This window comes from Coenobita brevimanus, chromosome 62 (genome assembly GCF_032717465.1).
Source record: "Coenobita brevimanus isolate Jiangsu-jjx chromosome 62, ASM3271746v2, whole genome shotgun sequence".
Taxonomy (NCBI): Eukaryota; Metazoa; Arthropoda; class Malacostraca; order Decapoda; family Coenobitidae; genus Coenobita; species Coenobita brevimanus.
Window position 1 is genome coordinate 35,971,037 of NC_137015.1, and position 144,179 is coordinate 36,115,215.

The window sequence follows — 144,179 nt, forward strand, 5'->3', positions numbered from 1 at the left end:
CACACACAGAAGGGTCTGCCTGTGTCTGTGGGTGAGGGCACGGCTGCTGCGTGGAGGAAGGAGGGAGGGTGCAGAGCAATAGCCATCTGGCTGGGTTGGTTGGTTGGTTGCGTTGTTCTTCCGCCGTGTCGCCCCGCTCACATGAAAATACTTCCGGTATGCTTCCAATCAATACTTCGGCATCTTAACTGAAGCAAGCAACTAATCCAGGGAACCCCTTATTCTCGTTACCTCAAACTACCGTCTCTTACTCTGAAATCATTAACATAGACTGAATAGCAGCAGCCTCGTTGATCTTTATCTTCACTGCTGTTTTTGCTGTGGTAGTCATGTGTGTATCAGTAGGACTCTTACAGAAAGAGACGGCCGTTTATGTCTCACTCGCACGATAACATGAACTTTTTTTTCCCCTTGCTGGGCAGAGATGACTCGTGGGACCACCTATGAAAGAAGTCCACAGCCTTTCGGATTGCCCTTTGAACTACTCTTGCTCGAAAATATCCTCATGCGATCACGCCTTTCGTCATCGTAGTGAGGGGGTTGTCTTCGAGATATCTTAACGAGAACAATAAAAACGCATCGATGAAAATATATATATATATATATATATATATATATATATATATATATATATATATATATATATATATATATATATATATATATTGAAAATATGAACGGAAACGCTAGCAAGCACACCAAAAAACAATTCTATGCAACCAACCAAACTTCACTTCACAATCAACCAATCCAAAAAGCAATCTCATACGGAGAAAAAACGCTCATAGTACACTTAAACGGAAATGATAACAAACACACAAAACGAAAAACATATGAAACAAACAAGGCAAACAGAAAAACAGCCTCAATCAACCAAACACACAAACATACATTAAAAAAAAAAAAAAAAAAAAAACTAATTCACTGCACTGTTCCATCTTCGCAAACATGAACAACAAAAAACTGGCGCGTTAAACTAGATCCGATGGTGTCCAAGTACAGGGAGATGGGAAAGTCACTAACATAAAAGACACTTAAATTTCACACACACACACACACACACACACACACACACACACACACACACACACACACACAACCGTACGTCGTCTGGAGGCAGCAGGAATTACGCAACAGAAAACGTCATCCCACTGAGTAAAAAAAAAAAAAAAAATAGCACACACACACACAGTAAAAGAAAATTATTAATGCTGAATACCACGAAACATAAATCGCTAAGAAAGAGGTGTTAAGGGAGATTCCGGAGCCCGCGAGAATGTGGGTGTTTGGGCATAAGCGGATTTACGGGGAGGCCTATGTGTGTGGTGGTGTTGAGCAAATACACACACACACACACACACACACACACACACACACACACACACACACACACACAAGCACTCCACATTGCTACTCGTATTCATCATTAAATCCCTGACTGAGGATTTACACACACACACACACACACACACACACAAGCACTCCACATTGCTACTCGTATTCATCATTAAATCCCTGACTGAGGATTTACACACACACACACACACACACACACACACACACACACACACACACAAGCACTCCACATTGCTACCCGTATTCATCATTAAATCCCTGACTGAGGATTTACACACACACACACACACACACACACACACACACACAAGCACTCCACATTGCTACTCGTATTCATCATTAAATCCCTGACTGAGGATTTACACACACACACACACACACACACACACACACACACACACACAAGCACTCCACATTGCTACTCGTATTCATCATTAAATCCCTGACTGAGGATTTACACACACACACACACACACACACACACACACACACACACACACACACACACACAAGCACTTCACATTGCTACTCGTATTCATCATTAAATCCCTGACTGAGGATTTACACGCACACACACACACACACACACACAGATATGCATATTCATACATACATACACACATTCTCTCTCTCTCTCTCTCTCTCTCTCTCTCTCTCTCTCTCTCTCTCTCAGTTAAGGCCCAGTCAGGACATTTTTTTTAGGTCATCTCAGGGTCATGCAAGTTCAGCTCAGGTCAACTCAGGTCAACCAATGTTTACTCGCGTCCTTCATATCCAATCAGGCTCGTCTATTCAGGTCATTTAGGTCTATTCAGGTCATTTAGGTCTATTCAGGTCATTTGGGTCTATTCAGGTCATTTAGGTCTGTTCAGGTCATTTAGGTCTATTCAGGTCACTTACGTCTATTCAGGTCATTTAGGTCTATTCAGGTCATTTAGGTCTATTCAGGTCATTTAGGTCTATTCAGGTCAATTAGGTCTATTTAGGTCATGTAGGTCTATTCAAGTCATTTGCGTCTATTCAGGTCATTTGGGTCTATTCAGGTCATTTGGGTCTATTCAGGTCATTTGGGTCTATTCAGGTCTTTTAGGTCTATTCAGGTCATTTAGGTCTATTCAGGTCATTCAGGTCTATTCAGGTCATTTAGGTCTATTCAGGTCATTTAGGTCGATGCAGGTCATTTGGGTCTATTCAAGTCATTTGCGTCTATTCAGGTCATTTGCGTCTATTCAGGTCATTTAGGTCTATTAGGTAATTTACGTCTATTCAGGTCATTTAGGTCTGTTCAGGTCATACAGATCTATTTAATTCATTTAGATCTATTCACGGTGTTTACATCCTCTCAGAGTCAGTCAGGCTTAGTAAGAAAACATAAAAACCATCAATATACCATTAGATTCAAAAAGCTCAGATATGTAGTTTGATTTACAGATGAAACTAAGACAATAAATGCTCGACGTAATGCAGTGAGTGCGTTATACCAACAGCTGAATATAAACAGTTAAAACACTAATCCCTGAGTTTTAAAAGTCAAGTGCACTCAGACGCTTGGGACCGAGTGCCTTGTAAAACATTCTGATCTGATACTCTTCCATCGATAGCACGATGGTAAGGCACAAGTTAAAAGTGGAGGGGCAAAGGGTGTGTTGTGTTGATGGGAGGGAGTGGGTGTGGTGGATGGGATCGACTATGATGGTAGTGGGTGGTGGAGCAGGGCGGGAATTTTTAACACACCCTGTAAAGATAACCAGTGTAGCTCAAGGGATATGAACGATGTCATGATTATATTCAAAAGCTGTCCAAGAAGAATACAAATACGAACAAAGTAAGCACACGGTGTCTCTCAATAAAGAAGTAATCCAGCAATAGTAAAAAGGTAACATCCAATCCCATTTTACCCTTATTCGAAGCGTAGGGGCCCGAGGTCAGGCTCCCGTAATCCAGAACATGTGAGAGCCAATGATCAGGCGACTCCCCTTGATGACATTACAGTGCATGACAGAAAAGAAAAAAAAAAGCCTCCCATCACCTCTTAGGGATCGAACCAACCCGAGAGCATCACTGATAGGAACGTTCTACCACTAAGCCACCAAGCACAACATAATTAATTACATGCTCGTAGTCATTACCAAACCAATTACCCCAGTCCTTACAACAACATCTTGACGTGCCAGATAATGACGTGCAGAGTAATGACATCCCTTGCTGCACCACCTTGAAGACCTTGTTGTCACCTCCCTCCCTCCTTCCCTATCCCCATCTTTCTCCCTCCCTATCCCCCTCCCTCCGCTTCTAAATCATTCTCCCTCACCCCTCCCTCTCCCTTCTTCCTCCCCACGTTCTCCTCCTCCCGCTCTCCTCTCCAATTCCAACCATTCTCTCTCCTGCCCCATACCCCTTACTCTGTCTTTGTCCCTCTCTCTTCTTTCCCCTCTTTCCCTCCTTCTCCTCCCCTCTCCAACTCTCTCCCCCTGCCTTACAGCCTTCTCCCCCTCCCAATCCTCCTCCCCCTCCTTCTCCTCACTTCTCTGTCTCCTCCTCCAACCCTCTCCCACCGTCGCCTACTGCTCCATCCCTCTTCTCCCTTTCCTTTCCTCCCCCTGTCCTCTTTTTCCCCCTCCCTCCTTCTCTAACCCCCTTCCCCCCTGCCCCATAGCCCTTCCTCCGAACCCTCCTCTCCCTCTTTCCTCCTCCCTCTAACTCCCCCCTCACCTCCACACCTCTCTGACAAGTAATTAATAACTGTTACACCTGCCGCTCCAATCACACCATTGTCACCACACACCCTTCATCATTAGCCTTCAATGCCCCTACAAGGATATTAGCCACTCCACCAGGCCTTAATCCCGCTCTCTCTCTCTCTCTCTCTCTCTCTCTCTCTCTCTCTCTCTCTCTCTCTCTCTCTCTCTCTCTCCAGCCCCCTCCCCTACGTCCCATACCCTACCTGCGCCCACTCCATCCTCCCCAGGAAAGGCGGACGACTAGCTGTGATGTGGCAAATCATCATTCAACCCCCCAAAAAAAAATATATATATAATAAGATAAAGTAAAAATAACCCCCGGCTTCCAACCCTTGACCTTCTCCTGCAGAATCGACATAAAACATCCAGTATGAAATGTCCAGTGTGAAATGGATGTGTGATGGTCGTATGTTTATCCTTTCTACTTTTTATTCGATCTTCTACTTCGATATCGATAATTTCTATGACTTCTTCAGTACCAAGTTCCCTTAAATATCTTTCAAGGAGGATTACTCAGCACTTTCCCTGCATACGTAGCCGTCTAATATCTTACAGTGACAAACCCTCGTCATATCTTCGTCTATTCTCTTTGGGACAGTTTAGAATCATTTTCGTCAATATCTTCAAAGGGATATTACTTTTCTAGCCTTTTCCTCTACCTCCTGTATATTCCTTACTATTCACAAGACAACAGATGCCAAATAACATCTTCGTTTTTACTATTACACCAGTCCTGAAAAGTCAGGTGGTGGTGGCCATCATCCACTCAACTGATGTAGTGCCTACTTCTTGTTTCACTTATATCATTCTATTTCTGTGACTGCCCTCCTCCTACTTCTCCCTTTCCTTCCTGTCGCGTTTTATTACTCTTCTTTCCACTTCACGTGGCTTTACACCAAGGAAACCATTTACAAAGCTGGGTGGTAACCATATAACCAGATTGGTACTGGGATGAAGTGAAGCCTACTATGGTGTCCCCGTTTACTGGGTGGATCAATGCAAATGCAACATCCACTCATGAAACAAACCTCCACACTATTTCCCACGCCGTACTGGGACAAGGCGCTGTGAACAGCAAGGGAACATCGGTTCGCTGCATGAGCCCTGCTGGGGCGGTTGCTTCCCCATGGCTGATGGGTCTGCTCGGCCATACAGAATGAAGCAGTTCAACAACACCATAAACAACAGTTTTGAATACGATATCCCTAGCATAACTCTATATAAACGGTACGTTATTAGTGCCCAAGTGGTGAAGTGAAAGAGTGGCGAAATCTGATGTCGTAATCTGGCTAACAAGGAATGGACCACCTGGTTCAACCAACAACAGTTACAATCAAAAATATGGCATATGATAGGAAGGAGTTAAGGCAAACATCCCATTAAGGGAGGCCTACAAAGCCTCTCCAGTTAGAAAACGCGCCCCCCCCCCAAGCTAAATATAACTGTCTAGAGGCTGCAAGATCCGTACTGGTGACTCATACAATACACTATATATATATATATATATATATATATATATATATATATATATATATATATATATATATATATATATATATATATATATGGGCGTGGAGGAAGTTGAGAGACGGAGGAGAGAGTTATATGTAGAGAGGAAGAGAGACGAGAAAAGATTAGCAGGAGAGAGTAAGAGAGTGGATGAGAAATTTGGAAGGAATTTGAGTGTAAAGTGGAAGGACTGTAAGAAAATGTTCTGGAAAGAGGTACAGAGAGTAAGACAGGGTGATAAAGAAGTTAGTCGGGGAGTGAAAGATAAAAATGGCAGACTGCTGGTGGAGCAAGGAGAAAAAGTGTGCAGACGGAAAGAACACTTCCACGAACTGTTAAACACAGAGAATGAAAGTGATGCGAGGATTAGTGGCTAGGGAATGACTGGGAGAAGGCGGGAGGTGAGAAGGGGAAGAAATCAGTAGGATGGAAGTAGTAGAAGCAATGAAGGTCAAAATGGGGAAAGACCATGGAATTGATGGAGTGTGTGGTGAAATGTTGACGCATGGGGGAGAAATAGTAGTAGAATGGATATGGAAGATGTGCAGATTGGCTTGGGAGGAAGGTACAGTCCCGCAGGATAGGATGTTTGTCACGAATCAATTCGCGACATTTCCTTTTTGTGAGAAGCCGCGAACTATTAGTGGAAAACTCACTGTTTTTCGTTCTGTTAACCGCTCATTTGGACGGAAGCTTTGTCAAATCAGTTTTTCATTGTCATACGTGATCGTCTCTGTGTGAGACATTAGCGCTTCCGATGAGCGATTGTTTTGGGCGCGTTTCGTTCACTCGACCGTTAGAAAATACGGCTTAGTGCTCCGCCTTTCTTTCCCACGATTTGAATTCAGTTTAGTGTTTGCTGTGACGGAGACAGGACCTGTGCAGCAGTGCGAGAGGTCAGCTAGTACCCAAACTCCACTTACAGTTTCTCCAAGCTCCCACCTTAATGGTGATACATAGTATTCATCGACTGGTATTTCTTTTGTGTATTTTGTAGTTTTAAGAGCTTAGTTAAGGTGTTTTCCCTAGGCGTAAGTATTTAGCTTCTGTGTGAGTGAGCGAGTGCGTCTCATTGATTTGATTTGAAATGTAATGTTAAATTTATTTTTTGTGATTAATAAATTTAACAGTTCTATTTCTTGAGCTTAATGTAGAGTAAATCTTGTTTCATTTCTCCATAATTAAGCTTATTTCCCATATAGCTCCTAGCTTGCATAAACGTTTTACTATTCATAACTGGTACTTAGACCAGTCTTGTATTAATTTAAAATCCGTTGTGCCAGGAGTTAATGCATCAGCAAGAACCTGATGTTATTATTATTAGTATTAGTTATTTATTGTCAGGGGTGATGTAACTTTCTCCAGAGGCTAACAGTACAGTAATTCAGCAATTGTGAGTATTTAGTCTCTGCTGTGTACTGTTGAGAAAGTTTATAAATTCTCGTTCTTGAGAATCTTAGCAAGTCAGCGTAAAGTAATCGTTGCTTGATGTAGCAAGACAATCATTGTCTTTGCTCTTCAATATTATTGAATATTATTATCAAATTAAATAATATTTAACCATTTATATCAAAATTACCGTGATATTATAAAAACCCCGTGACAATTGGCGACCTCATTCCAGGATATTAACTCCTAGCTATAAAGCTATTCACAAGATAGTGCTCACTCATTCATATTTAGGTTTTTATCATTAAAGTTTATAGGCACAAGCTTACTGGTGTTTACCCTTAATTTAGCAAGTGAATTTTGCTTTATTAATCAATAGAATACTTAACTCTAGTTTATTCTTGGTAACGCCAGACGATTTTATTCGCTCCTGGGAAGTCGGCGTACCCATTGTGTTTATTATTGAGTCTTCCCAGTCATTTACATTTTTGATTTATTCTTTGCCAGTTAACTAGATAAGACTGGTCACCACTAGCTTGTGTCTGTATTCTTTATTTGTATTATTAGCATTCGTTTGCTTAATAAATTAGCGCCATGGCAGCCAGTGCTTATGTACAGGAAGCCAAAGATATGGGTCTCACTGACCCAGAGAAAATACAGAGTTACGTTCTCTCACGGTTCAATTACGAGCAAGAACGTGAGAAAGACGCTCGTGAACGTGAGCGAGAACAGCGCGAATATGAGCGAGAACAGCGCGAATATGAGCGAGAACAGCGTGAACACGAACAAAAACAACGCCAGCTCGAGTTAGAAAAAGAGCGACAGCAGCGCGAACATGAGCAAAAACAGCGCGAACTCGAACTAGTACAAGAGCGAGAACAGCGCGAATACGAGCGTGAACAACGCGAGAACGAGAGCACGAACGTGCGGAGCGAGAAGCACGTGAAAAACACGAATATGAAGTGCTGAAGCTCAAGCGAGATTCCTTGGCTTCAGACACGTCTGCTGCAGTTGGTCCAAGCTCCACGAGCTTTCTCCCTGCACATGTCCTGGCGACCCCACGCATCAAGCTTCCTTCATACAAGGAAAGCGAGCGAATCGAGCCGTACATAGCTCGTTTTGAGGACATGGCAGACATGTATCAACTGGATGAGGCAGCTAAGCGGATCCAATTCCTTAGTTTATTTGAGGGCCCCGCCCTCGATATTCTCCACAGAATTCGTGGAGACAATCTCACATATGAGATGATGAAAGCTGCACTCATTAAGGCGTATGGTCTCACAGTAGACGACGCCAAAGTTCAGTTCATGCGAGCTCGTCTCCAAGACAAGGAGACAGCTGTTCAGTTCCTTGATCGTCTCACAGCTTACTTAAATGAGTGGATGGAGAAAGATGAAACTCCTTCCACGCGTGAGGGGATAATTGACCTTATGCTGCGTACACAGCTAGAGAGGTCGTGGCCTGCTGAGCTCATAGCACAGCTTAAGATCTGCCAGGTGAAAGATGCCAGGCCAATGGCAGAGAAGGCTGACGCATTCTTTACTGCATACGGGTATCAACCTCGTAAGCAAAACACCTGGAGCAGAAAAGATACTGCCAAGTCTGGGAAGCCGTCTCAGACTGAATCCCAGCACCAAGGCCGTTCTCAGAGTAATGGCCAAGGTCCAAAACTGCAGTGGAAGGACCAGGGGCAAAACACTCAGAAACCTGAGTGGAAGAGGTACAACAAGTACCCTAACCAACAGCAGTATCAGCCACGCAATCGACCTTCGGGACAAACTTTTTTACCACCAGCTCAAAAGAGGCAGGAAGCGAATGCAGCCTTCATTCCTCAGCAGCAGCATGGTGGTCACGTCCCTACCAGTGTGGGTACTTCCCCACAGTTCACTAGTCCCACAGTGACAGTGAACCCCCCTCCACAGATGGCCAATGTTCCATCTTCCCAATATAACCCTCAAGGCACAATGTTTGCCACATCAATTCAGCAGCCTCATGAGTGGCTAGCTGCTTCCTCCACAGGCCCTCCCACAGGTGACAGTACCTTCCTTGTTCAGCCAGGGTTTGTGGGAGGCATTCCTGTGAAGGTCCTGAGAGACAATGGTTCCTCAGGTTGCTCTGTTAAGCAGAGTTTAGTTCGGCCTGAGCAGTATACAGGTCGACAGATCCATGCAAAGCTTATTGATGGATCAGTGAGATTGTTCCCTGAGGCATGTATCCAGGTGGCATCTCCATTTTATACTGGTACGACACTTACAGTTGTCATGCCAGAGCCTCTATTTGACTTAATAGTAGGCAATATTCAAGGAGTCAAGGATAGTTGCTCCGATGATGACATTACTCAGACTTCGGCTGCTTCGGTAACACGAGCCATGACTGAGGCTCCAGACTGTGTCACCCCAGTGATCATTGAATCGCCGCAAGATCTGATGTGTAGCCAATTTGTTGTGCAAGAACAACATTCTGACCCAACACTTGCTACCGTGCGGAACAAACAAAAGGGTCGAGTGATTAAGTATTTACGGGGAGGTCGAGCCAAGTTCCTTAGCAGACAAGGACGGCTCTACCGTGAGTCACAAACACCCGAGGGCGAGGTTCGATTGCAGTTTGTCGTTCCCGCCAAGTACCGCCTAGCAGTGTTACAATGGGGTCATTGTTCAGCCTCAGGAGGTCACATGGGCAAAAGGAAGACCCAGGGCCGTATCCGAGCTGACTTTTTCTGGCCAGGGATGGGACGGGACATAGATAGTTTTGTCCGTTCTTGCAGTGTGTGCCAAAGTATCACCACTAATCAAGGACATGCCCTTCCTGTGCCATTTGTAACTACACCTGTAATCTCTGAGTCAGTTGAGAGACAGGGTAGTGGTGAAGTGGATGCAGACCTGACGTCTCGCCCATTGGCCCCACAGGACACATTATGTCCGGGGCCTGTACATGCATATTATGTACCTTAAGTTAAGGGGGAAGTTGAGAGGCGACTTGAGGCTATGGAAGACCCAAGTTTGCACAAGGATTCTCAGCTTCCCGATACTAATATAAGTATTGTAGGTTAAGGAGGAAGTTCGAGAGAGAACTCCGCAGAGGCGACTTGAGGCTATGGAAGACCCAAGTTTGCACAAGGATTCTCAGCTCCCCGATATTAATATAAGAACTGTAAGTTAAGGCACAGGTTGAGGACCCGTGTGCGGTTCGAGGCTATGGAAGACCCGAGTTTGCACAGGGATTCTCAACTTGCCGACCATAATCGTGTGCTATAATTAATGGCGACCTCGAGTGTACTTTTCATAGCATGTACTGACTGCTAGCCAGAGAGAGTAATTGTAACATAATAAGAATTTTGTCTCATTTACACTTTTGATGCTCCACCTTAATTGGTTTTGCAGGTTCAGCAATGGGTGTAGCAGTTTTGCTGTGCGGGCCAGCCGATCGTCTGCCGCACGCTGCCACCTCTTCTCCTCTGCCTTCGTCATCGCCATATATTATTTACTGTGTCATTTTACACGTAGGTACAGTTACACTGCAACTGTCACACCTACACTGTGTATTACATACATCACACTACACAACAATTAGTTGTCAGTGTAAATGTAGCGACTTTTCGCTCAGTTTGACCTGAGTACAGGATTTTCACCGTCGTCACGGAGTTTTTCCCTCAAGCTTGCTTCTATTAACGTAAATACGAGGTTTTTTCGCTCACTGACGACTGCGACTTTCTCCTGTAGCAGGATAGCACACACACCACAGTGTGAATCTTGTGTGACTGAGTTAGGATTTATATGTATGTATATTGAAATCTTTCTTCTGAAGGAAGAAAGATTTAATTTTCATGGGGCGTAATGTCACGAATCAATTCGCGACATTTCCTTTTTGTGAGAAGCCGCGAACTATTAGTGGAAAACTCACTGTTTTTCGTTCTGTTAACCGCTCATTTGGACGGAAGCTTTGTCAAATCAGTTTTTCATTGTCATACGTGATCGTCTCTGTGTGAGACATTAGCGCTTCCGATGAGCGATTGTTTTGGGCGCGTTTCGTTCACTCGACCGTTAGAAAATACGGCTTAGTGCTCCGCCTTTCTTTCCCACGATTTGAATTCAGTTTAGTGTTTGCTGTGACGGAGACAGGACCTGTGCAGCAGTGCGAGAGGTCAGCTAGTACCCAAACTCCACTTACAGTTTCTCCAAGCTCCCACCTTAATGGTGATACATAGTATTCATCGACTGGTATTTCTTTTGTGTATTTTGTAGTTTTAAGAGCTTAGTTAAGGTGTTTTCCCTAGGCGTAAGTATTTAGCTTCTGTGTGAGTGAGCGAGTGCGTCTCATTGATTTGATTTGAAATGTAATGTTAAATTTATTTTTTGTGATTAATAAATTTAACAGTTCTATTTCTTGAGCTTAATGTAGAGTAAATCTTGTTTCATTTCTCCATAATTAAGCTTATTTCCCATATAGCTCTAGCTTGCATAAACGTTTTACTATTCATAACTGGTACTTAGACCAGTCTTGTATTAATTTAAAATCCGTTGTGCCAGGAGTTAATGCATCAGCAAGAACCTGATGTTATTATTATTAGTATTAGTTATTTATTGTCAGGGGTGATGTAACTTTCTCCAGAGGCTAACAGTACAGTAATTCAGCAATTGTGAGTATTTAGTCTCTGCTGTGTACTGTTGAGAAAGTTTATAAATTCTCGTTCTTGAGAATCTTAGCAAGTCAGCGTAAAGTAATCGTTGCTTGATGTAGCAAGACAATCATTGTCTTTGCTCTTCAATATTATTGAATATTATTATCAAATTAAATAATATTTAACCATTTATATCAAAATTACCGTGATATTATAAAAACCCCGTGACAATGTTATGTATAATTATTCCCCTGTACCATGATGATGATAACAAAGGAAAAAGGGGAAACAGGAGTGTGGTCATCTTAGGGGCATTTGTCTTCTTAGTGTAACAGGAAAAGTGTATGGGAGGATGCTTATTGACAGAGTTAGGGATATAACAGAGGAATTCCTTGGAGAAGAACAGGGAGATTTTAGGAAGGGAAGAGATTGCGTAGATCAGATATTAATTCTTAGGTCTCTAGTGGAAACGTTTCTAGAGAAGGGAAAGAAGTTGTATGCGGCATTCATGAATTTGGAGAAAGCTTATGATACGGTGGATAGACAAGGAATGTGAAAAATATTAAGAATATATGCAGTAAATGGGATGTTGTTGAGTGCCGTGAAGAGTATGTATGAGGGGGCTAAGGCTGCAGTGCATGTGGATAGTGAAATGATTGAATTATTCTATTTAAATGCTGGATTGAAACAGGGATGGGGTTATAAAAGAGATACAAAGTTGGGCAGTGGATGTTGATGAGGCTCTAATGAGAGAGGGCAAATTTTTGAAACTCCCTGTATATACTGTTGTTTGCATATGATACTGTATTGTTATGTGAAGACGAAGGGGAACTGCATGGCTTGGTGAATGAGTTTGGAAGAGTGTAAGAAACGGAGTCTAGCGGTGCATGTAGGGAAAAGTAACGTTATAGTCTTCGAGAGAAGTTACGTCACTGGATGTACAGTGATGTTGGATGATGAGGAAATGCAAAATGCAAATGCATTTAAGTACTTGGGTAGTGTGATAAGTAAGGATGGAAGTTTGGAGGGTGAAGTGCTTGAAAGAGTACGACAGGGAAGATAGGTTGCTGGTTCTTTGAAAGCAGTGATAAGAAACGGAGAAGTGAGCAAGGAAGTAGAAAAGCCACTACATGACAGTATTGTGATACCAATTCTACCGTATGGAAGTGAAGCGTGGACCTTGTTGGAAGGACACAAGTCAAGAGTGAGAGCAGTGGAAATGAGTTATATGAGGAGCTAGACTGACAAATGAGAAAGTGAAGGAGCGTTGTGGTGTGGATGTGGATGTGATGGAAAGCGTTAGGAGAAATACAATGAGGTGGTTTGGTCATGTGGGGAGGATGGAAACCGAAAGACTTACGAGGAGAACGTATAGCCTATGCGCGTGGTGAAGGGAAGAAGAGGGAGGGGGAGGCCAAGGATGAGATGGAGGGATGGAATGGAGAGGTATATGAGAGAGGGGAGTGTTTGCTGGGAGCAGGGCAGTGAAACGGTGGGGGACCAGGCGACATGGAGGCGATTTGTTTGTGGCCACCCCTTTCGGAATTAAGGCGTCTGGCAATAGATATACAGGAGAGACAGAGAGAACAAAGAATGAAATCCCAATGAAGGCACCGGAAGTGAGTCTGTCTTCCTCAACCTGCCACAAAATACGAATAAAGGAAAAGGAACTGGAAAAGCAACGAAATAACCAGAAGTGAGAAATCTGTCTTCCTCAACCACCCCTGACCCTGCCCTCCCCCCTCCTTCACCCCTGCGGCCCCTTTATGGCCATCTTGCTGTGTGTGGCCCGTTCGACTCATCCTGTGGGCCTCCAGGGTGTCATATGGCCGGCACAGAGACACAACCGTAGATCTCCCCGCTGCCCCGCGTGAAAACAGAAAACAGGGATACGACGATGATGATGATGATGATGATGATGATGATGATGGGGAGGAGGAGGAGGAGGATGTTGCCCCTGACTCACATGAAACGTGAACCCGGTTGACTGAAAGCCCATGTTGCTTTTCTTCCGTAGTCCACCATCCTCCTTTGGGGGGATAGGGAAGTAACTACGGGAGGTTTGTTTAACCTGTCACTTGAGACGCCTGGTTATATCAGTACTACCACAAAACACATCCGTCTCCAGCACCGATGATAAGGTTAAATAAAGTGTGTGTGTTGTCACGAACAGCTTCAGACCAACAGGGACAGAATATTACCTCTGGCTGGATTATATTTATAGACGGAACACTACCTTGCCGTTATAAAAATTTCAGCTTTATAATTTGTTGTTATCCATAGGCTGCATGTCAGGAGTAATGTCCCCGAGGAACACACTTCAGGAATAGACGTACGGTATACTCAAAGACGCAAAAATACAAACATTTAATGGGCATTTACAATGTGTCAGGAGACAACAGTTAGCGACTGTAATGAAGCTGGTATCTACCGGTATTCGGCTACCAGTAGCTGTTGCCCCAGAATCATATGAAACGTGAAGCTGACTTCGCTAATCCACTACACTGGTGTCAGGGGTAAGGAGGGGCTGAGGGACTTTTACATAACCGGGCAGGGGAGCAGGTCGGTTTTATTGGTGACACCGCGTAAAGGCGTCCCTCTCCAGCCACCCTGATAACAGTAATACACGTGTACGTTCACACTCCAAAAATCCTAATACATCCTACAGGACTCACCTCATGGTTATAAAGGGGCAGCACCGATCCTTTCCACGTACCGTAACCAGGGTGTGGCCAGACGTCACCCATCTTGAAGGCTGATTTGGATGGGCCGGGCATGGATACCTGTCAAGTTGAGAGGTGCTCGTGAAAACTGAAATACTCTTGACTGCAGGGAGGTACTTTATTAATGGTCAGACTTAATAAAACTCTCTCTCTCTCTCTCTCTCTCTCTCTCTCCCCTGTATATATAGATAGATAGATAGATAGATAAAGTGAACTGCGAAGGAAAGATATTAAATTCAAACAAATTACCGTTCATAAAAAAAAAAAAATAGCAAACTTTGGTACCGGTGTCGTATGCACGGAGTGACATGCTGGAAGTCACCGTTCCGTTCAGTGCGCATGCGCCGAGTGGCCGTTTAGCTTCTATTTTGAAAATATCCGCATGTTATCCCAAATTCTGTGCCATTTATCAACAACATTGTATGAAAGACATGTGTCAGGAAGATAGCTGGATGTCTTATCGACCTGTAGGTTACTATAGGTCGATATATGGGTATATATAAATAAAGATATATGTGTATGTTACAGGCAGATTATCAAATTAGTCATTTCGTGAATTAAGATCAGTTTAATTTAGGTTAGGTTGATCTAGGATAAGGTAAGGTTAAGGTTGTTAGGTTTGGTTAGTTTAGGCTTAATAGAGAAGGGAACGGTAACTTCCAGCATAAAGTCACTCCGTGCATATTACACCGGTATCATATAGTACAAATTTTCCCAAAAGGTGACTGAAACTAACCTACCCTAAAACAAACCTTTAAAGCAGGGCGAAATCATCAGAAACAAAGTAGGCAATTTTTGGATAGACAGACAGATAAATATGTAAATTTTCGGATTTACACCCAACTAACAGACACTGAATATATGCTCATTACTGAAATTAAGCAATTCTAAGTACTTTCTCTTCTATACACAGCCGTCGCAAATGCTTTTCTTATGTAGCCTACATAGTAAATAAGTGGGTTTGGGAAATTCTCTAGCCCCTATCTCCGTCTTTTACTGCATCTAAACGAAAATGACCTGACCTAACCTACTAGGTAACCTAATACTAACCTAACCTAATTTTAACGCAAAAAACGTGGGCGACGCTAGGAGGAGGACAATACCCCCCACTCCTTATTTACAAAGTAATGAAACTACATTTGCAAAGGATGTGTATAAAAAAGAAACTGCTTAAAATGCATAAACTATATGGTGAATAAGTATTAATTCCAGCCTTCGTTAATTGGGTGTAAATCTTAAATAATACCGACTGATATTGATATTATCATAATTTGCAGGAAAAGAAAAAAATACCAGAGAAGCAACCCCTAATTAATCAATATATGAAAAAATTAACATGAAAAAGGGCTACACCTTGTGACAATCATTCAATATTATCCAGACTGTTTCCTACCCTCACCCAACCTAACCAAACACATTCTAGCAGCCCAACCAAACCAAACCATCTGAAAGTCACCATCTCGGTAGGCTATCATCACCGACAGGAAATAACAAAACTTCAAACAAAACTTGGATCTCCCAGATAAAAATTGGGCTAGCTTCTGGGCCAACTTTGAAGGGAAGTTACCTAGAAATAATTCATTTTTTATTACCTTTCATCTGTACGCGCGTTGCTACTGTCGACTTCCCGCCAACGTTCTTAAATTTTCGAAAATTTTCAGAAAAACTTAATGTGACTGTACTCTCATGTCGATCAGCAGTAATTCGTGCTTGATACTTACTTGCATAAAGTTGTGAAAAGCCATCTGTACAGTAGAAACCTCACAATGAAGATATCAAAACTTTTATCGCCTTCTTAACTTGACACTGTTTACTTCACGCTGTAAGGGGATACACGCCTTTAATAAAAAAAAAAAACGTACTTTCAAAAATTCAAAGGTTTTGAGGCATTCACATTAAATATCATACCATCAGTCTCAAGTTTTGCTATCTAATAATTTTATTAAATGTCCTATCAGCATATTTCATTATTCTATTGTCTGAATATCGCTTAAGGCGGCCTGAAACGAGAGGGGATACATGTAGTTTTTTTTTTTTTTTTAGTTATTTAACTTCGTGTTCTCTTTTAACAGCTGGCTACTTTCACCCTGAAATAATATTTTGTTGATAAAAGAATTACATCCGTTTCCATTCCCTACTTTTTACTCTCTAGAATATTAGAATCCTACTTAGATAATTTGACAGGAAGGCGAGAGCAAAAGGAAAAGAAGCTGGGAACAGCTTTTTGAAGAATATTGTATGAGAGAAGGCTAGACAGAAAAAGAAGGAAGCAGACATGAAAATGCTAAAACAGAAACAATCCATCCGTTTGCAATACCCAAGGTTATGACCAAAGTCATTATAATGACTGGTTATGACTGTGGAACTCGGGACGATCCTGAATGAAAAAATGGTGTAATGCCTTAAAAATGCCGGTTATTTTGATTTGCACAGTACATATCGATAATACACACACACACACACACACACATATATATATATATTTATATATATATATATATATATATATATATATATATATATATATATATATATATATATATATATATATAAAATAGGTGTTTGATGCTTTCACAATGTGCATTATTGTTGTTCCCGTATTCTTCTTGAACAAATTATTTTTAATTGACAGTGATTTCACGTAGGCTACAAAGTCTCATACGTATGACGTATTGAACAGATGCAGACATACAGGCGCATGATACTAGAGAATACAATTCGTCCGGTTCAGAATGTTAAGACGAACAATCGAGATATTTTTTTGGTCAACATCCAGCTCCTGACAAACGAAAGGCGACACTTAGGACTTGGCAAGGAAAGAAAGTGACGAAACAACCCCCCCCCCCCACGAATAAAACGCTAAAAAAATAAATTAAGTAAAGGATAACAAAAAACAACTCCTATCCCACTGAGTGGTTATGGGCATTGACAAAAAAAGAATAATAATAATAACAGGCTAATAACTAAAAAGAGATGTTGTGTTTGAGTATCGAAGGAAGTGGCGTCAGGCGGGTGGAGGTACTTGAGGTGAAGTTTACAATGGGGCTCAGCAAACACGCTTCACTCTCCCCACTTAATCACCCCACTCTCCTGCAAGCCTCTACGCACGGCCTACAGCTTAATTCCTTCCCTTCCTCCTAAGCGTAAGAAAGTAGTCTGGAATTAGTAAGATCAAACTAAGAATAATCGTAGTGAAGGTATTGATCCTAACTTCTTCCGATTCCTTCACTACCCGGTAACGCAACATCTTTTATATTGTATTTTCATTTATTCATTTATTCATTTTTATTTATTTATCTATTTTATTTACTTTTTTAATGTAAGGTAATTTTGTAGTGGCACTTACATATAGCATTTTTATGGGTGTAACTGACTACTGAATGACCATGGGATATACTCTTAAAATACGCACCTTCAAATAAGATCAATTCCGTAACATACCATAGTAGTTTCACCTTATCCTGATCTAAATTCTCATTATTTAGTGGCTCATTTTTCGCAGCTCAGTGGCAGCGTAAGACAAGGCTGCGATTCTAACTCCTTTCCATGGCATTAATTCATGACTAGCATTATGTATTGTTGTTAATCTATTGTTATATCGTTCAAGACGGAGAGATGGCAATTATAGGCCAAGTTAGTGTGAAGAGGGATTGGGATGATGGAGTGAACAGTTTGAGGATGTAAACATCGTCAACATGGCTTTCAGTGCTTTTCCATAGGGTCACACACACACACACACACACACACACACACACACACAATATATATATATATATATATATATATATATATATATATATATATATATATATATATATATATATATATATATATATATATATATATTGTGTGTGTGTGTGTGTGTGTGTGAAGGAAAAAATGGAAGAAGAACAACAACAACATCAAGAAAGTAATCACGCGTCGCTCTCATATACAATACAGTCAGGGACAAAAGTTCGCCTACCGTTCCTCTGCGTCAATCTCACACCTTACGGCACGTCCGTCACGTTCCTCCCTGACGCATCATAACGGAGAATCACCCATGGCCAGAGAAACACAGGAAGCCTCTCTGCGCTTAGGAATATTCGCCAGTAGTGGAAAATAAGAAAAAGGTGAAATATTAGCCGAAATATTGCCCCCCTGGCGTCTTGGGAATTGCGACACAGTAAGTAAATGGATGCAGAGTTAAATGTGAGGTGGAAGTTGCTGTACCTTAGTTGCTGTGGGCTAGAAGTTGTGAATTAAAAGTTGCTGTGAATTAGAAGTTGTTGTGAGTTACGTGGTTGAGGATCGGATTCACAAACGTACTTAGGGTAAATTTCTTTGTTGTAGCTGTTGTTTGTTTAGCAGGAGGGACGAAGAGGGTGCAGAATCCCCATATGTCCGTTATTCTTTATCCAAAATCAAATATTAGTTTTGAGACGATACTTATCACAAGGTTGGGTGTGTAAGGAAAATACTGAATCTTTCCCTGCCTCTCCTACAAAAACAGATGCGAGTTAGGAGTGGGAATTGACAGAAAGTTTGTTTATGAATACGACTACCACTCAGAGGGAAAGCTTGGCCTGGGGTCCACTTGAGAACACGGTAAAAACACTGGCAGAAACTTTGCCCCATTGAATTCGCCCACAAACAGTAAAACCCTAACCTCAGCAGCAGAGGTTTGGGGCCTTGACACATGGCGCTCAGAACTGGATAAGGGGTTGGGATTCTAAGTGTTTTTTTGGGGGGGTTCGTAAAATCTCTTCCCTAGTGATTCATTTTGCACATCGTCCCTCAGTATTCCTTTGTCTGTTATTGATGCAAACTTTCAAGGATTCTTAACACCATTTCCTTAGATATTTACTTTTGCACAGTACACCCCAGTATCCTCTCGTCTGTTACTGATGCAACCTAAGTCGGCATTTAAACTACATAAAAACATAAACAAAATCTTAAGGTGTAATGAGAAAAATATGGATTTTTACAATTCGATTTGCTTTTCTTTCTTCTGTTCATCTTCTAAAAAAAAAAAAAAAAAAAAATACTGCACATAAAAGATTCGAATTCTTTTTATTTATATACATATACTTTTTTTTATTATATCATCTATTTATTTTGGTGACATCATGCATAAAGTTCCGGACGTTCTGTCAGATGTGTCGACTGATTAAAATAAGATAGTTTGAAGCATGACTAGAGGAGACAGAAACACTTTGCTATCAAAGTGGTCGAATTCTGTCATGTTTGAGGTTCAGAAGGGAGGGCAAAGGAGATGATTAGAGTTCGTTAGCTTCCTGTGTTAATGGGTTTGGTGTTATACCCCGGAAAATCTTTATATATAAGGAAAACTCTCTCTCTCTCTCTCTCTCTGTTTGCTTGTAATGGATTCGACCACCAAATATTCGTCTGTATAGTTCTTAGCATTGTTGTGGCCCCAGACTCACCTGAACATGAACCTAATCACCCTTCTCTTGCAGTCTGCCATCCTTCTTCCGGGAAACAGGGATTGAAGGAGGGGCATCTTCATTGCGTTCAGGTGAATTCGAGCTCCAAGGCTTCCCCATAAGAGACCGCAACCCACTGAGCCACCAATTCATCAGTCATTATCAATATTTGTCTTATTTGAAAGAGCAATTTTTTACTGGGTGTCGAAAGAGTATTCGGTATTTTTTACTTATTCTGATCCGTGTTCTAACATGAGGTGGATTGGGGAGCTTCCTAGCATTTTTCTTAGTGATATATTTTTCATAAGACGGATATTCTGATGTAGTTTATTTATATTTTTATTTTATTGTCTCGTATTTGTCTATTATGTTGCATTTTATTTGTCTATTCTGGATTATTTTATTTGTCTTTATCCATTTGAATTTCGTTTACATCTTTTTTCTATTCCATTTTATTTGTCTTTATTCTGTTGCATTTTATTTGTCTTCTGTTGCATTTTATTTGTTTTTATTCAGGTGTATTCTATCTGTCTTTCAAAAACCGATAGGAACTGCACAAATAAAACTGCAGAGTACATTAAAGTGCCAGATACATACATAAACTGACAAGGAGGAGGCGATAGGGATCCTCCATCACCCACCAGCACTAGATCTCAAGGAGGTAGTGTAATAGGGAGCCTCCATCACCCACCAGCATTAGATCTCAAGGAGGAGGTGTAATAGGGATCCTCCATCACCCACCAGCACTAGATCTCAAGGAGGTAGTGTAATAGGGATCCTCCATCACCCACCAGCACTAGATCTCAAGGAGGTAGTGTAATAGGGAGCCTCCATCACCCACCAGCATTAGATCTCAAGGAGGTAGTGTAATAGGGAGCCTCCATCACCCACCAGCACTAGATCTCAAGGAGGTAGTGTAATAGGGATCCTCCATCACCCACCAGCACTAGATCTCAAGGAGGTAGTGTAATAGGGAGCCTCCATCGCCCACCAGCACTAGATCTCAAGGAGGTAGTGTAATAGGGATCCTCCATCACCCACCAGCACTAGATCTCAAGGAGGTAGTGTAATAGGGATCCTCCATCACCCACCAGCACTAGATCTCAAGGAGGTAGTGTAATAGGGAGCCTCCATCACCCACCAGCACTAGATCTCAAGGAGGTAGTGTAATAGGGAGCCTCCATCACCCACCAGCACTGGATCTCAAGGAGGAGGTGTAATAGGGAGCCTCCATCACCCACCAGCACTGGATCTCAAGGAGGTAGTGTAATAGGGAGCCTCCATCACCCACCAGCACTCGATCTCAAGGAGGTAGTGTAATAGGGAGCCTCCATCACCCACCAGCACTGGATCTCAAGGAGGAGGTGTAATAGGGAGCCTCCATCACCCACCAGCACTAGATCTCAAGGAGGAGGTGGAATAGGGAGCCTTCATCACCCACCAGCACTAGATCTCAAGGAGGTAGTGTAATAGGGAGCCTCCATCACCCACCAGCACTGGATCTCAAGGAGGAGGTGTAATAGGGAGCCTCCATCACCCACCAGCACTGGATCTCAAGGAGGAGGTGGAATAGGGAGCCTCCTACACCTACCAGCACTGGATCTCAAGGAGGAGGTGTAATAGGGAGCCTCCATCACCCACCAGCACTCGATCTCAAGGAGGTAGTGGAATAGGGAGCCTCCATCACCCACCAGCACTGGATCTCAAGGAGGAGGTGTAATAGGGAGCCTCCATCACCCACCAGCACTCGATCTCAAGGAGGTAGTGGAATAGGGAGCCTCCTACACCTACCAGCGTTGGATCTCAAGCCCCGAAGTCAGTCTCCTCTCGCCCACGACGGTAGCAAACTTTTTCCCCGCGGGCGAGAGGGAGGATATTTGGCAGTTACATATTAATACCTTCAATCCCATGTTGTAGTTTCAAATTTATCCTCGCTACTTTTTTGATCGAGGGGGGTGTAAGCTGGGATGAGGGCATCGAAATTGCAAGGGACAGGGCGGCGCTGAAGGGATTTGTTTGTGGCCACCCCTTACGGAATTAGGGGGTCTGGCTATTGAGAGGGATAAATAAAAGACTGATTACATTTAAAGAGAATATGGCATTGTAATAACAAAGGTCATTGCCGTACCTCTAGACGATTTTTTTTTTTTTCTTTTCAGTTCAGGGGTGCCTCTTTGAATCTGATTGGCCTTCATTAACTCCTTCACAGCAAGAAGTCACCCCACGAAATAATAAAATTAGCCGAATGTAGCATAAAAAAAGTAAAATGCCATCGGACTGAATGTGCTAAAATTACCTGTAGGATAGTAATGTGTCACGTGACGAAATAATTGCACTTAAGAAACAGGTGCCGGACATGGCTTTCCTCCTACAAGGTCACTGGTATAGGTTTTAGATGACCTTTTTACCAATCTTGCACCTCTGACACCTAAATGACAAGAGGCTTTGCAGTGCCACTTGCATTTTTTTTTTTTTTATCTTACTGCTTAACATTGACTTTTGTGCTAATTGTAGTGCTTTGACTGTAACATAACTAGCATCAGTAACAATATAATACTGGCTGCATGTTGCCACGCCAGGATCTTGAAGGGGAAGTTCCGTATGATCTTTAAAATCTGCCGCGGATTCTTTACTTTGCTCTGATCTTAGGTGTTGCGATCCATATTCTGTTGGACCATGATCCTTTCAGCGGGAGGTATAAAGGTGCAAATTAATCCTAACCTGCAACTTCATCATCATCCATACCCACATCCTCATTCAAACCCGTATCCACATTCACACCTACATCTTCACCCACATCCATACACGTACACCCACACCCATAGCCATATCCACATCCACATCCAAATCCTCATTCACACTCATACCTTCATGTACACCCACATCCTCACCGACATCCACACTCAAACCCACACCCTCAGTCACATCCATACCCATATCCACACCCGTATCCACTTGCTCATCCATAGCCTCACCCACACCGACACCCTCATCCATCGATTTTCAACACAACCTTATGAGATAGCGACGTAGGTACTTATTTAATTTTTTCCCTCCATTTCCAGTTAGTTGTTCCAAAATCGTAAAGAAATCGTAAATTACTATAAATTACTGTATTTCGATCACTCCTTCCAGTGATACCATTTATATGCCTATGCTCCTGTAAACAAAGTTTGCTCGATGACCTAGACCTTATTTTGATCACTGTGACGGGGTTGACCTGGGAGGGTCGACCGCTAAAATGAGGGTTAACCGTCAGCTTGAGAGGATTTATTTGACACCCAAGTCGTAAAAAAAAAAAAAAAAAAAAAAAAGTTCCTAACTGCATGAATGAACGGACAGACGGAAGGAGGATGGAAAACTAAAATCTCACTCAGCCGCCCAAGGCCCTCGACTTTCGTCCTCGGGAACAAGCTGAAGTGTCTCTTGTCCAGGTCCTAATTTGCTGTAAGACCTAAAATAACTGTCAGGCAAGACGTGCTGGAAAACTTTCTATGCCTGTGAGAATGCAACCCTTTGTTTTAGGTCATTCATCTATTACATCGTCCAGACTTGATTTGTAAAACAATTTCAAACGAAGAGGAGCTGGGGGCCCTCAAACCTCAGAAATACAGCTATACATTTTGGTCACTAAACTAATCACATTTCATACTCTGCCATAATCTAACTTAGGCTATGGTCTGTAACATTAACTGCAAAGGAAGAAGGTGTGGGGAGCCTCCTACAGCCACGACAAAACGACCCAAAGTAAATCTCCTTTCGCCCGAAGCGGTACGATACTTTTTCCCAAAGGCGGGAGGGAAGATGAGACTTGTGACAGGCCCAGTCGATAACAGATGCCTCGAGTTTGGTATTGCCTGACGCCGCAACTTTCCTCACGGACGCTTTATACCCCCAGGCTAGGTATTTTATCAGGCGGCCTACCCAGAGATGGAACTTGAGACAGGGGGTGAAAAAAAGACGCACAAGACCAGGAATCTAATATCTAGTCTAGAGAGTTGTGATGGAAGTTAAAATTTTGAGCGAAGTAATAACCATAGCCAATTCCTTTTCTTTCTTTTTTTCTTTTTTTTGAAGGGGGGTTACACAGGGGCTAGAGTCACTCTTGTAGAGGGAACTGCAATGTGTGAAAGAACGAGTGCTGGGATATTGAAAGAACAATTACCTACCATAGCCCATCGAATCAGATTGGTTTTATTGTCGGAGGGCCCCGTTACCCTAGTCCTGTTATTCATGCAGTCTGTGTCCCATTAAAAAGATGTAAGAAGCAAAAAGGAAGCTATTAATGGGTAGTTTCGAAAATAAGTCGTTAAGGAAAAGGTGCTACGGAGCTTTCTTACACCCGACGAGGATATGGGACTTATCCTCTGGCGCACACTGACCAACAACTCTTCCTTCACCTAACCTGACCTAACGCACCATGAGCGAATATACCCTAGTTTAACCCATTCTAATTTAGCCTAACCCGATCTATTCTAACCTCGCTTGGCCTAATTTAATGACCTTTTTTAACCTAGTAATCTAATCCCCAATCCAGCCTGACCTAACGTTCAATAGGCTAATATACCAGTCTAAATTATTGTAACCTAACCTAACCTAGCCTGACCTAACCTATGTTAACCCTGTCTAACATAATTTAATCTAACTTATCCTATTCTCACCTGTCCTAAACTGATCTAATCTAATCTAACCTTCCCTAACCAAAAATAATCTAACTTTATTTTCAGCATAGCCTAACCTTTCCTACCTTAACCTCGTCATAACACCAAGCCTTAACCTGACATGACTGATCTGCCTACATCTTATCTCCCTGAACCTAATCAAGCTTCATTTGACCCAGCTTCACTTCGCTCACCTAACTTATAAAACCTGATCAAGTCCTGTATAGGTATTTCAGCTCAAACCAAACACAACCTAACCTAATGTACTGTGGGTTAAGTAGAAACGTTCAAGAGTGATATCAGGATCTGTTCACTTCAGTACTATAGTGAGAGAGAGAGAGAGAGAGAGAGAGAGAGAGAGAGAGAGAGAGCGTGTATATATGTGTATGTGTATATATGTATGTAGTATGTATGTGTGTTTTTAATCAGTCCTTTGTATAGCCTACTGATTAAGATAAATCGAACGGTGTGCACAATAATAATAATAATAATAATAATGCGTACATTAATCACCCCCAGCAAAATACACCAGGTCCTCTGCGTAATTTCTATTTTTGACGCTTTTTTAATCAGGACCAGGGAAAATTATGATATATTCCCCATTAAAAATTTTCCAGACCTGTATAGTTGATTTACCATTTTTTTTTTTTTTAGTTGATATTTTAAGACATCTCAATAAGCCGGAATCAAGAAAACTCTCTCTCTCTCTCTCTCTCTCCCCAGAAACGCCTACCCTCTTTTCCCGCCACTAAACCCTCGTTCCTGGCATGGACGCACCCGAGAGAAGTTCAAACATTCAAAAATAAATAGCTATGTCATTTGCTGCTGTGGCCTACTTAAATTCATCATACCAGCCAGCCACAGAAGATTTTAATTATAGCTTTCAGAAATTTATGAGTATGACACTGAAATCTATGTAATCATTATTAAATTTACTTTCAATTACAAAATAAAACAGAAAATGGGCGCATATTTACAGACCCATAGTATACTGTAGAATCAGTAAGTTTAAAATTAACTCCTACAGGCTCCTATGATTTACCCTCAACTGATGGTAATAATAATAATAATAATAATAATAATAATAATAATAATAACAGTAGTAGTAGTAGTAGTAGTAGTCGTAGTTGTAGTAGTAGTAGTAGTAATAATAATAATAATAATAATAATGATAAAGATAATAATACATCTTCTGGTGTTAGCCAAAACAGGGCTCTAGAGTTGGCCCTACCATGAGCGGGTAAAGTGGACAGAAAATGCAGAACAAAGAAATTTAGCAAAATGTTAAATAAAAATAATCTTGTATCACTTAAATGGTTGATATAATAACTCAGTCTAACCTGAAGATATAGAAGCTTAGAGAGAGAGAGAGAGAGAGAGAGAGAGAGGCACAAGTCGATGTCTACAGAAGTGATAGATGAAGACAGAGGGGGTAACCAATTTTTTTCCTAAGGGGGAGAGGCTGTTAGATGGGACACAAGGCATGTCCTAAAGACGCAATGTTCCTTTATACACCTTTAAAAATCATACTTAAATACAAACCTAAATACCCAAAATGGTTTGATTAAATGTTCTAAATAGAATCGCTATTGTCCTATATAAACTGTAATAAAAAAAAATCTAATTATCCGAAGAGGTAAATGTCCGAAATGATTCAATTAAGTGTCCTAAACATTTACCTAAAAAAGGGTACGCGTCCTTAAGAGTTAAACAAATGTCCTTAAGTGATGACCTAAAAATGGCTGGTGTCCTAAAAGGTAAAAAAATGTCCTGATAATGACCAAAAAAGTGAATATTATGTCCAAAGGGGTAAGTGTCGGAAGTAGTTCTGAAACCGTAATTTTATAGTTATGTCCTAAAGATGTAAGTGTTTTAAATAATGTCCTAAAATTGCAAAAATCCTAAGCAATGTCCAAGAGAATAAAATTAATATCCAAAGTAATGTCCAAAGAGGTAAAATGTCTCAAAGGATAACTAAAGCTGGCAGTGAACGTCTTGAAGGAGCTGTGTCCAAGTCAGTTATGTCCAATCGACCAGTTAATGAGTTTTAAAGAGATTATTATGTCCAGATCTGACAATTTAGTACGTATTTTAAAAGTAGGTCCCAAATGAGTGAGAGATGGTGACCTAAAAAGTTATTGTTAAGATCTGTAGTAGTAGTAATAGTAGTAGTAGTAGTAGTTGTTGTTGTGGTGGTGGTGGTGATGGTGGTGGTGGTGGTGGTGGAGGAGGTTCAAGATTAATCTGAACATGAGTCAGGTAAACTGCAGGATCTTAGTACCCTTCTCCTGCAGTTCACCTTCCTCCTTTCGGGGTATCGGGAGGGATTTGAGGGAGGTGGGTATTACAGGGCAGTGGAGACGACCAGTTTTACCAATGCCACCACTTGAAGGCGTCCCTCTGATGAAATAATACGAAAATGAGCACAAAAATTCACCCTCTTCCTTACCATATGTGTTTCTTTATTCTTGCTACAGCCAGACGGATTTATTCAGCCTGAGAGAGACCCCTCGTAACAGCAGAAGGGTAACCTAGAGAGTGTCCTGTGCATCATCAACCCTGTCACATCATCAGCCCTGTCATCCGTGGTTCTGCCTCTCCTGACGAAGGGGCAGTGCTGTTACAGGTGTTTTGTATCCTTTAGTGGTGCCATTACAGTAATAATTCCTTATTGAATATTAAACACACACACACACACACACACACACACACACACACACACACACACACACACACACACACACACACACACACACACGAACTCACTATCAATATTCTGGGCGGCTATCCAGTCATCTCAGGGCAGTAATCTAGCGGCAATCGGTTCTGTTGACCAAGGCTCTCAGTGCAGCTCCTATCATGTCTTGGAGAAGTGTTGGTGGGTCTGCCGGGATCTGCTTTTTTAGAGGGCACTGTTGCTTTGGGTGCCAATTTTTTAAAACCCCCGTGGACACCTTCAAAACCTCCACCAGGAAGCCAGGACATCACTGGATCGCAGCCGGGGATTCCACCTGGTAAGAAAGAAGCCCTCTCTGCTTGGGAGTTGCCTGCTGCTTGGACAAGGTGCTATCTACTAAAGAGGTACTCACAGGGATCATTGCCCCCTGCTGTGCCTTTTGCAGTAGGTTCTGACTGTTTGGCCGGAAACCACAAGGGTCTCTCTCTCTCTCGCTCTCTCTCTCTCTCTCTCTCTCTCTCTCTCTCTCTCTCTCTCTCTCTCTCTCTCTCTCTCTCTCAGACACACACACACACACACACACACACACACACACACATACAGCTCCGGTGAGAGGGATGGGATCAACAGGCGAGTTGACTGGATGCTCTTGCAGCAGGGAGTCTCCAGTCCAGTATAGTAGAGGAACTTTGAGAGCAGGTAAGAGGCCTTTACTCAAGGGCAGGAGGCCCTACAAAGTCCGGCTGCCCTGTCTTTAAACCACCTCACAAAGAGGACGGGCAAGGTCTCTGTTGTAACTACCTGGTCTGGGAGTGGCAGGTAGGTACAGGTTCTGCTTTATTTGTTAGCCACCTCTTTGCGGATTCTTTCTCGTCTCTCTCCACACATTTCTATTTTTCTCTTTCCTCTTTCCCTCCTTTGCAAGGATGTTCAGCACCTATGAGGGTGTGTGCCAAGAATCAGCTCTGTTGATGCAACGGATTTTAAGATAGGTCAGTTCAAGCCTTTCAGGTGTGGGTGGGGGACTGAGGTGTGCGGGATGGGGTGTGATGGTGAGGTAGTGAGTGTTGGCGCATGACATTGGATGTATGCCTGTGAAGATGTGTGTAGTGGGTCACCCGGGTACTGCGGCTGTCATTTTCCTTATACTGTATTTACCACATAAGAGCATAAATGTATAGGGTGGCAAGAAAGCAGTGTGCAGGGTTGTCTGAGATGCTGATGGATAGTGGTGGCAGGGGTAATACAGCCGGTGTAAGCTTGATGGTATGCCCCTAGGGAAGATTTAAATGAGTTCTCTCCTAACAACAACAACATGAAGAAAGTTAATAGCCTACACACCTCATACGGCGCAGGTATATTACTTTGCTATGACACAGTGAGCCTAGAGTGGAATATGGATGAGGGTGTGACGGATGTTAAAGGAATCGAGAGTGAGGTGTGCAGTCAGCATGTGAGAGTGGAGGGCGCCGTGATTTATCTTCATCGTACACCCGCCATCCCAGCCACCCGCAGTGTCCCTAACCTGCTGAGGTGGCCAGGGAGGGCTTGCCAGGGTGCCGTCAAGTGGCCCATATAGGCGCATATGGAGTGGCCCGGTGAGGAGTGGTTGGCGTCACTGAATGGCGTTGGAGAAACAAGGGTTACATCTAGGCTATTACTGCTTACTGCACGAGGAGAGCTCTGTGCCTTTCATTTTAGCGATTATATCCGGCCTAGGAGACGTTGGGGAAGAAGAGGTTACGTCAGTCAATCAATTTTATGGGAAGCCAGCCGGCCATAACAAACGGACTAGGCAGGTGACACTTTTTTTTTTATATGATCGTGGGCTTAGGAGTCTCCCAACTTTTTCCTTTACGATTTTGATTTTTCGTGTTACACCCTAATGTTTTATGTTATTTTAATATTTTTAGTATCGTCAGTTTACATAAATAACAAAAAATAACTCAAACATGGCTAATGCAACAGTAACCTAAAATCGAAGAGGTGCTAGTGAGCCAAGAATAATACGGTTATCAGACTGGGAAAAACAAAAAATCAAACATGCAAGAATTAACAGGAGGGTTTCATAGGTCAGAGATAACTAACTAAACCCAACATTCTTCCATCAGTTCTTCAAAAATATGATCATCCCTCCACAACGCAGACTTACTGTGGCGTATTCTCGTGCCCTTAGGATAATTTTCTAAGACTTCTTTCTTAACGATGTCATCTGCACATTACACCTTATCATTCAGCTGCCTGTTATTTGCATGTTATCGATGTTGTGTAGATAAATAACACACAAGGGAATAATGGCGGGCCATGTGCGGAAATAAATCGGCAAGAAAGAGGCATTATGGAGTTAGTGCAACCCATAGCACTGGAAGGGGTAAGTGTGGGTACAATAACCAGAGACACAGTGAGTGGAAGTGTATCGTTGTGATGATTTCGAAAAAGGATGAAAGACTGATACTTCATAATTGGCCAGAAATAATGGCGTGTCTAAATCTGTCAAATTAAATGCAAGATCATGAATTCTGCCAAAATACGAAGCTTGAAGCTTTATAAATGGTCACAGATTATGAAGTGTCGATAGTAGTCAATTAATATAAGGATGCAGGACTCCGAGAAGATAAGATACATAATAAAAATAAAAAAATAACCGTTCGGCGAGCTGTCTGGATGAATAATTGAGCGACAAGGAAATAAGAAAAAGATTGTAAAGACACGGTATAGTAAGACAGATCAATATTCCTCTCCAACCCCACATCTCTCCCTCTCTACATTCTTTCCTCTTACTCTAGCTGTTTCCCTTCTCCTCTCCCCAGCAGCTTCTGCCTCCCCCACCACTTTGTATATCCACTTCCTTTTCCCTCTCATTCCCACTCACTCAGACTCCACTCAGCTTGACCTCACTCATTTAACTCTCCCCTCCCTTCCTCCCCACTTATTTCACTCACTCACTCACTCACTCACTTACGGTCTCACTTTCCACCCACTCATACCCATTCACTCATACACTCCATTTAGTCACTCACTTTCCACTTATTTCCCCACCCATTCACTTCCCCACTCAGTAACTCATTCAGTCCGAAGCCACTCACTCATTAACCCACTTTTCACTCACTTCCCACTCACTTTCATTCATTCACCCAGCCATTCACTCAGTCCCTCTCTCATTCAGTCACTCATACACTCAGTCCTCACTTATACACTCACCCTTCAATCATTCACTCATTTCCTCCTTCCCTCTTCTCTCCGCACTCCATCAACTACTCACTCGCCACTCACTCACTCTTCCCAGTCCCCACTCGCTCACTCACTCACTCCCCACTCACTCATACACTAGCTCACTCACTCACTCCCCACTCACTCATACACTCACTCACTCACTCACTCCCAACTCACTAATACACTACCTCACTCACTCACTCACTCACTTCCCACTCACTCATACACTACCTCACTCACTCGCTCATCCACTCACCACTCACCTATTCATTTATTCCCCACTCAGTCATTTACTCTTTCGCTGACTCCTCACTCACTCACTCACTTCCCATTCACTTATTCTCTCACTTCACTCACTCCCTACTCCCTCTTTCACTCACTCCCCACTCAAGTCATTTACTCGTTCACTCACCACTTCTCATTCAGCTTCTCCCCACTCTCTCTCTCTCTCTCTCTCTCTCTCTCTCTCTCTCTCTCTCTCTCTCTCTCTCAATTTTGCCCGGTTTGAAAATGTGGACTGACCAGACGGAAAAATGTCCTGGCCTATTGATTTACCTTCAGTTGGCGTATATTAACCAAGAGGAAATTATCATCCTTTGGCAATTAGTTTCCCGTACCTCAATGGCAGGAGATCATGGTACACAGAACACCCTCATCGTAGCACTTCTTCGTGACTAGCGCCATTCTGTGTTAATTTTTTGCAATAGCTCAGCATTCAAGATGGGGAGATGGCAGTTTTGCGCCAGTTGGTGTGAAAAGTATACAGCAGATCACTATGGGAAGCAAGCACCATATTCTATACCCTCTTTACTCTAACTTGGCCTAAAATTGCCATCTCCTCGCCTGGAATACTGAGTTGTAACAATAGATTAACACTACTGTAGATATTGTTGCTACTCACGAAGTTCTATGAAAGGGATGTACAGCCACAGTATTGTCTTATTTTTTTCATTAAACAACGTGAAGTAAACGAAAAAAAAAAAGACAAAATTCTGGGCCACGTTAAGGTATTGATTTCCTGTTATAGTTCAGACGAGAGAGAGAGAGAGAGAGACAGACAGACAGACAGACAGACAGACAGAGACAGAGCAATTTTTTCGTTAAGATTGTGAACAGAGTATATCGTGAATGAGAAGCACCATGACGGGAAAAACTATACTCCTTTTAATCTAACTTGGCCTAAAATTTTCATTTCTCCATCTTCAGTGCTCTGTTGTAGCAAAAATTAACACTATACGATGCTAGTCACGAAGAAGTGGTATGGGAAAGATCTAGAGCCGTAGGACTGTCATTCTCTGCTACTGAGTTACGTGAAATAAGCTGCAAATGGAAGAAAATCCGGGTCAAGTTAAGGTGAAAGGAGTACAGTATATTACGCCAGATGAGACCTATGATGGCAGCTGTCATGGCTCTCTCTCTCTCTCTCTCTCTCTCTCTCTCTCACTTACACACACACACACACACACACACACACACACACACACACACACACACACACACACACACACACACACACACACACACACACACACATATCCATCCATCCATCATCCAATCCTACATTGCCCCATGAGAAGCTTAGGAGCCCGGGGCTAGGCAGTTGGTCTCGACAGTTAAGATGAGTGACCAGCCTCACTCATCCCTGACTGGCATTACATGAGCAATCAACCCCAACCATCCCTTGGATATAAACCTTCACCGGCTCAATCCCATTGGAGCGCAATAACTACCCACTAAACCACCAGGCGCCAAAATTTGGTTATATGGTTACCACCTAGCGTAGTAAATCGTTTCCTGGTGTTCAGGAAACCATTTGGCTTGTCACTCAGTGTAGAGTCACCCATAGGCAGAAGGAAGAGGAAAGAATGGAGGAAAGACAGAAGAGGGAGTGTAAAGTCACCCGTAGGTAGAAGGACAAGGAAAGAATGAAGGAAAGAAAGACAGAAGAGGATGGAAGGAAAGAAGGATGGAGGAGAGGAAAGGGCAGACACCCGACAGCAGCACTACATCAAGTGAGCGGATGGTGAGCGCCCCCACCTACCACTACCGTACACATATACCACCACACAAATATACCTCCCCTATTTACTGAATGTGCACCAAACAACTACGCATGTCCCAGCACACACACACACACACACACACACACACACACACACACACACACACACACACACACACCGCTCGCTGGTGCAGTGGTAACGCTCTCGCTTGCCATCTGGTAGACGGGAGTTCGCGCCTCGCTCAGGTTGCGAAAAGTTTCACTGACGAAGTGGGTGGTTACTGTTCCCCTCGAGCAAGGGGACGGGTGTGTGCGTGTGTGAAGGTCACAGCCTTGCCCTTAGATCGGACTATATGAGCTCTCAGCTCCCTTCCGGGAGGGTAAAAAGCTGACGATCACGACCATCAGGTGATCCTGACCGACCCGGTGAATTACACACACACACACAGATAACCCTGAAGTGTGCTCTGTGTGCATACAAGATAACACTGAGAGATAAGAGGTTAGTGTTACGTTGGTGTTTGTTTTGTACCTTTTTGTATTGCTTTAATACCCACATAATGGATGGTCGTTGGGGACGCTCTAATTTTTCCCTTCACCTTTAACTTTCCTCTTCTCTCTTCCTGTTTTTCAAATCCTTTCTGTCACTTTTCATTCTTCTTCCCACTTCAGGTGACTCTACAGTGAGTGACGAAATTAATAGGTCCAGTAACCCAGAAAACAACTTACAGCGTTGGGTGGTGACCGTGTACCGGTAACCAAATAACGGTGTGATGCGGAGCATATTATGGCGCCCCCGTTACCGTAACTGGGAAAGAAGTAAATGCGGAGTCCATCCAGGGACCAAACCTTCACATTCTTCCCCCCGCCTCGCTGTGGCTAGGCGCTGCCTGCCATATGGGAGCATTGTTTCGCTGCACGGGATAGCCCTGCAAGGACTGTTGCTTGTCTGCTGTTGATGAGTCTGCTCGGCCAGACATACCAGGGTTACAACATTAACTCTCCACACAGTTTGCGTAAATAGCACACAAGTGCATATTTACGTGCCATACTGCAATTTAATACGCGCGTGTGTTACATCTTTTTAGCCCCTACAGAACGGCGACGTGCTTTGTATTTCATTCTGGCTACACAGACCATTTGATTCAGCGTTGAGTAGGCCTCGTGATGTCACTACAACTGTTCCTTAATCATTCACTATTACTTGGCTCCACTGAGCTGAGTAGGGCTGTGTACTGATAGCGGAAATAAAATATGACACATTGTAGTGAAAGGGTCACCATTCCTACGACTCACTCCCTGCTGAACAAAATCGTACGGTGGCAGTCGGCATAGAGAACTAAAGTTGTCCCGAGCATAAAGGGATTAACGGTCGACAATATTACCATTGCACTCACACTCACCTGAACAGAATCCCCTGATGTTATCCGGGATAGAGAGCAGTAGGCTACAATCTGGAAAAGAGTACATTACAAACCGGGAAAGTGTATGGTACAAGTCGGAGTAGAGCACAGTACTGCACCGTACAGGACTTCACTATACTCAGTTTTTTTTTTTTTTTTTTTTTTTTTTTATCGAGGCGAAGATGCACTTGACAGATTGGTGACTATTGGCTGAATGCAACATTACTTAATAATCTAGCATTATTACCTGACAACAAATATATGAGGGGGAAATTTGGGTTAGTAAATATTTTTCGGACATACTGCATTCAGCCAATCATAATCAACCTGTCATGTGCATCTTCGCCTAAAAAAAAAAAAAAAAAAAAAAAAAAACGGAGTATAATGAAGCTCCTTGTAAGTGAAAATCCCTTGGTAGCCTCAGAAGAGCACAAAATGACTTTTTACTATAGTGGAGCACATTGCATGTGAAAATCCCTAAGGTGCCGCTGTTCCGACCGGTTTTAGAATGTTCCCATTTTTAAAAAAAGTACGAGAATATTTGGAAAGGATGAAAGGAAGGAAAAAAAAAGTGATTTAATCAACTGGTGTGATAATTATCACACTTATAACCTACATGTGCTAGAATGGAAACCTTATGCAAGCCCCAAATTTCTATGAACATAGCAATGAATATTAATGGAAAAATAATAATAATAATATCATGGAGTAGATCGAAAAAGAAAATCGATATACAGTACTTTCAAAGTAAAAAAAAAAAAAAAAACTATAACTCAAAACAGCAAAAAACAAGAATTCGAATGAATAAAAAGGTATCAATCAAAATTTGCATTGTTGTTGATCAATCCCAGTCTGTCTGGCAGAGCTGACCCATGAACCGCTGTCAGGTAACCACCCTGCGTGCCCATCCCGTGCAGTGAGCCGACGTAAAGACTAAAAAAAGAAAATTGACAAAAAAATAAAGAAAAATCCATAAAACACACACACACACACACACACACGCTTTCAGGAACCAGTTACGTACGATATTTGCATTTCTAAATAACGATGACAGTTAAGCTGATGATTTCGTCACCAAATTTCAACAGGGATTAGTGAAATACTACAAAATATTGTGTACGACAGTACGAAAAAGTGATATGTTCTGTACAAACATCGCGCTCATGTGTCTAAGCGGTTTCAATAGCTAATTTAAAAGCCTAGTGTGTGTGTGTGTGTGTGTGTTTCTTTTTTGTCAGTTACTATACTTAATCAGTTCGCTGAATCTCAACACGAACAAAATGTACAAAGAGTCAACAGATAACAACAAAAAATATGTCGGTCCCTAAAATATATCGTTTTCGTAACCACAACGATGCGTATGTAATCTTCCTTATCCAGTGAGATTATCGGGGTGGTGACGACAAAATTTCCTATTCAACCCCATTCTCTTCTAGTCCAGTCACATTCCAAGTAGACTAGCCTACACTTCCACTTTCGATCTCTTTTTTGACCTCCGTTTCTTTATGTAGCCTGTACGGGCAATCTCCTATGATAAGACAGATATATGCAAATACATAAAGATACAATTTCTTGCAAAGCAAAAACTAAAAGTGTAGTTATACCTGCCAAGAAATCGGCATTTAAAAATGGCGGGTCGTGACGTCACTGTGGGTGTCAGGACGAAGGTGTTATGACAGGGCTCCCAGAAAAATTAGACTATCTTCGACTGAATTCCTTTGTTGTACTTCCTAAAAATGGTGTAATTATTATTAGTCATTGACAAAGCAACGAAATTATTTATGAAACAAAAAAATTGATATCGATTACTTTAATGTTGCATTGCAGTTGCCTAAAATATGTAATAATATTAAGTCCCGATCTCAAGACAAGTTCGCATCCCCACCACAACAGTCGCACAAACAAACATCCCGCTGTTTCACTTTTATCGTATTTTCCACAACCTCCACCTGATAAGACTGCAACTGATAGTGAGGCAAGAGGTGATAAGACACGGTGACAGATTCCAGGGTCAAGTGATGCTGAAAATTTGCCCGAGATAACGAATAAATTGCCCTAGATAAGCGTGAATCATCCATTTGGCTTTGTGGCTTTTCTGGTCGAGTGACAACAGTTCCGAAGATAAAAAGAGTTCCACTGGTGATATTTACGTTCGAAATTTTATCATTATGTTGCGCCAGGCAGTGCATCCAGGCGTGAGATAAGGGCGTGGTGATGTGAGATAGTAGAGATATCTGGTGGGGGTGGAATTGTGGTAGGGGAGTGCTGGAGGTGGTGGGGACTAGAGACAGGTGTGTGGTGGCGCTGACAGGAGGGTATCATAGCAACATGGGCCCAGGAGGGAGTCAAAGCCACCCGGACCACGCACCTTTAACACCAAACCTGCCCTAGAGCTGGCTAGAGCCATGTGGGTGCACACAGCTGTCCTAGCGGCTGTGGCTGTGCTGACAGTCAGAGCAGTTGAATGGTCTGGCATCTCATGCAACCGAACCCGACAGGTGCTGACTGGGACCTGGGGTGAGATCAGGGATGGACCTGGACCATACCCAGAAGCATCACACTGCCAGTGGCTAATATCAGGTAAGAGTGTTAATGTCAACCGGTTTCATAGGGGATTGGTTGTCTGCCTTTCTGCACCAGCCATTCCTTGTTGATTGTCACTTTCCTCTTGGAGAGAAGCATGTAAATTCCTAGACTGTGAGACCAGTACAAACTCACCTTCACCTTACTACTCAAGAACAAAATCACCAAGATCAGGCACACAAAGCCACAGTTACAGTAGTCTAGCCAAACCCAACCAAAATTGAACAAACCAAGATAAAACCAAATATGATTACCCTGCCCCCACAGAAAATGTAGTACTGGTATTGCAATATGTCAACCAAATCCCTGGGACAACTAATAAGAGATTGTTAGAAATTAGATAGTTAGGTTTTTACTATATGGCTGCTTGAGATTTCACTCAGATCCTGGGTCAGCCTTAGTCAGTTAGATATTGTTGACCTCACTGAAATTACATTAAATTTTGTAATGCAGTGGGTTGGATCCAAATATGGGGACAAGAAAAGTGAAGTACCGGTAGAAGTTAATAATAGCATCAAGTATCAAAAGTTTTGTAGTTTGTCTAGGTAAATACTGGAACAAATGACCAGCCAGATTTGATTATAATTGCACCAGTATCTGGCCAGAGTTGCCAACAAAGTCATACTATGCCAGAAAGAGATCTGACACTAGAGGACACCATCAGGACCTAACACCGAAAGTCGTACCTGTAAGTAAATGTAGTACCTGGTGGAGTGGGATTGTAGCCACCCATACAAAACAGCTACAGTAATAGGAATTTAAGCATTTTTAAAACTTCTTGATAAATGATGATATTTTAAAGTTAGCTATAATTTACATTTTGCAGCTGGATATGGTACTACTGTAGTTATAAACCTGCAGGTATTGAAAGTCACATGATGGTTTTTCTTTAGTAGTGATACAAAAAGTTTCATATTAAGAAGTGAAGGCAGTGATCGTTAAATAGCTACCGCTTGTGATGATTATGGTTGTAGGGCATCTTTCACTGGTAAACATCCTGTGACATTACCTGTATAGGCTATACTGTAATCCCTAAGTAGCTATGTTAAGGTGTAATGTACTGCAGCTATTTAGACCAGTTATCCCTTAGATCTGGTAGCTAAGATATGTATAGTACCATCATTGTGACAGTTTGTGGTATGTCATTGACCCTGAATGTTCAACAGTTAAATATCTACCATAACTTCCCCTACTCTGCCATAGCTCAGCTCTCTACTGTCTTACCCTCTCATATCCTTACTATCTTGTATTATTCCAAATCTCACAGTACATTGTTCTTCAGTATCAGTACTGTTGTACAGTATATGACAGTTTAGTATACCTTGTCCTAATTTGTTCTGTTGCAGCAGATCCTAGTGTAAGCTTGTCCTCCCATAGTATGCTTAATCTTAAGTAACTACTGTATTTCCTTTCCTGCCTTATGCTGTTTTACAGTTTCTTAAAGGAGAAAGAGAAGAAAACAAAGAAAAAATAAAAGGATAAAATGGAAGAGTACTGTACCATGAATGAGGGAGATGTCTTGCATTGACCAGTTGGTAGGACTGCAGATGAGTGGTATCAGAGGAGTTTGGAGTTCTACACATGCTTCTCAACCACCTTATGCCATCCTATTACTCTTAGCTTACCCTGTACTACCTATCCCTCTAGTATTCTACCCTAGATTCTTCCTTGTTCTAACTGTGTTCTACCATGTGAGGTATACTACCCAGGGTTCTTACCCTGCCTGCCCATGTTCTGCTGTAGATTCTTATCATACTTTATACTACACTGTCTACTTGCCCCTTCCCCTGTTGTACTACTGTATGTTGTACTCTAGAGATTTACCCTGCTGGGCCTTAGACTTACCCCAGAATTTCCCAACCCTCCTGTTATCCTAGATTCTTTCCCAGCCCTACCCTATCATATACTGGACCAGTGATTCCCAAATGGTTTGTGGCAGGTGACAATTATTCATCCTTGCCACACAGAGCAATGGCTCACCTTGATGTATGACCAACAGATGCACATAATGCTTCTCTGGAGCCAGATAGGCCTAAATGTGATAAATACTAGTAAGTTGATAAAATGATATTCATATTTTTTTCACCACACTGTGTGCAGATATTTTCAGTATGAGTAGAAACATTCACACTAATATAGTAGGCTATGAGGCAAGAGTCACAGCTATAATATTAAGCTTGTTACTTATACCCACAGCAGCAATATTAAGCTTCTTAATTTTACCCATCTTGTTCTACTAAATTTTCACCATACAAAAGTCCTACTCATCTTACTCTGTTTTAACCCAATTACAGTATACATATTTTTATCCTATTTTACCATAGATTCTTACCCTGCCTGCCCTGATTTAGATTGTTACCGTACATATCTAAACTTGCCTCATTTTCCACTTCATAGCGAGCAGTACCCAATACTTTTCTCTTGTACACTTTATTTACACACTACCCAAGCACAACTAAAACCCCACCTTGCTTTCTTACAGCCGCCAGCCCTGGGCAGTTCATCACCCTCAACGTTACGAAAATCGAGACCGAGTGTTCCTACGACCACCTCTATGTTTATGATGGCCGCACCTTTGAATCTCCCCTGCTGGCCGTATTCTCTGGAGAGACAAGGCCACCCCAGGTCACTGCCACCTCAGGCCACATGCTCATACTCCTCTACTCGGACACAAATTATGCTCTTGATGGCTTTGAAGCGGAGTACACAGTTACTGGTGAGTTTTGCCTTTGTCAGCATTCAGATTGTTGACATTATCATCATTATCACTGTAGGCTAACCGTATTTCCAGTACAGTAAAAGCTCGATTAGCCTAACCGGAATGCATGGGGATTCATCCATTCTGGATATGGAATATTCTGGATAATTGAATGTTACTCTTAGAAATTTTCTGGGAGGTCAAACAAATGAAATAGTACCAAACTTTGGACTTTATTTCATAAAGTACATTATTCAGTATTAGATACAGTACGGGTAAGATACAGTACAGGTACACTCACGCTCACTAATATCTGCCCAGGGGTGCACCCTTCCTACCTCAGAATACCCAGGGAAGAGGGGAGGGGAGGACGAAACGAGCTCCACCCGCCACCAGCCCAGCTCCTGACCATCCCCCATGCCCCTACCCAACCCCCCCACCCCACCTGTCATTCTTAACTAGCAGTTAAGTATGACAGGTGATTTCATGCTGATTTCATGCTTAACACTCTTGGTCCCACTACTAATACAAAGAACATTAGGATATGTTAAAAGAATACAACTATCAACATGTTGCAGCAAGAAATTAATGCATTATGACGTTGACAGTAAAACAAAAACGTTAACAATGGCCACCTCGGGCCTCCTGTATTGGGTGCACTGCTTTGCAAATATACACACACACACACACACACACACACACACACACACACACACACACACACACACACACACACAGACATAAACACACCCAAACACGCAGGCACAGACACAGATGCATACAAACACCCAACACATGAGGCCTGGGATGGCTGTTGTTAATGTTTTTGTTTTATTGTCAACGTTATAATGCATTAATTTCTTGCTGCAGTGTGTTCATGGTCATATTATATACTTTTTACATATCCTAGTGTTTTATATTTGTGTATTAGTAATGTGACTATTAGTGTAAAGTATGAGGTTAGCTTGAGATGTAACTGCCAGTTAAGAATGACAAGTGGGGTGCTGGGAGGGGTAGGGGTATGGGGGAAGGTTGGGAGCTGGGGTAGAGGCGGGTGGAGCTCGTTTCGTCCCCCCCTTGCTGTCTTCCCTGGGTATATGGGGGTACGAAGGGGGCACCCCTGAACAGAAATTTGTGATCATGAGTGTACACTACAATACACACAAAAAGACAGCAAAAGAAATTGTACAGGTCTGAACACAAACCAGCAAACATTACCAAAAATTATTTAAAGAAAAATTTAGCATATGTTACAGGCCAAAATAATTTTGAAAAGTTAGCTGCGTACACTACTTTAACCTGTACAGTACAGAACTAATCAAGAATTATAGGGGGATGACCAGTATCCGGAATATTTTCGACTCCATGCCAGATCGAATTTGCGTTCCGGTTATACGGATGTGCTGATGCATCGGATGCTGGTTAATCGAGCTTTTACTGTATTATAAAATAGGGCAGGTAGCTAGGATCAAGAAACAAAATACTGTGACACAAAAGTAGAACAATCATCGGATTACCCTGTGGAGGCGGGCCACATTTCAGTTCACCTGTAATTGAAATTGTCAGAATCCTCAGCTCTGTCAGCATTATTTCATTATTCTAGCAACTGTATGTTTGAGTCAAGGTAACAGAAACAGGTACCTCAGTAGACCCTTAAGCCCACATTGAGGATTCAGGGGCATATGGATAGATATATAAAGAGTACAGTTTGGAGGCTAATGTATCAGTAGGAAGGAAAAGGGAGAAATATTCCAAGGTGGATTGGCCATGTAGTGGTAATGGAGTTACAGACTGACTATGAGAGTAGCATGACTACTTGACATAAGAAGTAGTGATTGGCCAAAAAATGGAGGATCAAGGTAAGCAGACAAACTTGAATTTAATTTTGTTTTTTATAAGCATCCTTTTCAAGATAAGGCTTCAAGGAGTAGGTTGATACTGTAGCAAGTAGTTGCTCACAGATGGGGTTCCCAAAAAGGAAGCATGGCATCATTTGATTATATTTTATTGAAATACGTAGAGTATGATAGATAATACTGATATCAAAGAAATCAAGACACATTGAATAATACAGTAATGCATAATGGCTTTGATTAGGTTTGGAAAAGTGACTGTGTAGATATGATTTGGAGCAGATGAAGGAGGTGGAAGATGTGAGAAAGGTGTTCATAGAGGAAATAGGCTATGAGGTGGATGTTTTGAGTTAAGAACAGTGAGCTGACTCACTGGCATGATCTGCTACTCTCTCCTTTAGGGCCTCCCTTCACGCCATTCCTGCTCTTGATTGTTTTCCTCTTTTAATCCGTCTTTTCTTTGAATGTTGGCAATCCTCTTGGGACCTGCAGGTTAACAACAAACTTCAGAGAATTAAACTCTCATTTCTTCCCTGGTACGAAATGCCTGAACATAGATAATTTATATTTGATATCCAACTGTTGCAAGTATACAGGGACTGTACATGTGGTTATGAGGAGTGTATATTGAAGTGGCTTAGACATGTAGTGACTGAAGAAAGATAGTTGTTCAAATAAGGTGTATCAGTATGAAGAATGAGGCCATACTAGGAAACCAAGGAATGAGTTGCTGGAAGACAGTTGTTGGACTGAAGGTTTAATTACCGAGGCAGCAAGAGATCATGCAGCCTGCTGTTAGGTAAACCATGACTTACCAGTGCAAGCAGTATTACAGAGTGTAGTTTTAAGTGTTACTAGTACAGCACTGGTGTTTTGCCAGTCATAATATTATATTGGTATTATTTATTATGAGGAACACACTGAGGTGGTTTGGCCACGTGGAGAGGATGGAGGGTGAAAGACTGACGAAGAGAGTGTATGTGAGTGAGGTGGAGGGGGGAAGAGGGAGGGGGAGGCTGAGGATGAGATGGAGGGATAGGGTGGAGAGGTATATGAGAGAGGGGGGTGTGAGTTGGGAGCAGGGCAGTGAAATGGCGGAGGACAAGACGACGTGGAGGCGATTTGTTTGTGGCCACCCCAAACAGGATTGAGGCGTCTGGCAGTAGATAGATAGTATTATACTGCATAATACGGTATAAGAAATAATTGAACTCCACTTATTCATACACCAAGAAAGTCCTTGTAAAAGCCTCTGAGTCTCCTAAATGAATACCTTTACTTTAAATTGTTTTTCAAAAATGTCCTATTCCTCTGTGGCACTAGTACTGATTTTAGAGTAACACACATAAACAGGTGTGCCATTGTGAAAAAGAATAAGCAGATTGTAAACAGTTGTATAGAATACTCATTAAAATTATATGAAAGGAAAATGGAATGTGGATAAATGTGGGTACTGTATTACTACTGTGTTGGTAAAATAAAGAATTGATGCCTGGAGAACTCTGTGCAAAATCAAGTTTGATACTGCTGGATTTCTGTTGTAGAGTAATTCACAACACGTGATCTAAAGATGGAGAAAACCACATAAATAAATAGCTTATATAGTAACACTGAATCTGTATATAGCTTGGCAATCCATTTTTCATGCTGTCTTATTGGTGGAGATTAACATACGGGTAACTTAACAGTTTCTTCATGTTTTCTTGTATGTGATAAAGAATTATCAAAAGATTTTTCTGTTCTTTGACCAGTAAGACCAAGTAGACATTTTTGTCAATATGATTTGATGTGAAAAATGTTTTCATTAAGTTATAAGACTTTCACTGAATATTATATATGTTATACACTACAAGGGGATGAGAGTGGGGGAATGCTAAGAGATTGTAGACAAATAAGGAGTAGATGAAGGAACATATTACCTGAAAATTGATGAATTTTTTTACTGAATGCAGAACATTGGTAAAATTTATCGAGTCTGGTGGTGCTCAAAGAAGAATTGCAGCATGTGAAAATGTGACAGTGATAGAAATGAAGTATATGAGAAGTTTGTAAAAATGGGAAGGTGGTAGGTGTTGATGAGGTATGTGCAAAGATGCTAAAGTGTAGTACCGGGTATACAATGAAATTACATATTTCCCTGGAATTTGCCATAGGGCCTAAATAAGTAAAGTTGTACCCATGGAATAGAAGAAGGCTGTGATTGTGCCTTGGCACAAAAGTAAACCAGACTAAATTGCATTCATTAATTGTAATAGAATAATTCTGCTTGATGATATAGGAAAGGAATATGGAAGAACAATTTTTCATTCATTCTTCATCTAACCTAATGTTGTCCCATGAGGAGGGTATGAGCCCAGGGCTAGGCAAGCTGGTCCTGACGTTTAAGATGAGAGTGACCAGTCTCGCTCATCCCTAAGTGGCATTACATGAGCAATAAACTCCAACCACCCTTTGGATATAAACCTGTACCGGTTCAATCCGATTGGAGCGCCTTAATTGCCCACAAAACCACCAGGCGCCATACCAGTAGTTTGGTTATATGGTTACCACCTGGCATAGCTAATGGTTTCCTGGTGTACAGGAAACCATTTGGCTTGTCACTCAGTGTAGTGTCAACTGTGGACAGAAGGAAGGGGAAAGAAGGAAGGGGAAGGATGAAAAGAAGAAAGGGAGGAAAGGGTAAGCACCTGAGAGCAGCACTACATCGAGTGAGTGGAAGGTGAATGCCCCCACCTACCACCATGGAAGAACAACAAAGGGAGAAAATAAGAAAGATATCAAAATGTGTGGTGGATGATGAACAGAATGGTGTTAGGAATGGTAAAAGATGAGTGGATCATATATTTGCAATGAGGTATATTGTACCATATATTGTTGTGGAATGGAACAAGCTTGTTGGAGGAACCATAAGAGGTGTATGGCTTATATGAAGTAATTCCATCTTGTGCAGTGTTTGTGATAAATGGGTACACAAGAGATGTAGTGGTATTAGAGGTAGACTGCGAGATAATGCTGATTTCATGTGTGCGGCGTGTCGGTGAGAGCAGGTGGAGATTGTCAGGCGTGAAAGGATTGAACTTGCTGGTGAGACTCTTGAGTGTTTGGAAGAGTTTTGTTATTTGGGAGACATGTTGTGTGCTGGAGGTTGGGCTGGAGCTAGCTCTTTGGCTAGGGTGAGAAGTGGTTGGAAGAAGTTCAGGGAGCTGTTGCCTCTCCCGACATTGAGAGGACTGTCCCCATGTGCTAAGGGGTCTTTGTATGCAGCATGTGTTAGGAGTGTGATGCTGTATGGTAGTGAGGCCTGGGCAGTAAAGGAAGAGGATATTCACAGGCTCAAATGTACAGAAATGACAATGATTAGGTGGATGTGCAGTGCGTCCTTGCATGGAAGGCCTGGGGGGCTGGGTTTACGATGGAAGAATTGAGGTAGGATGGGACTGGAGTGTATTGGTGTTGTGATGAGGAGAGGTAGATGGAGATGGTTTGGGCATGTGGAGAGGATGGGGGATGATAATTGGGTGAGGAAGGTGAGAAGTGTTAATATTGGGGGTGGGGTTGCAAGGGGTAGACCGAGAAAGATGTGGGATGAGGTCATTAAGTGTGACCTCAGAGTTAAGGGACTGAACAGGGAGGCTGCCATGGATCGTGCAGCATGGAGAGCCGCCATTAGGTGACCAAGGCCGACGCATGCAAGCATGTTGGAGCCTTCAGAAATTAATGAACGATGGATCTGAAAGGGGCCTGTGACAGACTAAAATGATGGTAAGATGTATATGGCATATGAGCATGTGAAAGGGGTTCAATGGGCTGGAATTGTGGAAGATGTTGCATGTGTGTGTGGTGTGTGGATGGAAATCTGTTCAGTGTTGTGAAGTGTGTGTGATGGTGGACCGTGTTGTCATTGATCAACCTGATTCTGTGTGGCTGAGCAGACCCATCAACCATAGGCAAGCAACATCCCTTACAGGGCCAACCCATGCAATGAAGTGATGTTCCTTTGTGAAAAGTTTTGAGCTTTGGTCTCTGGATGGATGGCACATTTTCATCTCTCCACCCAGTTAACAGGGGCACCATAATAGGCTCCACTCTACCCTGTTTTTTGGCTGTATGGTTACCATCCAGCATGGTCGGTGGTTTCCTAGGTTATTGGAAACCAATTGGCTTGTCACTCGTTGTAGAGCCTTTGAAGTGGAAAGAGTAATAAAGTGACAGGATGGAAAGGGAGAAGTAGGAAGAGAGGAGGGCAGACAAAGAATGATATAGGTGAAGGAAGTACAGTAGTAGGCAGCACTACATCTAGTGAGTCGATGGTGGGCACCCCCCACCTACCACCAGATGAACTATGTGTAGAAGTAAATGGGTGTCTAGGTGAGTGGTTTAATATCAATATTTAAGTGAGACAAGGGTGTGTAACCTGATGTCCCCATGTTGTTCAGAATCTGTATGGATGAGAATGTGAGATAGGTCAAAATGAGAGTTGTGGAATAGGGAATAAAGCTGATGATGAGTAATATAGGGTAGAGTACAGCCAGGTTGCCTGTAACATGGCTAATTCAATACTAACTTGAACAATTTTAAATGAATCAATGTTATGGGAGATACACAGCCTTTGAGAAAAGTGGCTAACCGTCAAGTGGCCTGTGCTGTGGGAGATGTCCATGCAGTGACAGATTACACCATATTTGAGCCTATGGTCTGCATTGAGGTGGAGATGTCCAAGTTGTGGTACCTTTGAGGACCTGAATAATTGCTTTCCTCATTACATATTATGAACAGTGTTATGGGAGAACATGGTTGGTGAAGATGGTACACTGCCACCCTGCCCCAGGGTGGGAAAGGATGTCTGGATGATGATGATGATGATGATGATGATGATGATGATGATGATGGTACTATGCTGCCCTTTAGTAATGAGGAGGGTCTTTCCAGACTGGCTTAGAGTTTTGCTATGTCTGTGAATGATATGGTTTGAAAATGGATGTAGGTAGGACAGAAGTGATGGTTGTTGACAGAGAGTGTAACATGGTGTGATGTGTTCGTAAATGGAGAGAGATCTGAAGTGGTGGATGAGTCAGGGTACGTAATGTGAATGTTTTTGGCATATCAGATAGAGGCAGGATTCCGGGGGCTTGAATGACGAGTGAATGGAAGTGTGGCCCATTGGATTGGGCAAACTTGGGCTGTCTGGATGTTGCTACACTTCCTCCCTCTGGTGGGAAAGAAGGTCCGGATGATGATGATGATGATGATGTTAGTAAAGTGGAGAGCGGTATTGCTGAGGGATGAAAACCTTGCTATGAACAGAGGACAGCATAGCCTGTGGAGGCTGCAAGACAATTGCATGAAAGTGTTGATGGAGACATTAATGTGTTTGTGTGATACTGTGGTGTGGCATAAGTTTTGGCAGTCAAGAGTAGAAAGAATGGAGGTGGAACAGTTGAGGAATATGTATGGGTTACATAAATTGGACGGTATAAAAAACACTTTCATGAAAGAAGTGGAGTAAGGAAGTTAGTTAACAAAAGGGTAGAAGAGAGTGTAATTGGATGATGTAGTCTTACATTGTTTTTATAGTTGTGGCTCCTGGCATCTCTGGACATAACCAGATGGACTGCAGGCTAAAGTTGCTCTTTTCCCTCTGTTCACTATCCTCCTTTTGGGGAACAGGGAGGGAATTAGAAGGTATTTATATAACTGGACCATGGAGCTACCCCAGTTGTACTGGTGCCGTTGCATGAAGGTGCCCTTCTGCAGCATCGTAGTTATACAGTATGCAGAAAATTGAAATAGCTAGGCAGATGAAAAGGGCATATGTAAATGAGCTTGAAGGTGTAGAAGGTGTGGTATACTTGGTAGGTGGATGGATGTTGTCTGCCATGGATGTGTAACAAAGTGAAGTGCACTACTGGGTTAGAAGTTAAGAAAGCTGTGGATGGACAAAGTCTATAGAGATACACTGACAAGAGTCACATCCCATGATTAACTTGGTTATCAACAAAACAACCGTCCTACAGATGAATCGTATGTATGGATGGCATCTGGATGTGTGGGAGAGCCAAGATCTTGAGGGTCTGGATAACACGTGAAAGAGTGTCAGCATGCTGCTTGATGAATCCCAGACTTTGTATGTGTGTGTGTGTGTGTGTGTGTGTGTGTGTGTCTCTCTCTCTCTCTCTCTCTCTCTCGCTTTTACTTTTTTTTTTTTCTTTAGCTTACCTTACTCCTTATCTATTGCAGGAATTTGGGCTGGGATGATTATGAGGATGACTGTAATCAGTTCATGTCAGGTATTCACAGGAGGGGGCCAGGTGTCAAAGATAATGATCTTCATTGTAAATGTGTTGTGTTTCATCTCTATAATGAGATTATGAACTGATTCCTCCCAGTTATTCTCATGTAGAACTGATATGCCTTACTTGTTCCACAGACTGCCCCCTAAACTGCTCCGGGCGGGGTGAGTGCAAGGACCATGTCTGTATTTGCGATGGGCTCCACTATGGGTCTGGCTGCGAGTATGACCACTGCCCAGACAACTGCGGTTTCACACAAAACCACGGCCACTGCTTTAAGCCTCAGCCATGGAATCGTGACCCTGAACCAACACCATATTGTCAGTGTGATGAGGGTTACTATGGTGATGGATGTTCCCTCTCAAATTCCGATGCTGAGGGTGGAACTTGGCACTGGCTGTGGCGAGGAGGACCACCACTGAATGCCAGGACTAGTCATGCCAGTGTTTACCTACCTCACCTGGACCAGCTGTATGTTTATGGGGGGTATGACCTGAATCAGGTACTCGGTGACCTCTTTCTGTTTGACTTCCGCACCAGTGTGTGGGTGAATGTTAGTGACCCAGGGAGCCAGAGTCAGCTTAGTCGCCGCCTGCACTCCCGGCAAGCAGCACGACTCAAAGGAATGGATCGCCACAACGCTGACACTACCACACGACTCGATGCCACCATCACGTCCCTTCTGCGCAATGTTGACTTTGCCGTCAATAACAACAACACAGTTAGTGTGAAGCGAAAGACCCCAGTAGATTCCACCTTTGTGACAACCACAAGATCTAAACGGATGATCAAGTCACACCAAGATTTCATCCAACCCTTGGCCAGTGACTTCTCAACTCCACCCAGGACAAAACAAATGATATGGGCAAGTGAGGAATTTAGGCAAACCCCACCTGATGATCAGCATGCACCTGCAAGATCTAAGCGGATGATCAGGCCCAGCGAGGAACTGAACCAGGCATCATCTGGACATCCCTTCCGACCTTTGACCCCAGGACCAAGATACGGTCATTGCATGGAGAGATATGACCAGCATTTTGTCCTGTTTGGTGGACGAATGGCCTCGGGTGAGTTCCTGTTGAGGATTCCATGTTATTTTGCTCCTACTAGTTTGATAAACTTTTCATTGAAATTTTGTGATTTTTCATACTGGTATTTGGTAACATCATCATCCTAACTGTTGGAAACATACTGGTAGGTCCCAGTACAGTAACTTTATCCCAAAATTTATTATACATTTTACTCTTGCTTTTCTTTTCATACTGAGGACATTTCCCTCTGATTTATGGACGACAGTGCTGGATTTCGTCAATGATAAAAACAACATTTGAAGCAGACCATGCATTTGTTAAGTCCAGCCCCTTAACTACCATATTTTGAATAATGCAGTATGACTAATATTTATGGTACTTGTCCTGTTTGAGCTGGTAGCATACGTAGGATTATATGTTGTTTTTCCTCAATGTTTTAACAGGTGAAATAGGTAAGCTTCCATGAGAGGAGCATATTAAAGACATCAGAAAAGTCATTGCAGCAGAAGACAGTACATTGCACATTACAGCCATACCTCTTGCCTTTTGCTGAATATGAACACAGTCATATTCTACTTTGGATTGGCTGAGCAGAGTCACATTAAACATGGAATTGCTAGTGCTTGCTCGAGTATAAAGCGCAAATGTTCTAGACAAAAAATCAAATCTTTACTTCTTAAATAAGCTCAGAGTAAGTTGTACAAGAATAAGCAATTACAGTAATATCTTGGATATATTGTCATTAAATTATTCTTTTAAAACAAAAACAAATCAAAGCATTAATTTGTTGTTGGTTTGCTCTGACTGATAGTGGAAAAAGTATGTGTATATAAGGTATTCATCATCATCATCATCATCATCATCCGGACCTCCTTTCCCATCCCAGGGCAGGGTGAGAAGTAGCAACATCCAGACAGCCCAAGTTGGCCCAGTCCAACGGGCCACGCTTCCATTCACTCGTCATTCAACCCCTGGGAATCCTGGCTCTACCTGATATGCCAGAAACATTCACCACATTCTGTAGCTTCACATAAATGTATCGATAGAGTCAATCTGGATGCTGTCGCATTAAAAAAGGGTGCCAAATTCCTGATCAAGCACTTCTCCTCACAGAATCATCCAGCCAGCTTGATCTCTTGTCAGTCCCCTAGCCTCACTGACTTCCATACCTCATTTCCTCACACACTCGTTCACCATATCTCTCCACCTTCTCCTTGGCCTGTCTCACCTCCTCCCCCCTACAAATTCACTCAGATATACCTTTTTCACCACTCTTTTGTCATCCATTCTCTCCACATGACCATACCATCTCAATACACTCTTCGATTCTGGCGTCCACAGACTTTCTCGCTCCGCATCTTTCACGAATCACATTATTTTGTATCCTATCCACTCTCTTTACTCCACATACATACCTCAGCAGTCCTATCTCCATTGCTTTTTCTCATGACTTTTCGTTTTCATGCCACATCATAGTCTCACATTTGAATGTTAATGATGACACTAACATTCCTTCATGTAAGCCTCATGCAGCTGCAACACTCAAGCCTGTTTTATGTCAAGGCCTTCATAACACCAGCTACTTTCCTTCCTTGGGCCACTGTGCTTTCCACCTCTTTTGCACATTTTCCTCTCTTTTCCATCACTGTACCCAGGTGTTTGAACTCTCTCCCCAATTCCAGTCTCTCTCCATTCACTGTCACATCACACTGGGAGTCACCTTCTCTCTCAGTAACCATCACTTTACTCTTTTCTACATTTACTCTCGAGGTACAACGCTCACAGACATCAGTAAAACTCTGCAGTAGTCTACCAAGTTCTTGTCTAGTATTGCAAGTAGTACCGGTACTGCATCATCAGCTTACAACAAATTTGAGATATTCCATCCATCACCATTCATTACCAACACCATCCCTCTCTCCATTACTCGTGTTTTTATTTCTCTCATCACCCCATCCATATATATATATACTGAACAACCATGGGGACATCACACAACCTTGTTGCACGCCCACACTGATCGTGAACCATTCACTTAGATGCTCATTTACCCTTACACATGCCTTACTACCATCATAAAAACTCTTGACAGCACCTAGCAGCTTACCATCTATATCGTAAATGCGCAAAACCTTCCACAATCCTTCTCTGTCTGCTTTGTCGTATGTTTTTTTTCAGGTCCATGAATGCCATAAACACCTTATAGTCCATCTCACAAGCCTTCTCCACTATCTGTCTTACTGCAAATATTTGATCCATACATCCTCTGCCACACCTAAAGCCACTCTTCATCACTCACTAGGACTTCTGATTTCTCTCATACTTGCTCTGTTTATAGTAATTATATAAATGGAGAAAGCATGTGACAGGATGAATTGGGAAGGACTGCAGAAGGTTTGGATACTATACTGGGAAAGTATGGTGTGGGTGGAAGCCTGTTGAATGCTGTAAAGATTTTCTGATTTTACTGAAGCATATGTAAAAGTACATGGATTGTCTAAGTGAGTTGTTTAGTATAAAAACTTAAATGGAAAGAGAAGTGGGACTGGTAATGAATTGCAAAGAGTGGAGTACCGTATATTCAAATAATTTATGTTGATGATGATGCTGTAATGCGTGCTTTTAGTAAGTAGGATCATTGCAGTCAAGTACAGAGCTTTGTTAATGTCTGAAAGTGGCATGGTTTGAAAGTCATTATTCCTATCATGACCCATTTTCCCACATATACAGTAGATGAGGTGAGAGAGGATCCAGAAACAAGGAAGGAGAGCATATGAAAATGGGGGAACTATTAACAGCATGCCCATTGAAATGGGCCACACAGTCATTCAAACATCCAGAATCTTCCAGCTTATGAGTCTGATCATCCGTACTTTTTTTTTTTTATGCACTTCATAATGCACTTGTCAGACAGTTATTCCATTGAGAATCAAGTAAAAAAAAAAAAAAAAAAAAAGGCATTGTCATATGTTTCATCCAGCCCAATCAATCCTCAGTCAATTCCCTAGTCTCTTAGTTTCCATACTTTGGTTTCTTTTTACATAATTGTTTACCATAGCCATCCACTTTTTCTTGGTAAACACTTTGTATCCTCTTACAAATATCCATTCATCACTCTGTTGACATCCATTCTCTTTCTATGGCCATATCTGTTAATTGTACACTTTTCCCAGTTATCAACAGACTTAGCCTACTCACTCCTCATCTTTCAAGAGTCTGTATTTCTTATCCATCCAGTCTGTGCAGCTGACACACAATTCTGTAAAGGTCCCAAATTTTCACTATTATAACTTGACTTTTCACATTCATATCACTGGCCTAGGTCTCATACCATACATTACAGTACATAATATAGGCACTAACACACTTACTGTACATGTAATCTCCAAGCCTTCATACACAACCTGCGTTTCATGTCAAGGCCATCATAGTGCCAGCCACCTTTCTTCCCTGACCCACTCTATTCTTCATTGCACATTTACCTCTGTTTACTGTTACTGCACCATTTTACCAGTTTACTTTTTTTGTCCATTTATCAGCAAAATGCAATATGAGTCACCTTTCTTTATAAAATCATCACTTTATTCTTATTTGCATTTAATTTCAAGCCTCACCACTCTCAGATGTTCACAGAACTGTTAACCAGTCTTCAAAGATCCTGTTTATTATTAGCAAAGGTGCTGATGAGGAGGCTACAGGTGATGGTGCTGTGACCCTGGGTGGAGCAGCTTTGGTGCCCACCCAGGATCCAAACCTCCATATATTTCTTTGCACCTCCTGGTGAGGCGCTGTCAACCACAATGGGGCATTGGTTCCCTGCATGGAGTATGTACTTGACTGTGTGTACCGGAAGGACAACCCCATAGAAGCAGTTGATTTCTTGTGGTCAGTGGGTCTGCTGGACCAGATGAGTGGGGTTAAACAAAAATAACAATGAAAACAAAAACAGCAGCAACAACAACTATAAGAATATGTAAATGGGATTTAGTTAAGTGGTTAGAGACCAGGTTTACTCTTCGTCAGAACATAATTCTGATTCCAGGCTGGAGTTGGGAAAATTTTAATAATGTGAATTTTGTTAAAATGGACTTTACTGGTCTTCTACAAGACCCTGCAACATGATAAAAAACAACACAAAACAAAACAAAACTCACTAGTACCCCTTACAGTATCATTAAGTGTCAAGTGAGAAGCCAAATGGTTTCTTGTAACCCAGGAAACTGTTTGCAATGCTTGGTTGTAACCATGTTGCCAAATAATGGAGTGATGTGGAGCCTGCAATGGTGCCCCTGCTAATTAGGTGGAGAGACACAATTGCAGTGTCCTTCCAGGAACCAAGTCTCCACACTTTTCCCTGCACCTCTCTGGGGAGATGCTATCATCCACAAGGGAACATCGGTTCACTGCATGGGACAACCCTGCAGGGGCTGTTGTTTGCCTGTGGTTGATGGGTCTGCCTAGCCACACACACTGGAGTTGGTTGACAACAACATGAGTGTGGAATGAGACAACTGTAGGATTTATTCACTGTGGGTGGAAGGTGTGTTAAAGTGGTGATATATGTGTGGCATATAGGAGGACTGCCCTGTTTTTTTTTTTTTTTTTTTTTTTTTTTTTTTTCTGTGTCCGACTGTGGGCATAGGCTTCACAGCCTGCTATCAAGGCCCAGCAGTCCTCCTTCATACCATACACCTCTACATGTCACCACTTCGGCGCTAACACCCACCGTCCATATTGAATACATGCTAGGGCTGTCTCATACAGGACTGGTGTATTGGTATTAGCGGGGGTATTTTTACGACATGTCGGCGGGTCTTTTGGTAGATCAGTAAAGCCTGATTTAAGAAATTCAAATCCTTAAACTGTTCCCTGCCCCAGCCGGGATTCGAACCTGGGTCCGTTAGGACTGCAGGCCACCTCTCTACCGATTGAGCCGAACACATAAGCAAAAATCCACTCACTGGTCATTAAAGCCCTCAGAATTCTTTCATTTTTCGTCATCATCATTACAATATAACTTAGGTCCAGCTATTAAATGGAACAGGAAGGGTCCAGAAACAGGAATGCCACTAATACAGTTAACCACACAGGTGAAGTAAGCAATGAACTATGGCTGTACAACACGACCCTAGACGAGTGGCACCTCATCGCCCCTTCACCGGATGGTCCCAAGAGTGCCCAGGATGATCCAAAAAATACCCAGCAAGACCCCAAGAACACCCAGAATAACTCAAACAAACAGACTTCTGAGGATGACCGCACTCCCCCTGGCCTCATGTACGCAACCTTGACCCTTGTGGACGATTCATGGCTGTACCTGTTCGGGGGTAGCCTAGCACATGGAGAATTCTCCAGTCGCATGTATAAGATGAACTTGGATGGGGAGAGGGTTTGGGAGAAGGTGGGTATTAGAGAATTATATATTTTTTGTGCTTTGTAGCACTATGTTTCCATGATAAAACTGAGACCTTTAAGAGTTAAAAGAGCAAATTAACACCTGCAGAATTTAGGTTTGATATTGAGTCAGGATAACCATGTGATATGCTATACCGTACTGCATGTTTTTACGGACTTAAGTAACATAATATATCTTAGTATTTGGAACCAAGAAGCAATACTACATCAAAAAATTATACAGGTGGTTACTGGTGCTGATGGTAGCTTATATGTGGTAGTGCTGTGCACCCTGGGTGGAGCAGTTGTGGCACCCACCCCTGAGCCAGACCTCTCCATATTTACCTGCACCTCACCATGGGAAAGTCTGTCATGCAGGGATACACTTCACATCCATCTGATCATTTTTATCTTGAATGACAGGCTGGGGGAGGGGAGGGTTAGGGTTGCAAATGAACATTTGTGAGGAATGATGTATTAGTGGTGTGATGGGAAGGGGTAGACTGAGATGGCTTGGGCATGTAGGGAAGCTAGAGGATGACAGCTGGGTACTGGTGTAAGTAGTGAGAAGTGTGAGCATTAAGGGTAGAATTGCTAAAGGCAGAAAAAGAAAATGGGATGAGATAGTACAGTATTTGACTTCAGGAGAGGCTGCTAATGATCAAGCAGTGTGGAGAGCTGCCATTAGGTGACCTAGGCTGATGCATGCAAACATGGTGGAACCTTTATAAATGAAATCAAATGAATTATCATGTCAGCTCATTATCCAGCCAATCCTTGAGTCAGCTGAGTCTTTTATCAAGTACCAGTAGTCCTTCAGTCATGATAGTAAATACTGTATGTAATTAGTCAGTCAAAAACTCATCCTGCAGTCACCTACCATAAATTCATGAATTGTTCAAGTATCATAATTTATGATTTAGTTATTTAGATCAAGAATGAAACTGTTAATTGATGCATGTTGAAAGGTTGGCTACCATCACTGCTGGAAGGTACGGTACTGCCATGAGAAACTGTAGCGACAAGCATGGTAACCAGCCACATAATCATATAACAGTAGAGTGAAGTGGTAGCCAGGTGGTCAGAGAAGTCTGCTGTTCAGAAAAAGACTAGAGTTGTGTCCCAATCTTGTAAAGGGAACAGTTTAATTACAGTAATCCCTCCAATATCCGACGTAATAGAGCCAAAGGCATGTCCGGATGGTGATCCTGTCCAGATATTGGGCCCCAGCCTCCTGAACTTGTACTTATGGACCCTAACTCAGAAAAACACCTATACAACTCCCTCTGGACATGCATTGCACCTATTTAAGACCCAAATCACACCAATAAGGGACATAAAAGACTGAAATAAATGCAGAAGAACCATAAAATGAGGTTTTAGAGGTGAGTTTATACAATATTAAACATTCTGGGTATTTACAAGTCCCTGGCTCCTGGACTGGTTTGAACCGCCAGTTTGCAGTCCACAGTTAATCCTCTGCACTATAAATTCTAATTTCTTAACACTGCACAACACTGTAAATTTCCGTGTGTTTTAGTGGTGAGGTATTGCAGTTTATTCACAAAAAACAAGCACCTGTGGCTTGCACTGCTATAAGCATCTGCTCTCGATCGGAGTTTGACTGTGACTGTTGATGATGGCGGGGTAACAGAGTTGCCAGATCACAACAGCCACATTGCCAATCTCCTCAACTTTCATTACCAAATTTAACTTTTCATTACCAAATTTGTAAAGCTATCATTTATTCTTCACTAATTATATATACAAGTGGAAATACATGTAATCACTCTGCTTATAATTAACACCATGTTGATTTTCACGCTATGTAGGGTAGCAGATTAATCAGAGAGAGCAAACAATCCATCTTCTCCATCCTGTGTATCCTCATACATGTGAAAAATCCATTTGGTAATGCATTATTCTGATTCATTACCAAACGAATTTTTCACTACCCAATTGGCCCACACTTGGTAATGAAAAATACCAAATGGCAACCCTGACAGGAGAGGGGGGAGGGGGAGGAAGGATGGGGTGAAGGGACCATGGTGTAACAGCTGTTCGGCGCCACGCGGCAATTTCAAATTACGTGAGGGAAAAAAGTCAGATTTTTTCTAATTTTTTGCGGTTTTTGGCCCATTTTGGGAATGTTGGATCCCGGGACGATTATGTCCGGTTAGTGGGGATGTCGGATATTGGGCGTTCGGATATTAGAGGGTTTGCTTATGAGGAGTGATCAAAAAGTTTGGTGAATGTTAGAATAGCAGAACCATGCTGAACATCAGGTGCATACATTAGACATTCCCTTCAAAGTACTCCCCTCACACACACACACACACACACACACACACACACACACACACACACACACACGCATGCACGCACGCGCGCACACACACACACACACACACACACACACACACACACACACACACACACACACACACACACACACACACACACACACACTGTTCCACCATTCGTGCCACTGCCTGAAACATTGCTGGAAGTCGTCCTTCTTGATCTCCTTCAGAATGCTTGTCATCTCGGATTGATTGTCTTCACTCGTTTCATAATGACTCCCTTTCATCATGCACTTCAGTTTTGGGAACAACCAGAAGTCACAAGGTGCCAAGTCAGATGAATGAGCAATGTGAATGCAGCACGAGTGGAATGTTTTTCCCCACCAGCAATGTCTGGATACTGCACATTGCTCAAACTGCAACATTTCCCCAAATGCATCAGATGCAGCAGACATGACCTCACTCTATGTCTTGCCACAGCATACTGGCCTGTGCCGTTATGGTGTCTGGTGGCTAGTGGCAGCTGGGAAGGTGGACAGTGTAACAACAGCCAACAACTCTCACATACTTCAACTCATTTCTGTTTAGCAGTACCATTCACTGAACTTTTGATCACTCCTCATATGTGAATTCTTGTTAAAACAGAGTTTACTGATATTTCAGAAGACCCACTGACATGTCATAAAAACACCCCCACTAATACCATTACACCAGTCTTGAATGAGACAGTCCTAGCATGTACAGTATTCAATTTTGGACAGTGGCTGCCAGTGCCAAAGTGGTAACATGTAAATCTATGCAGGATGTAGGAGGACTGCTGGACCGTAAGGAATGAACTAACCTGGCTATGCCCTAGAGTTGAACACGTTATATATACAGTACACCCTTGATAATACCGAACCTTCTATTAACGAATTTCATTTTTAACGATCACCTTGAGCTCACTGAACATTACTTTCGTTTAACAACCTTTGTTCAGTAAAAGAATGGGTGCATGGGAAACACCAACCAGCGTGGCACGATGAATGAACATAGATTTATGTAAAGCCTACTTGCAGACTTTATTTGCAGTGCAATTGCTTCCTGAAAGGTAAGAATAAACACATACATTAGTAAATAGAGCATTGATTGAGAAAATGAGCCATTTAGACCTAGTTGTATATTGTTTTGCATGAGTGTTCAGCTGAATGACGCTGTAAATTTATTGACCTTTGTTCAGTAAAAGCCACTATGACTAGGAAATTACCGAACAGTATGGTGTTCGACTTTAACAAACTATCGGCTTTAATGTCAAGGGTTTGGTACCAATTAACAGAACTTTAATCAGGAGTTTCTCTGCCATACTTTAAGGGCTTAACCCTTTCAGTCTTGTGACATACTTCTCACTTTAATTGGGCTGTCACCAGACAGTTTTACTCTACTCATCTTTGAAGGACCTTTAATAGTGGTGGGGTCGGTTAAAGATAACCACTCAAGTTCTAAAAGTATCACCTCAGTCAAATAAAATCACCAGGAGAGAGTAAGGATAAAATATGAAGCACAGTATATACATCACCAGATTGAAGGCATTAACCACTTCACTGTATTGGTGAATTAGCTCAGTCTGTTTGTGCTACTCCCAGATTATTTTATTCAGAGTAGGGGAGACCTGTCATAGCAGAGAGGTTAGAAACAAGCCCCACTCATCTTTTCAGTACAAAAGCTCTCTCCTAAGGTGCTTAAATCACCCACCAGGGGCAAGAATAATTTTAGAAGCATGCTACTTAAATGAAGAGGTTAAGAGGAACCTTAGCATAATTTTGAAAAACTGTTAATTCCCCCTTCCTTTGCCTGGACATTCATCTCTTAGAAACTTCATTCCTAGAGAGTTGTAAGTGCACCTAACCAGCTTGAGTACCAAAATGAAGTACAATTCACAATCAATCCACTTAGCCCTTAGTGGAGTGCAGTCCCCCACACCACAACACAAGTACAGTACTCAGTTCAGGCGCCATGCTTTGACAACAAACAATTCTTCAACATTATCTCTGTTAACAATGTCTGGGAGCACTCAGCTGTAGTTGCCAGTTTCCTGCAGTCCAATTGGACATACAGTAACATGAGCTTGGGGCTATATCGTAACATAAACAACAGCAGCAATTGTTATTTCCCCAGGTGGTGGTACGAGGTGGTAATGAGCTAGAGGCAAGAGTGGTGGGTCATTCCACAGTGTACCATGCTCCTTCACGCTCTCTTCTGGTCTATGGTGGCATCAGGGTGGACATTGCAAGGTGAGTAGAAAGAGAGAGAGAGAGAGGAAGGGAGGGGGGGGGACTCCCTCCAACTCCTTCATTATTTGGTTAAAAAATTTTATGCCTCTGTAATATCCTCTTTCCAGGGCTTCCCCATATACACATTTACAATCACACTCTTCATCCATAATGTACTGTACAGGAACAATCATCTGACTCTTTCATAACTCATCTTATCTTCTCAGAACATCCTGAAATAGTTCTCCTTACCACCTCAGATTGTCAGAGCTGTTTCACACACACACACACACACACACACACACACACACACACACACACAGCTTAAAGGAAATCATTCAGGAAGAAGGGGAAATGAACAAGAAAAAATGGAAGAAAATGTAGTGAAAATGTTGAAGAAGAAAGAGAAAATAGAGAAACTGTGAAAAGGAATGAATGTGTAGTAATATTTGGAGACAAGGAGGAAGATCTGGAGAAAGCCTTTGACAAGGTGCCCTATAAGCAACTTATATGGAACTTGGAACACATTTGATGACAAAAGGGAAACCTCTTGGATTGGATGAGAGACTTCATGAGAGACAGGCAGATGAGGACAGTAATCAGAGACAAGATGTCAGGGTGCAGGGAAATAACAAGTAGAGTCCGGCAGGGCTCGGTGGTGGTGCCTGTGATGTTCCTGATTTACATAAATGATATAGTAAATGGAATGAACAGCTATGCAAGTTTGCTTGCAGACAATGCAAAGATCATGAGGAAAGTAGAAGTTGAAGAAGATTGTAAAATGCTGTAGGTAGACCTGGACAGGATTTACAATTGGAGCCAGGTATGGGAAATGAATTTCAATGGGAAAAATGCAAAACATTGGAAGCAGGTAAGTATACCAAGAGGCCATCCCTGAATTACTCAAGGGGAAAGGAACTGATCACAAAAGCAAGGAAGAGAAGGACCTGGGAGTGTTGGTCCAGGATAATTTGTAACCCAAAAAACACATTAACAAGACAGAGAGACATATAAGCTCTTGACAAGCATAAGAGTGGCATTTCATTACATGGATGAGGAGATGATGAAAAAATTGATAGTGGATATGATCTGCCTCAGGTTGGAATACATGGCAGTGGTATGGTCCACACATAAAAAGAAAAATATAAACAAGATCGAGAGAATACAAGAGAATAACAACCAAAATGGTCCCTAGCTTGGCAGATCTGTCGTACAAGCAAAGACTGGAAAAGCTGGGTCTGCCTTCCTTAGAAGAAAGAAGAGAGAGGGGTAACATGATTGCAGTGTTCAAGGCCATGATGGGTGTAGACAAAACTGACAGAAAAGATCTGTTTGTATGGGATTAGGGAACAACAAGAGGACATGGAAAGAAATTGGCTGAAGGATATCAAGAAATACTGTACAGTTTTCTTTATAGATGCATTGACCTGTGGAATAGCCCGGACAAAGAGGTCGTCCAGTTTCTAAAACTCAAGAGTTTAAAGCTAAGTTTTACCGATTGAGACACAGAGACACAACCCCATGAGCATAGCTCATTTCCTGTATGTCACAACTAAGTAAATGCACACACACACACACACACACACACACACACACACACACACACACACACACACAATTATTTTTTGGGTAATGAATTAATCACAAAAAGGAGAGAAGAGAAAGATTTGGGAGTGCTGGTCCAAGATAGTTTGTCACCAGAAAAGCACATTAACAAGACAGTTGGAGAGACTTATAAGCTCTTGACTAACATAAGAGTAGCATTTCATTATATGGATGAGGAAATGATGAAAAAAATTGATAGTGGCCATGATCCGCCCCAGGTTAGAATATGCAGCGGTAGTGTGGTCCCCACACAAAAAGAAAGATATAAACAAGATTGAGAGAATACAAAGAACAGCAACCAAGATGGTCCCCAGTCTGACAGACCTGTCATACAGAGAGAGGCTGGAAAAACTGGATTTGCCTTCGTTAGAGGAAAGGAGAAAGAGGGGAGACATGATTGCGGTGTTCAGGACCATGGTGGGAGTAGATAAAATTGACAAAGAAGATCTGTTTGTATGGGATAAGAGAGCAACAAGAGGACATGGAATGAAATTGAAAAAGTCAAGCTGCTTGAAGGATATCAAGAAATATAGCTTTCCTTACAGAAGTATAGACTTATGGAATAGCCTGGACAAAGAGATCGTCCAGTCTAAAAACTTAAACGAGTTTAAAGTTAAATTCGACTTATTGAGAAACAGCGACGGAAACCCACGAGCATAGTACATTCCGTGTATATCACAATTAGGTATATTCTTAAATATTTGGAACGACTTAGACAAAGAGGTGGTGCATGAGAAAAACATTCATGTGTGTAAAGGTAGACTTGATAAATGTGGATATGGAGACAGGACAACACGAGCATTGCTCAATTCCTGTATACTACAAATAGGTAAATACAACTAGGTAAATACACACACACACACACACACACACACACACACACACATAAAACATTGTGATAGATGAAGTACATATGGAAAAACTTATATAAAATGTTGACATTCCAAATACTGCATTCTGAAAGCTGTCATACACTTAGTGGTATAAAACATTCTAAACATTCTTCTCACCACTCAAAGCTGTCAGGTATATTTATAACTAGAAAGTACTCTGAGAGCCTTTACCTTCGTCAGCTCGAGTCAAATTTATGATATACTGTACTGCTGTAATTTTTCATTCATACAATGGCGCGTACTTTTTTGGGCTCACATAGTTAATTCTGTTGTCTTTGCCCTATTACATAGTCTCAGAGAGTGTCCTTCTGCCAGCACCAGTAAAATTTATTATTTATTCCAGGATCCAGATCTAGAGCCACCTGAAAATCCAATTAACTCTTCCTTTACGCTCTGCCCATCTATCCAAGAGATTTCGTTGAAATCTGTCAACTACATTTTGAGATATAGACAGATCAACACAGGTGAAAACATAACATCTGCCAGCTTCATTGGCAGAGATAACTAAAACAGTCTTTTCCATCTCCTTGTCTTGTCAGAGCATTTGAACACATATTTATATCATGCTAAATAGGTTCCTTACCTCTTTACCTTCTCAGAGCTGTCAGACATATACAGTATAGTCACAGCCTGATATATGATCATCTGGTATGTGATTGGTTACTATAACAATTAGTGAAACCTTATACCCACTTTCGGGTTAACAATAATGAAAATCACATATGAGTTTTGCGATGGGTGAATATGATGATCCTGTGTGGACACAGGCCACCCACATAAGCCAGCTGTCATACATTTGGTCCAAGATGGTCACCACATGTTTACATGTGCATCAAAACACCATCGCTATTTCCAAATAACAGCGCAAGAGCATGACGAATATTGCAGTGTGCGATATCAAATGGAGAGATAACTTTCTGTATGTGAAATGCTGAGGCTTGTGACTTGAAAAACACTGCATCACTCTCCTGCCCCCACATCACATCATTCCCACCTGCTGCACTGCACTGCTCTCCCCCAACCTCACTGCATTGCTATCTTCATTGCTCTTCACCTACTCTTGATGACCTGGAGTGATTACAGAGGCCCTCCAATGTCCCCTGGCCTCGAGGGGACCCTTTGTGACAACTCATACCTGCCTATGACATATTTCAGATGGGTTGCTGATTTTTTTTTTTTTTTTTTATTAGGTTATGTGGCCCTTGACCACTTTTGTACCCCCACTGAACCTGTGTTAAATCAAAATTGATTTATGATATATCAATACGGTATGCAGTCAGTTCTGACTTGATGCATCCCTATCGTAAATAGTCATGACAGTATTTATAACTAAAACCATCTCTTCTTCCTTGGTCAGATTCTCCAAGCTGTCGGACCACCTGCTTGTGTTTGATGTGGATGAACAGTACTGGTCACAGTTACACTATCCCAAGCACAGCACCGGCCCAGAGACACATGTGCCTCTTGAGCGTGCCTTCCACACTGCCCTTATAGCTGGTATGTGGCCTGGGGAGGAGGTGGCTTGTTAGTGAATTGTTTGAACACTCCCAGGCTTCCATGACTCACTCCTTGCTGAATAAAATTATCTGTTATTAACTGGAACACAGTACTTGAGTTGTCTTTACCGTGAGAGGGTTAACTGTGGCTTGGCAAGGAGAGATGAGTGGTTGAGAGGGCGAGAAAGATGCATAAGGTTAGAGCTGCCTGGACTCGTTTCTGTCATTACCACCCACATTTGGGCAGATCTTGGGAGGGAGCATGTTATCCAGCAAGTTGGATACATAAAGATCTTAAAGCCAAGGGATGGTTAGGATATATTGCTAATGTAATGCTTTGCTACTCAGGCTGAGCAGTGGGTTATTCTTGCCTTTAATGTCTGGACTGAGTAACTAAGCCCAAGGCCCTTATGCTCCTAATGCAGTAATGAAAGTGTTAAACTAAAAACAAGACCAGTTCATTGGTTATTTGATGCTGTATATTTAACTACTCTGTTGGATACGTGTATGTGAAGCTACAGAATGTGGTGAACGTTTTGGGCGTATCAGATATAGCCAGGATTCTGGGGGTTTGAATGGTGAGCGAATGGAAGCGTGGCCTATTGGATTGGGCAAGTTTGGGCTGTCTGGACATTGCTACTCCTCACCCTACCCTAGGGTGGGAAAGGAGGTCTGGATGATGAAGATGATGATATATAACTACCATGAAAAACAGTCTTTTAAGCCATTTTATTAGAATTAATTTATGAAATGCTCCACTGGTATGAAAATTGTTTTAATTATATAGCCTGCATAGCACAAATGATTATGAGAAGGCAGTTTTGTCCTGCATGCCTGTCATCATCATCATCTTCAGTATCATCATCCTGCCTTTATTTTTTACACACCCTCAGGTGGGGTAAGTTTGGATCCAGCTAGCAAGAAGAAAGAAGAAGAAGAAGAAAAAAAAAGCTACTGAACAGTGTGTCCAGTGAAATGGGCCCCACACTCACTCACTTACCATTCAAGCCCATGGAATTCTGACTGTTCCTCATAGCCACACCATTCCATTCATAAACACTTAATAATTACCAGTCAAACTGAGCCAGTTTGATGATTATCAAGTTAAAACAGAGATGCCAACTGTTATCTTGTACTTATCTGTACAAGTTCTTCCATCCAGCTCAATCTCTTGTCAGGTTCCAATTCCTAGCATCATCAATGTCCACGTCTGCCCTTCTCACACACTCATGTATCATATCTGTCCACCTTCCTCTAGGTCTACCACACCTTCTCCCACTCTTAAACTTACCTGCCTATACCCTTTTCACCAACCTGTTTATGCCCATTGACTCCACTTGATACCTGAGCACACCCCTCAACCCCACTGTCCGTGGACTTCTGTACTCCGCACCTTTCATGAATCACTTAATTCCTTATCCTATTCTCTCTCTGCACTCCGAATGCATTTTTCAGTAATCCCATCTCCACTCTCTAATTATTGCCTTGCCATTTTTATGCCACACCAAAGTCTCACACCCGTATGTTAATGTGGGCACTGAAACTCCTTTATGTAACCATTTTGCAGCCACCACACTCAGACCTCTGTTTTGTATCAAGGCCATCATAGTACTGGCCAAATCATTTTGCAGCTGCCACACTGAGACATTTGTATTGTATCAAGGCCATCTCAGTACCAGCCAAACCATTTTGCAGCTGCCACACTCAGACCTGTTTTGTTTCAAGGCCATCATGGTACCAGCCACTTTTCTTTCATGTGCCACTCAACTCTCCAGTTCCTTTGCATATTTTCCACTCTTTTCTGTCACAGCACCCAGGTATTTATACCCTGTTACCATTGCAGTTCTCACCATTACATTGTGAGTCCAGAAACAGGAAAGGAAAACAGAGAGAAAAAGAAACAATCATCACAGGACCCACAGACATCTACAATATATTTTATTTGATTAAGTTCCTTTGGCAGGCAGTGCTTTTTGGGTAAAGACTCTGTAATCAGCTGCTGGCTTAAAACAAGATGGTGATTCTTGTCATGTGCATCCCCATAAATGCATAATTTCATTCATTTGTTGTTGTCCCTCATCACTTCCTTTATGTTCACAGCTTGGGTACTTTGCTGTCAAAACTGGGAAAGGACAAAGAAAAATCATCATAAATAAAATATTTATGTGATTTTTTGTATCTCATAATTCCATACTGTCTTGCTCTCTTTCCCAGGGAACTACATGGTGATCTTTGGAGGGTATGTCCACAAGCACAAAGAGGAGGAGACATGCTATGACAACATGTTGTACCTCTACCACCTGGGCTGTCATGTCTGGATGTCTCACCAGCTCACTCCCACCAAGCACAGAGGTACCCTCAAGTGACACATAATTAACACAGACATATCTGTGCATGCAGTCATACTTCACATAGATTTACAGAAAAATAGGGATCCATACTATACTCATCCAGACAAATATACACATTTCTGCTTAGACAAGAAAGAATGCAAATGTAAATTCATACTTTACATGCAAGATATACAGTAGATCCATACTTTTTATTTACATAGTGTGTGCACACACAAATATAGAGTATACTGTTTACATACTGCTGCACACAATTATATGTGCACATGGCTCAGTTTGTAAGCAAATATTAGTCTGTATAAGCTCCAATCACTGCACACATCACTGTTTACATTAATCACGTTATATATATGAAGTATGTTCATAAAGTATCCAAACTGATGTCAGTACATGAAGCACATGATGCTTATAAGTTTTTGAGTCTGTCGTGTTGAAAGTACAGTAGTTCCTTCCTACACATATCACGCATTGTTGCTGTTCAAGATATCCTCTTTTGGGATATCCATGTCAGATTGTGTTTAATGTTCCATACAGCCTCGAATTGGTGTCCTTTCAGAGCTTTCTTGAGCCCTGGATTCTCTCTAGCTGGGCAGACAGTCAACCAAGAATTCGTAGGGGTTTTTCTGTATTTTTATGGGACCATTTGATGAAAACAACTGGAGAAATGGTGGAGCAGCAGCTGGATGCTGCATCATGACAATGCACCAGCCCACATCACAACGTGTACAGATTTTTTTTTTTTTTTTTTTCTCCCAAACCTGGAACACAACTGCAACAACCTCCACACACCCCAAATCCAGCTCTGTGTAATTTTTTCTTTTTTCCTCACTCTCAAGAAAGTTCTGAAATGACACTGATTCAAGGTTGTCATAGACATTAACACACTCTGACAAGGACACTGTTGGACATTCTGAAAGAGGACTTCCCAGACAGTAGCGCTGGGAAGTGTGTAGCTGTGGGAGGAAACTACTCTGAAGGCAATTAGACCCAAAACCTGAAAGTACCATGCGTTTCATGTTTTGTCGTCAATCCAGATGCTTTTTCAAAATGCTTTCTGTATGCAGTATCTGTGAATTACCTCCATTTGAAAACTTACGTTGTTATAAAACAGAACATTAATGTTTTTAGTTTAATAAAGCATACTAATTCAGCTGCCAAATGAAGAAACTTTGTTAATCATATTGTCTTACCTTGAAATAGAGTTACCTGTAAGAACTTTGAGTGTGTCAGTGATCCTTTTTTTTCTTCTCATGTTTCCTTGTCCTTTGTATAGCATCAGTCAAGCTAGGTTGATGGCTGTGGTATAAATGTCTACTGTATCTGCAGGGATGTACCCCAAGCGGCAGGGAGTGTATGGTCACACAGCTGCTGTGAGGGCTGGCAATACTCTTGTGGTTGTTGGGGGTTTCCACGGCACTGTCCATGCCCAAGTGTTGGCGTATGTGCTGCCAGCTGCCCTTGTTCCTCCATCTGGCAGCTCAATCAACATGGACCAGGCCTGTCACACTCATAGTGCCAGGGTGAGTTGCCAGGATTAAAGTGGATGAGGTTAGTGGTAGTCTGATATAGTGTCTTGATCGAGATGGTTCTCTAGGTCATAAATCAGGATAGAAGCCTGAAGGGAGACTATGATGTTAACAATATGGTATGTGACATGTTACAGGAATGGTGTGTGTCCAACCTAGAGTGTGGATGGTGTCCATCTGACAACCGTTGCTATGCACGGTCCCGTGGGGCAAACTGCACCAACAACCTTCAAACGTCTCATTGTCCAGGGGCATGTCCTGCCCTCAGTTCTTGCCAGTCCTGCACTCTGCATGCTGCACTGGCCCGAGGTGGGGGTTGTGCCTGGTGTGTACAAGCAGGACGGTGTCGGCAGCGGGCAGAGGGTGGGGGTGGGGCAGAGCGGTGTGGGACCCCTGAGGACAACCCTCTAGGGCAGGAGGGGTGGTGGGGAAAAGAGGGGCTAGACCTGAGCACCCCAGATGAATGCCAGCACCAGGATGTCCGCCCAGGGGTAACTGTGATCCAGTACCGTCACCCTGTTAATTTGACCCGTCCTGATCATGTGGCAGTGGTCAATTTAACCATGCAGGAGCTGCGGGACACTCAAGAGTTCCGAGGTGCTCGGGAATTACAGGCAGGAGGTACTGCCCTCACTCGATTTCTGGCTTTCATACACCCCCTGGGCCCAGCTCGGGCTGAAAGAAGCATCCTCATGATGTTTGTTGATGGGCCCATAGCCAATGCATCTCTTTGGCTGTCCCGGGATGACACCCAGACAGGACTGCAGGGACTGCAGTTAGTGGCTCGTGCTGTGGGTGGCAAGGATGTCAAAGAAACTGCTCAGCGCCCATCTGGGAGCCCTCTCTTTGGCCCAGCAGCTCGCTACCTTGCCAAGCTAGATGTGTGGCAAATGGTAGGAGGAGAGGGTAGCAAGACTCGGGTGGTGCGGCTGGTGTGGGGCAGCCCTGGACACAAGCCAGATGTTCTGCCATACCACCACTTGGAACCATATAGTGATGGAGGTGGGTCATGTGGTGCCCACCCTACCTGCTTGGCTTGCCTCACTGATGCCAAGTGTGGGTGGTGTGGACCAGCCCGGGAATGCGTACCTCGCCTATTGCGCAAGTCTGGCTGTTCCTCAGACTCTGGGGGTGGGGGCAAGGCACACTACTTCACCCTGGAACCCCAGCACTGCCCTGCCTGCCACCAGTATATATATTGCAGTGACTGTGTGGGGTCAGGAGACTGTGAGTGGCTACCCGATGAGGCATACTGTGCCCGACGTGGTAGGTTTCCTGGGGCAGTCACCCACACCTCTGACTGCCCTGCTCCATGCCACCTCCGCACTTCATGCACATCCTGCCTTGGTGATCCTGGACGCTGTGCATGGTGCCAGCACACACATGTGAGTACACACCTGACACTCACAACACACATGTACACACATACACATACATACACCAGTATAGCATCTTATCTTGTTTTTTTTCACTGATACTGGTGTATGCAGTTAGTCATAAGGCATCACTATAATAGATTCTTATACACTGTTATAACCTACACACTTTAGCCTAGTACCCAGAAATACCTTCCTTGGAATCTTCAACTTTTCCTGAACTTGCAATGAATCTCCGATATTTGGAAGAAAGTCATCATCATCCCAGTACTTAAGCCAGTGTACCTACTTTGCTCACCATTCAGAATCATGGAAAGGCTAGTTCTAGAGAACACCCCTACATTTTTTTTTTTTTTACTTGCAACATGTATTACAGCCCAAACATTCATCTGTCAAGGCAGACATAATTCATCAAAGATACCAAGTAGTTTCTTCAAGAAACAACCTAAATCAAGAATCACATTAAAAACATTAGAGATAAACAGAGCTTTTGACACTACTCTGATGTATTTGGTAAAATAAGTTTTAATACAAACATGGAAGACAGTGATGAGAATTGGCTAGCCAACTTCATTTCAGGGAAATAATATCAAGTACTCAACCAAAACCAATTATCCGAGTTCACAGTACTTCCCAGCTCATGTCCCACATGGTTCACTCTTCTCACTTTCATTCTTACAAGCTTTTCCTCCATGACCTACCAACCCTTCTCCCTCTTCAGTTGTACTGTCCTGTAATAACCTAGCAATAACTTTAGAACACTCCAAAACTCAGGAAGCAGCAAACCAGCTCCAGCAATAGCTACATTCATGAGAATATTGGTTTACACTAAACCAAACTACCATTCATAACTTCAAACAGACATGACTCAAACAGACTCTTTAGTCACCCAATTTAACCAGTCACTCCTTTCAGAAAGAACATCCAAAAATTCTTGGGCTGACTTTTGGGATAAACACATTAGTTTTTTCTTAACACACATGTGACATCATTGCAAAGGTATCTTGTAAACTTTATGCACTGAAAACAGTCACATGCACTACCATTAGTTAAATGAAAGAATAATTGATAATACTCTATAAACAATTTAATCTGAACAACAGATTATGTGAACCCAAGTGGGATCCTCATGTTTTCAGCAACAAAAATTGAAAATCTTCAGAAAATGCAAAATAAAGCTCGAAAAGCAATAACTGTCTATCTGTCTATTGCCAGACACCTCCATCCCGTAAGGGGTGGCCACAAACAAATCGCCTCCATGTTGCCCTGTCCATCACCATTTTACTGCCCTCCCCACACCTCACACCCCCGTCTCTTATATACCTCTCCACTCCATCCCTCCATCTCATCTTCTGCCTCCCCCTCCCTCTCCCCTCCTCCACCTCACTCACATACACTCTCCTCATTAGTCTCTCATCCACATGACCAAACCACCTCATTGTATATCTCCTGATGTTTTCTATCATATCCACATCTACACTACAATGCTCCATCACTTCCTCATTTGTCAGTCTGTCTCTCCATGTAACTCCACATGCTCTTGTCAGATAACTCATTTCCATTGCTGTCACTCTTGGTGTGTGGCCTTCCAACAAGGTCCAAGCTTCACTTCCATATGTTAGAGTTGATATCACAATGCTATCATGAAACGACTTTTTTACTTCCATGCTCACTTTCTTATTTCTTATCACAGCTTCCAAAGAACCAGCAACTTTTCTTCCTTGTTGCACCCATTCAAGCACTTCATTCTCCAAACTTCCATCCTTACTCATCACAATACCCAAGTACTTAAATACACTCACCTTTTCCATTTCCTCTTCATCTAGCCTCACTATACATACAGTGACTTCCTTTCTCTTGCAGACCATAACTTTTCCCTACATTCACATTTAGATTCTGTTTCTTACACACTCCCCCAAACTCATTCACTAAGCCTTTCAGTTCCCTTTCATCTTCACTTAACAATACAGCATCATCTGCAAACAACAATACAGGAGGTTTCCAGATGCCGCCCTCTCACATTAGGGTCACTGCAACATCCGTTACCCTACCTTGTACCTCTTTTATAACCCCATCCAAATACAAATTGAACAACCATGGAGACATAACACAGACCTATTTCAATCCATCATTCAGATAGAAAAATTCACTCAGTTCACTATCCACACTCACAGCAGCCTTAGCACCCTCATACATACTCTTCACAGCATTCAGCAACTTCCTGCTTACTCCATTTTATTCCTAATATTATCCACATTCCTTGTCTTTCTACACTGTCATATTCTTTCACCACATCCATGAAAGCTGCATACAACTTCTTTCCCATCTCTAGAAGCTTTACCACTAAAGACCTAAGGATGAATATCTGCTCTACACAACCTCTTCCCTTCCTGAAACCCCCCTGTTCTTGTCCAAGTAATTCTTCTGGTATTTCCCTAACTCTGTCAGTAAGTATCCTACCATATCCTTTTCCTGTTACACTAAGAAGACATATGCCTCTATGATTACCACACACTTCTTTTTCCCCTTTTCCTTTGTACAGGAGAATGATGATACTTGACTTCCAATCCACCAGGGCTCAACCTTCCTTCCAGACCAATCTGCACATCTTCCATATCCATTTTACTACTATCTTTCCCCCATGCGTCATTATTTCACCATACACTCCATCAATCCCTGGGGCTTTCCCCAATTTGTCCTTTGTCATTGCTTCCACAACTTCATCCCACTGATATCTTCCCTCCTTCTCACCTTCCCCCTTTTCTCAGCCTTTCCCCAGTCACTTACACTCACATTACTTTCCAGTTCCTAAGAGTGTTTTCTCCATCTGCTCGCTTTTTCTTCCTTTTCCACTATCAGTCTGCCATTTTTATCTTTCACTACCCAGATACCTTATCAGTCACCCTGTGTAACTCTCTTTACCTCCTTCCGGAACATTTTTTATATTCCCTCCACTTTACACTCAGAAATTTTCCAAATTCCTCATCCACTCTCTTCTTACTCTCTCTTAATAATCTTTTCACTTCTCTCTTCCTCTCTATATATAACTCTTTTCCGTCTCTCATTTTTCTCCACGCCCCTGCTTCCCATCCACTCACTATGTTCTTTCTTCTTTTGTGCAACAGCTTGTCTCACCTCTTCATTCCACCATGTTGTTCCTTGCACTCCCTTACATCTTCTCTTCACCCTACACACCACCTCGCATGCTGGTCAGATTTCTTCCGTGAATATATTGCACACACCTTCCACCTCCCCCATCTGCTCCAAATCATATTTACTCAGTGACTCCTCCACTTCTGTCTTTATTCTGCCTTTTTTTTTTTTTTTTTTTTCATCCTCTTGCAACCTTTCTACCCTCATTGTATTGACTACTTCCTCCTGTCCCTCCCTCCTTCTATTCCTCCATTGCTTTTGAACCTTGACTTTCACCACTTCCAAGTGGTGGTCCAAAAGTCCACTTCCCCAACTTCTGTATGCTCTTGCCGCCATTACATACCTTCTCATTCTGTCATCCACGCACACGTAATCAGTCATTGCCTTTCGTTCATTCAGTTCACCAAACACCCTTCTCAACATTTGCCACATATACCTGTGGATCATTTTGTGCCTAAAGAGGGTATTGGCCATCAGCAACCCCATCCTCTCACAAATGTCCACTAGAGCACTGCCATTCTCATCCACTTCTGCAGGCACACCTCACTCACCAATTAATCCATCCACTTTTACATTCCCTACTTTTCCATTCATATCTTCAATAAAAAGCACTCTGTCATTCCCTCAAACCTTTCCATGCATGCTTCCACATTTGCCCAGAATTTTTCTTTCACTCTGCTTGCACAATCTTGTATTGGTGCGTACATACGCACAATCAGTGAATGGGGACAAAAAACCTTGTCTCATTTAATGCTAGTAAAACTAAATATATACAGTTTACTAATAGACAGATATTGCCAGATTCGTACATTACCATCAGTGCTGCTAATATTCCCATCTCTAAAAATATTGAAATTCTCGGCATCTCACTTAACAACGCCCTTAGCTGGACCTCTCATGTTAGATCACTTGCTAAAACCACCTCAGAGAAACTTAGATTATTGTACAGAGTCTGTAACTTCTTCACTGACGAGCAGTTAACTATAATTCATAAGAGTCATGTGCGCTCTCAGCTTGAATATTGCCCACCCTTGTGGAATGGATGTGGAGAGGTTGCATTAAAACAACTAGACAAAATTCAGAACAAAGCTGTTAGAATTATTAACAACCCTGCCATTACAAATAAACTACCTCCCCTACAAGTAGAAGGAATTTTGCCTCCCTTGCATTATTTTGCAGATAATTTTATGGCAAATACTCAGATGAAGTTGCGTTCATTGTGCCACCTTTCCATGCCTTCCCTCGTTCTACACGGGCATCTGGTAGTGCTCATGACTGGAATGTCACTCTGCCATATTGCAAAACTTCTGCCCATCAGAATTCTTTCATTCTCCAAACTGCATCTCTCTGGAACTCGCTTCCTCAGAGTTGTTTCCCTCCAAACTTCAACCCATACCTGTTCAAGTCTAACTGTTACAGATATTTTATGAACAGAGGACACCAGTAATCTGGTGTATGATTATTTTTTTTTTTATTCATTTGTTTTTCCTTCCTCTGTTCTCTTATTTAAAAAAAAAAAAAAATCACCTATGTTTGTAGTCACACTTTCAATCTTACCCACACAGTCCTTGAACCAACTGATCCTTACTCTCAATAACAGGAAGTAAAAAAATGAAGCTTAAAAAAACAGACCACTCTCAGTCAAGTACCATGTGAACATGAGAGGTACACAGTTCACCACAGAATACATCCCACCCTCCTAGCTTTATGTTACACTCTCCTAACTACAAAGAAACAAAAAATGAACAACCTCCCAACACTTGACAGAATGCTTCAACAACTTAATTATCTCGTCTGTCCAGCACTACATTTCACAAACACATAAGCAAACACTTATCCACCAGGCCCAGGGCCATCTTAAGGCTGCAGCTATACAACATCCTTCACAAACAACAACCAGACATCCACCCCTCAAGACTACCCTTCCTAGTGGGAAGAGTGAACCTAGCTAGAGTACCATGCAGCCATCACCCTTTTCTGCCTCTGTACCAACACTAAACACAACTCACAAACAGCCCACTATGCCCTCATTGTAATATAGCCCACCACATCACAACATACTGCCATTTTTCACCTCACTATCACAACACAGACAATCCTTAAAATAACCTCGACAGAAGCTTTATGAGAACATCTGGTGGAAGTGGCTGGTTTCCTGCAGTCTGCTAGGTTCACATTAAGAGCCTGAGGCCGCAATAAAAATCAGCCTCGAGCCTGTCAGCTATCCAAAAAAATGAAAAGGGAATGCTGCTGCTGCTGCTGCTGCTGCTGCTGATGATGATGATGATGAAGAGGAGGAGGAGGAGGAGCTGTATGTTTTTATTATTAACTAACCTTCATTGCCCCCAACAGGAATGCTTCTTGTTCTCAGTGTACACATCCTTGTACCAGTATGGATCATGCCGTGACTGGCTGGATGAGGACCACACCAATGTAACCACCATTACTACCACCACCACCATCACCACCACAGCTGCCAGTCCTTCCACAGTTGCACCATCACCCGCCACACCAACATCACTTCTTGCATCTTCGGGGTAAGGGGGAACTACTGTTGATAAGTGTTGTTGTTGTTACTGTTGTTGCCTAACCCTAGCCAATCAGGGTGAGCACACCTGTCAGCCACAACTAGCAACTGCTTTTGTCAGGCCATCCTTCAAGTACAGTACAGTACATATACCATGTAATGGTCCCTGCCACCTTGTAGTAAGCAGTGTCTCATCAGGGTCAGACCAGGGTCCTTATCCGTGGCAAAATGCAGGGAAATATGAAGAGTTTTGGCTCATAGGCAGATGGTGCACAGCGCCACCATATGCAGGCTTTTCATCAGCACCATTGATAAGGGTAAAATGGTATAACTGCTGATCATTCTCGTAAAACAACAATTGTAGGTGACAGTCTCACTACAGTTGCATCATTGCCAACAACCTAGGTATTATCTCTATTGTTCTGTTCATTCATTCATTATCTAATCCAATGTTACCCCATGAGGAGCATAGGAGCTTGGGGCTAGGCAAGTTGACCTGACATTTAAGATGAGATGACCAGCCCCACTCTTCCGTAAGTAGCATTGCGTGAGCAATAAACCCCAACCACCCCGTGGATATGAACCTGCACCAGCTCAATTTGATTGGAGCGCCTTTATTGCCCATTAAACACATACTGTATGTAGCAACCACAGCCATCCAAATGCTCTAGCCAAACAGCATCTTTCTTATATCCCCACCAGACATTCGTCCTTCAGAAACTACCCTTACCACAGAGTCATAAGTGCTCCTAACCAGAGAGCAGTGAGGCCATTACCCTTCCCTGCTTCAGTACCAACACCAAATACAACTCAAAGACAATCCACTATACCCTCACTGCAGTGCAGTCCTCCACACCAGAACACTCTTATTCACCTCATGCACCTTACTATCACAACACAGACAGTCCTTTATCTTAACATCGACAAAATATCGTTGGAAGCACTGGGTTGAATTGATCAGTTCCTAATAGTCCACTGGGTTCATGTTACGATGAGCCTGGGGTCACATCATCATCATCATCTTGAACAAACTGAGCAATGGGAAATAAGCTGCAGAGGTATGAATATCTACCAGTTTAAGGTATACATATTATAGTTAACATCTTTATACCATATGCTGTACAGTGTATCAAGCTACAGGAAATAAGCTCCAGAAGAATAGAAATTTTCACCAAGTTAAGGTGGAGGAACCACAAGTAACATTTTTTTGCTTTATTCCAGGGTGAAGGTTTCAGCATCAGAATGCCATGTGTGTGAGAGTCACACCACATGCAGTGCATGTCTGGAGACTCTTTCATGTGGCTGGTGTCACAGCATCTTCAACCCAACCATTGGCGTCTGCACTGCAGGCGACTTCTCCACCCCACATAAAGGTTTGCACTGCAGACCTGGGCTGTAGTTTAAAACACACACACACACACACACACACACACACACACACACACACACACACACACACACACACACACACACACACACACACACACACACACACACACACACACACACACACACACACACACACACACACACACACACACACACACACACTTATTGAGAAACAGAGACGGGACTCCACGAGCATAGCTCATTTCCTGTACATCACAATTAGGTAAATACAGAGAGAGAGAGAGAGCAGTGCTTTAGTACTCCATGAGGAAGTAGCTTACAGCAATTTTCCTCTCATAAATTTTCCTTCATGATGATTTTGATCTTGTAACCCATGTATGTTTTTGTAGGAAGAATAGTAGATATAATGTAAAGATAATTCACTCATTCTTAAAGAAGTAAGTCTTGTTACAGATGAGATTGAAAACCATAAGTTCATTTAACCAACCTTGTTTCCATCATCATCATTATCATTATATGTGTCTGCTGTGGTAATTATCATCTAGTCTTTCACATGTTGATGTCATCCTATTCTAGGAAACATTCATTATCATCAGCTTGTTTATCATCTTTCATCGTTATCCTGTTGTTCTTTACAGTGGAATCTCCTAATTGCTTGATCCTAAACAGCAGATTCATAATATGCGGCAACATCATGCAACAGTTTGTAATATCAGTAACTTGCAGAAATTACATGAAATTTGCAAATGCAGCCCCAGAAGTGATGCTTTTCTGATATCTTGTGTAATATGCACCACCATTACCTCAAGCCCATGTGTCTAGTTGGGCTGAACAAGTCATAGTCAAGCATGGTAATTACCAAACCAATCATGTTCAGACTTAGCACTTACACCCACCGCAAATTGACCTAGAACCTACACACAGAATTGCTATGGGAGAGTTGTCTGTCTTTACTTTGTGTTTCCACCTCTACCAAGTGAATTTTGGGGCCAAGAAGTAACCGGCAACTCCCCTGGTGTTGGCGGGAGGTGGTGAAATATTCAGCACATCAGTGCTTGCCCAGAAGCGAGGTGGGAGTATATGTTCCTGTCGCTCCAAGCTTACACCTCCCTCTTTTTTCATATGCATTACTGTTTGCCCTGTTATTTTCCTAGAGTCAAGTTGTCATGCCTGGAAAGTACTGCTCAATGGATGAGAGGGTCCGTATCATTGCATGGAGGCAGGATAATGTTCCTGTCAACACGATTTGTGAACGTACTGGACGTGCAAAGTCAACCATCGTGAAGATTCTTGGTGCAGCGTGCGGCCTGCCACCTGACGCGCAAGCATGGCAGTGGAAAGAAGAGGATGACTTCCAGAGGTACATATATGCTTCTGCAGAGGGAAGTACTGTAATCAAGAATCCTCGACTGACAGCAGCAGAATTGAAGAGAATACATCCCCAGCTGTTACAAGACGTCTCACGTTGAACTATCCAACACTGCTTGCAGAAGGAGCTGGGTTTGCCAAGCTGCACTGCAGCCAAGAAACCGCTTCTCACTGACCCCATGAAGAAGCAGCGTATTCAGTTTGCCAAGAAGTATGCACACTGGACATCGGATTAGTGGAGAAAAGTTAAGTTTTCCAATGAAAGCACATTTCAAGTGTTCCAGGTGCGTTCTGCCAAAGTTCGTCACTCTGCCTCCCGTAGTCAATATGACCCTGCCTACACGGTGCTGACTGTTAATGACCCACAATCAGTAATGGTATGGGGGTGTTTCTCAGATGAAATGGGAAGGGGAGGCCTCTGTTTTCTTCCTGAGAACTTGATGATGAATGGTGGCCAGTACATTCAAGTACTGAAAGATCATTTGTTAAACTTTTTTGCTATTCATGGGTGCGACTTTTTCATGCACGATTCAGCTCCATGTCACAAGTCAAGAAAGGTGGAGATCTAATTGATTCCATGCCAAAACACATCCAACTGGTCCTGAAAAACAAGGGAAACATGATTTCATATTAATGAATGGCATTTCATGAACAAACATTGTGATATACAGTAACCTCTCAACTAACGCGAGTTTAAAAAACACGTTTTCGTTTTAACACGAGCAAATATTTAAGGAGATATGTTTAACTAGCAAGAGTTTCTCGATTTAACGGGACTTTACACGTACGTGTTGGTTTCAGATTTGCCGTACGTGCCGTGGACAGTCCCAAGCTGATTTACCGTGTGTGACAGTTTATGCATAAATACAATTTTTTATTTGCCTGTTGCTTAAACTGGTTTTATTCGAACTATAATATTCGAAAATGAAGTTTTGCCCCATTCTGAACTATTTGGCTCATTTTCCTACAAAATTTGGCCAGGAAAGTGATGGCAGATCTAAATTGTTACAACTTGATGCTGCAGAACAGAATGAAGAAAACCACTCAGACCAAGATAGAGCAGTTCTTTATGAAGAAGACAGAAAACTTAAGGGAGTTATCTTCATCACCAGTAGCACGGGAGTCAGAGGAAGAGGAAGAGGAAGAGGAAGGACAGCAGAGCTAGGAGGGACAACAAATTTAGGGTGGGGAGCGGTGGGAGGTGGGGGAGCGGGATGAGGAGGGACAGCAGCAGACGACGAGTGATGCATAGATGAAAGGCTGTGTTGTTATTGTTTGTGACCTACTTACTGTAATGAAAATGTTGCTTTTACTGTAGTGTTTTTATGACGTACTAATGCATTAATAATGTTGTGGAACTTTCACAGTGCCGTGAATGAAGCAGAATTGAAAGAAAATCCACGTAAAAAATGAAAACAGCATGTATTTGGGGAGAAGTAAACAATGCTTCAGCCCAACTAGGGCTCAAATGTTGTTTATTTCCTCCCAAATATACTGTTTTTGTTTTTTACGTGGATTTTCTTTCAAATTAATATTGTTGCTTTTAAGTTTAGAGTAGCATAACTCTCCAAATGGGTAGACTTTCCCAGAGTCCAGGAACGTAACCCTCAATATTACCATTGTTTCTTATGGGAAAATTACGTTTAAATAACGTGTTTTTAACTAAAGCAACCTCTCCAGGAACCTAACCCTCGCGTTATTTGAGAGGCTACTCTACTAAGATTTCTGTGTTTTTTAATACCTTGTGGGGGGAGGTCCTGAGTCAATTTGTGGTAGCTGTACTATAAGCCAATCACAGTACTTCCCTCCCACGCCAAGCATGAAGGATGCTTACGCTTGATGGCCCGGCGCCCGGCTCAGTGCAATGTCTCCTCTTCGTTGTTGGCGTGAGGCTCTGGTGTGGTTTATGAGAGGATTTTTTTTTTTTTCCCCATGCATCCTTCGCCTACCGAGTGTTACCATGGCCAGTCACAACCCTCCTAAGCTTACAAATTCTTTGAGGACGGGGAAGAAGAAGAATCCAATGTTAACTTACGCCTGAAAATTAGATGTAATGAGGATCAACAGTGGTGAGAAGAAAGCGAAAGTTCCCCACCATTACTGGCTCAACGAGGTAATTCTTCACCAAGTGGGCGCAGCGATTCCATGCATATTATAACAAACTCACAATCTCAAGTTAATTAATTTTGGTACATATGCAACACAGATAATTATCTGTTGAATTGCAACTGCAAGAAGTGAGTGGAAAATATAAAATGTACTTATTTTGGGGTATTTATGGAAGCGGGCAGGTCACCCATGGCAATGTTTACTGACGATCTCTCCAACTGGCTGCATTGTTTGCAAAACCACCGCTCCAACTGGATGCGTCAGTATCACACATTCTAAATTCTCGCATTTAGCTTTCAGAGATAAGGTTATAAAAATGCCCAGTAGCTGAGGTAATCCAAGAATAATAACAAGTAACCTGTAAAAGACTCATTTCAATAGAAAATATGAAAAGGCCACATCTGTTTGGTAAAGAATTAATCCCAACCAATTGACGACTCCTATGATGACATGGAGGCAGCTGAGGGCAATGACGACTCTGCTTCCGTTGTTTCTGCACTGGACTTTGAGGGGTTCTAGGTGATGAGGAGAAAGTGGCACAGAGGCAGCAGCACACTCACCTCACACTGAGAGGCTGTAGACCGCCTCGCCTTGGAACCCTTCCCCTCTCCCCCTCCCATTCAAACAGTGTCGTCAGTCAGAGTCAGGTAAGAATCTTACAGTATTGTTCATTCCCCTTAATTATGCTTTATTGATTATTTTTCTAGGTTGTTAGTATTCACTGGTGACCAGTTTGATGTATGTTTGGAGGTAAGGGGGACAACTTTTCCAAAATGACAGGCCCAAATGTAATTTTCCCCATAAGATTAGGTATTTCTAACTCGCGGAATTCTCAAATTGCAGCGCGTGCTCATTCTCATACAGCCACAGTTTAGGAGATTCTGCTGTATATTTTTTTTTATAGAAGGAGCCATATCACCACCATCACCATTACTGTACCATCCTCTTTCTTCTTCTCCTCCTGCTCCCATTTCTTTTAACATTATCAGTGAACTGCTGGGGAGCAGTTGTCTGATTTATGTCTAAATGTGGGAGTCATTTTAATGAAGGGGAGCACTACTGTCTTTTTCATAAAAAACTAGGACTCCAGGGGATATCATTTTACAGCTGACTGCAAAACTCTGGTTGAGCCTCTTGTAGAAGCAGCACTGGAGAATGATTCGTCCCCCACTGAGGAACCTCTGAACAGAGAGATCCTGTGGGCCTATGCTACTTGTCCAGATGTAGATGAATGCAAGCTGGGCCTCCATGATTGCCACATCAATGCCACCTGCACCAACACTCACCCAGGCTTCAACTGCACGTGCAATAAAGGTTTCCGGGGGAATGGCCGTGACACGTGCGTGAGAACGTAAGTGGAAGTTAGGGAGCTCTTTTTTTTTTTTTTTTTTTTTTTTTTTTTTACATTATGGTTGTTACATCTTAAGGCACACTTAGATGAAGAAGTGTAACAATGAGTACCATGTTTTGTAGCATGAATTCAAGTTGCATTTCATTTTAACCTGAAAACTTTCAGATGAGATATTTATGCTGAATTGTATTTTATATTTTATTTTTTGTACCCCCAGTTGCTATGAGAGCTGTGTCCATGGATACTGCTCAGAGCAGCCAAACTATCAGTGTATGTGCAACAAGGGATGGACTGGACCTGACTGTGCTACCAATTGTGGCTGTCACAACCACTCCACGTGTAACTCTGGCATAGGCATCTGTGATCAGTGTCAAGACTGGACTGATGGACAGTTCTGTGAACTCTGCCAGTAAGCTGCAAGACATTGTGTTGTGCAAAATGATATAGGAATGTTACTTTCACACTTATTGACAGTAAAAATGTTAACAGTTTTGTAATGAAAGCCAGAATGTTGGGTTGTATCCTACAGTTTAATTACCTGTACTGGTAACCTAGCTTCAGGCTCATTTATGCCACAGGTATAGGAAGGGGTAATATGGAATTGGCTGGTTTTAGTGCAATAAAAACACCTCTTGTGGACAAGCCTGTACTAAAACATATGCTATTCATAGGCCTGGCAGCTTTGGCAATGCAACAACAGTGATGGGGTGTCAGGAATGTGACTGTAATGGCCATTGGGATGTGGCAGCAGGGCGATGTGACCAAACCACCGGCCGCTGCTTCTGTCTCCATAATACACATGGCCTTAATTGTGACAAATGTCTTCCTGGTCAGTTATTCATGTAATTTTTCCAGCGTGTACAGTACAAGCAATGTCTGTAGTTCCTTTGCACTCTTGTCTGTGTATCAAAACTTAGTAAGACCTTCATGAGCTACTCAATAATAATTAATAAATAATAGTTAATTAGATAATTTAGATTGAAATTTGAGTTCATTAATTCAGAACCCCAGACATGTAAAAGAATTATTGACCTTACTTATTAATGCAGCTGTGTCAGTAAGAATATCTGAAATGTCAGTGTGCAACTTGTTCATATGTTCAGAGATTTCATCTATGCATCTATTTCAACATTAATTTCTGAAATATCCATATGTAGCTTGCTTATATGTTCTGAGATCTCTCTCTTGATGACCATAACAATATTCTTACTTCACCTTGTGTCTTGAGCCAGATACAATTTCCTTTGCATTCTCCAGGTTTCTATGGTGACCCCAGAAAAGGTGGGCAGTGCTACAGTAAATGCCATGCACGCAACCTTATGTTTGGTGCAACCAAGGGACACCTGGGGGCACAAACAACAGGGCTATCCACACCCACCACTTGTATGTGGGTCCTTACGCCCTTCCACTCCCTTACACCGCCCTTCACCCTCACAGAGAATCCTGCTGCATCTGCTCAACCCACCCAAGAACCCAAGTTTGACTCTGAGTCAGGGTAAGTTATTGGTTAATTCCTTCAGTCCCTTGTGTCATTTCTAAGCTGAATAAAATTGCCCAGCAGCAACAGGGAAAAATAATTAAAACTTGATTGTACAGTACTGAAAGAGGAAATAGAGAATGTTTCCAACCTCTTGCAGAGTGAAGGATTTCTCAAGGGCTGATTAAAATCATCTGGAAATAAGAGTAAAATAAAATAAAAGAGATGCATGGTAGGGCAGAGGTTGTTGGAGCGACCTTAATAAGAGAGGGCAGTGTTTGGACTCTCCCTGTACTGTTGTTTGCAGATGATACTGTATTGTTAAGTGAAGACAAAGGGGAACTGCAAGGCTTGGTGAATGAGTTCGGGAGAGTGTGTAAGAAACGGAATTTAAAGGTGAATGTAGGGAAGAATAAACTTATGGTCTTTGAAAGAAGTGAAGTCGCTGAATGTCCAGTGAGACAGGATGAGGAGGAAATGGAAAATACAAGTGCATTTAAGCACTTGGATAATGTGAAGTGTAAGGATTAAAGTTTAGAGGGTGAAGTGCTTGAAAGGGTACATCAGGGAAGAAAGGTTGCTGGTTCTTTGAAAGCATTGATAAGGAACAGGGAAGTGAGCATGGAAGCAAAAAAGTCACTGCACGACAATTGTGATACCAACTCTAACATATGGAAATGAAGCTTGGACCTTGTTGGAAGGACACAAGTCAAGAGTGAGAGCAGTGGAAATGAGTTATCTGAGAGGAGCATGTGGAGTTACATGGAGAAACAGACTAACAAATGAGGAAGTTAAGGAATGCTATGGTGTGTATGTGGATGCGATAGAAAGCATTAGGAGAAATACATTGAGGTGATTTGGTCAAGTGGAGAGGGTGGAGAGCGAGAGATTGATGAGGAGAGTGTATGCGAGTGAGGTGGAGGGGGGGAAAGGGACGGGGAGGCCGAGGATGAGATGGAGGGATGTAGTGGAGAGGGATATGAGAGAGGGGAGTTTGAGCTAGGAGCAAGGCAGTGGAGTGGCATTGGACAGGGTGGCATGGAAACGATTTGTTTGCAGTCACCTCTTACGGGACTGAGGCATCTGGCAATAGGTAGATAGACAGAAAGTAAAAATGTTTTATCATATTTAAATGTGCATGACAAGAGAAAGCAGGGATATCATAAGTGAGCAGTGTGTGAAAAATAACAAAAAAAAGATAGTGGAGGATATTGAGGATTCTTGTAGAAAACATTACAACTTGTTGCTGAACAAAGAGTTTAACTGAAACAGAGAAAGTTTGGAGACAGCTGATCCAGTGTTTGGCCCTAGGTCCTTGGTTGATGTTGGTACCATGGGCAAGGCAGTTGACAGAATGCAGCTGGGAAGCCTGCAGGTGTGCCTAGGCTGTCTGCTGAGTTGTTGAAGGTCATCGGAGATATAGGAGTGGGTTTAGTTACTGATTTAATCAGTTCTTTTGTATGCAAATGTGTTGTTCCAGATGACTGATTGAAGAGGGGGATTTAAATCTGTATAAAGAGAAAGACGTTGCCCTGGAGAGAGGAAATTTTGGAAGCATAAAGCTTGTGGACCACATAATGAAGATAATGAAGAGAGTCCTGGAAGGTATAGTAAGGAAAAGAGTGAATACAGGGGAAATGCAGTTTGGGTTTATGCCGGGCAAAGGGACCCCAATGCAATATTCGTAAGGAAAAGAGTGCATATTGCTAAAGCACAGTTTGGATTAGTGCAAGGCAAAGGGACCACTGATGCGGTATTTATTGTCTGACAGCTTCGGGAAAAATACTTTGTTTTTGTTGCTCTGGAGATGGCTTTTAACAGAGTGCCCAAAGAAGCTGTGAAGTGGGTAATGAAAAAGCACGGGATTGAGGAATAATTGGTTAAAGTGATTATGGCAGCATACAAAGATGCCTGCACATAGGTGAGAGTAATTGCAGGTTTGAGTGATGGATTTTCAGTGAATGTTGGTGTGCATCAGGGGCCAAGTTTAAGCCCCTTATTGTTTATCATAGTGCTTGAAGCTGCTCTCACATGACTTTTGAACTGGACTCTTATGGGAAGTGTTTTATGCTGATAATTTGTTGCTGATCTCATAGAATGAGAGGGCAGCAGAGGAAGAATTTAGCAAGTGGAGAGGTGAAATGGAGTACAGTACAAGAGATTGAGGGTAAACATGGATAAAACAAAAGTGATGATATCAAAGCAGGTGGCAATATTGTCATAGTAGAAGGAGTATGGCCCAGTGCAGTTTGCCATAGGGGTGTGGGAATTAACTCCATCTTGTGCAGTGTTTGTGATAAATGGTTGCATTAGAGATGAGGTGACATTAGAGGTAAACTGCAAAATAATGCTGACTTTGAGTGTTGCTGTTGTTGTTGTTGATCAACCATGGTCAGTCTGGTTGAGTAGACCCATCAGCCACTGGCAAGTAACTACCCCTGCAGGGCCATCCCATGCAGTAAATCAATGTGTGCAGGTTCGGTTTGTGGGTGGATGCTGCATTTGTCTCCACCCAGTTAACAGGAGCACCATAGTAGACTCCAAATCACCCCTTTATCTTGTTATATGGTGACCACCCAACATTTCATATGGTTTCCTGGGCTACAGGAAACTAGCCTGTTACTGAATGTAGAACCACCTGATATGGAAGGAAGACTAATAATAGTAACAGGAAGGAAAGGGAGAATTAGAAAGAGAGGAGGACAGACACAGATATAGAATGATAAAGATAAAGGAAGAAGTAGGCACCACTACACCAAGCAAATGGATGATGGTTGCCACTACCTACTGCTGGAGTGTGCAGTATGCAAAGGAGAACACACAAAAGGAGAGAGGCAGAAAAGGATTAATTTTGCCAGTGAGTCTTGAGTGTGTGTGGAGAAGTTTTGTTATTTGTGGGACTTGATATGTGCTTGACAAGGGACTGGAGCCAGGTGCTTGACATAGGACTGCAGCTAGCGTGGTAGCAAAGGTTGGAAGAAGTTTAGGGATTTGTTGCCTCTCCTGACATTGAGAGGGCTCTCCTTCCTCAGTGCTAAGAGTCCCAGTATGCAGCATGTGTTAGGAGCATAATGCTTTACAGTAGTGAGACGTGGGCAGTTACAGGGAGACATTCTTAGTTCAAACATACAGAGATGAGAATGGGTAGATGGATGTGTAGTGGATCCTTGAATGACAGACCTGGGGGGTCAGGATTGTGAATGATGAGAGGAAGGATGGGACTTAAATGTATTAGTTATATAATAAGGAGTAGATTGAAGTGATTTGGGGATGTGTAGAGAATGGAGGATGGTACCTGGGTGTAGAGGGTGAGTAGTAGTAATGTTATGGGTAGAGATACAAGAGGCAGACCAAAAAAGACTTGGGATGAGATTATACAGTGTGACCTCAGGAATAAGGGACTGAATAGAGAGGCTGCCATGGATCAAGCAGCATGTAGAGCTGCCATAAGGTGGCCAAGCCCGTTGCATGTAAACATGTTGGCTTTGTAAACAATGGTTTGACGCGTCTTTTTAACGTATTCATTGGATTGAGTGTTAGACTGGTGAATATGAAGCTATATATGATGAAAGTTTGTACCTATCAAGTGGAGCTAGGTTTCAGTGGCTTGAATAGGGAGTGAATGGGAGGATGACTAGTTCAACTGGGCATATTTTGATTAGTATCTCTTTCTATATTTTTTTTTCCTCCTGGCTCTCTAGGCCCTACTTCATGGTGTGGATGGTGATGATGACTGATAATGAAGTTAAGATGGGAACTGTCTAGGGTTGGAAAGAGCAAGTTATTTGATATCATGTTAGGGGTGACCATGACAGTATAATCTTCAGGCATTTTTCCCTGTATTGTTGTATATTTCTTTACTGTAATCAATTTCATTGCTTCACACACTAAGCATTTTATTCCCGTGGTGATCGCTGTTACTTTCTTTACCAAAAACCAGAACCAAACATACCTAACCTACCTATAACAGATTAACTGAACTTAGTATAATGTAAACCTGATAAGCTAACCTAACCTTTCCTAGACCTTCACAGGAAAGACAGTCCCCAAATTGAATACTGTCAAGTACAAAATATGTGTCCCAATACAGCATCAACCTGCTCTTCCACAACACTTCATTGTCCTTCATATACTCCACTACCTTGCCTTTCTACCTGTTTCTCAGCTTGCTTTTTCTTTACCTTTCTAATCCACTCTCATAAAACTTTGCTTGGTGCAGAAAATTATATTTATAGATAGCAGTGAGATCAGTAATCTTTTTTTTAAGTATTTATTGCAACACACACACAAAAAAAAGAGTAGCTTAAACAGAGACTTACTGTATTTGCTTCATATAGTCAACCCACCTCAGTGTATTGTAACTAAAGTTTCATTATGTTTCTCACTGTATCCACCTTCACTCCATATTCATATTTCATTCCCTTCAGACATATATATATATATATATATAATACATACATACATGCAGTATATAGATCTGTACGTGCTTGTAGAAAAGTCAGTGATAGGAATGGTTGCTGATACGGGGGCTGTGAGAGGACGCTGTGGAGTCTGTCAGATCATATGATTGTGGTATGCAAGATCAAGCTGAGAGGAGCAGTCAGGGAGAAAGACTGAAAGTTGAGAAGCTGAGGATCAAAGAAATGGCAGATGATTACAGGACCAAAGTAGAGGATGAGTTAGAGTCAGTGAACTGGAATGAAATGGATCTGGACAGCCTGTGGAATGCATATAGGGATTGCTTAGTTAGGAATGCGAAAGTGATGTGTGGTGTGGCAAGAGTATCAACAAAAAAGAAGGGTACGGTATGGTGAGATGAGGAGGTTGAGAGGGCAGTGGAGGAAAAGAGGAAGAAGTAGCTAAAGTCGTTACAGGATAGGGATTCGGTTGAAATAAGAACTGAGTATATCGAGAGCAAGAAGCACGTAAAGAGACTAGTGAAGACGAAAAAGAAGGAGGTAAATGATGATCTAGGAAGAAAAATGAATGCTAACTACTCTGAAGATAGGAAGTTATTCTGGAAAGAGGTGCTGAAATGTAGAAGTGAAAGCAGAAAGAAATGTGATGGTGTGAAGGATGCAGGTGGTAGGTTACTAACCCATGGAGATGAAGTAAGGACCAGATGGAAAGAGTATTTTGAAAGCCTGATGAATGGGAATAGAGAGAGCAGAGCGGCTGTAAACATGATTGGTTTTGGGGGTGTGCAGAGAAGGAATGCAGTTCCAGGAGACGTGACACTCGCACAGGTGAAGAGCACTGTGAAACAGCTGAAAAATGAGAAAGCAGCTGGGGTTGATAAGGTGTATGCAGAGATGCTTAAGTGTAGTGGAGAGAGTGGAATAAAGTGCTTGTTGGAGACATGTAAGAAGGCATGGATGAGTGAAACTGTGCCTGCAGAGTGGAAAAAGGCTGTGATTGTACCCCTGTACAACAATAAAGGTGAGCGAAGTGAGTGCAAGAATTATCGTGACATAAGTTTATTAAGTATGGTAGGGAAGGTATATGGAAGAATTATTATAGAGAAAGTAAGAGAGGTAGCAGAAGTCCTAGTGAGTGATGAACAGAGTGGCTTTAGGATTGGCAGAGGATGTGTGGATCAAGTATTTACAGTGAGACAGGTAGCAGAGAAGGCATGTGAGAAGGACCATAAGGTGTTTATGGCATTCATGGATCAAGAAAAAGCATACAACAAAGTAAACAGAGAGGGATTGTGGAAAGTTTTGTGCATGTATGGTGTAGATGGTAAGCTGTTAGGTGCTGTGAAGAGTTTTTATGGTGGTAGCGAAGCATGTGTAAGGGTTAATGGGCATCTAAGTGAGTGGTTCACGATCAGTGTGGACGTGCAACAAGGTTGTGTGATGTCCCCTTGGTTGTTCAATATACTGTATATATGGATGGGGTGATGAGAAAAGTAAAAGCACGAGTAATGGAGAGAGGGATGGCGCTGGTAATGAATGGCGATAGATGGAATATCTCAAATTGGTTGTATGCTGATGATGCAGTCCTGCTTGCAAGTACCGGACAAGAACATGATAGGCTAGTGCAGAGATTTGCTGATGTCTGTGAGCGTCGTGCCTTGAGAGTAAATATAAAGAAGGGTAAAGTGATGGTTATTGAGAGAGAAGGTGACTCCCAGTGTGATGTCACAGTGAATGGAGAGAGACTGTAATTGGTGAGAGAGTTCAAATACTTGGGTACAGTGATAGAAAAAAGAGGAAAATATGCAAAAGATGTTGAAAGTAGAGTGACACAAGGAAGAAAAGTGGCTGGTGCAATGAAGGCCATGATAAGAAACAGAGGCTTGAGTGTTGCAGAAGCACGAGGCTTACATGAGGGAGTGTTAGTGCCAACTCTAACATATGGGTGTGAGACTGGTGTGGCATGAAAATGAAAAGTCAGGAGTAAGAGCAGTGGAGATGGGACTGCTGAGGAATGTATGTGGAGTACAGACGGTGGATAGGATACGAAATAATGTGATTCGTGAAAGGTGTGGAGTGAGGAAGTCGATGGACACCAGAATCGAAGATTGTCCTAAGATGGTATGGTCATGTGGAAAGAATGGATAACAATAGAGTGGTAAAAAAGGTATACCTGAGCGAATATGAAGGAGGGAGGAGGCGAGGTAGGCCAAGGAGAAGGTGGAGAGATATGGTGGATGAGTGTGAGGAAGAGAGGTTTGGAAGTCAGTGAGGCTAGGGAACTAACAAGAAATCGAGCTGGCTGGATGAATTTTGTGAGGAGAAGTGCGTGATCAGGGATTTTGGCACCCTTTATGAGCATGGCAGCATCCGGACTGACTCAATTGGATGCACTGTGTGAAGCTGCAGAATGTGGTGAATGTTTTTGGTGTATCTGATGGAGACAGGATTCCGGGAGCCTCAGTGATGAGTGAATGGAAGTGTGGCCTATTTGGATTGGGCAAGTTTGTGCTGTCTGGACATTGCTGCTCCTCACCCTGCCCTTGGGTGGGGAAGGAGGTCTGGATGATGATGATATATATATATATATATATATATATATCTTTGATCTCAATGTGGGACTGAAACAGGGTTGTGTGATGTCTCCATGGCTGTTTAATATATACATGGATGGGGTTGTAAAGGAGGTGCAGGGTAGGGCAGTGGATGTGGGGGTGGCTTTAATGAATGAGGGTGAGATTTGGAAGCTTCCGGTGTTGCTGTTTGCTGATGATACGGTACTGTTGAGTGAAGATGAATGGGAGTTGCAAGGTTTGGTGAATGAATTTGGGACAGTGTGTAGGAGGAGGAATCTGAAAGTTAATGTAAACTAATGTAAAGTTATGGTGTTTGAGAGGAATGAAGTCACAGAGTGTGCAGTGAGGTTGGATGGTGAGGATATGGAGAATGTGAGTGCATTCAAGTACTTGGGTAGTGTGATGAGTAAGGATGGAACTTTGGGGGATGAAGTGCGTGAAAGGGTACAGCAGGGAAGGAAGGTTGTTGGTACACTGAAAGCAGTGATGAGAAATAGGGAGGTGAGTATGGAAGTTAAGAAGTCACTGCATGATAGTATTGTGATCCCTACCCTGACATATGGAAGTGAGGCATGGACCTTGCAAGAGGGGAACAAGTCAAGAGTGAGAGCAGTGGAAATGAGTTACTTGAGAGGAGCATGTGGAGTGACGTGGAGGGACAGGTTGACGAATGAAGAAGTGAAGGAACACTGTGGGGTGGATGTGGATGTGGTTGAGAAGATTAGGAGAAATACAATGAGGTGGTTTGGACATGTGAAGAGAATGGAGAATGAAAGACTGACTAAGAGGGTGTATGTAGGTGAGGTGGAGGGAGGGAGAGGGAGAGGTAGACCGAGGATGAGGTGGAGGGATGGAATTGAGAGGTATATGAGGAAGGGGGGGGTGAGTTAGGGGGAGGGCAGTCAAATGGTGGGTGACAGAGTGACTTGGAGGCGTTTTGTCTGCGGCCACCCTTTGCGGGATTAGGGCGTCGGGCTATAGATAGATAGATAGATATATATAAACATATATATATATATATATATATATGTGTGTGTGTGTGTGTGTGTGTGTGTGTGAAGAATGATGAAGGAAGAGTAATGGTGAACAGTGAGGATATTAAAGATGCATGGAGAGAGCATTATAGCCGGTTGTTGAATGAGGAGTTTGACTAGGGCAGGGAAGGTTTGGAGCCAGCAGATCCAGTGTTTGGCCCTTGGCCTTTGATTGATGCTGTTACTGTGAGTGAGGCAATAGGCAGGATGAAGGTGGGGAAGGCAGCAGGTGTGTCTGGGTTGACTGCCGAAATGTTGAAGGTCTCAGGAGATACAGTATGGGGGTGAGGTTAGTCACTGACCTGATTAATATGATTATTTATGAGTGTGCTGTCCCAGATGATTGGCTGAAGAGTGTAATTGTAAATGTGTATAAAGGGAAGGGTGATGCTCTGGAAGGAGGAAATTATAGAGGTATAAAGCTTTTAGATCAGATAATGAAGGAAATGGAGAGAGTTTTAGAAGGTATGATTAGAGAAAGAGTGAATATTGATGAGATGCAGTTGGGTTTATGCCAGGTAGGGGGACCACTGATGCCATATTCATTGTTCGACAGCTTCAGGAAAAATATATTGGTAGGAGAATGGATCTGTATTTTGTTTTTGTTGATTTGGAAAAGGCCTTTGACAGAGTCCCTTAAAAGGTGATGGAGTGGGCAATGAGAAAGCTTGGCTTGGAGGAGTGGCTGGTTAGGGTGGTTATGGATGAGTTTTCCATGAATGTTGGTGGGTGTCAGGGGTCGGTTTTGAGTCCCATGTTGTTTATCATGGTACCTGAAGCCCTCTCACATGACTTTAGAAACGGACTCCTGTGGGAGATGTTGTATGCTGATGATTTGGTGTTGATTGCAGAGAACGAAAGGGAAGCGGAGGAAAGGTTTAGGAAGTGGAAAGATGGTATGGGGCACAAGGGCTTAAGGGTAAATGCAGATAAAACAAAAGTGATGACATCTAGGGTTGGTGGCGGTACTGTCAAAGACGAGGGAGAGTGACCATGTGCAGTTTGCCACAAGGGCGTGGGAAGTAATTCTATCTTGTGTGGTGTTTGTAATAAATGGGTGCACAAGAGATGTAGTGGTATCAGAGGTAGACTGCGAGATAATGCTGATTTTATGTGTATGGTGTGTTGGGGAGAGCAGGTGGAGATTGTCAGGTGTGAAAGGATTGAACTTGCTGGTGAATCTCTTGAATGTGTGGAAGAGTTTTGTTATTTGGGAGACATGTTGTGTGCTGGAGGTGGGGCTGGAGCTAGCTCTTTGGCTAGGGTGAGAAGTGGTTGAAAGAGTTCAGGGAGTTCTTGCCTCTTCTGACATTGAGGGGACTCGCCCTACGTGCTAAGGGGTCTTTGTATGCAGCATGTGTTAGGAGTGTAATGTTGTATGGTAGTGAGACCTGGGCAGTAAAGGAGGAGGATATTTGCAGGCTCAGACGTACAGAAATGACAATGCTTAGGTGGATGTGTAGTGTGTCCCTGCGTGCAAGGTCCAGGGGGGATGGGTTTACGATGGAAGAGTTGAGAGGTAGGATGGTACTGGAGTGTATTGGTGTTGTGATGAGGAGAGGTAGATTGAGATGGTTTTGGCATGTGGAGAGGATGAGGGATGATAATTGGGTGAGGAAGGTGAGAAGTGTTAATACTGATGGTGGGGTTATGAGGGGTAGACCGAGAAAGACATGGGACGAGGTCATTAAGTGTGACCTCAGGGTTAAGGGACTGAACAGGGAGGCTGCAATAGATCGTGCAGCATGGAGAGCCGCCATTAGGTGACCAAGGCCGACGCATGCAAGCATGTTGGAGCCTTAAAAAATTAAACGAAATGATATACAGTATATATATATATATATATATATATATATATGTATATACTGTATATATGTATCGTTTTGTTTTGTTTCATTTTTAAAGGCTCCAACATGCTTGCATGTGTCAGCCTTGGTCACCTAATGGCGGCTCTCCACGCTGCACGATCCACTGCAGCCTCCCTGTTCAGTCCCTTAACCCTAAGGTCACACTTAATGACCTCGTCCCACGTCTTTCTCGGTCTACCCCTCATAACCCCACCACCAATATTAACACTTCTCACCTTCCTCACCCAATTACCATCCCCCATCCTCTCCACATGTCCAAACCACCTCAATCTACCTCTCCTCATCACAACATCAATACACTCCAGTCCCATCCTACCTCTCAACTCTTCCATTGTAAACCCAGCCCCTCCAGGCCTTGGACGCAGGGACGCACTGCACATCCACCTAATCATTGTCATTTCTGTACGTCTGAGCCGGCGAATATCTTCCTCCTTCACTGCCCAGGTCTCACTGCCATACAGCATTACACTCCCAACACATGCTGCATACAAAGACCCCTTAGCACATAGGGAGAGCCCTCTCAATGTCAGGAGAGGCAAGAGCTCCCTGAACTTCTTCCAACCACTTCTCACCCTAGCCACAGAGCTAGCTCCAGCCCCACCTCCAGCACACAACATGTCTCCCAAATAACAAAACTCTTCCACACACTCAAGAGATTCACCAGCAAGTTCAATATATATATATATATATATATATATATATATATATATATATATATATATATATATATATATATATATACTGTATATATATATATATATATATATATATATATATATATACTGTATATATATATATATATATATATATATATATATATATATATATATATATATATATAATTTCATTTCATTTTTTAAGGCTCAAACATGCTGGGATGTGTCAGACTTGGTCATATAATGGCAGCTCTCCACACTGCATGATCTCTGGCAGTCTCCTTGTTCAGTCCCCAATCCCTGAGGTCGCACTATACGACCATCCCAGGTGTTTTTCAGTCTGACTCTCATAACCCAACCCTCAGTGTTCACATATTTTACCCTTGGCACCCAGTTGTCATCTTCCACCCTCTCAGCATGCCCAATCCGCATCAGTCTACCGCTCGTCATCACAACACTAATACATTCAGATCCCATCCTTCCTGTGGACTCTTCATTTGTAATCCTAACACCCATTGCCTTTCATTCAAGGATGCACTAGCCATCCATCAAGTGATCATCATCTTTGTATGTTTGAGCCTCCTTCACTACAGTGACATCTTTTTTTGTCACCAGATGACTGTTCTGTGTGGGAAAGAGTTTTGGAATTGAAGGAGTTAGACATAGCTTTCATTAACACCTTCACCATTAGAGGTCTTGCTTAAGTCAGAATTAAACTGTCAAGAGATGCCAAAAATATAATGAAAATTGTGTCCTTGGAGTGAAGGGCATAAATGAGGAATGTCTATACACATACTGTGTCTGCCAAAATTAACTGGGCTTCTTTACCTCCCCAGGACTTACCTCATTCAGCTGACAGTCGAAGAGATTAATGTGTACTGTGGTGAGGGGATTGTTTACATCTATGATGGGCTGCCAGACTTTGTGTCAAATGCCAGTCATGTCAAGACTCGCATTGTAGCTGCATTCTGTGACACACAGGCCACATACCCAGTTACAGTTGAGGCCAGGTCTGGCTTCATGACAGTCTACTACCAGAAGGGGCAACCATCGCAAGGGTTCAATGCCAGCTATGAGGTTATTCATTGTGGTGCTCTTGGGGAGAACCATGTGTGTGAGGAGAACCACCCAGTGTGCAAGGAACGGAGGCGCGGTGTGCACTGTGACCTACCAGTGTGCCCCAACAAGTGCTCTGAGGCAGAAAACAGAGGCCGCTGCCATGCTGGTGATGGACAGTGTGTGTGTAACCCAGGATTTGTTGGTGAGGACTGCAGCATTATACAGCAGGACTACCATGTAAGTTGATATTCTGAGCTGCAAACACCTTTTTGGGCTATCCATAAGTGTGTGTGTGTGTGTGTGTGTGTGTATGTGTGTGTGTGTTCTTACCTAATTGTATCTTTACAGGAATGAGTCAAGCTCGTACTGTCCCGTGTCTTAAACCATATTTATCGTACATGTCCATAAATTTATGAATTGTTTTGGCACACACTATTTCATTCGGTAGTGCCTTCCACTGATCAATTGCCCTATTTGAGAAACTAAATTTCCGTACGTCTTTATCACCTCTCTTTTTATGCAGTCTTCTGCAGTGTCCTCTTGCTGATGTATCCCCATAGGTTATGTAATCATTCATGTCTATTTTCTCCTTCCCTGATACACATTTATATATCATAATCATGTCTTCTCTTTTCCTTCTCTCCAATGGTTTGGTGAATATACTTTGTATAATAGTGAGCTTGAGTCTATCTTTGACCATCATTGTCCTGATTTAGTAAAGACAGTCATTGTACATCATAATTCTCCATAGTATTCACAAATCATGCTCATCAGCAGAGAAATGTGGGTTCAGCCTTTAAATTATTTTACCAACATCTTTGGTCTTAATACCAGTCTGAATTCTGTTCACATGTTCTTTGAATCCATAACCCCTCTAACTTGGTTCCTATCAGAAACCCAACTCTCTCCCTCTACTGACTTATCCCCATCCAGTTTTCCTGGTTACCATATCCTCATTAACCTGCATAACAAGCATAGCACTTGTTGTTATATAAAATCTGAATATGCAGTTGACTGCATCATGAACTTCGCGTCTACAAATTTTGATTACTCATGACACAAATTAAATTATTTTATCATAACCAAATACAGTATATCTATATACTATAGTTTATTGCTTCCCAATGCCTAATCAGAACACAGCACATTTGGCACTATATCCGCATAGTTGACCAACCTTAACCTCACCCTTACTACGGAAATTACCGTGTTGGGTGATTTTAATGTCCGTAGTGTATAATGGTAATTCCATTCTGCCAGGACTGACAGTATTAGCTTAGAATAAGGGCCATTTGCAGAATCGTTTCATCTCATCCAACTGATACAACAACCAACCAGAATACCAGATAATCCATACCACAGCACCTGTCTCTTGGACCTGTTTCTGACAGATAACACAGATCAGTATGGGATAGAGTTACTGCCATGACTCAGATCCTCTGATCACAATCTCACCAAAGCCTCATTCGTCATTTGCCCCAATCCTCCCCATTCTGAACAAGTCAGGGTGACCAAATGGCACTTTGATAGGCCAGACTGGGTGGATTTAGAAATTATCCAGCTGATATTCTGTGGCAGTCTCTCTTATTCACTGACATTAGTTCTACACAGTCCCACAGTAATGACTTAATACAAATTGCTGTGGATTTGTTCATACCCAGTCAACAATTTACTAAAAGATTGGACACCCCAAAATGGTTCTTCTGCATCTGTCTATCTATCTATTGCCAGACGTCTCAATCCCGTTTGGGGTGGCCACAAACAAATCGCCTCCACGTCGTCCTGTCCCTTGCCATTTCACTGGCCTGCTTCCAACTCACACCCCCCTCTCTCATATACCTCTCCACCCCATCCCTCCATCTCATCCTCGGCCTCCCCCTCCCTCTTCCCCCCTCCACCTCACTCACATACACTCTCTTCATCAGTCTTTCACCCTCCATCCTCTCCACATGGCCAAACCACCTCAGTGTGTTCCTCATAACACTTCCTGTCACATCCACATCCAGACCACAACACTTCTTTATATCCTCATTCATCAGCCTGTCTCTCCATGTGACTCCACAGGCTCCTCTTAAAAAACTCATTTCCACTGCTCTCACTCTTGACTTGTGTCCTTCCAACAGTGTCCAAGCTTCGCTTCCATACGTTAGAGTTGGTATCACAATACTGTCATGTAGTAACTTTTTCACTTCCATGCTCACTTTCCTGTTTCTTATCACTGCTTTCAAAGAACCAGCAACCTTTCTTCCCTGCTGTACCCTTTCAAGCACTTCACCCTCCAAACCTCCATCCTTACTCATCACACTACCCAAGTACTTAAACATACTCACATTTTCCAATTCCTCACCATCCAACCTCGCTGTACGTTCACTGACTTCACCTCTCTCAAAGACCATCACTTTACTCTTCCCTACATTCACCTTTAGATTCCGTTTCTTGCACACTCTCCCAAACTCATCCACCAAGCCTTGCAGCTCCCCTTCGTCTTCACTCAACAACACAGTATCATCTGCAAACAACAGTACAGGGAGTTTCCAAACACTATCCTCTCTCACCAGGGCCACTCCAACATCCACTACCCTACCTTGTACCTCTTTTATTAATCCATCCATGTACAGATTGAACAACCATGGAGACATGACACATCCCTGTTTCAACCCAACCTCCAAAGAGAAAAATTCACATACCTGTAGTTCACCATCCGCACGCACTGCAGCCTTAGCACCATCATACATATGCTTCACAGCATTCAACAACTTTCCATCTACTCCATATATTCTTAATACTTTCCACAATCCTCGTCTATCCACCCTGTCATATTCTATCTATCTATCTATCTATTGCCAGACGCCTCAATCCCGTTTGGGATGGCCACAAACAAATCGCCTCCAAGTCGCCTTGTCCCCCGCCATTTCACTGTCCTGCTTCCAAGTCACACCCCCCTCTCTCATATACCTCTCCACCCCATCCCTCCATCTCATCCTTGGCCTCCCCCTCCCTCTTCCCCCCTTCACCTCACTCACATACACTCTCTTCATCAGTCTTTCACCCTCCATCCTCTCCACATGGCCAAACCACCTCAGTGTGTTCCTCATAACACTTCCTATCACATCCACATCAACACCACAACGCTTCTTTATATCCTCATTCTTCAGCCTGTCTCTCCATGTGACTCCACAGGCTCCTCCTAAATAACTCATTTCCACTGCTCTCACTCTTGACTTGTGTCCATCCAACAACGTCCAAGCTTCACTTCCTTACGTTAGAGTTGGTATCACAATACTGTCATGTAGTAACTTTTTCACTTCCATGCTCACTTCCCTGTTTCTTATCATATGCTTTCTCCAAATCCATGAAAGCCACATACAACTTCTTTCCCTTCTCTAGAAACTTTTCCACTAAAGATCTAAGAATGAATATCTGATCTACAGAACCTCTTCCCTTCCTAAGGCCTTCCTGTTCTTCTCCAACTAACTCCTCTGTTCTTTCTCTTACTCTGTCAATAAGTATCCTACCATACACTTTTCCTGTTATACTAAGAAGACAAATGCCCTTATGATTACCACACACTTCTTTTTCCCCTTTTCCTTTGTACAAGGGAATAATTATACCTGACTTCCAATCCTCCGGGACTCTACCTTCCTCCTAGGCTAATCTGCACATCTTCCACATCCATTCTACTACTATCTCTCCCCCATACTTCAGCATTTCACCACACACTCCATCAATTCCTGGAGCTTTCCCCAGTTTAACTTTCTTCATTGCTTCCACAACTTCTATCCTACTGATTTCTTCATGTCTTCTCACCTCCCTCCTTCTCCCAGCCATTCCCCAGCCACTTATACTCGCATTACTTCCATCCTGTATGTTCAACAATTCCTTAAAGTGTTCTCTCCATCTGCTCACTTTTTCTCCCTTCTCCACTAGTAATCTACCATTTTTATCTTTCACTCCCCTGCTAACCTTACTTCCACCCTATCTTACTCTCTTCACCTCTTTCCAGAACATCTTCTTACAGTCCCTCCACTTTACATTCAAATTTCTTCCAAATTCCTCATCCACTCTCTTCTTACTCTCTCTTACTAACCTTTTCACCTCTCTCTTTCTTTCTACATATAACTCTCTCTTCCGCCTCTCAACTTCTTCCACGCCCCTATTTCTCATCCATTCATTGTATGCTTTCTTCTTTTGTGCCACAGCCTGTCTCACTTCTTCAGTCCACCACGCTGTTCCTTGCACCCCCCTCCGTCTTCTCTTACTCCCACACACCACATCACATGCTGCACATATTTCTTCTATAAATATCCTGCACACACCTTCCACGTCCCCCATCTTCTCCAATTCATATTTGCCCAATCGTTCCTCCACTTCTCTCTTATACTCTGCCTTTTTCTCATCCTCTGGTAACCTCTCCACTCTCCTTGCAACTACTCCTTCCTCTCGTCTTCCCCTTCTTCTATTCCTCCATCTTACTTGTATCCTAATTCTGGCCACCACCAGAAAGTTCACTCCCCCAACCTCTATAAGCTCTTGCATCCATTACACATCTTCGCATCCTTTCATCTACACACACACAATCAGTCATTGCCTTCCTTTCATTCAGTTCACCACCCACCCTTCTCATCACTCGCCATGTATACCTGTGGATCATTTTATGCCTGAAGAGGGTATTGGCTATCACCAACCCCCTCCCAGCACAAATGTCCACTAACGCACTGCCATTCTCATCTATCGCAGCAGGCACACCCCACTCACCAACTATTCCATCCACCTTCACATTCCCTACTTTACCATTCATATCACCGATCAAAAACACTCACTCATTCCTTCCAAACTTTTCCATGCACACTTCCACATTTGTCCAGAACTCTTCTCTCACTCTGCTAGCACGATCTTGTGTTGGCGCATACACACACACAATCGCCCACATTTGTATTCCAACTTTCAACTTTACCCACACAATCCTTGACCCAACTGATCCATACTGTCTTATGCTCTTCTTCCATCTTTTACTCACAACTATGCATACTCCTTCCTTTGCCCTCTCATTCTCACCTACTCCTGCACATATACCCCATCCATACTCCCATTCTCTCACACTTTCTCCTCTCCATTTTGTTTCAGTCATTCCACATACATCCACTTTTGCACCCTCAAGCACCTGGACAATCTCTCTTTCTTTCACCTCATCATTCGCTCCTCTTACACTCCACGTAGCCATTACCAAGTCCTTTGTCCGGTCCTGGGTCATCATCGTTTGGTCAGTTCTTGTCCGAGGCTTCTTGTTTGTTTTTTTAGTTAGTTGTTTTCCGGGGAGGGGCACTAACCCTCCGCCAACCCTTTTAGTCGCCTTTTACGACAAGCAGGGATACTGGGGGAGTATTCTTGAAAAAAAACCCTACCCCTAGAACAGTGACCCAAAAGTCTTTAGCATATAATTGGTACTTAAAGTATAAAACTACCAAGTCCTTCAGTCACTTTAACATTGCTAGAAACCATCCAGAAGCAGTAACAAATCTCACCAAATCAAACTTTCTTCTTAATCAAGCATCCAAAATATTAAATAATCCTAATGACAGTAGAATATTCTGGCAACATTCAGTTCTTTCAGTGGAAGCTTCATCCAGTCATCACTCACTAAAAATTTGGGTGGAAGCACTGTAAATGATCTTTGTGGAAAAGGTAACGTTCTTGCCCTTATGTTTGCCAGAAATTCTACCTCTGATGAAATCAGTCAGAACATTCCTGTAGCAGAACTTGACACTTCCAAAATTGCTCAACTAAAGATACAGACTAGATACCTAAAATCTGTTATTAGACAATTTACCAGCCAACAAAGCTCCAGGCCTAGGTGGAATTCCTCCAATAGTACTGATAAAGTGTTCCCAAGAGCTTGCATCTGTTCTAGCTAAATTATTTTGGCAGTGCATACATACATACATACTTTTTCATTCCACAAATCTTGGAAAGAAACCAGCATCCATCCAGTTTTAAAAAAAGGAAGCTTCTGTGATCCCTCTTATTACCTATTACATCTTATCTTGGTAAAGTTTTTGAGATTGTCATTAAGAAGCACATTGTTAAACGTCTTGAATCCAACAATTAGTGACAGACAGTATGGTTTTTGCCAGAAAATCATACCATTGATTAGTCAGTTGACCAACATGGAGAAACCTGAGCTATAGCCCTTAATATTTCTAAAGCTTTTGACAGTGTGGCACCAATCCCTGTTATCCTAACTCCCTTGCTACAGCCTGTCATCTTTTGTTCCACTGATTTCCTCATATCTCGCCAACAGAAAGATAAAAGTAAAAGTAGATGATATATATTTTAATTTCCACTAATTAATGCCAGTGTGCCACAAGGACCAGTCCTGGCTCCAACCGTGTTCCTTTTTCATATTAATGATCTCTTGTCTGTCACCCATAATCCCTTTCACTTACATGCAGATGACTTATTGCTTCACAGTTCCTTTTCATTTAAATATCCATTCTCAGCACAGCAACCTCCATATATCAAGACTTATCTAAGGTCACTGAGTGGGGACAAAACAGCATTGTCTCATTTAATGCTAGGAAAACCAAATATATCCATTTTACTGTAGACAGATATTACCTAATTCCTATATTTTTTTCATTGCAACCATTATTCCTGTCTCTAAAAGTGATGACATTCTAGGTGTTTTGCATAATGATTCTCTTGGTTGGAACTCTCACAGTAAATCACATGTAAATACCAGCTCAAAGAAACTTGGATCATTGTACAGAATCCGTAACTACTTCACTGATGAGCAGTTAGCAATACTGTGATTTACAAGAGTTGTGTGTACTCTCAGGACGAATATTGCTCACCCTTGTGGAGTGGATGTGAAGAGTGCACTAAAACAACCGGACAAAATTCTGAACAAAGCAATAAGAATTATAACATAATAATTACAAATGAACTACCTCACCTACAGGCAAGATGGAATGTTGCCTTCCTTCCATTATTTTACTGACACTTTTATGGCAAATGTGCAGACAAAGTTGCATCCTTTGTTCCACCTCTCCGTGCCCTCCCTTGTGCTACACAAGCATCAGGTAGCACTTATGATTTGTCTGTCACACTATCATAATGCAGAACTTTTGCCTGTCAGAATTCCTTCATTCACCAAACTGCTTCTCATTGTATCTCACTGCCTCAGATTAGTTTTCCTCCAAATTTCAACCCTCAGTAGTTCAAGTCATCTGTTACGGATTTGGTCATGAATAGGAGGACACTTTAAATCTGTTGTATGGACTTTTTTGTTTACTTAATTTGTTTTTCCTTCTTTTCATCTCAAAAGAAAAAAAAAAAAAAGTCATTGCATAGACAAGGTAGGAAAGCAGGAAGTGAATGGCACTTGCATCTGACTGAACAGAATTGTCTTCGGTATGTGTTTGCAAGAAGGACTGTTGTCCGTACTGTAAAAACTCAAAAGGCAAAGTACTTTATAATCAAGGTAATGTCGACTCATGTGGTATTGATTAAAAAAAATTGCCCGTAGTTACAAATAATCTGATCGATCAGAAGAACATAATTGATAAACCAGCTTCTGTTTCTGATGCCCAGCTGGCTTCTGATACTGTTTCATTCTTTACAATTAAGATATCTTGCATCATATCACTTATCGTATTGTTTATAATGGCTCCAGAATGCCTGCACGCATCAGCCTGGTCACCTGATGGCGGCTTTCCACACTGCTCAGTCTCTGGCAGCCCCTGTTCAGTCCCTTAGCTCTGAGGTCAAACTCTATGACCTTGTCCCAGGTCATTTATTGGTCTGCCTTTCGCAACCCTACCCTCTACATTCACACTTCTCACATTCTGCAACCAGATATTATCCTACATCCTCTCAACATGTCCAAACCATCTCAGTCTACCCATCCTCATCACAATACCAGTACATTCAAGTCCAGCTCTACCTTTCAACTCATCAGCCACAATCCTAGCCCCCTCAGGCATCTCATTCAAGGATGCACTACACATCCATCTAATCATTGTCATTTCTGTGCATTTGAGCTTACTAATATCCTCTTCCTTTGCTGCCCACTTCTCACTACCATACAGGATTACACACTTAACACATGTTGCATACAAATATCACTTAGAATGGAGGGAGAGCTCTCTCAGTGTTAGTAGAGACAACAGCTCCCAGAACTTCCTCTGGTCATGAAATGAATTACACATTGCTTCTGTCAGTAGGAAATTCTCAGTTTAATTCCCATCACAATGTACAAGAGGTTGTGTGCTTTCATTATTTCATCCATTGGTTCTAAACCATCCATTCATCATCCAATCCTATGCTGCCTCATGAGGAGTTCAGGAGACAGGCTAGGCAAGTTGGTCCTGACATTTGAGAGTGACCAGCCTTACTCATCCCTGAGTGGCATTACGTGAGCAATAAATCCCAACCACCTCTTAGATACAAACCTACACAGGCTCAATTGGACTGGAGCACCTTAATTACCCACTAAACCGCCAGGCACCATAATTTGGTTAAATGGTTACCACCCACCATAGTAAATGGTTTCCTGGTGTACAAGAAACCATTTGGCTTGTCACTCAGTGTAGAGCCACCCCATAGGCAGAAGGAAGAGGAAAGAGTGAAGGAATGAAAGACAGAAGAGGGAGTGTGAAGTCACCCATTGGCAGAAGGAAGCAAAGTTAAGTATTATATCAGAGGTCTTAATAAAACATATTGCCCACACGATCCATTCAGTGTGTCATGGTTGCCAGGTGTTTACAAATATGCAGCTGACCATTGTTAAAATAGTAAACAGATGCTTCTTAGAAGATAACTTTGTGCAGTCTGAGGAATATGCCTTGCTCTTGTCTATATTTAAGAAGCTCAGTCTCGTTGTTGAGAGCATTAGAAAGTATTGTCCTGTCTCCAGCTTGTCATTCTTACCCAGGATTATTGAATGAGCTGTGCTAGATCAACTCATGCTATTACTGGAACGAAACAGATTTGTTCCTCTCATTCAGTAAGCGTATACAAAATACATGCACCACAACTGAAACAACACTACTGAAGATTTGTGATGACATGGCTCTGAACACCTGCAGCAGGATTTTTCTCAGCTGAACAGAATTGTTTGCAGTTGGCTTGAATATAATTTTTAGGTATACCAATAGCAAAAGGTTATTGAAGATAGCTTTTGTATCCTTTGACTGCTAGGATTTTTCTCAGTCAGACAAAATCTTTGATATTAGCCTGAGTTCCCAAGTGTACCAACTGCACCCAAAGGGTTGACTCTGTGATTCCTCCAACAGATTGATGTGAAGCAGTTCCCATAACATATTTGTTCTAACCTTACATAATGTCCATAACCCCATTGTGCTTAGTTAATGGCCAAGTGTAGTTAGGCTGGAGGGTTGATTTGACAAGTGATGAAGAAGATTCATTATTACCTAATAACTAAGTCCCTTTAAATTTCATACAGTCAAGGCTTAGTACTGTATTCAAGTTGTGGAAGTGGTCCAGTTCCATCAAGTGAAAACAAACCCACTTCTGAAAAGTTCTGAAGTCTGAACTCTTGTAGATTCTTGACTCCTCCCAAAGGATCCAGCTTCAAATTCAGAGACAAAAATCCTCTAACCTCTTCATTTCTTTGATGTCTTACATAGAGTCTACATGTTATCTCCAGGTGATTTGACACAGCATAGAAAAGACCTTTTGTATTGTTCAGATCAGTGAAAGCTGTATCAAATCCTTCCAATTTGAAATTCTCTTAAGTTGGATAAAATCATGTGGTGGTAGCAAGAATAAACTATTAGAGAGAGACAGAGACAGAGACGGAGGGAGGGAGGGAGGGAGGGAGGCAGGGTGAGAGAGAGAGAGAGAGAGAGAGAGAGAGAGTGAGAGGGAGGGAGGGAGGGAGGGAGGGAGGGAGAAAAAAAAAAATTCAAGGGGCTAATTCAGTGGCTTCTCCCACAGGTTGTTGTGACGCAGCTTCTGGTTCCTGAGAAAATGGGGTTGCTGACACATTCCACCTACCTGAGCCAAGTGCTGCCTCGGCTGGGCCACTCACTGGTGATGGACCACAGGGGTTCACTCTGGGTGTTTGCTGGCTACTCACTGTCCCTTGGTCCCTTAAATGACCTCCAGCAGTTTGATACCCGCAACACGACCAGCATCTGGCAGCAGGTCACAGTTAATGTGCAGGGTGACCGTCATCAGCCTCCCCCTAATAGATACTTCCATGCAGCAGCTTATGTACCAAATCAGCGTGAAATGTATGTTTATGGCGGACTTAACCAGACCACATTTCTGGGTGACTTTTGGCAGTTCAACATCGACAAGGGTAGCTGGAGCCAGTTGAAGAAGCATGGCGATCTCCCAGGTCTGGCGGGACACACTCTTACATACCGTAGTGATGAAGCCTCTCAGTCACTGGTTCTCATAGGTGGAGCCTCCTCTCAGTATGGTTTCTTGGAAGATGTTTGGGAGTATGATCTAAAACTTCGGCGATGGCGGAAGCTGCAATCAAGTGGAGCAGTTCCAGTTGGAATATATGGACATAGCACTGTGTATCATGAAGGCACTGGTACCTTCTATGTCTATGGAGGATACTCCTTCAAAGTATACAAGGTTGATCACTTCCCGGACCTGTATGCCCTCAATTATGCTCAGGGCAAATGGTCAGTACTGTCTCCTGATAGAAAAACCAATCAGAACCCTGCATCACTGCCAGCCCCTCGCACTTTTCACTCAGCCATCACCACTAGGGACTACATGGTCATCTTAGGGGGGGACATTAGAGACCATCGCCGCACCGACCAGGGCCTCATAGTGTACTCTTACAAATGCAACATGTGGATCCCACTCAACTCTCGCTTCATCACACTTGCAGGTCATCGAGTAACACCAAGGGCCGGCACTGCAGCTGCAGCTGCCACCAATGCCATCTATGTGTTTGGTGGCTATCATGGCACACTGGATGGATCCCTGGTTCGAGTGGACATACCTGCAGACCTCTGCACACTTAATGCCAATCAGACTCAGTGCCGGGATGTGGTTGGATGCGCCAACTGCGTGGTGTATGAAGACTCTGGGACCAATGTATCCTACTGCTACTCTAACATGGGAGAAGAGCCAGATGTATGCCGTAGCCCTGCAGGGAAGAAAAACAGTGTGGTGGGGGAGCGGTGTGATGCAAAGCTATTTGACAACAATGATTGCTATGAACGTGATTCTTGTACTGCTTGTTTGGCTGAATGGCCAGCACACCCTCACTCAGAGCAACGATGCCATTGGTGCCACACCTTATCTCAGGGTAAATGCATCCCCAAGACCCATGACTGTGATGAAGAGGACTTATGCAAGGCTCAGGCACATGACAGCAGTGGCTCCACATGCTATGAGGTGACTGAGTCTCACCAGTGCAATGTGGGCACCTGTGTAGCTTCAGATTGTGATAAATGCCATGGACTGCAAGCATGTATATGGACCAGACAGGTACTACTGAAATCAGAACTTGGACACTATAATTTAGAGGAGAAACCATCAATAAATAACTGGAACTGTGTCAACACCACTATCCAGCAGAATTTGATCTATCCAGTTGAGTCATCCCCTCCGGCCCAGTGCCCTGAACGTTGCCACCTCCACACCACTTGTGCTGCCTGTCTCAATGCCACAGGGGCAGAGGGTGGGTGGCACAAGTGCTATTGGTCTCCTTCCCTCCAGGAATGTCTAGCGCCAAGTTACGTGCCCCTGAGGTGTGTTGGTGGCACTTGTGGCATGGTGCTAACTGAGGGCCCTGATCAGTGCCCCCGCCCTTGTTCTCACTTTACCCAGTGTTCACAGTGTTTGGGTCAGCCACATTGTGGGTGGTGTGCCCTCACCACCTCAATTGGAGGCCTGGGATTATGTACTGAAGGGCTTCTGGAAGGTCCTCAAGGAGCCTTTTGCCAGGACCTGAATTATAGATCTATTCTCTCCAATACCTCCCTCACTAAACTTCATGGTCTCAACCCAGATAATACACAGGATGTTCGACCAAAAGTACTGTGGCACTACACTGGCTGTCCTCCTGAAAATGAATGTCGCAATGGCCATCACAACTGTGACAACCGCAGCCAGGTTTGCGAGGACCTCGTGGATGGGTATGATTGTGTATGTGCTCCTGGCTACAACATGACTGAAGAAGGGCAGTGCATTCCTGTTTGCACCCAGGGTTGTGTGTTTGGCACTTGTGTCCAGCCAGACAACTGCACTTGCAACTTCGGGTATGTGGGCCACAATTGCTCCATCAAGTGCCAGTGTAATGGACACTCTAACTGTGCTGGGCCTGACCAGCTTGATGTGTGCCTTGAGTGCCACAATAACACTATGGGTGATCAGTGCCAGAAGTGCAAACCTCAGTTTGTGGTGGATCCACACAACAGCAACCAGTGCATAAGCTGCTTTGACTACTGCAACAGACATGCCAATGTGTGTGTTGGTGAAGAATATCTGTCTAAAGTGAACATATCTGCTTATGAATCTGTGTCAGAACTGCTACTTGCCCTCAATGTAACTGAGGGAGCCAGGAAGGATGCCAGGTGTTTGAAGTGTGTCAACCACACCAGCGGCCCACGCTGTGACACTTGTCTGTCTGGCTACTTTAGAGGAAATGAAGATTCATTCCGCCCTTGTCGTCCCTGTCAATGTAATGGCCATGGAACCACCTGCAATCCAGTGTGGGGCACTGACTGCAACTGCAGCAACAACACAAACACACAGTGCTCAGGTGGAAAAGGTAGGGGTGGAGTTGGAGACAAGGAGGAGGATAAGTATTGCTGGCAAAGACAGTGTGAAAAGTGCAAGGATTCCTACCTGGGCAACCCAAGTGATGGCCATCAGTGTTACCGCCAGATGAATGTTGAGAAGGATTACTGCCTAGACCCCCACACCCAGAATGATTGTACCTCCACTCCATCTGCTCTTGGTCCAGCTACTACTGTTTTCTTTGCAGTCCAACCCAAGTTCATGAATGTGGACATACGATTGGTACTGGATGTGACCAAGGGTGGGGCAGATGTTTATTTCAGTTCCAAAGAGGACACTTTTGTCGTCACCTACAACCAAACTGCTGGCCGCCAGCAGGTCGAGATAGATCCCAATATCATTTTGGCCACAGACCCTGCTCCACCCAAACTTACAGCTCCATTGAAAAGGGGCTACATGGGGCCAGGGCTGGACCGTGGGGCATTTTTACGTGCAGCTGGGAGGAATGAAATGGGTAACAAGACAGGGCTAGAATACCACCTTATGGAGGTATGGGCAGAAGGCCTGAAGACATTTGCAACAGTTTCACGGTCAACAGACATCCTAATAGTGCGCAATGTTTCCAACCGATTGGTTATCACTCTACCGCAGCTCCACCACGACCTTAGATCAGCCAAGTTTTATGTAGCAATCTTTGGCATAGGGCAGGGTGATGAGCAAGACACTCTTGGCTCAATCTTCTTCAGGCAGGATCAACCCCGCATTGACCTTTTTGTGTTTTTCTCTGTGTTCTTCTCTTGCTTCTTCCTGTTCTTAGCAGTGTGTGTTGTTGTGTGGAAGATCAAGCAGGGTGTGGACTTGCGTCGCGCTCGTCGCCGCCACGTTGTGGAGATGCTGCACATGGCCAAGCGACCTTGTGCAGCAACTACCTTGGTGTTGCACCCTGATGACCCCACTGCCCTCGATCCCCTTGACCTCGCCCCTGACCCTGCCCTATGGTCCCCAGCCCGTCGCAAGCGTCCTGCCAAAAAGGACCGATGTGGAGATGGGTTTGATGTAGGTCCCTTGGCTGTGGAACCAACAGATGATGGAGTGGCGGCTGTTTTGACAGTTATGGTGCAGTTGCCAGGGGCTGGAATTGGTACTCCCACCCCTCCTCATGCGCCCACCCACCGTCTAGCCCTTGGCTCATCCCTCTGCCTCATGTCCCGTATCTTCCCACCTGCTTCACGCCCATTCCACCTCCGTCGACGCACCTCACACATGGCCACCTGAGACCAAGCACACCTTGGCTTGCATCAGCTTGCCCCACCCAGCCCTGCTCTGCTGCACCCAGCCCCTCCACAACTGATCTCGCTCCAGGTACTAGAAATGAATCTAGAGCATCGTTAATGCAGGCTTGTTTTAGGCCTTTTATTATAATACAGTAGCCAAATGTCCCAACACTCCTGCCTCTTAATAGGCTCCAGGCAGATTGCCAAAATAAATTAAAGCAGCAGCTTAGATGAACTGTGCTGCTGTATTGGAGTGGACAGTTCTACCACTTTGGTGCCGCTTCTGTCCAGCAGACTGCAGATAGTACTGTGTTGTGACATGGTAATTCAAATTCCACTAAAGTCACACTTCAATTTCTCGGTGGCATATGTTAACTTAAAAACATTCAGCACAAAAAAAAAGAAAAAGGCACAAATTTCTTGGAATAGAGTATCAAAATTCTCACTTTTTTAATCTGGCCACTGCAGTGACATACATTTTATTAGTTCTTGTTATCTCCTAATAATTTTATTTGGCTGAGGAGAAACTTTTAACTGTTAGAGTTTGATGTAGTCTTAATTAACCCCTTCAAGACTAGAAATCTTTCGTAAATTGCATAAATGTGTTTAGCGGTAGCCTGATGAAAATGAAAAGGTCTCCATAAGGCAAACATTAAAAACAGCCTTTGTTGGGTATGCCAGTATACCCTTCATGAACTGAACAGGCTGCTACAGTACTCCTCTTTCAGTAATTTATGTGGGTTCTGATGATGACTGTTAACCCCTTGCATGTAGATGACATCCTTTTTAGTTCATTCTTGCAGCTACAAGACCATTTCCTTCAGCATACGAAAGGCCCCTCATATTGAAGGAGTTTATTAAGGTTTTATCAAACCCCACCAATCTGAACAGTCTAACTTAAGCTGAATTAAATAATCAGGAGATGACAAGAATAAAATGAAAGAGGTCCCAGGGCTCAGTGGGTCAATTGTATCCAGAGATGCTATTTTAAATATTGTCACACATCATCCATGTCTATGATAAACTTTAAATACTCTTACATCAGCAGACTTAACCTCCTCATTCCAGTGATGTATTTTTCATTTTATTCTTGCTGTTTCAAGAGGCTTTTATTCAGTTTGGTAGAGTTCCAGTGTAGTGAAAGAGGTAATGAAGGTCATACTTATACCTAACTCTTCATATCGTTTATAAAGCCTCAGACCTGGTTGCATGTGTTGGCCTTGGTCACCTAATGGCAGTTCTCCATGCTGTTCAGTCTCTGGCAGTCTCCCTGGGAATAGCACCCCAGTAGGCTGCCCTATCAGTGGGTGTATAATGGCGGGGCAGTTACAGTGCAAAGGCACACTTGGAGGGTGTTCCTGTAGCCCTCCTGACAGGGTGCCCCAAGGCCACTGTCACAGCCGCTGGCAATGACTGGTGGGGTATGGGTCCCAGGGACTGTGTGTGTAGGTGGGGACTGTGGTCTCTCCCCCTTTTGATTTACCTGGTTATTTTTTAACTCTTGTACTGTAGTTTGAAAAGTCTCTCATCAGCTGAATAGAATTATAAATTGCAAGAATAAAGTAGAAAAATATGTTATCAGACTGAAGGATTTGATGTGTGCTGCACATTCACATTAAACAAAATAAACCTGTACAGTAGGCATTCTGCTGTTTGCTGTTAAATTTTGTGCAGAATGACAAAAAAAACAAACAAACAAACAAAGAACAGTCTTGAGTATCATAATATTGACTCCTTTGTTCTCTGACCAGAAAAGGTTCTAGATTGTTGTAATTTGCTGTGATATTATAATCTAATCTCATAGTTAGTAGTGTAACGATAGTGACACATTAGTGATGTTTTTAAGGCTTGGTTTATTTTTTTACGTTACTTATTATTAGATTCAGATATTAGAAGCAAATATCAGAACCATCACCAGTGTACTTTGACTTTGTTTGGAATGTGCTGCAAAATATTGTGTTGTGCAGATGAGGGACTGAAATGAGATATCCTTCAGCAAGAAACTCCCAAGCTTGAACTGGTCATATTGGTGACAGCTAACATCCCATTTCCAGTACCATCATGATACAGGTAGTTATATGTATTGTTTGCATATGTTCAGATTTTTTTTCTTAAACAGAATTTGCAAGGAACTTAGTAGTTCTGCATGTGAAGGCTTTGGTGTATCCATGATACCAAGCCTGTCAGAATTAGAAACAACGAGCATCATTGTTCGAGAAGAATTATTTCTGCATAAAAGATCCCTCGTTATTTACTCCTTTGACTGGTACAAAAGATCCTATTATGTAGTAAACAAATATCGGACAGTTTCAGCCATTCTAATGCTTCTGTCACTTACTGAGCATTGTAGACAGTGTTGCTCGTGTATTTGGATGGTCAGTGGCTAGTTCATCCCAAGCATTACCAAGACATCCAGGTGATTTAAACTACTCTTACAAATCACAAATGTTAAGTATTTACATTGGATCAGTAGGTGACAGATGCATCACATTGGAGTAAGTTGTCCCATCTCAGTTTACTAATGGTCTCTAACCGGTGCACTCCACATGAGAGAAATGAGTGGGGTTGATATTTTCTGTTTGTCTTTAGTAAAGTGGTGTGAAATGACCCACTGTTATTGTGAAATTGAGCATTGAGCACAAAGGAACTAATAGAAAACTTTAATGGGTCAGAGGATGTATGCTTAAAAACTGGCCACAAATATGCGCAACACCTGAGTGAACATCAGGGACTGGCATTCATTTGACATTTGCTGTGATATCTGTACTACTTATGTGGACTTGATTGTAGCTCATATTACTTGAATATTGAGGTTTTGAGTTTCATAACTGTAGTCATGAAGTCAGAAATTCCCACATGTGGCTAGACTCATTACACTGAGTGGCATTTGTTACAACTGTCATAACCATCATGGTGAAACACTATAGAATACATATACATACAGAGAATTCTCACTATAAGTTGCTGTTTTTACTATCAAGGTAAATAATATTAAAATTATCCATTAATTTTCCAACGTTAGTACAGTACCAGCAAAGGCTGCTAAAAAAAACATTATTGTACCATATATATGGAAAAAGGTCGAAGATATTCTGCACACATCTCTGGCTTATAAGGAGAACTGCCTGTACTGTGTATGTTTCCTGTTGCTGTAATGAAACACTGTGACTGCTGTGTATGGAATAAGAACGCCCATCAGTGTCATAATTTACACCACAACTGTTTATCTGACAGGTTCGATGTGAAATATATAGGAATTTTACAACAGATTGTGATCATAGCCTGTTGACTAAGTGTTATCTCTTTGATGATAAGAAAGAGTAACTGTTTTAATAAGTGTTTGACAGGTTAGGCCATGAGTATCTAGGGAATTTTATGCTAGAATATGGTCTTAAAGTAACATGCTGTCAGTATGTGTCTCAGTGATGATGAGGGACAGTTACTTTTAATAGTGTCTGGGCTCAAGAAACAATAATTACTGTATGCTAGTTATATGGGAGTTATCAATTCAGCCCGACAACCAATACCCAGAATATGGTAATTTGTAATTACAAACTGAATTTCTTAAGGTGCCAACTTTATTCAGTCTACCTTTTTAGCAGTGATCATTGTTTTTTATTGTCAAAGTATGGGTTGTTACTTTTATTTTTCTTTTGGCCTTTTTTTTAGCCAAAGAGTTAAAAAGTAAGAATATATAAAGTTGCACCTAAGGTGCCCTACCAGAGAACTTCTACTGGTAGCCTCACTTGTGTTATCATGACAGTCAAGCTAGTTGTTGTGAGGGTTGTTGTACAGTTGGGGACAAGTTCCAAATATTCCACTGCTTCTGTTTCACATTTCAGGCATGTCTGGTACCTTTACCATCGTATCAGTAAGTAATCTTTGGGCACAGAAACACATCTCTCTCATCTCTGGAACTTTCACAAGGAGAGGACAGTGAGAAGAATAATTGGTGGAATATGTGGTAAACAAATGCTTCTGACGGTACTGTTATGAATTATATAGTCAGTCAGAAAAGGTGTTGTCACAAATCAAGCAGCCAGTCATAAAAGATACTTTACTTAAAAGAACTTCGGAAGATAAGACTGAGGATAATGTTTGAAGGAGGAGGTTGTATGTGGTATGAGGATAATGATGCCATACTTAAGATTAAGGAAGAGAAGAAATAGTCCTAACTGAAAGTGACAGAAGCCTGCTGTACTGCTTACAGTACTGACAGAGTAGGTTTGAGGCAATACTTTACTGTCATGGCCATCCTCTGTCTGTCAGGGGGATTCCGAGAGGAAGCAAAATTTTGGGAGATGATAACTTGAAGCAGAGTAGATGACAAGCAGTAGAGGTGACATGAGAAGCAGAAAAAGAAGCAGCAAAATTACACTATGGCTGGGCTGCCCTTGCAACAGATGAGATGTCCCAGCTGACTGTCATTAGGAAAGCAACTCACACACCATCCTGTACTGTAATAGGGACAGTTAAGTTCTTTGTATAAGCAGATTTTGTTTACATTATTTCTGCCACTACCTCCATCATAAATGCCTACTATACTTCCATGGTTCACTGTAAAGGTGATTTACCAGTTTTTCCCAATTTACACTCATTCATTCATTCATCATCTAATCCATTGTTGCCCCATGTGGAGCATAGGAGCTGGGGGCTGGGGAAGTTGGTCTGACATTTAAGATGAGAGTGACCAGCCTCACTCATCCCTGAGTGTCAATATGCGAGCAGTAAACCCCAACCACCGCATGGATATAAACCTGCACCAACTTAATCCGATTGGAGCGCCTTAATTGCCCACTAAACCACCAGGTGCCATAATTTGGTTATATGATTACCACCCAGTGTAGTAATTGGTTTCCTGGTGTACGGGAAACCATTTGGCTTGTCACTTAGTGTAGAGTCACCCGTAGGCAGAAGGAAGAAGAATGAATGAAGGAAAGAAAGACAGAAGAGGAAGGATGGAAAGAAGGAAGAGAGGAAAGGGCATGCATCTGAGAGCAGCGCTACATCGAGTGAGTGGATCGTGAGCCCCCCCCACCAACCCAGTTCACTGTAATACAGTTGTTGTATGGAAAATGTTTTATTTTATAACATGTCTCAATACTCTAAGCAAGGACAGCCTGTATTGTTCTGCTTACATAATCTTAGCTGCAGATCATTGTACAGTACATACCATATAATACTTAATCCTACCTGCAGCTTACTGAACAGAACATATAATACTGAAGTAAAATATTCACATGATGTCATTACTTAAAAAAAAAAAAAAATCCATGACAATGTACTCTTGGTAGTGGTATTACTGATGCTTTAAGTTACTCAACTTTATTTTCAATTTATTCATTAGTTGTATGCACTGAGTCAGCATTCATGGTAACTTGTAAAACTTTTCTTATTTCTTTTGAGGTTATTTTCTAAGAATGTTGACAAAATCAGTAGCAAAACAAATAACTAATGTGGGTAGAACCAAAAATGTAATTCTATATTTTACATAATGTCTGAATGCGTATAGGGAGAGTAATTTTGTAAAAAGTAGGCAGTTATAGTACTCTCAGAGGCAGCTGATCTGAAACTTTAAGGATAAATTTTATGAGATGTGTACGTGGATGCATTGTGAAATATTTTAAGTGTTTCCTTGCACATTATAAAGAGGAGTGCAGTACAGTAATCATATTATGAAGAGGAATGCAGTAGTTATGAGAAGTTGGAAGAACTACTTGTTTTTATAGTGATACCTTGGTAATTGAAAGTTCAAGATCTCATTACACTGTATGTTTGTGAAAATGCACAACTGATGGAGAAACTGTCGCACAAACACACAGTACCATGCAGTAGTTGTGTTATCTGAACAGTTTGTTTCTCTTAACTTCAGAGATACAGCCAGTGCCCACTTAAAGTCTAGGCTATATGCAGGTGAAATGCTGCTACTGTATAAATGAAATTAATGAATAAGTGTTTGCATTAATATATTAGTTATTGTTGGTTAAAATACATATTGGTATTGATAACACAAATGAAATACTGTATAGTGACTGATGCTGCAGTTTTAAACTGCAGACCCAGTGTAAGGTTTAGGTAGTTTTTAATTGTTGTTGTTGCTTAACCTATGTTTGTCTCGCTGAGAAGACCTGTCAACCTCAGGTAAGCATCCGCTTCTTTGGGGCTGTCCTACAGATACAGTACAATACATACACTAACTGGCACTCCACTTGTGGTAGACAGTCCCTCACAAGAGTCAAACCAGGGTCCTTCCCACAGTAAGGTTCAGGGAAACATGAGGAGATTTTGCTCCAAGGCATATTCTGCAGCAGCTCCATCAAGGGTGCATAGTGCCACCACGTGTAAGCTCCCCATCAGCACCAAATAATTTGTATAATACATGCATAGTGTGTTAATGATGAACTACAGAAATTATGACCTGAAATCCTTAATTATAAGAAAGTCAGATTTTTGTATTTCATAGAACACATGAAAATATCATGGGAAGGCATTGTTTTGTTTTTAGTGCACAAATTTGCATTTATGGTTGTGGTTATCTGTAAAATAGATGTACAATATTGTGAACCACATCTCTGTTGGATGAGTAGCTTGCTTCTCCAGTGAAGATAAGTTTGCTTGGAGTAAATTAGTTGCAAATATACTTAGCAGCCCAGCATTTTGGAATTATGATGTATCTTTTTAACATTAAATTGCTGACCCAGTAAAAAACAGCAGCGTAGAGGTTGAATACCGAGTGCAGTATATACTATCTTAACTTTCGTATAACAGTCTCAGTTGAAAGATCTGCTTGTCGTATTGTGATGATTTGACGGATAATATATAAAAAGAGCATTTATATTACTGTTTTGTACTTTATAGTATACAAGTTCACTCATTACAGTCCCATCAAACGTCATTGTAAATTTTACCTTTATTAATGTCCCAACCACAGTCATGTAGACCTGGTAGACAATTCCACAGGTTTATAACTCTGATATTACCTGTTGATTTTACTGTGTGCTCAGTTGTACCTAAGGTAGTTTGTAGTGCATACCGTATGTGAATCTCTTGAATCTCCATTACCAAAAGACCAGGGCAAAGTCAAGGGTGTTACAGTCAGTTCTGTGCAGAAGTACCATACTACACGCACCACAAATTAACTTAGGACCTACACACAGAATTGCTATGGGAGAGTTGTCTGTCTTTGCTTTGTATTTCCACCTCTACCAAGTGAATTTTTTGGGCAAGAAGTAACTGGCAACTCCTCTGGTGTTGGCAGGAGGTGGTGAAACACTCAGCGCGTCAGTGCTTGCCCAGAAGCGAGAGTGGGAGCATATGTTCCCGTCACTCCGAGGTTGCACCTCCCTCTTTATTCGTATGCATTACCGTTTGCCCTGTTATTTTCCTAGAGTAGAGGTGTCATGCCTGGAAAGTACTGCTCAAGGGATGAGAGGGCCCATATCATTGCATGGAGGTAGGATAATGTCCATATCAACATGATTTGTGCACATACTGGACGCGCAAAGTCAACCGTCATGAAGATTCTTGCTGCAGCACGCGGCCTGCCACCTGATGTCGTACCAGAGCACAAGCATGGCGGTGGAAAGAAGAGGACAACTTCCAGAGGTACAGATACGCTTCTGAAGAGGGAAGTAATCAAGAATCCTCGACTGACAGCAGCAGAATTGAAAAGAGTGCATCCCAAGCTGTTACAAGACGTCTCAATTCGAACTATCTAACACTGCTTGCAGAAGGAGCTGGGTTTGCCAAGCCGCACCGCAGCCAAGAAACTGCTTCTCACTGACTGCATGAAGAAGCAGCACATTCAGTTTTCCAAGAAGTATGCACACTGGACATCGGATGAATGAGAAAAGTTAAGTTTTCCGATGAAAGCACATTTCAAGTGTTCCAGGTGCATTCTGCCAAGGTTCGTTACCCTGCCTCCTGTAGTCAATAATGACCCTGCTTATACGGTACCGACTGTTAAGCACCCACAGTCAGTAATGGTATGGGGGTGTTTCTCAGGTGAAATGGGAAGGGGAGGCCTCTACTTTCTTCCTGAGAACTTGATGATGAATGATGGCCAGTACATTCAAGTTCTGAAAGATCATTTTACTTTTTTGCTATTCATGGGTGTGACTTTTTCATGCACGATTCAGCTCCATGTCACAGTCGAGAAAGGTGACAAAATGGCTTCAGGATAATCGGATTGAGGTCCTGAACTGGCCTGGCAACAGTCCGGATCTAAATCTGATAGAAAACTGCTGGTCAAAGATTTAGAAAATCATGGCAGAGAAGAAGACACCTAGTCTGGACAACCTCAAGACTGAACTGACAGATGTAAAGAAATGTCCTTAGATTACTTCAGAAATCTAAGTGATTCCATGCCAAAACGCATCCAACTGGTCCTGAAAAACAAAGGAAACATGATTTCATCTTAATGAATGGCATTTCATGAACAAACATCGTGATATACTATGATTTGTGTGTTTTTTAATACCTTGTGGGGGGAGGTCCTAAGTCAATATGCTGTAGCTGTAGATTTAACTTTAACATGAAAACAATAGCACAATTCCAAGTCACAGATATAAAGGCATTATTTAATTTCTATGCATTAGTGGTCACTAAATAATTATAAACTCATGTAAGTTAGATATTCCAGTAAGTTCGCATTGTAGGTTCCTTTTTTTTTTTATGTTGTTTTGCCATTGAGCCCACACTGAATTCACTGAAGAATTGGCCATTAAAGTTCCATTACTCCCCATAAAGCTGTCTTGCCTGTTTCACCTGATTTACAGTATTGGTTGTTAGGAGGAAGTTGTGATATTTTGGAGCAAAATTCTGGCTTTCAATAAGGACTGACTGTGGTATAATTATGTTTGTGAGAAAGTCTGGCTGAGTACTTCCCATTTTCATAGCATCTTAACTTACATAAGATGAATTGTGCCAGACTGGAAAGGGAATGCTTTGATATCTGTTGGTGCTCTGTAATTATCTTTGGTTGTATATTGTCCTGTTGAGTAGTCTTGCCTTAACCATAAACTGGAAGCTTACTTATTTAAAAAATAGTAAGGTAAGTGATGCATACTGAGCACTGTAAATGGAAGATTGTATCTTCAGCTTTGTGGAAATACGCACTGTAATGTAGTGCATTGTCTGTAAGTTTTATCAGTTTTATTCTTCAGTTACAGAAAAGTATAATTCTGTTTATAAGAAAGTACAAATTTTATGCTTATTTGAGAAGGGTTATTTATCTACCACACATCAGTCCACCAATTTAAGGGGGGGGGGGAATAAAATACACCCCTGCAGCGATAATCAGAGATTTGGGTTTTGTGGTTATCGTGAATGTGTGCTTTCCCAAACAAATGGTTGATTGATGCAGAGATCAGGTGGAAGTGGGGTGACTGGGAAGATAAGAAGTGGGCCATGAGCTAGATAGAAGGTCAAGGTACAGTACTGGAGTATATGAATGGGCAGCAGAGAATGTGGGAGGAGAGATTGGTGGTGTGTGGTGACAGTGAGCTGTATTACTTGTCATGTCAGAGATCTCTTAATGCCTTTTCCTCAGATTTTTTTTTTTTTGGGGGGGTCCCCTACTATACCTTTTTTATCCTCATGTATGTTGCTGAAGCAAACATTGCTGGTACTAGAAATATAGTAGTAACTTAAGATTGTAATGTGCATGATATTGTAAATTGCTAAGGAAGAGGTGCTGTGAAGCTTCGTGTGCCTCTTAGAATATGACACTGTGTCTGGTAGTCCTTTTGCTGGCTTATCCCCTAATAGGATGTGGCATCATGCAGTCCAGATAAAGATTAAAAGAACAGAGAATGTTGTCTGTTTTGAGATATTATTGAACTACAAGTAGTAAGAGAAAATACTGATACATGGGAGAAGCAAAAAGAAAGTTTTAAAAAATAATGAAAATATGGAGCACTAAGATAGATGAGAAAAACAAGAATAAATGCCATACTCATAACTTAGGGTAGAGATGTTTTTACTGAGAGTACTAGAGTAGCTACAAGTGATTAAAAAAGTTGGTAGGAACAGAGAAAATACCAATCCAAATGGGAGTAAACCAGCTTGTAAGAAAACAGCTACAAATGGTGGGAAAAGAGGAAGTGGATAAAAAATAGCTGAGAATGGAGGACAATGTTGTAATAAAAAATAACTAGGAATGGTTATAAAATGGTTGTCATTGAAGTAAAATGGTCAGGACTGAAGGTGAAGGGAATGGAAGGAAGGTGAATGTAGAGATGAATCAACTAGGAAAAAGATATGGGCTTACAGAAAACACTTATGAATCTGCTACTAAAAAAGATAGACAGGAGTACAGACAACACTTAGAAATCAGCTGGAAAAAATTGTATATACATTAGTAGAAAAAAAAAAGTAAATTATCTATCTATCTATTGCCTTCTATCCATGAACATAGAGGCTCCTATGACTCATTTTAAAGTGATTAAAATAATCTACCATCAGCTGGAATAGAATATTGGATTCATATCAACCATGAGAGGGTTAATGGCAAAACTGTTAATCTCCCAAGACTCTCTAGCTAAGCAAAATCATCTAACATCAACTGGAATAGAATACAAGAGCTGTCCTATCCATGAGAGGGCTAAAGATACATGGAAAAGTGGAAAATGTTACCTAGAAATCAGTACTCATATACAAATGTTCCTCTTGCATTTTATTGGTATGTATTTTTATCCATAAAATAATGTGTACCAGTAATGAATGCTTGGCTAACCAAAATATTGTATTACAGATGCATTTATCTGCTAACTAGTCTTTAAACAATTGCTATTCAGCCTTGTACCTCACACCATCCTTAAGTGGGAAAAAAGGTGACAGTGATAATGATATTGAATAAGACTGATATATTTGCTGTTAAAAAAAGACTTATGCATTTTGTATTGTGCATTATTAATTTAAATCCTTTCACTGTAACTCTGCACGTTCAGCTAAAATAATTCGCTTGCTGAAGCTTTTGAAATTTTGCACAATCAGACCATAAAATACACAACAACTCTATGCTCAATGATAAACCCAAATTTAGTGCTCAGTAGATTATAGCAGTGGCATTGGTATGAAATACAATGAAATGTCTTGTATCATAATGGTTTAACAGTTGTATTGTTAAAGCAGGATGCACAAAGGGATAGATAAGCTCCATATTTCTGTGTGTTTAAGGAAAGGTTAGACTGCATCCCATGCAATTATAAACAAGTAAGGAAGGTCACACACATAGACTTTTTTTTTTTTTTCCCCTGTCATGCATTTTAATAAGTACAGGTATGTCAAAAATTTGGAGGTTTGTCATTGCCATCCTGATTGTAGGCTTAATGTTTGTAAGCCTTTTGTCTTACTTTACCTACCCTTACTCCTATTGTGAAAAGAATGATATAGATGCTAGGAATTGCCGTATGAAAGATTGCAGCTATATAGCTCAATTACAGTTAGTAATATTTTGGTTTTTGACATTGTACAAGCATGGCTTGACTGTTATTTGGATGACAAAGCATTGTAGTAACATCTGTTGCAGGTACAGGTTTTAAGGTCTTGCACTACACATTTTATTACAGCAAACTGTGTGGTAAGTACTGTTTTTAGTGGGTTTACTATTGAGTTTAGTATCAAATTTATGGACAGGTGTGGCTTTTTAAGCATCAAAATTATTGATACCTGTGACACAAGCCATTCATGAATGAGGTGAACGTCTAACCTCATCACCCCATGAATGTTTTGTTTGGGTTTATTATTACTGCCTTGAGCCAATTCTACTCACCATGGGAGAGACCTTTTGAACTGAAGGGGTTAAATGCAACCTTCATTTACCCCTTCACTACAAGATGTCTCAGTTAAGCTAATAAAATCACACACAGTTAGTAAGAACAAGATTGAAAAGGCATTCTTAGTCAGAACGGGTTAAAACACCAGTGCTGTATTGTATTTCTCAGCTGATGCATTGCGTATCACAATGATGAGCTCACATACACTGCATTTGACCTCTGTAATTCTTAGCGGGGTAAAATTAAACTTAGTCACAAACCATGGCTTAATGTAAATAGCACATATACATATACTGTATACTGTATATATATATATGTAGAGAGAGATATAATAGATAACCTAGACTGTAGCGAAGACATTCAGGTACATAAAGGTAATAGGTAATGTATGTTCCTCAGAGACTTTCTTGAATTGTTTACATACTGCAATATGATAGTCATGTTAATTGATGAACAGAGAAGTTAGGTCAAAATTTTGCAAATGTGTCATACCACCATCATGAATTTTCGAACATAATAGGTGAGCATTGTTGTCTGCACTTCCCTAGAGGATTATTGTACTTTAACAGACTCATGATAATATAATGGCTTGATTCATTATGTGAATGCGCTTAAATATTGTATGTTTTATAATGTTATGCAATTTTGGAAAAACTATAAAATGCACCATTTGTCTTATTTATAAATTATGCATTTCATTACAGTCAGCAGTGTTTTTGTTTATATTGTACAGTACTTTGAAAGATGGTTAAAGATTTGTTTCATGCTCCTCATTGAGTCACAAGAGGTCAGAAGCAATGAAATACCCTTGTGTTCCAGATATTAGACCAGCATGAAACTTATCACCATGTAATTGTTTTTCTCATAGGTGTGGGAATCCAAACAGCAGTATAAACTTAGCTCATAATTGTATGAGTGCAGACTTGAGTCACTCATTGTTGTTTTCTCTCATTGCTGTAAGAGTCAGAAACAGCAACAAAAGCTCAGCTCATGACTGTGCAGGACCAGACTTAATTCATTCACTGATCTGAAAAACAAAACAAAAAACATTTCTTAAAATTTACCTTACAACATGACTAACTTATTCATTGTTACTTGTCCACATGCGGTTCTCAATACAACAGCCCCACTCATCAACAGTAGTAATCTATACTATAAGTTACTGAATAACTTCATGATTTTGGTTACTACTATTACCCTTTCTTTAAAATGAATTGTAATCTAATTGCTCGTAAGATTAATGCTGGGTTACATCACTTGGTTCCTTCAGGAGTTGACAGGTACATAATAGACTATGAGTATCACAGTTCTAGAAGTCAAGCAAGTACCATATGGACCCAGACTTGCCTAGTTATTCAGTTCCTTATACTATAGGTGAATAACCAGCATTAATGTTTTAAGACTTGTATTTTGTATTTTTTGTGCCATTTTAAATGTAAACATTAAGTGTATATTACAAATTAATATTATGTTCCTTACCAAGAATAAGTTCTAAAGTCTCCATTATAGAGGTAATCAAGTTAACCATATGTCAGTCAGACACCTAATCCCAGAGTTTGTTGTGGTGGTCAAAACAAAAAGGAAAATATTCTCATGAAATGAGAACGCTTCCTAGCATTTCTTCATTTGTAGTTTGCTTTGCATATTGCACCTCAGTTTTCTTTTGTAACTTATTTATAACAAAGTTTGCACAAGTAATATGCAAAGGAATATTAACATGTCATTTGCAGAAATAAACTAGTAAAGAAGAGGTGCTGAGATGCTCCAAACCTCAAATATCTTACAGTTTCTAAATCAGAGCCCCATTACCGCTTCCTCCTGCCACAGTCGTCCACCTTCCCTCTGGTATGTCTCCACTTCATCCTTCCATTGTCAGCATTTATAACTGCAGTTGGAAGGAAGAGGGTTGTGAATCTATAGTACTGGTCTTGGGTCTGATTTTTGGTAAAGTTCATAATTTGACCTACGACACATGGTACCATGGGACATATTCTTGTAGGCATAGGAAGCTTTCTATCATCTCTTCTGTGACAGGTTTATCTGCATGTGATACAGTCAGCAACAAAGGTCCAGTTACCTCTCATCCTTCTGTGTGTAACACTGACAGTCAGCTTCATGAATTGCCGGTAATGACGCTGAGAATTGTATCTGACCAAAACTCATTGCCGTCAGTGCTGTTTGCTTTAAATTCACTCAGACTAATTCTTAGAGTTCACGGAGCAGGGGTGACAGGATTTGCGGGGTGCCAATAGTACATTGATATTCTTTTGAATGTTGTTTAAGCAAGCTACACTGATGTTAAAATTATACAAAACATACAACAGAATACTGTTTAAAAAACAAATAAACCACCACAGAAAAAAAATTTGCAAGAGAGTCTCCTAAACCCACAAGTATACAGCCCAATGTGTAGTTTATTACGATATTGTACATAACGAAGCCAGTCCCCCCCATTACACATACCCCTGTTAAAATAGCCAATAATTATATGTTTTGCTTTCAGGCTGAATCAGGTGTGGAAATATATTAGTTTCTGATAGATTATTAGTGTATTACAGGCTTTTAGCAACATCACCCAGCCCTACAGTTTGAATGTCAGGAAGGGCCATATTCTTAGCACAATGAATCCAGGAGACGTCCTTTTTAGTTTAGTGTTTTTGCCAGTGGATGATTTTATTAAATTTAAGAAAGGCCTCTTGTAGTGAAGGGGTTTATTAAGGCTATATGTAACCCCCCTCCAGATTTCAGGAAGTCTATCGTAAAGTGAATAAAATCATCTGGAGACAGCAAGAAAAAAAAATTGAGAAAGATGTCCCTGGATTCAATGAGATAAGCCTTGCAAGGCTCCACAGCATCATTTCCATTCCATTTTATTTTTCCACATGACATACTGACATTTTCTTGTACTGTGTATTATTTGTAAACAATGTATAATGTGAAAATCAAACACTCTATGAGAGGTTATTTTTGTGATGAAATGAAATCATCTATCATTCGCAAGATTCAGATATAAAGGACTGTACTGAAGGAATTAAGGGAGACTTCATTACCCTTCCATTGTGAGAGGTCCTTAGTTATTTAAAAAAAATAAAGAAAGAAAGAAAGAAATGGTAGCAAGAGCAAATTACAAATGATGTAACTGTACAGAAAGGATTATTGAACACTTTCTTACCCCTCAATTACAAGATGTTTTGCCAAACATTAAAAAAGTTGTCTGATGGTAAGAATTAAAGGTCATATAAAAGGATATATAAAAAATATACAGTACAAGGGAATATAATGGCAGATAAACTGTACTGTAATATACAGAATAAACCACCGAGGAAGAGGTGCTAGGGAGCCTCGTAAGCCTGCAAGAGTACAGTCCAATGAGCTTTAAGGTGAGTCATGTAGGTATCCACTTAGTATTTTAACATAAAGAGCAGTATATGTGAATGTTGTTGCTGAAGACATTATAAGCCCTCTCATGTTGGTCATCTTTCATGCTCTTAGTTATATGTATGATATTATCCATCCAGTTTTTTAACTCTTCCGCACTCATTACTCAGCTTACTCATTTTCACTGCTGTCATCGTTGTATATTCATTTTTTTTCTAGCAGATCCTTGGATTATTTAATTTTTTCTACTGTGTTACTTTGATTTAATAATATTTTTGGCTGTTAATTTCTCATTCTATTTTCATTCATTTTCATTACTGCCAACCACATTCTACATTTTTGCAGTTTTAATACTGTATTAGATATTTGAATTAGAAAATAATTATATACCGTCATTCACCATTCTACATTTTTTTCCCCAAAGCTCGTCATGAAACTTGTACAGGTGTATTTCATATCCATGCTTGGTGCTTTAGTGAATTATGGTTCATAACAGTTACTGGTAAGTGTTAAAAAAAAAAATGAATAACCTGACACCTTATCTAGCTTGCATTTTTGTTTGTTATTGCTTTTCATCATATTCGATTTCTTTTTATATACAGTACTCTACCTTAACACAGCATCTCGCTTGTGTTTCCCTTTTTATGCCCATTGCCATTTCTCATATTACCCTAATTTTGTCCTTCACAAACACATCTTTCCATACATGTACAAAAAAAAGTAAATATATAAATATATATATATAATCTTAGGCTATTCACCTCATAGTTAAGGCCCTACCCCACCATCCATCTCACAAGTTAATTTGCGTCCACTTCTGCATATCAGGATAGCCGAACTTTTGACACGTTTATGGAGTCTCCATAAGCCACAACCAGAGATGTTTGTCCACCAATTTTAGGCAATTTTGTTTCAGTGCTTACAAAGGAACATCCAGGGTTGTTGTATCATTTTCATATAGTTTATAAGAGCTCTCTCTCTGCAACTGAATAAAATTTAGCAGCTGCAAGAGTAAATAAGAGAAGTTGTCACTGTAGTGATTGGGTTAGTATGATTGTTTCTAACCCCATCACTGCAAGGAGTCACTTCTAAGCTGAATATCACCACTGAATAGTAACAAGAAGAAAACAGAAAAATTGACATTGTAGTGAAAGGGTTCATGGTATAAAACTGTATTCCCTGCTGATATGCACATGTATGGTACATTATGCAGAATTCACTTTCCTTTTGGTGGACTCAGTCTACAACGTTTTTGATCCGTAATATTATGTTTCACAGGCCAGCAGTTTCTTCATAACTACAAAATGGGAGTTTCTTTATGATGTTACAGCAGAACTTCTGTTATCCGTACAGAACTGGTCTCAAGATCTTTCAGCCCACCTGAGCATTTTATAATGATACAGCCACTTCTGACCATGTTCTGTAATATATATTCATATCATGTATATTTTGTTTAGTAGGTTAATTGACAGATGCAGGAATTCAATATAGAATTGAAGAGTTTATCAAATTACTGTAAGTAGAAATGTGGCAAAGTTTAAATACCAGTACCCTGTATTTGTGTGAAAATGATGGAAATGATATGTAACAAATCTCCTGGATATCAGCTTGTGGATAATCAGGCTCTGGGTTATGCTTTTTTTTTTTTTTTTTTTTTTTTTAACTACTGTATAGCTGACAGACAGAACAGTACTGCTGTTAGTGGAGTCATATTTGTTTGTGCTGGATATTTAAAGAGGTTTATTTTGTTTCCCACACAAATGACTGGTCACTGTGTAGAGCTGCTATAAACTCTCACTTAACCTGATTTTAGATCCTGATAAATGGACAAGTGTAAAAAGTTACAGTATTATTTTTTTTAATGTTGGTTGACAATAAATGTTACTGTAAATGTAAGAGGAGTTTTAATTACCACTTATTCAGCTTGGATGAATGCTTCTGCTTTCAGCAACCAATCACCCACTCCTTATCACCGTGCCTGTCTATCTATCCATTCATGAGCCTTTTTATGATCAATTGATTCATCTTAAAGTTGGCATCATCTGCCATAAAGTATTTTTCCCCTAATAAGCAATGATCCAAACACCCATTCCCCCTTTCTAAACCCATCCTTCTCATCATTTACCTGGTTCCAATGTGTCTGTAATTTATCTACCCTGTACCACAAAATGGGAGAAATGGCATTCCCCAGGCTAGACCCTGCATTCGATCACATAGCCACGCTAGGTTACAGGAGCGCTCTACCACTCCAGGCATGGCAGTCCCGGGCGAGTCTCGAACTCGCAATCCACCGATTACGAGCTTGATACTCTACCACTGAGCCACCGTGTCCTCCTGTACCACAACAGTGGAGGGAATACTTTAGTACTATATCAGTCCCAATTAACATTGACAGAATGATTGAAATGATGTGTTAATGATAAAGGAAATGAAGGAGGTAAGATGATATCACAGTAGGAAGGATATGTATGACCCACAGTTAATCTAATGCAGAATCAGAATAAACAGCAGGAATGTATAGTATAGTAGATACAGTGCAAAAGAATGGGGTAAAAATAATATTGCATACATAATGCTATGTCTTATGATATAAAGAGACCATTTGTACCAAAAGACTGAAAGAAGGCAGTTGCACAACCACACAGAGGGAAAGGCAGCAAGAAAAATGTTACTGATAAAAGACTCCCTATCATGTATACAGTAAACTCTCATATCTGGCATATAGTGGCCAAGGAGGTGTCAGATAGTGATATACTGTACTGATAGATTCTGACAACTGTACATCCAAAACACCCCAAAGGAGTCTAACTCCCCATAAAACCATATACAGGTACCTGTACTGTATAACTTCATACATAGAAAAACACAGTTAAATACTGTAATAAACATGATAAAATGCCATGGTGATGTACTGTACACCCTACACCTGACCTCTCCTGGGGACAAAGTTAGACAATGTGTGGCAAGTTAGCAAGGCAGACAGAATAAGGATATCTAACCATGCTTGAAAAATGAGAGAGAGATGGGTGAGGCATGAGTGACAGAAATAAAATGGAAGACTTTAGAGGGAATAAACTCACCAGAGTAACAGAAAAATTTCTTGATTAAGCCATTTGCTGTGACAGATAATGATTTATGACAGAAAATGCAGTGATGGATAACTGAGAGTTTACTGCAAATTATTAAAAAGTATGGGAATGCAGAAGACTGAGAATAGCTTACAAAAGCAAGGGGGCTCATAAAGGTAAGAAACTGTGTATATTTCTTTTTGTATTGCCAGACACCTTAATCCCATCAGGGGTGGTCACAGATTGTGCATATCTACCTATCTACAACCAAAACCCTTAATCCCTTAAAGGTAGGGTTGGGACAGGCAGACCAAAAAAGGCCTGCATTATCACAAAGTGTGACCATAGGGATAAGGGACTGACAAGGGAGACTGCCAGAGATCGAGCAGCACGGAGAGCCGCCATCAAGTGACCAAGGTTGATGCATGCAAGCATGCTGGAGCTTTTGTATACAAAGTGTACCAAAACAAGCTAGAAATATCTACAGTAAGGTCCTACTAATTACTTTACAGTTTACCTCAATCACTTCACCTCTCACTTGTTATACATTACTGTAATTACTTCATTATATACCATTTCATTCTGTTTTGCTGTTTCGTAATCTTTCTCACCTGCTGTGATTTTAAATTTCTCACACCATCATTCTACCTCTTTCTTGGTCTTCTTCATATCTCTACTGTCAGTCAGTAACCTATATCCTCATTATCAATCTATCATTACCCATTCTCTCCATACAGTCATACTTGTAACACACTTAGGCCATCCCTATCCATCATACAGTACTTTGCCTGTTTCCACACTGTCTTCTCACTGTTTCATTTCTCACTTTTAGACCAACTTGGTGCTAGTCTGAGATGACTTCCCACCATAGCATCAATATAACCAGGCGGCTCCACTACACACCAGGCAGCTTCACTGCCCAGTTAAACCACAACCCACAACTCCCTCCCTGACCTCTGACAGAAGGATGGTGGACTGCTGGAGAAGAGCAACTTCAGCCTGCAGTCCACTGGGTTCACATTAAGATGAGCCTGGGGTCAAAGCAACAACAACAATGTACAACATTAATAACAAGCCATCTTAACCCATATTCAGACATTATGCATTTCATTTCCAGCATTCTTATCCATTTTCAGTCCCTGGTATTCTGTGTCTTTGCCTTCATATACTGTACATCTCTCATCATTTGAGCAGATATTGACCAAATCTTCCATACGCTTCTCCTTTATTCACCCTATAAACTTCAGGAATCCATAACGTACGTGTAATAAATAAAACTACCACACAAGTAGAAAAGAGATGCCGAAATATATAGGACTGTGTGGTGTGGTGAGGGAGGCAGAACTGTGTGTTGTGGTGTGGTGTTGGAGGTAGCATTGTGTGGTGTGGTGTGGGAGGTAAGACTATGTGGACAATATGGTGTGGCGTGATGTGGGAGATAGGACTATGTAGACTACATGGTGTGGTGTGGTGTGGGAGGTAGGACTATATGTACTATGTGGTGTGGTGTGGGAGGTAGGACTATATTTACTATGTGGTGTGGTGTGGGAGGTAGGACTATATGTACTATGTGGTGTGGTGTGGGAGGTAGGACTATATGTACTATGTGGTGTGGTGTGGGAGGTAGGATAGTGTTGTGTGGTGTGGGAGGTATAGGACTATGTATGGACTATGTGGTGTGGTGTGATGCAGTGTGTGAGGAAGGATAGTGTTGTGTGGTGTGGGAGGCAGGACATCGTAGTGGGGTGTGGGAGGCACGATAGTGTGATGTGGTGTGGGAGGTAGGATAGTGTTGTGTGGTGTGGGAGGTAGGATAGTGTTGTGTGGTGTGGGAGGTAGGATAGTGTTGTGTGGTGTGGGAGGTAGGAGATAGGATAGTGTGGTGTTGTGTGGGAGGTAGGACTGTGTGGTGTGGTGTATGAGGTAGGATAGTGTTGTGTAGTGTATGAGGTAGGATAGTGTGGTGTGGTGTGTGAGGTAGGATAGCGTGGTGTTGTGTGTGAGGCAGGATAGTGTGGTGTGGTGTGTGAGGTAGGATAATGTGGTGTGGTGTGTAAGGCAGGACAGTGTGGTGTAGTGTGGGAAGTAGGATAGTGTGGTGTGGTGTGTGAGGTAGGAGATAGGATAGTGTGGTGTGGGAGGTAGGAGATAGGATAGTGTGGTGTGGGAGGTAGAAGATAGGATAGTGTGGTGTGGTGTGTGAGGTAGGATAGTGTGGTGTGGCGTGTGAGACAGGATAGTGTGGTGTGGTGTGTGAGGCAGGATAGTGTGGTGTGGTGTGTGAGGTAGGATAATGTGGTGTGGTGTGTAAGGCAGGACAGTGTGGTGTGGTGTGGGAGGTAGAATAGTGTAGTGTGGTGCGGGAGGTAGACTAATGTGGTGTGGTGTGGGAGGTCAGGGAGAGAGATTGTGTGTTAATCTATATGGTAAGGCGCGGATAGCTCAGTTTTCCTGTCAGGAGCTTTTGTCAGACGTCAGTGTCCCAGAGTAATGGTTGGCAGCTCCAACTCAATTACTTGATTTCCCCCTCATGTTAGGGTTTCAGGTTGGAGACTGCATGGCTAAGTTTCCAGTTTGGGAGTGACAAGACCAGATTTCAAGGTGGGGGCATTTTGCAACATGGATCAGGGTTGGGAATGCCAGGATTTCCGGTGGATCAGAGTTTGAACCTAAAATGCAGTATAGTGCCACAGAGGCCCGACACCCCCACAAGGAGCCCATAGAGGAGCAACGACAGCGCGCTGGGACTCGCAGCGACAATGGCATAAGTCCGCCCAGGCCGTGCGCCCCTATGACCTGGAGCTCGCCCGCCGCCACCATAGCAGGAATACCAGACTACCTTCTGGGTGAGCCTTCTCCAACCAGCTTCGGGGTGGAGCTGTTTCTCCAGCTCCTGCCAGCACCCCTGAGATGGCCTGTAGCCGCTCAACCCTCCTGAAGGAAATGGCCTGTAGCCGCTCTGAGGGAAATAAGGAGGCGGCCTGTAGCCGCTCTGAAGTTGTCTTCCTCGAGACGGCCTGTAGCCGCTCAACCCTCCTGAAGGAGACGGCCTGTAGCCGCTCAACCCTCCTGAAGGAGACGGCCTGTAGCCACTCTGTGGGAAATAAGGAGATGGCCTGTAGCCACTCTGTGGGAAATAAGGAGATGGCCTGTAGCCACTCTGTGGGAAATAAGGAGATGGCCTGTAGCCACTCCCGCCTTCATCAGGAGACGGCCTGTAGCCGCTCTGAAGGTGTCTTTCTTGAGACAGCCTGTAGCCGCTCAACCCTCCTGAAGGAGACGGCCTGTAGCCACTCTGAGGGAAATAAGGAGACAGCTTGAAGCAGCTCCTGCCTTCGTCAGGAGACGGCCTGTAGCCGCTCTGAGGGAAATAAGGAGACAGCCTGAAGCAGCTCCTGCCTTCGTCAGGAGACGGCCTGTAGCCACTCTGAAGATGTCTTCCTCGAGATGGCCTGTAGCCTCTCAACCTTCCTGAAGAAGACGGCCTGTAGCCACTCTGCGGGAAATAAGGAGACGGCCTGTAGCCGCTTAGAAGGTGCCCTTCTCGAGATGGCCTGTAGCCGCTTGGAAGGTGCCCTTCTCGAGATGGCCTGTAGCCGCTTAGAAGGTGCCCTTCTCGAGATGGCCTGTAGCCGCTCTGAGGGGAATCAGGAGACAGCCTGTAGCCGCTCTGAGGGGAATCAGGAGACAGCCTGTAGCCACTCCCACCATCATCAGGAGATGGCCTGTAGCTGCTCCGAAGGTGCTCTTCTCGAGACGGCCTGTAGCCGCTCTGAGGGGAATCAGGAGACAGCCTGTAGCCACTCCCCCCTTTGTCAGGAGACGGCCTGTAGCAGCTCCGAAGGTGCCCTTAGGTCTGCTGGTAGCTGCTCCCTCCCACAGGCCACGGCCAGTAGCCAGGCCTTGGTGACGGATGGTAGCCACGCCCCTAGAAGGCCAAGGCCAGTAGCCGGGCCCTACGGCAGGAGACGGCCTGTAGCCTCTCCTCTGTCGGAAGCTGATGCCTGTTCTCCAATCCATGACCCAGAGGGAGTCCTGGGCCTAGAAGAGTACTGGAGAAGCCCCGTGGTCTCCCCTGGCCTCTGCTCCCTGCAACCGGCTCTGGAGGAAGCCCACCTGACGGACCCTGACGCAGACCAGTGCCGCAGCCCCTTCCTGACGGCGACGCCAAGCACTGGGGACTGCAGCCCTAGGGAACCCCAGGCCGCCCCCAGGACTCCCAGGCGGGAACTCTCTGCACCCCGACGCCAGAGATCTTCATCCTCCATGAGGCGCCTGAGCGAAAGGTTCAGGCAGTTATTCGGCCCCAGCCCTGAGGGCCGTACTCCCGCCCCCAGCCCCAAGAGTGAGGGGCCCTTCGCCACCCACAGCCCTGGATAAGAGAAGACGCCCCTGTGTGTGATCCCATGGCCTCTGGATGTAAAGGCCCCCGGTGGAACCCAGCCGCGTCAGTAGCAAAGCTGTGACGCTTCTGCCGCCCCTTTTACCTGACCGCCACGACGCCCTGATCCGAAAGGAGTGACAGTGATAGTACAGCGTCGTGACCTAGTAACATAGAGGCAGAACAGTGAGCTAACCCTCTAATGGAAGTCATTGAAAATACCAAAGTGGTGGAGTGAGTAACAGTGACAGTGTAACCGCAAATACGGCCACCCAGTGAGAGTCGGGTCTATCAGAGTGAACAGCTACCACCAGAAAATACCTCCTGACACTAAGACCATACCCAGACCCCAGTGCTAAAGAAACCCTTACCAACAAGGAACAATAGTAGCGACTCCACGAATATAGAAAACCCAGGCTTCCTACAATTAATAATACTCTGCCTCAAGTGCTAATCACTTTGATCTGAGCAGTATCCTGCGCGATACTGATAACCCATATTTAGATGTAAGAGTTATAATTGTCCAGTGTATCTGTATCAGTGACATCTACTCATTCCCCTGTCCAACTTAGTAATACACGTGTAAGGTTGTTGCCTTGAGTTTTTGTGTGCTACCTCTCTCCTATTTGTCTAAGCTCTGGTCTAGAAAAGAGAGCCCCGCTACACACAAGGCGTTTACGGGACGGGAATCCGGCCCCTGAAACACCTAGCATTACAGAACCAGTATCAATAGATCTATGGCAGGGATTGTGTAGCAAAATCCAGTGTCTGGTACCGGTAGTTGCCAGTACCAGGGTGTGTCTTGTGCGAACAAATGGCAACCTTAGACCCAGTTGGACGGCATACAGGTACAGTACACCCACTAAAAAAATACTCATTACCTCTGTATGCGAAGAGCTTTGAAATTATTTGATAAGTGGAACAGCGTTCATTTAGTACTGTTGGTAAAGTAGTTCAGAATCCTTGGTCCGTGTGTCGTATTGTATCACACCACAAAGTTATCGAAAATTTTATTAATGGCCAGGTTACTTTGTTTTCCCCCCTTCATTGTTACAGTGGTGGCAACATGGTGATGTTTCATTTTGGCTATCACAAAAAGTGGCGGTGTTGTTTAGTTTAATTTCAGTCATTACACTGGTGGTACGGTAGCAGAGACATACTGTATAAGAGTATTTATTTCCCCTCAAGTTATGGTACTGTACACATTCTTTGTTTGTAGGTGAAATGAGTACCTAAAGGAGTTAAATGTTGTCAAATTATTTATTTATAGCTAGATGCCTTTATTCTGGAAGGGGTGGCCACAAACAAATCGCCTCCATGTCACCCTGTCCCCAGCCATTATGCTGCCCTCTACCCAGCTCTCACCCCTCTCTCTCCTACGAGGTAATCTGGATAAATCAGAGGCCTTGATTACAAAAATGAGCACTGTGGCTAAGTATCTTGTGGCATCTTCCCTCACCAATACCATTACTACCATACACATTTTAGAAAGCTTGGCTATAATAGTACAGTGTACACACAAGAATACGATGCCGAGGATTGTAATGGAATGGATGTAAGACCATAGCACTGTCTTATTCTGTCACTGGGCAAGGGATGTATACTTTAAGAGAAAAAAAGAGCTGACCAAGTTGAACAGTCATTTCTCGAAATAGGCGGGTGAGAATTGATCCTATCTAATTACTGGTATCTATGGTTTGGCTTTCACTAGAACTCACACATCGATTATTAATCCTTCAAAAAAAATACAAACCCTGGTATATTTCAGCATTTATAAAATCTAACTAGTACTTTAAATTGTCCATTACCCCTCACAGCAACTTATATGAATATAATTACTTGCAACGATGAATAATTTGTATTTACTCTTATGAATGGATCATTGTTCATTGTTGAAACGCAGGAGGCGAGGAGGAGTAGGTAAGTGACGTAATTCAGGGTGCTTGTTTTTACAGCTTATCCAGTGACCAGAATGTATTAGGAGTAACAAGAGTACTCGGTGAATATATCGTGGTCATCGTTAGATTCTGTATGAATTTGCTTTTCAGTTGAATTTAAGAAGTTCGATGTTGTGAGCAGCCCAAGAATCACTTCGCAAGATGTAATGGCAGGTGATGTTACGTTTATCACCATCCAGGCTATACATGGAGTTAGCATTTTGATTATGACAAGAGGTAACATGTTACTGGAAGTTTATTTGAAACCAGTGTTAGGTATTTTAGGGTATGGATAGAGGAGTATTAGATGGTTGTATCACTGTAGCTAGTGTATATACATTAATTTGGTTACTGATTATATATCGCCTTGTTTAGTATGCATATTCTGAGTAGCTTTCCACGGACCTTTACTGGGAATGGCAAGGGACGGTTAGAAGCCTCAAAATATAGAATATTATTTTTTGGTACAGTATAGCATGCATTTACTACATACCCGTCTTCCTCAGCCAGCCATCAAAAGCACATTGAATTTCAGTAATCCATCTTGAAGTGCATATTTTCTATACATGAGGCACTTTGCTGTATAATTATGTGGTACTTGGTGGTCACATAATGTTTAAATATGGGAAAAAAAAAGAAAATAATTTGGCATTTGGGCAATTTGTCCTAAGAGTAAAACTTCAAGTAATTGGCCAAATTTTTACCTGTATGTAAAGTTGCAGTGGCTGATGAAGTCCCATTATGTGTCAGTGTGGGAGAAATTTGAAAGAAAATGTGACAAATTTGTTTAATATCATAGCTGAAGTAAATTTATACCAAATTCCCAAGTAGAATTAAAATTCTTTTCCTAAAGTGATACCCATTTTTGCAAGATTTAATTTTTTTAGTCTAGCCTAAACGTCGTTCATGATGGGCTGGTATGGAGTCTTGTGAGATGTGATTTCCAGTGTAAGGAGATTGATATTCTAAGGAAAATAATGTTGACTTTCAGTAAATGTTTATAAAAGTAGCTTAGAGTAATACATGTTGTAGTGGACTAGTAGGCCTGTTGGTTTTTCCTGGTGTAAGTTTTGGATGAGGAATTTGGAAAGAATTTGAGTGTAAAGTGGAGGGACTGTAAGAAAATATTCTGGAAAGAGGTGAAAAGAGTAAGACAGGGTGGAAGTGAAGTTAGCAGGGGAGTGAAAGATAAAAATGGTAGATTACTAGTGGAGAAGGGAGAAAAAGTGAGCAGATGGAGAGAACACTTTAAGGAATTGTTGAACATAGAGGATGGAAGTAATGCGAGTATAAGTGGCTGGGAGAAGGAGGGAGGCGAGAAGACAGGAAGAAATCATTAGGATAGAAGTTGTGGAAGCAATGAAGAAAGTTAAATCGGGGAAAGCCCCAGGAATTGATCGAGTGTGTGGTGAAATGCTGAAGCATGAGAGAGAGATAGTAGTAGAATGGATGTGGAAGATGTGCAGATTGGCCTGGGAGGAAGGTAGAGTCCCGGAGGATTGAAAGTCAGATATAATTATTCCCTGGTACAAAGGAAAAGGGGAAAAAGAAGTGTGTGGTAATCATAGGGGCATCTGTCTTCTTAGTATAATAGGAAAAGTGTGTGGTAGGATACTTATTGACAGAGTTAGAGAAAGAACAGAGAAATTAGTTGGAGAAGAACAGTTAGGCTTTAGGAAGGGAAGAGGTTGTGTAGATCAAATATTCATTCTTAGATCTTTAGTGGAAAAGTTTCTAGAGAAGGGAAAGAAGTTGTATGCGGCTTTCATGGATTTGGAGAAAGCATATGACAGGGTGGATAGACAAGGATTGTGGAAAGTGTTAAGAATATATGGAGTAGATGGGAAGTTGTTGAATGCTGTGAAGAGTATGTACAATGGTGCGAAGGCTGCAGTGCGTGTGGATGGTGAACTAAGTGAATTTTTCTCTTTGAAAGTTGGGTTGGGTGTCATGTCTCCATGGTTGTTCAATTTGTACATGGATGGGGTAATAAAAGAGGTACGAGGTAGGGTAGTGGATGTTGGAGTGGCCCTGGTGAGAGAGGATAGTGTTTGGAAACTCCCTGTACTGTTGTTTGCAGATGATACTGTGTTGTTTAGTGAAGACGAAGGGGAGCTGCGAGGCTTGGTGGATGAGTTTGGGAGAGTGTGTAAGAAACGGAATCTAAAGGTGAATGTAGGGAAGAGTAAAGTGATGGTCTTTGAGAGAGGTGAAGTCAGTGAATGTACAGCGAGGTTGGATGGTGAGGAATTGGAAAATGTGAGTACGTTTAAGTACTTGGGTAGTGTGATGAGTAAGGATGGAGGTTTGGAGGGTGAAGTGCTTGAAAGGGTACAGCAGGGAAGAAAGGTTTCTGGTTCTTTGAAAGCAGTGATAAGAAACAGGGAAGTGAGCATGGAAGTGAAAAAGTTACTACATGACAGTATTGTGATACCAACTCTAACGAATGGAAGTGAAGCTTGGACGTTGTTGGAAGGACACAAGTCAAGAGTGAGAGCAGTGGAAATGAGTTATTTAACCCTTTAACCGCGGGTATTGTTTTGGTCTGACTGTCCTCTCCCGCGGGGGTTTCAGCCAAATGTAAACAAACCTTTAAACCTTAATAACTCTGCACAGAATAAAGCTAGAGAAAAAAATAAGGTACCATTAGAAAGTACTAACCTTCAGCTTTCCATTGATGTAGGTTTCATGACTTTGTTGACTTTCACAGGACGGGGAGAGCCGTTAGAAGTGAGGGGTGTGAAATAACTATTTTACGCCCCACACACCAGTACCAAATGCCAACCACTCTCTCATAATAGTAATATAAACATATATGAACACTGTACATATGATAAACACCCACTCTGTGTTCACTGAGGTAGGTAAAAGGCACTTCCCTGCGGCTGCGCCCGCTCTTCACTGCGGCTGCGCCTCACTTCACTGCGGCGGCACCCGCTCACTGACGTTTCATGCGATCTTTTCATTATTTCTAACTTCTAATATTATTTTACATATAATCTGGGCAATATACATTCTATTTACACTGCACTTATTACTATATTGCGTCACTGTCGCATCACAGAATTACACAAGTGCCGCAGAATTACACAAGTGCCGCAGATTCTCTTATTACAATATCACTTATTATACTGGCCAATATTTACATTTCTAGGCAAGATATCCCTTATTACTACATTATCCATTATACAATTATTGGCAAAGCACGTTACTGTTGCATCACTATATATAACTGTCACTTTCAGTATTTACTCAGAGAGTGGTACTCGGCAAAGCACGAAGTTACACATAGAGCGACTTGGCATTCCAGGCACTGGTGTGTGCTCATTTTTCTCATCCTAGGCCTCCGTGTGGTGTTATGACATACTCTGCAGCGGCCCTGTGACAACCTGCCGCCTGCTGTAAGAGGCAATTTCACAAGCTGGTGCCGGCTCATGTAATTGCGGCACTCAAGACGGTCAGGTTGTGTGTCAGAGTGTCGCCTCGGGATCAATGCCGTCAGCTGACCAAATCGTGCAAGTAGCTGCTGCACGACAGTCTTGGAAAACTGTCTCAGTGATGGTTGCCTTATGCCCCCGACTTGTGTCTTGTAGAGAATGAAGGCGTTGAGCATGCACATATCGAGCATGTGCAGGCAAGCCTTCCTGTACCATCGGGTGTTTCTCCTGAGACAGTCGATTTTGCCAATCATCATATCAGACTTATCAACAAGTCTCATATTGACATTGTAATCAATGACGGCATCAGGCTTCATGATTGGCTCTCCCGTCCTGTAGCTGACCTTCCCAGTTCTCTGCAATTCCCCCTTGTGGATGGTGCTGATCATATTCACGACCTTCTTGTCATGCCACCTGATCGCCAGAAGCTTGTCTGACTTCTTCAGGTGAACATCTCCCTTGGATGATGATGATGCTTCGGGGAAACTTGGCCACTCTTTCCTATAGCTCCGTACAGTGCCAACAGTGCCAATGCCGTGTTCAGCAAGGTATTTGGAGAGTTTCGGTGCTGTGTAGTAATTGTCTGTGTACAGCACATGATTACCACCAAAATACCTCTCCATCAGCACTTTTACAACGGAGCCAGAGAAGCCAAGGGGGTCTTTCCTGTTCACGTCCATTGTACTAGCTGAGTAGATGACAAAATCCAGGATATACCCCGTCTCACAGTCACACAGCACAAAGAACTTTATCCCAAAGCGGTGGCGTTTGCTGGGGATGTACTGCATGACTTTGAGACGTCCTCTGAACAATACCAGGGATTCGTCTATGACGACTTTCTGCATAGGCCGGAAAAATCGCATAAATCGATCCCTAATCCTGTTGAGAAAATCCCTCACTTTCCACAAAGGGCCAGTTTGGGACGGGTTTGCATTGTCAGCAAAGTGCAGGTATCAAAGCAGCTGTCGGAACCGATCCCGTGACATATACTTCCCGAATATTGGGATAGTAGTAATGTCATCCACGAGCCAGTACTCCTCCAACTCATGTCTCTTTATATTGGGCATCAGAAACATTAGTGCAAAAAAAACGTACAGCTCTCTGATTCCAGCAGGCAACCACGACACTTGCTTTGGTGAGCCAATAGGTCCCAGCCCTTCTGCTGCACACTGAGCTGCATACCTATTGGTCTCATCGCTGACATGCTGCACGATTTCATCATCCATGAAGGCCAGGAAGTAGTCAACAAAGTCATCTCCTGCGTTGCATGGAAAGGCAGGCTGTATTCCAGCATTTGTCATATCAAACGGCGGATTGTGTGGCTGAAAATCTGCACCGTCAGACCAAACAAATGCATCCACTTTCCCTGTGCGTGGTTCAGTGGCAGTGGCAGGTTGCATTGCACTCGTTTCCCCGTGAGAAGGAGCTGAGGTGGAGGCAGTGGGTGAGGCAATGGGTGAGACAGGAGGCGAGCGGGAGGGGGGTGAGGCAGGAGGCAACGGGGAGGGGGGTGAGTGCGGGGGCGGTGAGTGGGGGGGTGGCGAGGGTGAGGGAGCTGAGCGGGGGGCAGGCGGGGGGGTTTCTGACCTGGTGCGTGGTGAAACTTGACCCTTTCTACCCCACTTATCACCTCGCTTATCGCCCAGCTTTGCCCTCCAACTGCCACGCATCCCCTTTGTTCTAGGCCTGCCTGCCCTGCCTGCACGGCCTGCCTTCCCTCGCTTTGCAGGCTCTGGGAATTCGTACTCTTCAGATGATGTAGACTGAGGAGAGGGCACGGCAGATGATGATGATGATGATGTGAGGGCAATAGGGCTAGGGGAACAGGAAATTGATGGGAAATGCTTACTAGGGCCTGGTGTGGGAGACGTAAGCCTGCGCTTCACTCCCTTCCCATGTGCAATACCAGATTTGCCCATAGGAGCCTTCCCTTTCCCAGAGTAAGTTGGGGGTGGTGGGAGGGAAACAACACGATCACTTTCATCACTGTCACTATCAATGGAAAATGGTTCACCACCAATCACTGCCAAATCATCACTGCTTGCTGTGAGTGTGTCACTTTCACTGCCACAATCAAGAGTAGTACTTACTGTTTTGTCCAGCTCAGTTCTAATTTCAGGAGTGCTCAGCCCCTTCTGCCTCGCTGTCGGCAGTTCCTTCACCGGTGTAGAGGTAGAGGGAACACTAGCACTAATCACTTTTGAGGAGGAAGCGAGCGACGACGAGTCGGGACGGAGCGCCATTCTCACGCACAGAGCTGGACAGATACTGACTGATGCGGGTCAGGGCAGGGGTGGGGGGGGCCCCCTCGGGGTTGGAGGAGGGAGGTGTGGGATGGCTGGCGTGAAAGAACTCGACAGCTACTCTTGCGTGAGACACTTTGCGCGCAGGAAAAACGCGCGGTGTTCAAAATATTCACGATCATTCCAGAATGACACCCGCGGTTTGGTCCAGTTTTGTCAATGTCATTCTGGAATGACACCCGTGGTTAAAGGGTTAAGAGGAGCCTGAGGAGTCACATGGAGAGACAGGCTGACGAATGAGGATATAAAGGAACGTTGTGGTGTGGATGTGGATGTGATAGGAAGCGTTATGAGGAACACACTTAGGTGGTTTGGCCATGGGGAGAGGATGGAGGGTGAAAGACTGACGAAGAGAGTGTATGTGAGTGAGGTGGAGGGGGGAAGAGGGAGGGGGAGGCCGAGGATGAGATGGAGGGATGGGGTGGAGAGGTATATGAGAGAGGGGGGTGTGAGTTGGGAGCAGGGCAATGAAATGGCGGAGGACAGGGCGACTTGGAGGCGATTTGTTTGTGGCCACCCCAAACGGGATTGAGGCGTCTGGCAATAGATAGATAGAAGTTTGGCCTAAAGTAAAAATAATAATAATAATAATTTAGGGGTTTGTATTATTTGACTGCAACGATAATGATATGTACAGTAAACTCTCTGTTATCCAGCATAATTTGGCCAACCCCTATGCCAGATATTGCAGAATGCTGGAGATTGCATAGTATCCCCAGTCAGCTATCCATTCATTGTTGAGCTGGTTAATGTATTGCTATATGTCTTGACCCTCTATCCTAAAAACTTTCGTACTATATTACCCTTGAGTAAAAGGTTAAAGTTAAGCATAAGGTACAATACAGTACATTTTGTACAGTAATACAGTACATAATTTAATCATAATCATACAGTACTCACTTAGTGTTGTTGTTATTGGAGGGTAGATATGCACAGATATGTCTTCACTACGGTATACAGTAGTTAGAACACTAGGGCACAGAGCACTAAGGGGCCACAAGGCCAGTCACAGGACTACAGCAACAAGTGAGGCATGGGAGGCCACCAGGCCAGTAGCCAGACTTTTCGAGGGTGGGGGTGGGGGGGTCGTTTTCTGCTGAACCTAGACTTGCATAGCAGCTGACTGGTCAGAGGTCTGCTGCATGCATGCTGTGAGGGTCTGGGTGTGTGCATAATTAACACTGAGAAGCAGCACCAAACTTCTGAACAACGGAGAATGATTTTTTCCACATATTAAAAAACAGTCTGTGAGAAAGTGAACCTTTTGGCAAGTGGGAGGGCCGTCTGACTTGACTCCCGCACCTGGCTGCAGACCTGGCCACAGACTAATTCATAGCACTAGGATTTAGCCACTGTGTGGGTCACAAGAACAGAGTGCACAGATACGTCCTCATTATATGGTGTCCACAGGAGAGACTGAGAGAGTGATGGTAGGCTCGGCGCACTGGATGGGTCATTCCCGCAATGCGTTGTGATTGGCTGGGGCTTTGTGGGATCTGCCCGACTTGTCTGACTCATTGCACGGGGCCCAGACTTCAGACTCAGCAGCCACACTGTGGCTGGTGTTTGTAACACTGACTTCCCAGGGAGAGTGGTGCGTTTGTAATGCTGCCTGACCTCTTGCCGTGGAATTTTCCATTTAGTAACCAATCTTCCCGACTTTCCTACTCAAAGCTATGAATTTGAATAATCACCCAGTACATGTGGCTCAAATAATTGTACGGTTTTCCGGACGTAATAGCATTGCACTTCACCCAGCTTGTGCGCGGGGGAAGGTGAGGACACAATATTTACCCATTTTTCCCACACTGACGTATAACTTTGTGCTTTGGAAACACTTTGAGAGGAAATTTCCTTTTTTCCATTTCGCTCTTTCCTCAGCTAGCATGTGGTAGCGTAATGAATCCCTTATTCTAAACATGAGGTAGCTATGTGTACTGTTGGGTAGGCTTTTTGGTACATTGTCTTATCATGGAGCTAATGCTTTTTTCACTAATTATATTGTATATATTACTTACTGGTATTCTTCTGGCACTTCTTATCAAGTGTATGGATCATATCACTTATTTTGCACAATAAAACAAAGGCAAGAAATAAACCTAAGTGCTACCACAAAAAGCAGTTTTCTTCAGGTGTGCATAAGGTTTTCTTTCGTAAGTGGTAGGGAAACTCGACACATTTACAACACTTCACATCAACTTCGACTTATGTAGTGATGACCAAAAGATAATAATAAAACACACTAACACACAACACTTGTTAATGCTTCCACACATTTGAACTTACAATTCATGTTCAAGGTGGTACGTGAAGAAGTGCTCTGGGCAAAGTGCAATCTTACACTCATGACACTGATAGGCTGTTTCCTTACATGCAGTGAGCCGACATTTTGTCTTTGAACACATGACAATGCCTGTATGTCACTCGTCCTGCAGGTGTTTGGCCCAAATTGATGAGATAATGCCTTCCCGGGTGCAGTGCACCGGCCAACCTATCAGCTGGTAGCACCTGGTGCACTTGCTTCTGTCCACTTGGAGCCTCAACAGTGCCATTCTTTTCAAGGAGCTGCTGTACCAGTTCTTTCTCATACTCGTGTAAGGAAAGACTCCTCGTAAAGGAGGTAACTGTTAAGAATATTGATATCCAAAAGGTGCAGGAATGCCTTTTTATTCCATTTGCTGACTTTCAAAGGCAATCTGTCTCTCCAGTCTACATGTCAGATTTATCCATGAGCAGCATATTGATACTGTATTGACAGCATCTGGCTTCATCAGTGGTTGCCTGGTCCTGTAGTCTGTTTTGCCAGTGTCCTGCATAACCCCACGGTGAATTGTCTTAACAATATTCACCTTTTGCTTGTCGTGCCAGTGAATTGCTAACATACTACCACATTACCAGGTTAACAGGGCTTTTTTCTCAGTCTTTTCTGTGTATGATGGAAAATTCCAGTTCATGCACGAACAGTACCACAGGAACCAGTCCCATACTGTAGCAAACACTGCTTCAATGCCGGAGAAGTGTAGTAATTGTTGGTGTACAGGATGTGGTTTTGGGGAAGTACCTATCCATAAGTACTTTCACCACAGCAGCAGAAAGCCTGTGGGGATCATCGCTGGATATATCCACATCCATAGCCGAGTACTCTGTCATGTCTAGCACGTATCCAGTCTTGCAGTCTTATCAGACAAAGAACTTTTGGCCAGAGCAATGTTGTTTGGAAAGCACATACTGAATAAATGCTAAACAGCCCTGGAATCAAACAAGTGACGCGTCAATAGCCACTTTCTGAAAAGGCCGGAAAAGCCTGATATATGACCCCTTCAGCATGGTAAGAAACAGCCTGATCTTCCACAATGTTTCATCTGGGGCTGGGCCGTAGTTCCTGTTGAAGTATAGGAACTTGAGAATGGCCAAGTACCTGACCCAGGCCATATACTTACCAAAGAAAGAAGGTGTATGTAAGATTTCGTCCACAGACCAATAGTCATGAATGACATGATGCTTTACATGTGCCAGTATCATCGTCAGTGCAAACCATTCATACGTTTCCCTCACCTTCACTACCTTCCATTCTTTCATTTTGTATTCTGGGACAGGGACACCTCAAGCCAGTGAACAGATATAGCCTGGTGAAAGTTTATCTCCTTCACCAGGTGCTGTACTGCATAATGGTGATTGTAAATATCATTTAGAAAAAGGACAGGATGGTTGGTTCTCCTGCCCCCAGATGCTGCCTCTGAACACCCGCTGCTGTCACATCAAAGGCAGGTAGGGTAGGCTGGAAGCCTTCACCCTCCTGCCACACAAAAGTGTCAAGCCTGCCGATGCTGGGGCTGTTAGGGCATGATCTGGCAGGAATAAGGCGCCTCATGGCATCACAAGGACGCCCACGACCATGTGTGTGCTCATGGTCACAGGTGGGGGGTGGGAAGGAGAGGTGGAGGTGGAGGTGATGGAGGACGGAGGTGATGACTCACCTGTAGTGGGGACTTCCTGCGGTGATGCTCGCTGGCCACGTTTCCTCCCTGGTGCTGACGACCTCATTATCCCCACAGATGAAGGACCAGGTTGTGGGGAAATAGCCCTTGAGGTGCTAGGTTGTGGTGATGGTCATGGTGGGGAGGGAAGGCGACCTTCTTGCTCGGAGCGTGGTGGAGAGATGCACTGGCGGCATTTATGTACAGTGTTACCGTTATCGTCACCACCATCTCCTTCACTTTCCACACTTCCTGGTGCGTCCTTCTCTTCTTCTGTAACAAAAGCGTCACTTTCATATGCCTCTCTCCAACTTTCTGATGTGTCTGAGGGAGCAGGGATGGACGCCTGTGACACGTCACTCTCAATGTGATAACTCCCACTGTTTTCAGAGGGAGTTTCACTACTTTCGGGAAGAGTAGACACAGTATCCTTCAGTACATGCCCTATAGCACTGTCAGTAAGCCCTTTCCTTGCATTCTTCGACAGGAGTTTGGCTGGAGTGGAAGATGCAAGGGAGCTGTGGGTGGCAGGGACTGAATTGGACGAGGAGGATCCTGAAGACATTGTACTACACCTGGCCAGGGCATGGAAGAGACAGACATGCTTCATTGTGGAGGCGGGAGTATCCCTTTGGTGACATGATAAATTGGCGGCCGCTTTAAACAATGGCGCGAAATCAAGTGCGGCTATAGCCGTCGCCTGGCTTTACCGATTCACAAACTTTGCGTCGGATATAACCTTCACCCTGAACCTAGGGGTAAGCTTATTAACAGGAGACAGAGAAGAAAAAGGAAGGAAAAACATGGATCAGATCTAAGAAACCATCAAAAAAAGAAAAAGTCTGGAATAGGTCCGAAGTAAAATGGCACAAGGAAAGCAATAATAATATTGCAGGGAGTAAAAAATGATGGTCATTAACTGCAGAGATAGGATGGTGAAGAGATAAATTTTACAAAGAACTGTATGCATCAAAGATAATAGTACTAATAGCTAACTTTCCATTTGACGCAAGTGAAGTACCAAAGGTAACACCAAAATAAACATTTCTCTTAAAAGTATGAATAGAGGGAAGGCCCCCAGGAGAAGATGGAACAATAGCAGATTTACAGTTAGTACAAAACGTGCTTACCCTCTTATTTGCTTTGCATTAAAAAAAAAAAAAAAATTCCAAAAACATGGTGTAGGCTAATGCAATAGTTATTTTGCTTTACAAGAAAGGCAACTCAAAAGATCTTAGTAACTATTACTATTGACCCATTAGCTTATTATCAGTTATCTACAAACTCTTCTCTGAAGTCCTTTCGAACAGAATAGCAACAAATTTGGAAGAAAACCAACCTCGTGAGGAGGCAGGATTCTGAAACAGGTATTCAGGTACTGATCATCTACACACAGTGAATCAGCTAATTGAGAAAAATACGGAATACAATAAACCACTACGTGTAGATTTTGTTGATTACAGAAAGGCTTTCAGTTCAGTGAAGCACATAGCAATTATAAATTTATTGTGGGAACAAGAAGTAAATGAGAACATTGTAATACTGCTCGAAAACTTAGGCTGTACAGTATAAAGAGGGAACTGCTATAGTTGAATGTCATGAAGATTCAGAAAAAATTAAGATGGAGGAGGACGTGCATCAAGGAGATACAATTTCACCAAAATTATGTGTATACAGCATGTCCAGAAAGTATTTTCAGAAAGCTAGGGTGGGAGAACAAATGAGTAAATGTAGATGGAGAAAACCCAAACCATTTAACATCTGTAGATGACATTTTTCCAATCTCAGAAACAGAAGAGACATTGCAAGAAATGTTAAATGACCTGCTGTAAATAGAGGAAGTCTCAAAGTAGGGCTAAAGATAACTGGAGTAAAACTAATGTTTCTTCCAATTACAGTAAAACCTTGATATAATGGACTTCAATAGACCAGAATTTGCCTTTATCGGAATCGAGGAGCTACCATACTAAATTTCTATATATCGCAAAAAGTCCGATAAAGCCAGAAGCGGTGTGGACTGCCTGACCACTTCAGCTTTGTTCACCTCAATAAGGCAAATAAAAGCCATGTTAATCAGTGTACAGTGCAGTATTATTATATATATTATACCATTGGATTATTGTATTGAATGTATAATACAGTACAGTACAGCAGTGGTAGTGGAAACAGTTTAAAATCTATTGGTGTAATCCGGGCAAATGTCTGATATATCGAAAAAAGTCTGGATTAGCAGGGGGAATTCTGGATGTCACGTTTATCAGAATTTCGCTTTTTTCAGAATGGCCTGGGCCTCAATTAGTCCGTTACAGTGAGGTCTCATTGTACATCAAAGAGCGTAAACGAAGAAATTCTTGAAGAAGTTACTAGGGACATATATATAATAAAATTAATGAAAGACCGTGATAGCGAAATAAAAAGACACATTGCAGTTGGATAGAAAGCTTTCAGTAAACATAAGAGATGTCATGAAAAGTAGCTTTCCTGTAGCTATGTATGAAATGAAAATTATATACAGTATATAACAAATGTATAATCCCAAGTATGACGTACAGTTGTGAGACCTGGAAACTGATGATATTGTCCTAGTGTCTGACATTTTTCCACATTGGAGCATGTCTCTCACTACTGTACACATTATATTATTCGTATATAGAGAAAATGTGTTGTAGTGTTGAGATAAGAATCCAAATGCCACTTTAGTGTAGTGTGGTGTGGGAATGAAATGAGCGCTAGACCTGCGAAAGTCAGCACTTCTCCGGCGTGAACATGAGGGTAATGGGAAGGCGATAGAGAAATATGAATTGTATATGTGTTTAAAGTCTTGGGGAAATATTTACCCTTTTGGTATATTTTAATGTAATCAATACTACTTTATTGAGGTGTATAATGTGCATGGTAAAGTTGTGATGCTTCATTCATGTATAACTCTCAGTTGTCTGTGGCGTTTGGCACCTCTGTTTTTATGCTGACCTAGGGCCATTCCCAGTGGGGAAGCCAGCCAGCTAGAGCAGAACGCACTTATCATTCAAAACGAGAGGGACATATTTACTCTGGACTCTCTCTGTGTCGCAGTTGTATCATTCTGTGGCCAATAAAGAGAGAGAAATCTGCTCAGTTTTCAGTCACCTGCACACGCTACCGACCCACCATTCCTTCAACAGGATCAACACGGATTCCCACCATCTCCAGTGTGTGAGAAGACATTTGGTGGAGAGCGTCAGCCAGAAGTGACTTCGACCAGGCGGAACGTTATATCTTGATAACTTTGCTTGGAACAGTGCAGTCATGTCTAAGCTGATATATAAATTGGTGATCAGCTGTGGGGTTCCAATAAGCTGATATATTAGTGACCAGTTGAGGAATTCCTACAAACCAACACAAAATGGATGGAAAATCAACTACCTGTAATTCATTCTCAAAGAGAAATGGAAAGGTCAGTGTTGGGAATATCTTTAACCCAAGGCATCCCGTCGACGTATGGGTACAACGCAACGTTTTGTCACAGCCAGTCCCATCGACGTACCAGTATGTCGTGCAATTGCAAGGTTCATAATTTGCACAATTTTCAATTTTTGCGTGTGATTTTTGGTATGTATACACGGG

The 144,179-nt window shown here is 42.4% G+C and overlaps 1 protein-coding gene across 1 annotated transcript; it reads left to right on the forward strand.

The window, feature by feature from the left end:
* The first annotated feature begins 36,123 nt into the window (after positions 1-36,123).
* Megf8 (multiple EGF like domains 8) lies at positions 36,124-106,319 on the forward strand. Its single transcript, XM_080275525.1, has 19 exons — positions 36,124-36,298; positions 38,784-39,017; positions 47,280-47,902; positions 48,047-48,209; positions 53,264-53,322; positions 53,377-53,574; positions 58,025-58,140; positions 61,975-62,114; positions 64,328-64,465; positions 65,791-65,984; positions 66,128-67,375; positions 72,872-73,056; positions 74,268-74,419; positions 78,981-79,224; positions 79,442-79,633; positions 79,896-80,053; positions 80,482-80,661; positions 92,089-92,549; positions 102,270-106,319. The coding sequence occupies exons 1-19, from the start codon at positions 36,124-36,126 to the stop codon at positions 106,317-106,319; spliced, it is 8,910 nt and encodes a 2,969-aa protein (XP_080131651.1).
* The last annotated feature ends 37,860 nt before the right edge of the window (positions 106,320-144,179 follow it).

Coding starts and splice junctions, on each gene's coding strand:
- Megf8 (XM_080275525.1), top strand. CDS start 36,124: ATGTGGGTGCACACAGCTGTCCTAGCGGCTGTGGCTGTGCTGACAGTC. Junction 47,903..48,046: donor CCCCAGTAGATTCCACCTTT/GTGACAACCACA, acceptor CCTGATGATCAG/CATGCACCTGCAAGATCTAA. Junction 74,420..78,980: donor CTTCTCCACCCCACATAAAG/GTTTGCACTGCA, acceptor ATCATTTTACAG/CTGACTGCAAAACTCTGGTT.